This window comes from Xenopus laevis, chromosome 3S (genome assembly GCF_017654675.1).
Source record: "Xenopus laevis strain J_2021 chromosome 3S, Xenopus_laevis_v10.1, whole genome shotgun sequence".
Classification (NCBI taxonomy): Eukaryota; Metazoa; Chordata; class Amphibia; order Anura; family Pipidae; genus Xenopus; species Xenopus laevis.
In genome coordinates, this window is record NC_054376.1 from 15,264,297 (window position 1) to 15,408,475 (window position 144,179).

The 144,179-nt window shown below is 39.9% G+C and overlaps 1 protein-coding gene across 1 annotated transcript; it reads right to left on the bottom strand.

The window, feature by feature from the left end:
* Positions 1 to 7,801: 7,801 nt before the first annotated feature.
* Positions 7,802 to 90,425, bottom strand: LOC108712637 (synaptopodin). The gene is made up of 4 exons (XM_018254950.2): positions 90,323 to 90,425; positions 64,071 to 64,988; positions 19,302 to 21,187; positions 7,802 to 8,667 (listed from the first exon to the last, which is right to left on the bottom strand). The coding sequence occupies exons 2-4, from the start codon at positions 64,516 to 64,518 to the stop codon at positions 8,137 to 8,139; spliced, it is 2,865 nt and encodes a 954-aa protein (XP_018110439.1). The 5' UTR covers positions 64,519 to 64,988; positions 90,323 to 90,425; the 3' UTR covers positions 7,802 to 8,136.
* Positions 90,426 to 144,179: the final 53,754 nt, after the last annotated feature.

Consider the following 144,179-nt stretch of genomic DNA (forward strand, 5'->3'; position numbering starts at 1 on the left):
CTCTTTGATCTGCTGCACTGAACAGTCAGAAACAGATACAAAATTGCCAAATCTTTTTGTCCCTCTTTCTGTTTCCTAAATGTTGGGAGGTATGAGGCACCACTCCCAATACGGCACCAAAGTCACTGACAAATCAGCACTTTTTATCTGTACATATTAAAACAGCTCATCTAAGTGCTTAATGATAAAAGAGACTGTGCCAGGCTGAGGCTACGCTCGTCCAGTGATTTCAGCCAAAAATTACCAATTCAATTTCAAATTGCCGTCACTTTCTTACCAGCAGAAGGCGACATTGTTCTACAGAAACACAGCAACAGGAAACAAATATTGTAGAACTTGTGAAAAGAGAGTTCAGTGAGCATTTTCCCATTTTTTAAATAAAATAATAAAAGTATATAATATTCTGTGAAAATATAGAAAGGGTCTTTGGTTAGAGATCATTAGGAGCAGCAAAGGGCATCTTATCTAAGGGAGCTTGTACACTAAGGAATGTACAAAAGTACTTTAATGTTTGGCAGATTTTGTAGTAATTATTATTTAGAGACGTTCACTGCTCCCTGCATGAATTTCCTGAACTGATACAGGTATGGGACCTGTTATCCAGAATGCTTGGGACTTTAGCTTTTTCAGATAACGGACCTTTCAGTAGTTGATATCTTCATACCTTAAGTCTGCTGAAAATTTTTTTCAGACATTAAATAAACCGAATAGGATTGTGTTTACTCCAGTAAGGGCAAAGTCAAGTGGCTTTTTTTAAAAAAGTGCGGTTGAGTGTAAACGTGTTTTTAAGCCTGTCGTTTTCTTTTCCCAACATGCATTTCTGGGTTTTCTCGTTCCCACAATTCTGCTCTGAAGAATTTTATTTGACTTTTGTGAAAAAAGTTGAAAAGCAATTTACGTGCAAAATGTAGTCGGACTGATATATTTATGTTTGCAATCCATCTTACCAGAGTTTGGCCACCATATAGAAAATCCGAGGCATATTTCAGCAATGTATTTCCAACCCTGCAGATCCCATGGAGCTCAATAATATGGTGTTTCCTTGGCATATTGGCTAGTGACGGGTGAATAAATTCGGCAGTTGTGAATTTGCTGTGAATTACCGCATTTCGTGCGCTGGCGAGTAAATTCGTGAAATTTTGAAGGTGAAAATTCACCAGCGTCCAAAAATGTGACTTATACGCCGGTGTCAAAATTGACGGGAGCGTCAGAATTGTCGCGGGCGTCAAAATTCAAGTTTCGCTAATTTTTCGTAGACAAATTCGCCCATCACTAATATTGGCGTTTCTGCTGAAAAATGCAAATACTGGTGTCTTGTGATGGATGTTGGCTTGCAAACCCCTAGTGGAAATTGCTATAGTGCATATTCCATTACTTTCAGTGGGTCTTCATTTCGCATTTATTATTATCTAAAAACCTTGCCCTTAGGATTCATTATATCTTAGTTGGGATCAAGTACAAGGCACTGTTTTATTATTAGAAAAAAAGGAAATCATTTTTAAACATTTGAATTATTTGGATAATATTGAGACTATGGGAGACAGCCTCTCTGTAATTTGGAGCTTTCTGGATAATGGGCATCTGGATAATGGATCCCATACCTGTACTGAGTACTGAACTGTTGTTTCCTCAAGTGGCACTGGGAATAATTCAGTAGCAAATAGCTGTCTTTTAACCTGAGCCAAAATGTGAGGGCTAATTGGAGCATGGAGTCAATATGATCCAAAGTTGTGTAACATAGTAATCAGGTTGAAAAAAGACACACGTCCACCAACCTTTTAACTCTATTTTAACCTGCCTAGTTGATCCAGAGAAAGATAAAACCCCCATCATAAGCCTCTCCAAATTGCCTCAGAGGGGAAAAAATTCCTTTGTGACTCCACAATGGCAATCGGATAGTGTAGCTTATTCGAAGGAGATAATAAGAATGTGGGGAGGGCCGGTTACATTGTAGTTTATAGGCTTTGCAGCTGCCATACTACATTGATCGTAGCAGAGTTTTTTTCTGCTGTTTATTAGTGTATCTGCTATCTAGTGGCTGAAAATATTAATACTTTTTTGTTTGGCAACAAAGACAACCCAGTACCACATTTGATAAAGTGCCCCCTGCACAGGTCCTCCTCCTCCACCACCTGGCGCGCTCCCCAGAGTCTGCTGTCTCCCATGTAACTTGTCTGTGAAAGCAGAGCATGGCAGAAGGGTCCTACTCCTAACCAGTAGTGATGGGCGAACAAATTCCCCATTAGCAAATTTTGCGGGGAATTTCCAAGTTTTGTGTTAAGAAAAATTGGATGTGCGTCGGAAAAGTCAATTGCGTCAAAACCGCCGCGCATCAACACTATTCGGAATGCCCATTGACTTTAACGCCGGCATCAAACTTGACGCGAATTGACGCGGGCGTCAAAAATTCGAGTTTCACAATTTTTTTGCCATTTCGCAAATGTTGCTGGAAATTTGCGAATTTTCAGCAGAAGCAAAATGGGAGAAATTTGCCATCACTACTGACCAGGTATGGAAAACAGGGCAGACTCTGGGGTTGGTGTGGTGTAGGCGTGGTGTCCTTGTTCTTTACAAATATATGATATATAAAAATAGAAATCAGTGGAAAATCGATAGCCACATCCTGTTATTCATGTATTCATGGAGTGTGTAGGAGGAGTGTGGGATAGCACTTATTCTCAAGGTCAGAAAAAATTCCGCGGACCCAGGACTGCCCTCTCAGCCAGGAACTATTGGAGATGCACCCTGCCCACCACCCCTCAATCGCAGCCAGAAAGAGAAAGGAAAAGGTATGTGGCAGGGAGGGCTGGGTGCACGCAAGGTCTTGCATTACAAGGACCTAGCAACTGGGGGGGGCCTGAGGTGGCAGTCTCAGTGGACCCCACACACCCCAGTCCGACACTGTTTATTCTTATCTTACTGTTGCCAAACCAGATGGGTGAGAAGGGGGATATGGAAGTTGTAGTCCAACAACAACAGGAGCAGGAGGGCCATAGGTCAGGCAGTCCTACTTCATATAAGTGCCCTAATCATTTTAATTGGTGGGGGTGGTTTTGCCTCCAAAGCTCTGCAGGCTTCACCAACTACTGAAACATAATGGGAGCTGTGTTTCAAATAACCAGCAAAAGAGAGAGAGCGAGAGGCTGAAAATCCCTTCTCTAATCACAGCTATTTGGGTAAATGCAAAATTGAATGTTTGCTGCCCACCCCATGGACATTAAATGTAGTCATTACAAGGAAAGGCTATGATGTTGGCAAACAAATTAAGCCTGGCCCGTTCTGCTCATTCCTTCTCCTGAGACTGGCAGAGCATTGCACAGAGCTCTTGTATCATCCAGTGGGCCAGATACCTTGCATGCCCATCTCGGCTCTTAAAGGTTACCCACATATAAATAGAAAGCAGAACTTTCATCAGAGATGTTTGCACCTGTAACTGTCCTACATCCGCTAGCCAATCAGATTGCTAGATAAACACAGTATCTGGGATATACCAAATTTTTCCTGTCTGCTCCATCCAATGTCGTCTTCTCTGTAGTCACTTCCTATTTGTGCCATCCTATCCAAATATAGCTGGGACAGCTGACTGCCCTCGTTTCTCATTATGTGCCCTCATCTTTGTCCATAATATCCTGATATGCTCCATAAAGGTGACATCATTCCCAATCCCAGCCCATTGGATAACTTTTGTGCTTTCTCTTGACTGCTCCATTATCCTTACAAGTTTGGGGCCTTTTTTTTATTAAGCTGCCTTGAAAATGTCGAGCTATATTAGCCTTGCTGCACCTTAGTGGTAATGCTGACAATAAGGTGTAAAGTGCCACATTATAGGCTGTTTGAGCTCTGAGCAACTACTAAGTCAAAGGTTTTTACTAGATTTGATGCCCAGCTTTTCTCTAGCATGTGGTGCACAATTTTGCAGTCCATACAAATAAAATATGCTGGCTTTTTTGGGGGGAATTCATTAAAAATCAACGACAAATGGCATTAAGCTTTGCACTTTGCATATTGCCCTCTGATGCTAAACCAGGCCTTTATTTTTTTATCTCTGTATTTACATGACACATTATCTATTGAATTGCTTGGCATGTGAAATGATGGTTTATGCCACAGTTCCAAGCTGTTATGTTCAGCTGTTACCTGGGTAAACCAAAACTTGTCCTGATTAGTAGAGAGCTCCTCCAAATAGGACACATATTCTAGGGAAAACCCCCTTTTTTAACATTATTCAGTGGTACCTTCATTATATGAAGCCACAGACTCAGGGCATACAGGTATGTACCCAGGCCACCTTTCCTACCTGGTGAGTTCTTTCTGCCCATTTCATAAAGAATTCTCTTTGAAGACCTTTGGATTAAGAAATGTAGTATTCAACACAAGCAGTCGATGGACTTGGGGAATTTACACCCAGGTCTTCAGTTTGTACCAGCCTCAGTTCTTATTCAAATTCTGAACAATATTCTCAAATGTGTGCTTCTATTTAACACATTTCTGGAAAGGGATCCAGGTTTTAACTATACTTGGGCTCTTTGACACTTCTTAGTAAAATTATTATATGTTATAGTTTAAGTTTTTTGGGTATTTAACCTTTTTTTAGTACAAAGTGGTGCACAATCATTATTAAGGAAAGTTGCAAAAAGTTGTATTGCAAAATTACTGTAAATAAAATATCAAAGCACATTTAATTGTTGCCATTGTTGCATAGTACTTTCTATCAGTATGGCACACCGGTATTGATGTGATGAGAGTGCCTGCCCCAAAGAGCTTACAATCTAAATGTTGCCACCAGACACATCAAGCGTTAATGTGATGCTCCCAGGAACCAAATTCAGAATTCTCTCAGTCCTCCCCCCTCAAAAAATATTTTCACCACAATCTTCTGAATTTTGGTTGAATTCACAAGCACGCATCAGGATAAAATCTCCAAAGTTTGACTTAGCGTATTTCACTATTCAACTGTTTTTTGCACATTCCACTCTAGAAAAGGGAAGCGTAAGATAAACTGGTTTGTCCAACCTTCTTTAGATGTACACTTTGTACAATATTGCACTTTATTTTTTAGCAGGTTGGAGACAGCAGCTTTATTTTGCACTCCTTTGTGCTAATCTACTTGCATAGGTGCTAAATAGTACCCATAGCAATCACCCAGTATTTCATTTTCAAAACAAGTTAAAAAAATAAAGCAAATTTTAGGATTAATTCTATATATATTAGGCAGGTGAGGCCTAGGGTGGCAGGATCATAGGGGCAGAATGACGTCCGGCTGCAACCTAAGGAGCACTGGGGAATCCCCAGCGTTCCTGCGTATGCGCGTGCTTGAGCTCGCATGTACGGGGAGGGTGGTATGAGGCGAGGCTAGGATCCAGTGGCCTAGGGGCACTGCAGCCCGAAATCCCGCTTGATATTAGGAGCATATTTGCTGAGGTGTGTAAAATGATTTCCACCAAAAAAAGAGATGCATTTATAAAGTGTTGACAATTCAGGAATAATCCATTACATAAACCTAATATTAAAGTTAATGGTATTATTTTATTAGAATGTAGCTACCACTGTGCAATAGCCTGGTCTAGATGGGTGTAATGCAGCCAAATTACCTGCTGAAAGCTACAACTGTTAAATATCCAAAAACCTGCAGCAGATTAAAAATTTTTTATTATGGCCCAAAAAGACAATGTTTTATATACACACCTATATAAATATGCTCCTTTGTGCCCTGCCATTGGCATGATACTTCTCTGATACTACAAAGTTTGCTTAAAGGTGGCCATACACAAGGTGGCCAGATGTCAATCGGACGGGATCGCAGCCGCATCCGTTCATTGATGTGGTCCTGCTATCCGACCTCCTGTTAGCCATTCCTATCGTTGGGCCCTAAGGCCTACGATCTGATCAGCCCGATATTGCCCACCTCAAGGTGGGCATATCGGGGAGAGATCCGCTCGTTTGGCTACATTGCCAAACAAGCGGATCTCTCCGTGTATTGCCACCTTAAGAGTAGTAACATGTAACAACCACTATGATGTTTGCTTTTAAACTTGTGGCCAGTAAATGATGGCTGCCATAGGTGATTAGACCTGTAGAAACATTTGCAGTTATCATTATATGACCCCATTAAGCTGTGCTGTAGCTATTGCATTTTGGTAAAACTCTCAGTCAGCCTGCAAACCAGTAACCTATATAGGGTGTAAAATCTAATGATTACCCTGTCTGTGGCGTGGCATGGAATGAAGCAAGTTTGTAATTCAGTTGAATTGGAGATTTTACCAGGGTGCAGCTGGTTGTACTTAGGGCTGCCTTAATTTATATGAGCAAGGCCACTAAAATACCAGGTAGATGGCAACCCTAGTTGTAAGGCTTTTCCAGCAGGATCGGAAGTGACGTCACATTTTGCAAAAAAATTTAAAAACTGGAAGAACCACGAGGGAGGCAAGGAGGGATCAAGCCCGCACCTTTGTTGGGTACCCAGCCTGGTTACCCGCAGACTGCCCACCGGACCAAGGAATAGGGGACTTTTTGCCCAAAATCCGACCACTTTGTGGGTATACCACAGGTACTTGTGGGTACCCAACCCAATGCAGGACTCTGGTTCTCCCAACTCCATAAATGGCTTATTATGGCGACAAATTGGAAGCCCCTTTAAATGCTGCTTTCTGGAATTATGATTTCCACTAACTAATTCTTGCAAGATCACTAGAAGGTTATACATAAACATAATCCAAACAGCGGCAAAGCTAAATAAAAACCACTCTGCAATGTAGTCCATTATCCGAGACCCTAACCCCAGCATTGCGTGACAGTATCATCTTGCCAGCATCTTGTCTCTATTGCACCAGTATTTCCCATACAAAATACAAAAAATAAAAAAAATAAACAAGAAATTAACTCAGGTCTTGTTCCAAAAAGGCACAATGATTCCGTGTCAGTGCTTTGCTATAAACATCTGAATTAACAATTATCAGTCTGATGGTAATATCCCCATCTGTTTCACCTTCCATGGTACTTTCTCAGCCATCTTGCCACTTTCACTAGCTCATATATGTTTCGACCCAAAGTATCTCTTTGTGCCACAAGGTTATTGTCATTCTTCTCTCCAGCAAAGGCCACAAACAGTTCCCATAGTGCATATGTGATACTTGTAGAGCTCAAGTCAACTATGAGTAAAATACTGTGAGGTTTCATCAGTGCAAAGGCAGCTTGTTAATGCTCATAGGGCTCCTGGTAAAATGTGCAAAGAACATCCTTTGAGATCCCCACCTTGGTGTTCACATGTTCTCTAATTCCAAGGTCCAATCTTGAAAAATTGCTTGGCCCAGTGAGTTTTTGTCAAATCCACATGTTAGATTGTGAGCTTTTGTATGTTTTTCCATATGTTAGCTTGTGGATAATCTTCATAACAATGTGGATAATCTTCTAACATAAAAAGATGTGCACGGCTGTGCGATCACGTTTTTTTTGTAGATATTGCTGTTAAAACTGAATTGTTTGGAACAATTATTTGTGAACTGACATAATTAGTTTATATACAAGGTTCTCATTTCTTTCATTCCACATTTTTGTCTTCTGCTGCGATATCATGGTAAAAATAAGCATTCAGAACATATGTTTGTTCAATTATCCATTGCAAATGAATACAAAAATTAAGGAGATTATGTTCCGTAGATGAATATGTTGGTAATCATGCTACTTAGCTCATTAGTGATGAGTATATTGAGATATGGCTTTGCAGGCCCGGACTGGCAATCTGTGGGTTCTGGCAAATGCCAGAGGGGCTGCTATAAGGTCCCATAGAAAGTCAGTATTTAGTGGGCTGGTGGGGGCTGTTTGGGCCTCTTTGTGGGCTGATTGGGCCTCTGTGTACCTGAAATGCCAGGTCCTTTTTTAATTCTCAGTCCGGGCCTGTGGCTTTGAGAGACGCCCATCCGTTCTCCATTATTTACAATGTCTGAAGAAAACGATTACTTAGTTGGCCCTCAATTAATGGAGCCTCAATAATTGTATTGGTAATAATATCCAAGCTTTTATTTTAAAAAGAAGTGTTGATTAAATTGTGCATAGTTTTCTGGTGTGAAGGGGTAACCACTGAGATTTTTGACAATATTCATGGACTCATTGTCTTAAAGTTTGAATGTTGATGCTAGGCTATGACGTGTACGTGAATGGTGAATTGTTGGGCAAGCTAGCCCTCTTTTGTTTCAAACTTCCATACCATCCCCTTGGACTCAATGGATAGACCCGGAACCCAGGTGATTTTGTCCCAGAATCTTCTGAATCCAGAGAGATTTCAGAGCCCGTCGGAGAGTGTCTAGATCTAGGTGTATCAGGAAGAGAGGTGCCATTGCCAAATTTTGGACTCCACATTCCATTGTTTGGAACAGGAGACTGGGGACTTAAAGCACCAACAGAGGATGCACTTTTCCTCCTGGCTGCATTGATGATGTTCCGAGCAATAAGAGCTTTCATTTGCTTCCCAGTCTCCCTCTCCCCTATGAACGGAGAAGGAGAACGTTCACTCCATGAAGGGGACATGGAACGAGGAGGGTGCATTTTACTCCTGGAACCTTCTTCATAGCCTGGTAGGAGTGACAGAGGAGAGCTTCTCCATGCATCCAATGACCCGCGGTGTTGCACAGCTCTTGAAATTGGAGATCCAGTTCCAAATTCTTTTGATCTCTGTGGACATTATAGAAAAATTAAATTAATAGTTAATACATAGGATGCATCAAAGACCATTAGAATAGCCTTAAGAAAACAATTTCTATATAATTTAGTAGTAATTAAAATCAAAGTAACACAATAGCTTCTCATATACAAAAGACAGTATTAATTAGTTAATAAAATTAAATAGTTTCATAATTTAATTACTTTAAACACTTTTTTTTGGAGTTACTGATCCTTTAAGTGCAAAGGCACATAGTTGTTGATGGTTACCTGTAGCACTTATCAGACAGCCCATTCCTGGCAGCTTCATATTACATAGTAACATAGAAAGTTAGGTTGAAAAAAGACACAAGTCCATCAAGTTCAAACTTGAATTTTTTTAACCTGCCTAACTGCTAGTTGATCCAGAGGAAGGCAAAAAATCCCATTTGAAGCCTATCCAATTTGCCTCAGAGAGGGAAAAATTCCTTCCTAACTCCAAAATGGCAATCGGACTAGTCCCTGGATCAACTTGTACTATGAGCCATATCCCTGTATTCCCTCACTTACTAAAAAGCCATCCAACCCCTTCTTAAAGCTATCTAATTCAACATCTTCACAGCTCTCACTGTAAAAATACCCTTCTGAATATTTAGGCAGAATCTCCTTTCTTATAACCGGAATATGTGACTTTGCGTCAGCCGGAAAGACCTATTGGTAAATAAAGCATTAGAGAGATTATTAAATGATTCCATTATATATTTATACACAGTTATATCACCCCTTAAGCACCTCTTCTCCAGTGCGAACAACCCAAATTTGGGCAGGTTTTCCTCATAGCTAAGATTTTCCATACCTTTTACCAGCTTAGTTTTAATACAGCTCAAGATCTTATTTGCCATTGATGCTGCTGACTGGCATTGCTTGCTACAGCCAAGTTTATTATCTACAAGGACTCCAAGGTCCTTTTCCATAATGGATTTGCCTAGTGCACTCCCATTAAGGGTATAAGTGGCTTGGATATTTTAACATCCCAGGTGCCTGACCAGTGGTGTAACTAGATGTTACTGGGCCCCACAACCAAGTATTTTTCAGGCCCCCAAAATGTCTAGAGATTGACATATTTTACCAACATTTATTGAAATTATATATGAATTAGGGCCTCATGGGACCCATATACCTCCTGGGCCCCCCAGCAGCCGCAGGGTCTGCTTCCTCTATAGTTACGCCCCTGCGCCTGACTCTACATTTATCAACAGTGAATCTCAATTGCCACTTAGCTGCCCAGATTGCCAGTTTGTCAAGATCGTGTTGCAAGGATGCCGCATCCTGGGTGGAATTGATTGGGCTGGATAGTTGTGGAGAACCACAGCAAATTCAGTGTATCTTTATTTTTCACACAACATGTTTCGGATATATATATATCCTTCATCAGGTGCTTGTGTGAGTTGCCTGCAAACACTGATACATTACTTACAATACCTCCCCTAAGTCATTAATGAACAAGCTAAATAAAAGTGGATCCAATACCAAGCCCTGAGGGACCCCACTAAAAACCTTACGCCAAGTAGAGAATATACCATTAACAACCACCCAATCCTGTAGCCAGTTTCCTATCCATGGGCAAACCACATCATTAAAGGAAAACTATACCCCCAAAATGAATACTTAAGCAACAGATAGTTTATATCATATTAAGTGGCATAATAAAGAATCTCACCAAACTGGAATATATATTTTAGTAAATATTGGCCTTTTAAATCTCTTGCCTTGAACCCCCATTTTGTGATGGTCTGTGTGCTGCCTCAGAAATCACCTGACCAGAAATACTACAACTCTTAACTGTAGCAGGAAGAAGTGTGGAAGCAAAAGACACAACTCTGTCTGTTAATTGGCTCATGTGACTTAAGAAGTACAGTTTGTTTGGTTTCTTTGTGAGCACAGTGAGTTAAAATGGCAATTTTCTATTTATGATTACCCAATGGCACATACTACTAGAAAAGTATATTATTATGAAAATGGTTTATTTACATGAAGCAGGGTTTACATATGAGCTGTGTTATGCAATATCTTTTTATAGAGACCTACATTGTTTAGGGGGTATAGTTTTCCTTTAAGCCCAACAGACCTTAGTTTAGAAAGCAGTCATTTGTGGGGCATGGTGGCAAAATCCAAATAGATCACATCACTGCTCCCCCACTGTCCAGCATTTTACTTACCTCATTATAAAAAGCAATTAAATGTGTCTGCCATGATCTATCCTTCATAAAGCCATGCTGATTGCTGCTCATAATGTCATTCACTAGGACAAAATTTTGAATGTGATCCCTTTACAAACCTTTGAATAATTTGCCCACCACAGATGTCAAACTTACTGGCCTATAATTGCCAGGCTTTGATCGTAATCCCTTTTTAAATATTGGAATGACATCAGCTTTTCTCCAGTCCATAGGTACCATACCAGATGAAAGCGAATCTGAGAAAATCAGAAATAGGGGCCGGTCTAAAACTGAACTAAGCTCTCTTAGAACCCAGGGGTGTATGCCATCTGGCCCTGTTGCCTTGTTTACATTAATTTTTATTACAGCTTTATAAATTATATCCGGAGTCAGCTACCGACTAGACTGAGCTGAACCATCAGTGCAGCTATGAAGTGAGCCTGGGAACTCTGACTCCTCTATTGTATACACTGAAGAAAAAACTGATTTAGCAGATTTGCCATTTCTGTATCTGTTACAACCATACTGGTACCATTATTTAAAGGAGCCACACTCTCCACTCGCATCTTTTTACTATTAATATACTTAAAAAACATTTTGGGGTTAGTCTTAGCTTCAGCTGCAATGCACTCCTCAATTCCCTTCTTTGCCTTCTGGATTGCTGATTTGCAACATTTATTATAGTGTTTATATTCATTAAATGCAGCTTCTGTCCCAACAGACTTGTAGTTTTTAAATGCCTTTCTCTTCTTTCATATTAATTTATTAACTTCTAGATTAAGCCACATAGAGTGATTCTTAGTGCTTCTACATTTACTCATTAAAGGGAATAAATTGAGAACAGTAATGATTTAATATTGTCTTTAATAACAACAATTTCTGTTTTGCATTTTTAGCTGAAAACATAATGCCCCAATCTATGCTCTGAAGGGCAGCCCTCAAGGCACTAAAATTAGGTTTTCTGAAATTCATGGTTTTTGTTGCCTCATGTATATTTGTTTTTTGCACCAGACATTACATTATGGTCACTTTTACCCAGTGGTGCAATTACTTGCACGTTCGCTATACGTTCTGGGTCATTAGAGATCAACAACCTGTGCCATAAAATTGTCATGCAACAAGTTTATAAACTTGTTCCCATTTACTGACCTGGCAGTAATGTTGCTCCAGTCAATATCTGGGTAATTAAAATATTCCATTATCATTACTTTCCCCCAAACTAGCCTTTTTTATTTGCATCAATAGCTTAGCCTCCTCCTTCTCATCTACATTAGGGGGTCTATAGCATACTCCTACAATTAATTTGGTTATTTAAGGTGCAAAGTTTGATTTTTTTCCAGGTTGCGCCCAAAGGAATGAAATGTGCCCTTCTCTGCACAAAGGAGGTAAGTAGCACATAGAATTCCTCTGGCACAGCATCATTCACAATGTACAATCCTGCTAGTGAATAAATAATGTTAGCATTTGGTTAAGCATGGCATTCCTTAAATATTCTTAGCCCCTCAGGCATCACAGTAGGTAATCAACTACCCATTACAGCCTAGTGATTATCTAACTGATAACCTTTCTGATCAGGAGCTGCTCTAGCTCAGGACAATAGGTGCTGTCACATCAACATAATCCAGATCCATTCATTGGCTGAATGGGGACCTAATTTGCTGTTCCCTGTTCTGACTCCATTATTTATACAACAATGTCTGCACTGTGCTTTGCAGCAATTATTAAAAACAGATCTTGTCACTACAATTTTTCTTGCCGCTCAAAGAAATTTGGGTATAACTGCTATATTTGAACATTACTGTTGTTTTTAAAAACAAGGGGGGAGGGTGTCATTAATCATGCAACGTTGTCAGGCCAGTCCAGTCTAGGCTTATATCATATATATATATATAATCATATGGGAAAATAACCCAGAGTTAGTGTATTTATGCTCATCATTGTGCTACAGTCAGATTGTAGTATATTAGTGGGGTCATTTACAAGGCCCAGAGTACTAAGGCTACAGTCAAACATGGCTGTTTATTGGCCTCTGCAATGTTACTGTACCTACAGGCCTGGGTACAGACACATGGAGCATATTTTGATGTAAAAATGCATTTTTGTTGCATTTCCACCCTGAAATTAGCTCCATGTATCCGCACCCAGGCCGACATCATTTTTGTAAGTTCAGTAAAATGGAGCAGAGATGAGGGTTTATATCCGTGGAAAAAATCAGTCCCATCTGGCTTTAGCATAACAGGCACAAAAAAAACTATTGATTCATTATTAACTTACATCCAGGGATGCATTGAATGCATTCATGGGTAAGCACATTTTTTGGCGTATGCCATCTTATTAACCTGGCCCAACTTGCCCTGCAGCCTCAGGCCAAAACGATAGTATCACAACAGAAGTGCAGGCTTCCAGGACAAGGACTGCATCAATGAGCTGATGTGGACCTCACCCTGATAAGATTTTTAAACCTGCCCAACCAATATCTGTGAGGAAGGACCAAATCAGCAGCTTTTATCAACCCATGTATAGCCACCTTAAAGGAGAACCAAACCCTTTATATTAAAATCCCTTACTCCCTACCCTACATAGACCCCCTCCCTGCCCCCCCCCCTGGGTAAATGCTCCTAACTCTTTACTTACCCTTCGTGGCAGATTCAGCGCTTTGGAGTTCACGGGTGCCATCTTCTTCTCTTTGGTAATCTTTGTAAAGTAAGTGCCGTATCAGTGCAGTTGGAGCAGACTGCTGCTGTTATTAAACATCTGCGCATGCTCTGAAAGTCATGGAAATTGCCAAAGCGCCGGAAGAAGACCCCAAGTATACCATAGAGAATAAGATGGCGCCCGTGAACTCCGATGCTCTGAATCTGCAATGAGGGGCAAGTAAAGAGTTAGGGGCATTTACCGATGGTAACACCTAGGCTGGGGAGGGGAAGCAGGGAGGGGGGTCTATGTAGGGTAGGGCAGTAGGGGATTTTAATATAAAGGGTTTGGTTCTACTTTAACTGTTTTCTGAGATGACCACGCAAGAAGAAGTATAGTAATTGTTGTTTAATCAGTCTTTGTAGGTGCAACAGACCAAGACTCAGACCTACTTATTCAACCAAATGATCAATGGAATGTGTTATGTGGCATAAACGTTTTGAATGTAGCGCTCACCTCATAGTGGTGCTATATTTTTTAACTGCTTGCTGGGAAAAGATTAGGTAAGGCAGCAAGGTATTATATATCTGCACGAGTGGGCATCCAACCCCTCTAAAGCCAAGTTGCTTTTGGTGCGTGTCAAAGCTGATGCGGCTATATAGTGCAGTACAGACAACTATGTGCCTTGCTGCCTTACCTAATCTTCTCCCATCCAGCCAGCAAGCAGGTACCGGCCTTGCACTGGGAGCAGCATGGCATTATACAGTGCCTAGCAGCAGCTGCAAGCCTGCAGTACAGTTAATAATAAGAAAATAAAAACAATTTAAAATTTAGCAAGCAAGTACCGGCCATGCATGGGGGGAAGCTCTGCACCTGATGGGGCCCAGCATGCAACTGTAGGCCTGCTCCTGCAACACAGTAAAATATTTTTTAAAAGAAAAAAATAATAATTGAAAAATCTAGCAGGCAGGAGGTACCGACTGTGGGCGGGCAGCATGTCACCCAACCAGCATGCCATTTTATTGTTATTAATTATTTTACTTTTACTAATAGTTAATAATTTGGAAGTTAATAGTGTATTTCTAAATTTTTGGGAGTGGGAGTAGCCTAGAAGGGGGCCCTGTGTAAAGTATAGCCTAGGGGCCTCACATCTCATTAATCCGCCATTGCATATAGGGGAAAGTTCTTTCACATATGGCAGAGAGGAATAATGTATATGAGAATAAAGCTGCCATACACGTAAAGATCTGAAATGATAACATGGTGTTACATTGAAATGATAAACCATTCCAAGACCTGAGGGACATAATATGCCCATAGCCACTGCCACAAAAGTTCCCAGCATATTATTTAAGCTTAAGCATGCTGTAGTCTAGCAACATAAGGGATGAAGTAACACAGGTCAACAACCTGCCTGCTAAACCTGGGATTCTGAACCAGTGGGCCAGGACCAAAAAATTGATCTTGCTGCTGTTTTTATTGTTGGTCACCCAGTTTACCCAAAATAAAGTTTATCTTACTCTAGAAAATCAAAATGAGGGGCAACATAATTTGGGTCATCTGAGAAAAAAAGGTTACAAGATTGCAACCAACCAACACACAGCGCTACTTATTCTACCCAGTAGCGGAGCCCTCCATGTGCCAACTGCCGCCTGCTTGCCTGGCATTCGTAATAATTCAGTCCTTGCGTTATTGCATTAGAGGAGAAGCAACCAGAAACTATTTCTTTCCTTGCAGAAACCTATTTAATGATAACAAGATGTTAGCTGTCAGAACCACTTGTGTGGGCATACACACTCATACCCAGAAGTAAATATTAAATCTAAATTAAATCCCTTTTCTATTTTTATAAAACTGTGGCTCATAAGGCATTATGTGGTCATCTATCATCTTCTTTTGATGTTGTGTTTACTTTACAATCAGTGCTCAAGAACTCTAATTAGTTGAATAAAAGTCAAAAATAAACAAACGCAGTTCAAAAAATACCCCTTTCTATGTTTTTTCCCCACTAATTGTGTTTGTTACAATTACACATCCAATGCTAAACACATTGGCATCTATGGTAACAGATCAAGTTGTTTCTTTTACAGGTGGCATAAGCATGTATATATTTATATTTTCTCTTTCAAGGAGAAAAACTTAATTTAAATTTTTTACAATTTTACACAATTATTGTTTTGTGTATATTAAATTTGACTGTTTTTCCCACAATTTTTTCAACTGCATTCGAGTGCAGACACTCCACGGACACTCAGCTGATGACTGTTCAGGAATTGGCTGACCACAGATCAGGAAGTAGAGAGGGGACAGAATTCAGATGATTTCTTTTATGAACAATCTACAGACCTAAACAAGGTTGGGTTTACCAAAAAGTGCATCAAACTTGGGATTGATTGGGTGTGTGGCTAGGTTTAGCAGGTCAGTAATGCTTGCACTAAAAAAAACCTATTGGATGTAAATTATGCTGTAGAATAAGGGTCCCCAACCTTTTTTTACCTGTGAGCCACATTTAATTTTTTAAAAAACTTGGAGAGCACCATAATCATGCAAAAAGTCCCTGTTGGTGACAAGTAGGGGCTGTGATTGGCAATTGGTAGCCCCTATGTGGACTGACAGCATAAAGAAGGCTCTGTTTGGCAATTCACCTGGTTTTGATGCAACTAAACCATGCCTTCATGCCAGCCAAGGAGTCAGAGAGCAACATGTTGCTCCCAAGTCACTGGTTAGGGATCACTGCTGTAGAATTATGGTCTTCTCGTGGGTAGTCAATTGAGGCGGGCACAGTAATTGATGTGCAAATTATAGGGAACAGGGGACTCGGCTATTACTGTGGGTGACATGGAGTAGTCAAAATTGGGAATAAAAATTAGTGAGTTGGCATGTCAGTGTGTTGTGCTCTGCCAGTAGATTGAACAATTGTTGGCTTTCAGCATTAGGGAGAAATAAATATAATAAGTCCCAATAGTATCCAGTGCTTAGATAAGAGATACCGTAATCAGGTTCCTTTGTAAACAATTTCAGATAATGGAATGAATTAATTTAAAAACCACATGAGATCTATGAATGTTTCCTATTATAGCATATGACAATGAAATCTATTTATTTGTTTCTATATTTTTAATCCTTGAAATAAACTCAGTGGGGAAGGTCCATCCAAGGCTCTTTCATAAGGTGTACACTTTACTGTTGTGCTTTATGGAAAATTTTGTATCGAAACAAAATAATAATTACTAGAAATGTAATTTATTTTATACTTATTGTAAAGGGTTATTAAAATTGGGGGGGGGGGGGTTATGGGAGGCGTTTAATAAACCCCAGAAAACCTTTTGAGGACTGCTGCCAATATATAGAACTAGAAACAGAAAACACAGGTTCTTAAAATGGTCACAAATTCTATGACCAGTTTGGTCAATTTGGTTGAGTTCAAAGTGACAATTGATCAGTGTTAGGGCAGTAAGTCTGTAATATCACTAGAGATAGGCCATATAGTATTGACAAACAAGGCAACACTACTTGGCACCCTAGCTACTGCTAGATACTGAAACTACAGGTAAAATACTGTAGAAGAACAAGCTAAAATACAGAATTTACTGAATCCTGAACACAACTGTAACAATAGCGTCACTCAAGAACAAATAGGTAAATGTCCTTTGAATGATCTTTGGAATTATGTACAGCAGGAATCCCCAACCTTTCCTATCCGTAAGTCAAATTTGATTGTAAAGAAATTTGGAGAACACACACATTCAAAAAGTTCCTGGAGGTGCCAAGCGGACTGGCAGCTTACATGAAGTTTGGTACAGGAGATTTGGTTTGGCAATATTGTTTTTTTATCTAAATTTTGCCTAAAGCCAGGATTTCAAAAATAAGCTGGGGATCACTGATGTGCAGTGTTGGACTGGGGGGGGGGGGGTCCAGGGCTACTGCCAGGCATTCCCCATAGAAACTTGTGTTCACTCATTGCCTCAGGAGAAGCAAGTAGTGATGGGTGAATTTATTTGCCAGGCGACAAATAAATTCACGAAACCGCAGCGAAAATTCGGAGGCGTCTGTTTTTTAGGAAATTTCCCCAGTTTCGCGAATTTCCCGCGAATTTTTCTGCGAAGCGAAACGCCCCAAATTATTTGCCCGTGACTAGAAGCAAGCAATAAGGCATTCATAAAGCAATAAGCCATTCATAAAGGCAAATGTAGTATATCGAATAGTGATACAGTATTTCAACAGACCACATTTGAGATGACATTCAATGTGATTTACTCACCAATAGCTGGAAAATATTTGGCAACTATGCCAATGTACATTTGGTGATGGGTGAAAGTATTGATTATCCAGGTTTGCCCAATGGCTCTGAGACTTTTTTCCAAAGCCTCTTTCTTTTGTACTGTAATGTGTAGTGCGGTTTCAGTAGTTTAGCTTGTGTTCCTGGACACATCATAAATGCTTGTGAGTAGTGATGGGCGAATTTATTCGCCAGGCGCAAATTCGCGGCGAATTTGCACTATTCGCCGGCAGCGAATAAATTCGCAAAACGCCTTCGAAAATTTGCGGAAAAAATTCGCCGGCGTCAAAAAAATTTTTCCGAAAAAATGGCTGCCGGCGTCAAAAACGGCCGCCGGCGTAAAAAATGAGACGCTGGCGAAATTCGCAAATTTTTCGGCGAAGCGAAACGGCGCAAATTCGCCCATCACTACTTGTGAGCATGTAAACGTTGTTATCTACAAAGAATAATGTCTAATAACATATAATGCTGACTTATTCAAAGCCCCTTCTAATGTATGCTTTGTAAAAAAAAAATTATGAACCTGGTGAAATGTGATATTCCTCTTTAAGACAAATAGTCAATACCTGAATCTATTTAAATATTTTTTTATATGGCAGCAATTGCTGCTAGACTCCACATATCCCACTGCTTGAATTCTGCTGCTTCTTATGTAAATACCTTCACTGGATCCCAGTTTCCTCTAATACTCATGGCCCTTAACAAAAAAGCCCTTTTTACATCTTTGCTCTAATTTATAAACACATTCCACTATGCTCACTACTGTCTTCTTCTCCAATTTGTAAATGCACAATGTTCCTTCAGCCTTTCCTAATAACCCACGTGTCTGTGATGTGGCACATCATACAGATGGTGCCATCTTGATTAGTGCTTTAATTCACATAACTGTACAACGGCAGTGTGCCATATACACCATAACAAATAAACAAAGCATTTTGGCTCCATCAGTTATACAAGCAAGAATCACTAGTCACTTTTCACTTTTCGATTCTGTTCATATGAGTGTGAGTGTGGTATCTGTTCTGAAATTCTTCAACCTGGTGTTTAAAAGAATTGTAAAGAAGGTACAGATATAGAGGAACAGACAAAATGATTTTTTATGCAAGAACATCTCATATCTCAAATACTATACACACCTCGCCAAAATAGATAAAAAGAAGACAAAGCAAGAACATAGAGTCAAAGCCAGTAGTGTCCATCAAGAGATGGTCTTCATTGGAGAGAAATATAAATCAGATAAGAAGATAAAGTTGAAGAAGTTCAAAGTTCCAGGTGAAGAGCAGAAGAATGGCGAGTGCCTTATTATATTCCTTTGCATGCTATGCTAGTAGATACTGAATGTATGTGGTGAATGACTTGACTGTTCACAGTATACTGTCTACCATCTGAATGACAGAACTAGTTTTTAGTTTTATAATATGCTTATTAGGTACAGAATTTGTTACCACCTAGTAATTTCTCAGTAGCTGAGTAGTGATATTATTGAAGCTGGATTCTAAATTTAACTACTTGTAATATGGAGAAGGTTTCCACACCTGAGATTCCAGACCGGCACTTGTGGCAGAGAATGTTGGGCGAGGTGCTTGTAACACAGTTTTGGTTCGTGGAGATGTTACTCCAGTGCTTGAGAAAGGAACTGGGGATATTGGAGAAACATGATTGATTGGTGTCTGTCTTCCAAAATTATTGGGGGTATCACTGGCTGGAGAAGGAGACACAGCAGAAGGGGGTCGGATTGAATTAAAGTAAGATGGTGAATACATTGTAGGAGAAGGAACTAGTGGAGAAGTTGGACAGGATGTTTGCCTTGCTGAACGATAAAATTCCACCATGGGTTTGGGTGGTGGGGCTGCTCTTGGAAGACAGCTCATAGGGTCTTTGGTTGGAGAGAGTATAAACAGCGAAGACTGAAGTTGGTAGGGCTGCCGTTTGGAAAGCTCTAGTTCTTTTTGTGACTGCATAGTCTCTGAGGCAGTATTAGATACTGCAACTGCTATTGCAGGTTTGGGTGATCTTTGATTGACTTTGGCTAAATGATTGAATGATGAGGATGGTGTATGAGCATTTGAGACATACTTCCAGGAAGGTGGCAGGGACATGGCAGGAGAAGGTGACCTGGCAGAGTCAAAAGGTGATGGGGATTCAACAACAAACCTTTCCATCCGGGACTGCCTCCTAGCAAATAAATCTGCACCTTTCCCTGTTGCTTCTGTCAGACCTTGGATTGGTACAGGAGGCGGCTTTGCTGTGACCCCTGGAGACTTCAGACAGGTTAACCAATCAGGCCCTTTTTCAGCAGGTCCAAAATCATCTGCTGCTCTATTCTCTTTATTGTTTTGGAAACTGGAAGCTTCTGTCCCAAGTGCAAAGGGTTCATCCTCAGCATGTGTTTCTACATGCTTATTGGGCTTTGACCGTCTTTCATCTGCTGTCTGTATCATAGACAAAAGGTCAGGATTTGGTGCCATCTTTGGTTTTTCAATGAATGTGAACATTGATTTCCTAGGTCCTCGATGGGCTGCAAGTGACTCTAAGATTCCGGACTTTGACTGGGGAGTCACCCTACCTTCTTCATAGGTTACAACCTGATTAACAGGGTTTAAATACTCGGTCTGTATTGGATATAAAGCAGAATATGCTGGTGGTGATCGAACACGTGTTACTGGTGGCGGACTTGACAATGTTTCAGCATAAGTTGGTGGTGGAGGAAGATCTATCACAGGAGTTTTATCTGGTAAAGGCTGCTCCTCCTTAGAAGACTGCTTACATCCAAAAGGCCTAGCGGTTCTGTTAGTCACATTGATAGGTTTGGACAGAGTCAGGTGTACCTCAGAGCACTGTCTGTGTTGACCATTGTGCTCACTTTTGACAGGGGATTTAGTCTCTTCAACAATATAATTGACCAAACCATTAGTATCTGACACTGTCAAGTTTTCCTTAAGATTTGCACACATTGAAATTTGAGTATCTTCTTCTGAAGCACCTGGGGAGGGGGCTCTATTATCTATTGGTGGGAAATCTGGTTCTTGTTCTTTGAAGTCATCTGCCCACCTATTTCCTGTTTCTTCTGCATACCCTGTGTCAGATGATGTTTCTTCCATTTTTTTCCCAACTTGAAGTCGACCAGAACCACGTTGACTTTCTGTTGACACAGAATTTAAAACTCTCACTTCATGTTTGACTTGGTTACCTTGTATTCCTTGATGATGTTGTGTCTCTTGATTAACCTTGCTCCCTCTCTGTTCTATAAGTTCATGTTGCCTTTGTTCAAGGGCATTTAGTTTCTGCCGGCGGCGATGAAACAAAAGTGCTCCTTTTGAACAGTTACTTTGTGTGGGGCTCAGTTGGAAAGCATAATTATCACTAATGGACTGCGCTTCCTTCAGCTCCTTTTCGGTGAGGCTGACACTTCGTGAAATATCTGTAGAAGAAAAATAAAAAAGGTTTTTTTACTAAATAACATAGTTTCTTCAAAATTAAATATGATTTAAATGCTTTCTTGCATCTAAGTCATAAAAGTACTAGCTGTAATTCTAATAAAGATGACGTGCAAGCAAGTTCCAAAAGCACACACAAGAAATATGGAAGGTATATGTTTATTTTTCATGTTTTTCTTTTATTTTCCCACCACTAAAAGGGTAAAAGGTATACTATAAGTTAATTTGATCACATTATTTCCATGTTAAATGTTATCAGGTGGAAATATGGTATTGCCATGTGATCTTCTGTTCATGGTAATTCTTAGCAGTTAGGAAAATGTTAAAGGGATTCTGTCACGGAAAAACATTCTTTTTCAAATCACATCAGTTAATAGTGCTTCTCCAGCAGAATTCTGCACTGAAATCTGTTTTTAAAAAGAGCAAACAGATTTTTCTATTTTTATTTTTGAAATTTGACACAGTGCTAGTCTTGTCATCTTGTTAGTTTCAAAGTGCCCTCAGTCATGTGCATTGAATTTAGAAATAACAACATAAAACAACATTACAGAATCCCTTTAAGGAATTGACGCATATATCGAGAGAGATAACAGCATGGATCCCAAGTAATCGGAGTTCCTTTTAGGCTATGCATACCCCACCCCTTCCAGGCACCATTCTGTTCTTTAGAGTATTAGAGCTCAGCAGCATTATGTTCTAACACCATTGCAAATTATTAATTCTTTATGCAAATTGCAAGCATGGAATTACACTTCAGACATTTTTGCAATATTTCTTTCCCATGTCTCTAATAAAATTTCCATTGCTTGGTTATGTGTCTTTATTTGCAAATAATTAATAAGCTCCCCGTTGCATTAACCTTGATTATGTCTATTTGTCACTAAGCACACTCCTTTATTTATACTTATGTTTATCTGTTTCCATAACAACTGGATCATGTCCCATCCTGTATAGTGCATAAACCAACTATAATATGTAACCACTTTAATTTATAGGATCGCTTAAGAAAGGACACATGTTGCCAATATGGACATCAATTTCATCAATTTGTATACCTGTAAACCTTGAATTTCATCCCTGCATGCATGCAAAACATTTGTCATACATATATATATATATATATATATATATATATATATATATATATATATATATATATATATATAATCCATCCAAAGGTGACGGCACTCACAGGAAAAGAAATTACAATAGTTCAATAAGGTGAAACCAAAAAGGTTTATTGCAATAAACCTTTTTGGTTTCACCTTATTGAACTATTGTAATTTCTTTTCCTGTGAGTGCCGTCACCTTTGGATGGATTCTATCGCTTGTATTTAGGCTGGCACCCAGGTTGTTATTTATCTTATGGTGTGCGCTCCACGAACGGACTATATATATATATATATATATATATATATATTTGATTCAAATAAAGTTATTTTTTATTTGCAAAAGTCCCTAGAGTGCAACGGCATTTTTGCAAAATGTATATATTACTTCTGTTAGCACCAGGGTATTATCTCCTTTAAGGTGTGTGCAGCAGTCTTTATGATATATATACTTTATATATATATACTCTGTATATGTATTCGGAGAATTTTTAAATTACCTCTACCAAAGCAATCAACGTGGAATTCTAATGTATTAGTATTTATACAGGTATAGGATCCCTTATCCGGAAACCCGATATCCAGAAAGCTCCGAATTACGGAGTCTCCCATAGACTCCATTTTACCCAAATAATCCAAATTTTTAAAAATGATTTCCTTTTACTCTGTAATAATAAAACAGTAGCTTGTACTTGATCCCAACTAAGATATAATTAATCCTTATTGGAAGCAAAACCAGCCTATTGGGTTTATTTAATGTTTAAATGAATTTCTAGTAGACTTAAGGCATGAAGACCCAAATTACGGAAAGATCCATTATCTGGAAAACCCCAGGTCCTGAGCATTCTGGATAACAGGTCCCATACCTGTACAAAAATGTTGTGTACAGTGCAAACAATAGGTTATTCCTTGTACTGAAAATAATATCTATAAATATAAACCTTTGAGTCTTGTCTTATTTGCAGCTATAAACAGGGCCGGATTTACCCTCCTTGCCCCCCTAGGCCCAGCTACTGTGCCGCCCCCCCCCCGCACGCATTTTCTGGATGTGAATCTTTTTCCAATCAGGACATTTATGCAAAAGTGGATCAGATGGATCAACTAGCAGTTAGGCTTGTTTGAGATATATCTATATATATTCTCTATATATAGACACCTTTTTATACATAGATGCAGAGAGAGATGTGTCCCTTGTTTTGATAAGTTTGTCAATTGTGCTCCAGTGGGCAGCCGCAGCATCAGTTAAATATTTATTATAAAATAAAAAAGTCAAATCTTGGCAGCAGCATAATCTTTGTAGTTCCTATTTCTCAGCAGACATTATCCCTTATAATACATGAGTGATACTCCGAGTTCCCTGTGTAACTCAGCCTGCAGCCTTGTGCCTTTATATGGTCACAGAAAAACCCCTCAGTGACTCCTAATATCCTTATCATTTACAGTAGGGGGTACATTGTCCCTTATAATACATGAGTGATACTCCGAGTTCCCTGTATAACTCAGCCTGCAGCCTTGTGCCTTTATATGGTTACTGGACCCCTCAGTGACTTCTATTATCCTTATCATTTACAGTAGGGGGTACATTATCCCTTATAATACATGAGTGATACTCCGAGTTCCCTGTATAACTTAGCCTGCAGCCTTGTGCCTTTATATGGTTACTGGACCCCTCAGTGACTTCTATTATCCTTATCATTTACAGTAGGGGGTACATTATCCCTTATAATACATGATGATACTCCGACTTCCCTGTATAACTCAGCCTGCAGCCTTGTGCCTTTATATGGTCACAGAACAACCCCGTCAGTAACTTCTAATATCCTTATCATTTACAGTAGGGGGTACATTATCCATTATAATACATAAGTGATACTCAGAGTTCCCTGTATAACTCAGCCTGCAGCCTTGTGCCTTTATATGGCCATAGAACCCCTCAGTGACTTCTAATATCCTTATCATTTACAGTAGGGGGTACATTATCCCTTATAATACAAGAACTGGAATGGTTTTCATTTTGTAGGAAGCAGGAAAGGGACATAAAAAAATCTGTAACAGGTTTAGAAGTTAGAACACTTGTGATTCTGCACCTCCAGCAAATCTGCAAGTTGACTATGACATATTTCTCTACATGGCCGATATACAGCAGATCTGCAGGGGAAATATTAAATGTACATACTAGGAACAGATCACCTTGCTGGGACACACGCAGCACAGCAGAGGCAGCAGCAGCACGAGCACAGAGAGGAGTGGGAGGGGGCGGAGCCACAGCGGGAGATAGGCTGGAGGAGCGGTCCTAAAGCCAGCCGGATCTATCAGGAGCAGCCGACTTACACAAGATGTTAGGGGCGCCTTCTTGCCGCCCCTAACATCTTGCCGCCCTAGGCCCGGGCCTAGGGGGCCTTTCCCTAAATCCGGGCCTGACTATAAAACATATAGGACAATGAACTGCCAAAAAAGCTAATAGCACCAGAGCTAAACAAATCCATAACGAATGCAAACCAAGGAGCAGGAACAAAAGACACATACACATGTTAGTGATCCACAGGGACATGTACACCAAAGAATTAATGGAATTCCAGGTAGAACAAAAGCTTCCACCACTGTGCTGAAGAGCCAGCATAGCTATCTGATTACTTTACTTTATCCAATGCAAATATTTACAAGTGAACATTTAAACCTAACTGGTAGTGTGGTGTTGACGGCAAAATGTTAAGACAATTTGCTATTTGGTCTTCATTTTGTTTGTTTGTGTGTGTTTTTTTTAAATTATTTACAGTTTTGTTCTGCAGTTCTCATGTTTAGTATTTAAACTGCTTGCTTGGGAAGTTTATTACCCTAGAAACTAAACAGCAGTTTGGAATCGAAGATGGAAGATGAATATCAGAGGGCTCATCTATGTTGTGTGTAGCACCATGGTCCTAGAGGAACGTTGTTTCGTTTCATTGTTTCGTGTACTGTACAAACGTATATGGATGAAATGACAATAAACTCACTCTTGACTTGACTCTTGACAAAACGAGGAAAAAAGTAATAAAAGATAATAACAATAAAAGCTAAAGCCATAAAGTAGTCGGATTTTTGGTTTGGTGGAGTCAGTGACAGCCAGACAGTATTATTAGCTGCTACAGGCTAAAAAGACTCAGTATATGAAGGCTACTACTACTAATAATAACTAAAAAAGCATATACATTAAATAATAAATGCCAATTGAAAAGTTGGCTAGTTGGATCAAATGTTGCATATTTGCTCTGCTGAAAAAAAGATATTGTATCTGACATTTAGTTAGACCATGTGGCTACATAAGATGGACTTCTTGTTTAGGGACAGAAGATCTAGCAGAGATGTCTGTGAAGGTTCATACAGGTCATGATATATCTATAGTAACAACTGGACTTGCTGTATTTTCTTTTTCCTTGAAGACGTTTAGCTTCAGAAAAATCCAGTCGGATGGCTAGTGAAACATCTTCAAGGGACAAGAAAATACAGAAAGTTCAGTTGATTTGAATTATTACTACAGATATACCAGAGAGAAGGTTTCTAATTTTCCTTTATAACAACGGGAATTTCCCATTACGCAACCATCATGATCCATGACACATTATCAGGCCTCTTGTTAGCAGAATATTATGTTTGCATCTACGGGGTGCGTGTCACTTGAACCAACAGTTGAAAATAACATGACCTTCAAAGAAAAAAGTGCATTAATTATAGTCATATCATAAAAATGTACAGTAAGTAATAAAATGTTATTTTTCCTTATGTTTATGGCACAACTGAAACCATTATCTTGACTAGTGCAGTGAATAGCCCTATACATAATCTTGTTTTCGATATTTTTGTCTGTACATAAGGAAATGGAAAGGATGGAACAACTTTGCTCGCACTTTGGTCGAGAGAAATTGTTCAAATCATTTTAAGTATGTTAAACGTGTTTATATAAAATATATAACATGTGAAAAATATATAAAAATATAAACAATCACCAAATTCAGGCCTATCCAAACTGTAAACAAGGAAGAGTAAACAAGCAAGAGTGATATCACAACTATGCACAATATGTGTTTGTTTCTGGTTGGCACCAGTTGAATGGAGCAAGCACATGGCCACTGAACACTTGAATTTTAAGAGGTTCAGAGACAGAGAAAGCATATGCATCTGGGGACTCATTTACAAATACGAGCACTAATGCAAAAAACTAGGATGGATGCAGAATTCAGGGGCACATTTACTATTGGTCGAAGTAGGTGGTCGAAGTTTTTTTTAAAGAGACAGTACTTCGACTATTGAATGGTCGAATAGTCAAACGTTTTTTTGTTTGAATCGTTAGATTCGAAGTCGAAGTCGTAGTCGAAGGTCGACGTAGCCAATTCGATGGTCGAAGTAGCCAAAAAAAACCTTCAAAATTCGAAGTTTTTTTTATTCTAATCATTCACTCAAGCTTAGTAAATGTGCCCCTCAGTGTGAGCTGTTCTCAAAAAGTGCATAAACCAACTATAATATGTAACCACTTTAATTTATAGGATCGCTTAAGAAAGGACACATGTTCTCAAAAAGTATATGTTCCCTAACAGCCTCCTAGTAGTGCCCATCTATTCTGCTCTGATGAATAGCACAGAAGTGCACCCATGGATGCTAGTTAACTCTGGGAAAATGGTGCTGCTTTGTGTTCACGTTGGTGCATCAAACACAAGGTGCAGTGGACACAACTTAGCATACTCTTGTAATTATGGTTTGTGAAATAATACGACCAGCGTCAACAATCCAATCTTACAATGAAGATGCTTACTAATTTGTGAAGATCTCTGGCCATAGCATCTGGGAAGTATCTTCAATTTTACTTTGCAAGGAGGTGGTCAAGTTAAAACCCACAAAAAATAAAAATAAATTAACCACCAACTGCAGATTTGCCTGTATTATTTCCATTTAACCCATACCGACTGCTAATTTATGGAAAGTTTTAAAATACAATTGCAATTAAGACAGAAAGGGGCTAATGATGCTGTTCAATATAAATAGAGTTTGTTAACAGGAATAGTTAAATGTAACATAGGGGGCAAATTCACTAAGATTCCTAGTTGCGCCAGGCGTAACTTCGCCGCACTTCGCCACACTTCGCCAGGCGTAGTTTCGCCAGCGCTCTGCAAATTCACTAAAATCTGAAGTTGCGCTCAGGGGTAGCGTAAGGTTGCGTAGTTGCGCTAGCGTTGATTCGTTAAGTGAAGCGAAGTTACGCTAGCGTTGGTTAATTTGCATACAGTGCCAAATTCAAATTTCAATGGGGGAATACGTACAATCACTACAAATGCCTGGGAAACCTTCAAAACATCAAATAAATTTTTTTTTTTGCCCTACACATGTGCCCACTGTATAGTTAAGTTGCCATGAGTTAGGAAATGTAGGGGGGAAGGAGAGGAGCCCCAAAAATTTTTTCGATCTTTTTCAGCCTATCACCCATATTATAGAAAAAACGCCAGCATTTTTTGGGACTTAGAAAATAATTTGAACTTTTTTTGAAGCAATCCCTATCTACTCTATTGCGCTTCGCCTGGTCTGAGGTGGCGAAGGAAGTCTAGCGTAAAAGGTAGTGTTCAGTACAATGCGCGCGTTAGTGAATATGCGTAGTTACGTCCGTTGCAAAATTCGCCAGCTGTAAGCTGTAAGTAACACTAGCGAATTTACGCCAGCGTTCATTAGTGAATTTGCGAAGTAACGAAAATGACCAACGCTAGCGAATTGACGCCAGCGTTAGGTGCTTCGGCGCTTAGTGAATTTGCCCCATAGTACCATATTAACTCAGGTTGAAAAAACACACACGTTCATTGAATTTAACCTGTAGGGGCAGATTTATCAAGGGTCGAAGTGTAAAAAGTTTCAAATTCAAATTTGAATTTTTGAGTTTTGTAAAAGTGGAATTCGACTATGAAATACTTGAAATTCGATTTAAAAAAAAAATTCGAAGTTGATTTTCAAAATGTATAATGTACTAGCATTTTAAGAATTCGAATTAGACTATTCATTACCTTAAACCTGCCAAATTACTGTTTTAGCCTATGGAGACGTCCTGGAATCATTTTGAAGTTGTTTGCAGCCTTCCTGAAAATGTAGTTTTTTTCAGAGAAAAAACTCGAATCTAATTCAAATTCACCCGAGTTTAATAGATTTTAATTTTTAAATAAATTTTTTTTTTTTCTGAATTTCGAGTTCATGGGAGTTTATGGATGTTTTTAAAAATCCAACACTTGATTAATCTGCCCCTTAATGTCTATATAAAACTTGTCTAAGGGCAGAGACACATTCTGCAATTCGGGGAGATTAGTCCCCCGGCGACAAATCTCCTCTTCCTCGGGCGACTTATCTCCCCGAACTGCCTCCCCTGCCTTCCCGCCAGCTACAATGAAAATCGCCGGCGGGATGGCACTTGGAACGTTTCGTTTTCCAAAGTCGCCTAAAGTTGCCTCACGAGGAAACTTCGAGCGACTTGGGAAAATGAAGGTGGTCACAATAAAAGGGGTAAGCTCCCCACCTGCAACAAAAATTCTCTACGTCATGCAGGCCCGGACTGGCAACCTGTCAACTCGGGCAATTGCCCGTGGGGCCTCTCTATTTCTTGTTCAAGTGGGCCGCTCTTGAACAGAGAGATAAGTTGTGTTTCCCCCTCCGTCGCCTTGAATGAAGGCAAGAAAAGAAAAAACGGCACAACAATAGGGCAGCCCTGAATAGAGTTCCATGCGGCCCAGCTTGAAACGCTCGGTTGCCTGTATTATTAGGAGAGAGACTCTTCTGCTGTGCTCTGTGACAGGACGCCGCTCCCCCTTCCTCCCCCCGCAGCTTCGCTGGGCTGGCTGGACTGTTTGCTCGAATAGGAGACGCCACAGCTCGTCATGTGACTCGCCTCATCTAGACCTGCCTCTCTGCATTGTAATCCGTCGGCATGTGAGGTCCTTGTAAGAGGTACTGCTCAGTAGAGGAGTTTAAAGCTACAGACACGGGAAGGGAGCCTGGGAGAGGGATCACTGACTTTATTGCTAAAAATATTATGTGCTGCGCAGGTACTAGCCACAATCTGATACAATCTGGACTGTTGAGGGGGGAGGGGGGGTTTGGGGAGTTCTAGTTCAACAAGTGCTTTGTTTTTATTGCTAAGAATGTTTCGTGCTGCGCAGGTACCAGCCACAATGTGGACTGTTGGGGGGGGGGGGGGACGACTTGATGAGTTCTAGTTCAGTGAGTGCTTTCTTCATTTTTGCAGTTTTACCCCAATATACTGTATGTGTGGATGAGTACAAAACATAGTGGGGCAAATTCACTAAGCTTCGTAGTTGCGCCAGCGTCCGCATGCCACACTTTGCCAGACGTATTTTCGCCAACGCGCTACGCAAATTCACTAAAATCCGAAGTTGCGCTCAGGGGTAGCGTAAGGTTGCGAAGTTGTGCTAGCTTAATTCGCCAAGCAAAGTGAAGTTACGCTAGCGATGGTTAATTTGCATACAAAGTTACAATGGAGGAATATGTAGCAGAACTACACAAGCCTGGGAAATCTTCAAAACAGCAAATAAAATTGTTATTTTGCCCTACACATGTGCCCACTGTATAGTTAAGTTGCCATGAGTTAGGAAATGTAGGGGGGAAGGAGGGGAGCCCCAAAAAATTTTCAATCTTTTTCAGTCTATCACCCATAAAAAAGAAAAAAACGCCAGCGTTTTTTGGGACTTAGAAAAATGAAAAACTTTTTTTGAAGCAATCCCTATCTACTCTATTGCACTTCGCCTGGTCTGAGGTGGCGAAGGAAGTCTGGCATAAAAGGTAGCGTTCAGAAAAATGCGCACGTCAGTGAATTTGCGTAGTTACGTCCGTTGTGCAAATTCGCCAGGCGTAAGGGTGCGAAGTAACACTAGCGAATTTACACCAGCGTTCGTTAGTGAAGCGGCGAATTAACGAAAATGCACTACGCTAGCGTATTCACACTATTAATAGGCGCTTCGGTGTTTAGTGAATTTGCCCCTCTGTCTTTACATGTGGGCTGCTTTGATTATTTTGCCCGGGCTGCTTTTTACTCCCAGTCCGGCCCTGACGTCATGACAATGAAAACATCACTGGTTAGAACCATATTCTACTGCAGAAAGAAATAAGGAGTGCTCCTCAAATTTCTGCCCCAGCTAGCTGCTATATATATATCAACTTATTGACATTAAAGCAAGGAATGATACATATAAGTCACAGACAGTCTTTCTGCATAAGCAGCATAACAACAAAAACAGTCTCTGACCACTTGCTTACACCAAGCCTGACGTGTTTCCTACGCACCAGCCACTGACTTCTGAGCACTTGACACAATGACACTGTTATCACTTATTTCTGAGTAGTGCGAGTTATAAAGCAAGAGAATTATTAAACGCAGGCAAGGTTTACACACAGCTGTTAATGGTAGCACTTCAATGTAAGATGAACCTATTGATAAGTATTCTGAACTTAGAGTTTTTGTTTGTTTTTCTCAGCATAAATTTTGTCTTCCAACGGAATAACTTACATTCCACACCCTATTGTGTGATTCACACAAGCCGCTGGTTTCTCTGTTTGCACACATGGACTCCTATGGCAGGAGGTGGAATAAATGAAGGTTTACTCTGAAGGCAGTAAGTTCCATGGCACTCACAATAAAAAAGCTTTTAGATGCTGCCTTTGGACTTGGCGAAGAAATTAGCATGGCTGCCTAAAAGGCATGACCTATTTTTACATATATGTGGCACTTCTCAATGGTTAGCATCATTGGTAGATGGATCTTTGCAAATAGGATTGACCTATAATATGAGCAAGAGATACCCTAGACCAGGGGTCCCCAACCTTTGTTACCCAGGACCCACATTCAAATGCAAATAGATTTGGGGAGCAGCACAAGCATGAAAAGAGTTCCTGAGGTACCAAATAAGGGCTGTGATTGGCTATTTGGTAGTCCCCATGTGAACTGGCAGCCTACAGGAGGCTCTATTTAACAGTGCACCTGGTTTGTATGAAACCAAAACTTGCCTTCAAGCCAAGAATTCAAAAATAAGCACCTGCTTTGAGGTCACTGGACCAGTAGGTATGTTACCTGTAAGTCCTAGCCAACCTAGGTACTTGGCCAAGATATAAACACACAGATACAAGTACCAAGGCGTGCACCTGCACTGATCCATAATGAGAAGCGTAAACATGGGCAGGATGTGGGTTCTTCTAAGAAACATCTGATTACTGATGTTTTCTAGTGGTGGTCTAGTAAACTCTAACTTGGAAAAACCTTCATATGCTACAGAAAATCCATATCTTTCCTTGATAGAGATTTTAAGTTAAGATTTAATTATATGACAGGGAGAGTAATAGCTCATCTACTTCCCTAATAACATGACCATGGTTTAATTAGAGTCTATGGCTAACGTCTCAACTCTTTTTTTACCTGTGAGCCACATTCAATTGAAAAAAGATTTGGGGAACAACACAAGCATGAAAAAAGTTCCTGGGGGGGGCAAATAAGCACTGTGATTGGTCATTTGCTAGCCCCTAAGTAGACTATCTGTCTACAGGAGGCTCTGTTTGGAAGTATACTTGGTTTTTATGCAACCAAAACTTGCCTCCCTAAAAAGAGCAACATCCAAGGGGTTGGTGAGCAACATGCTGCTCATGAGCCACTGGTTGGGGAACTCTGTTCTATGGACTCCCCTTTCCCTCGTCAGTGTAAGCAATATGGCAACCAAATATGCATAGAATAAATCTCTGCTCCAAACACAATAAATAGAAAACTGTGTGTCCTTCTTATCAAAAGAGTTTCTGAAAAGGTGCACCTGGAAGCAACACTGATTCGTGTTTCACTTTATCTTGTTAGGGAACCTTAAACCATAGAAGCTAGTGATGGGCGAATTTGCGCTGAAAAGTTCGCGAAATGGCGCCCGTTTTTCCGACGCCGGCGCCCGTTTTTGACGCTGGCGCCCGTTTTTGACGCTGGCGTCCGTTTTTTCGAAAAAAAAAAAATTTGCCGCGAATTCGCGCCTGGCGAATAAATTCGCCCATCACTAATAGAAGCTTAATCACCTAGGAATGAACATTTACTAGATGTTTGATTTATGACACGTTACTAAAATATTTTAGCCACTAATTCAAGTGTCTGCCAAACGGAGAATTACTCAGGAATACTCATCAACAGGCTACTGCATCAGGTCCTCAGCCTGAGGCCTGCTGTATAATCTACATTTCCAGGCTGCTGATTAACGGAACTTCTACAGTCAGAACACTTGGCTTTTTTACTTCTGATATCTTGCTTGTTCTATGTATCACCTGGTAAAATTTCCTCTTACTATTCTTACTACAAGAATCAGCCAATGCAAGCAATATGGCATGCATAAACTGTTAAATTATGTTCTATACAAGCAATAAAATATACCCTACATTATTTTAATACCTCAACAGCCAAACAATTCTCCTGACAGACTGAGAAATATTACAAGCAAATTGTTCTACCTAAACTTCTAGCAACTACTGAAAATTGTGTGAGATGGGGTGAATTTTGGAGCTCTGGAAACTCACTTATTTTAAGCTTTAAAATGTGAATTGTCCTGGGACTTCAGCACGGCCAAAGCTTCTATTATATTGCGTGATGGTGCCCAATATATTAATTTTATACATTAGGACTGTCCAGAATCCAGCTACTGCTGAACTGCAGCTTCCTGCAATGTAGCAGTCAGATATTCCTGTTAATCAAAGTCGGCTGCACCCCAATTACATATACAGTACATACCCAATAACTAGGTGTCACAGTACATGCGGGAATTGAAGAAAAATTATAAGAAAATATGCACCTTAAAAAAAGGATCAAATACAGACCACAAGTATTGTAATGTCTGGACAAGGTGGAATATCCTTTGTATGTAACAGAATAAAGCCAAAGGGGCAAATTCACCAAAGGGTGAATTTTTACCAGCGTCCAATTTGCCACACTTTGCGCCACTTCGATAGGCAGAAGTGTGCTGCCAATACGCTAATTCACTAAAATGCAAAGTTGCGTCTCAGCAACTTAACACTGGCGAATGTTCGCTAGTGTTACTTCGGCAGTGCGAGCATTTCATAGAAAAGTTTCGCTAGCGTTCATTTCTGCCTAGCAAAACTTCGTTAGTACTCTTACGTCGATTTGAATTGGGCGGGTACATAAAAGTCATATGGAAGTCTTTATTAGTGATGTTGGTGCAAATGATTGAAGTGGCCACTTATTACAAATGTTCAAGGAACCATAATAAATACATAAAAGATCCTCTAATGCCCTAGACACGAGCCCACCCTAAAACATATGTGGCATGCCGCTCAAATGTCTGGTAAAAAAAAGGTTAACACAAAAATGTTTAATTGTTTGGACTTTTGACGGCAATCCCGATTTAAAAAAGGAAAATTCACCAGCGTTTTTTACAACTTTTATGAATTTTGGGCACACAGGATATGATGTCATGAACATAAGATTGAGGAAGATGTAGCTTCTGTTTTATCAGTTGATCTGGTCTAAAGTGGCATAGGAAACTCTGGCAAAAGAGGTAACGTTCACTAAAATTTGCTCTTTAGTGAATTTGCGGAGTAACGACCGTCTGCCGGAGCAAAAAGTCACCTGGTGATAGAGTGCGAACGCACACTAGTCTCTTTTGCTAGCGAATTGTCCTCTACGCCTGTTAGTAAATTGGCGATGTCCTGCGAATGAGATTTCTGGCGAATTTTCTCTAGCGACGGCCACTGCCCCAAATTGTTTAACTTCTTTCACCTGTTAACATGCTCTCCTTCCAAATAGGTCACACCACCAGACCTCAGCAATGCCTGAATCAACGAAGAGTAGGGAGAGGCACATGGGCTGCAGTCTCTGCTGCAAATGACTTTATCACAACGTGTTTTGGACCACATGGATCCTTGCGGCACTTGAAAAACTAATTTGCAGCAGAGACTGCAGCCTGTGTGCCTCTTCCTACTTGATTCATCCTTTGTATATATTCAAGAGGTACTGGAGTTTTGCAAATTACTGCCCTAGACCCCTCAAACATTTTATGCTCACTTGACTGAATAAAAAAATATGAATGATTTGTGAAAAATATGTTTTTAAATTGTTCTTTGTGATGTCATCATTTAGATTAGTTAAGCCTCTGTGCCACAAGCCTCATTAAGATGTATTGTAAGAAACAAAAAAAACCCCTCCTTTAAACTACTCAATGACCTTCATCCCTTTTATGGTTTTTTTTTTTTCATGCCCCATTCTATGGTTATGAAACTGCATGAATCCTTACATTTTATAAGAGGGGGTTTGGTAATCCCCATCACATAAAAAACACAGATCTATTAAAAAAAACATACTTAAGCTCACAGTGCAGAAACCAAAACAATTTGAAGAGCAACCGGGTTTTGTTTCTTCTGCAGAAAAGGAAACGATAAATCAAGATTGAGTAACATATAATTATATCTTTTTATTTTAACCTCAGGCCCCAACCTCAGTTTCCCAACTTAGACTATGATTTTTGTATCACTATATATATATATATATATATATATATATATATATATATACAGCACATACATTGGACAGACTAACTGTGTGCAATAATAAATTAATAAATATTCTTCAGCAAAGTCAGTGGGAGTCAAAGCTTCTAGCTAATTTTACCTTGGTAAAGCAAAGCAGTATGGGAACTGCCATTTATAATCTTGGTTTAACCTTCCACGTGACGTACCAAAGTGGGTGCACGCAAACAACATCTAGAAATCCAGGATTCTGGTCAGAATTTGTCTAGGATCCTGCCTTTTTCATCAGGATTTGGATTCGGCCAAATCCAAGTGCCTGGCCGAACCAAATTTGAATCCTTAAAATCATGTGACTTTTCTTCACACAAAAAAAAATTCGGCAGAATCGTTCCACAAAGGCTTCAGGGTTCAATGAATTCCTAAAAACAACAATGAATCCCTAAAAACAACAATGTACAGTTTATCTCAGCTTCCTATCGTGTAATCACCACTTTCTTGATATCTGTTTAAGGGCTTTAGCACACGGGCAGATTCGGGGAGATTAAGTCGCCTGGCGGAGCGACAATCTACCTGAACTGCCTTCCCCCTGCCTGCCACCTGCTATAATGAAAAAACGCCAATACACTTGCGGCGCTTCGATTTCCTCACAAGGAAACTTCGGGCAACTTCGGAAATCGAAGCGCTGTGAGTGCATTGCCGCTGAAGTTTTCTCATTATAGCAGGTGGAAGGCAGGGGGAAGGCAGTTCGGGGAGATTGTCACCCCCGCAGAAGAGGTGATTAGTTGCCAGGCGACTAAATCTCTCCGAATCTGCCCGTGTGCTAGCTCCCTAAAAGCAGACGTCATTTGATAACACTTTCTTTTAAAGGATAACAACACCCAAAAATAAAATGAATGCATAATGAAATGCAAAATGAAATAATATGTGACTTATTAAAATGCGTCAATTGTTTTATAGTTGTTTTTAAATGTGATTGCAATTAAAAGCAGTATTCTCGCCTCTGCTGACGCAGACTCTTGAAGCAATGTAGCAGAAGACAGCTAATAAACAGTCATGGAGGAGAACTGCATAGTTTAAAGAGCCAGAACAGAAAGGGATAAGCAAACACTTTTCAGTTGCACATTCGATTACAAATGACTTTACATTTTTCAAATGAATGTATATTGGAAAATTTCTTAGAATTATGGCTTTGATCAGTCTTCAGGCTTGTACTCCTCCCCATATAAAACATTTCCCTAAATTATGCACCAGATTGAGCTTTTTCTCTTTCTCCTACTGCAAGGAAAGTAGGTCTTTCTATAAATCACAAGTAACTGTCTATTCCTGCAACCCCTATAATCACGTTTACTGTACTCTGTAATTAAAACCAACAATGGCAAAATACATCATGGGTACTGAGGCACAGACACTGTACAGTAGCGATTCCCAAACTGTGGGGCTGAACCCTCTAGAGCAGGGATCCCCAACCTTTTGAACCCGTGAGCAACATTCAGAAGTAAAAGGATTTGGAGAGCAACACAAGCATGAAAAATGTTCTTGGGGTGCCAAATAAGTGCTGTGATTGGCCATTTAGTAGCCCCTATGTGGATTGTCAACCTACACTGAGACTCTGTTTGGCAGTGCACCTGGTTTTTATACAACCAAAACTTGTCTCCGAGCCCGGAATTCAAAAATAAGCTCCTGCTTTGAGGCCCCTGGGAGCAACATTCAAGGGGTTGGAGAGCAACATGTTGCTCACGAGCTACTGGTTGGGGATCACTGCTCTAGAGGTCCCAAAGCAGTGGATCTGGGGTCTAGACTAAAGCCAATTAGAGTATGATTTGGAGTCAATGTTTATTTGGACACTTAATAAGTCTAGGGGTGGTAAGAGGCAGTTCTGTTTTCTTTAACACATTAAATGGTACATTGCTTTCTGTGCTCTCTGCCAAAAGCCAATTAAGTTAACTTGTTTCTTTTTCTGGCTGTTCAGTGGAGAGAAAGTCTGGACTTTCCAGTACAAACACGGGACTGCAGGTTGAGCTGTCAAAAGTGGGACTGTCCGCTGAAAACCGGAGAGTTGGGAGGTATGTATAAAGCACTACAGCTTAGGTTTGAAATCCATAAATATCCAAGATGGCAAAAGGATCAATAGAGATATGAAACAGTCATCAATATAACTATGATACTCATGATTCTACCCATGTAGGCTTCTCAGCAAAGCAAAGAGGTAATTTTGTTCTTATTATTATAGATACTGTATGTAGCAAAATATAACCATCGACTATAGCAGCAACTGGTTTCTCATAAGCTGACTGACTCTAAGCCTTTTATAAATATGCCCAGGCTGCATTGTGTGTGCCAGGTGGTATCAGGGATCATGGACTGCTGAGTAAGCTGAGCACTCGCTATCCTTACCAAACTACACCCCCCATACACTCAGAGGTCAGCCCTGAAAGCTGAGAAATGACGCGGCAGTGGAAGAAATTTTATCCCTTGGCACTAGCTAGCCAGGGACACAAAGGTTATATTTCATCTACCTGATAGAGTCAATGTTACCCATCTGGGAATAAGCTCAGAGCACCTCTGTCCTTATAAAGCACCCAATGAAAGATGAATGTTATCGTGCACACTCATTCATCACTGCTCTTCAAAGGTGCGTTGAAAGTCGAAAGTCTACATCTCACATCCTTGTTTATACAAAGGGAATTGATACAGAGTACCAAATACTATGAATTGCTGTACCTCTGGCTACATCAAAAACACCAACAGATGAATTAAGACAAAAGGAGCCTGGTAGCAATTTAGCACGCTATTTCATCACTATAAATGAGACACATACACAGACGTCTATAGGGGGATGTCCTGAGAAGATGTCAATAGCAGGGCCAGATAGGGACAGTTACACTTTATATTTTTATTGCCCGGCATTTGACCCACAAGTTATGGTTGAATTTGAACTCCCAGTAACCACCAAAGGTGCAAAAAAATATAATAAAAGGAGGGGCGTATGTTTTAATTATCCTTGTGGGGTGTAACTGGGCTGGACCATGACACATCTTAAAACATACAATTATCCTAATTCTAAAATGTAAGCAAATACATAGTTCTGCCATTCTGAAAAGCAGGAATCCCTGTTCTACATTAAGGGTACATTGCCAGGAACCCTAAAGGCCTGTATTAGTGTAGTAAAGAAAGACCAATTAACTTGTGCCCTCAGAGTAAAAAAAAAAGACACTTTGGGTATGAGAAACTGTTGGTAAACGTATATAGAACCTATTTTTTAGCTAGTGGTTCAGGAGTAACCATCAAGGGCCCTGCACATGGTATGAGCCATGCAGAGCAGTTTTTATAGTTTTGGGACTTATTTATATATATACCAGTAGCAACACAATATGGTATCAGTAATGAAAGGCACAAAAGACAGCAATGGTAACACTTTAAATTAGTGCTGTCCAACTGTTTCCATTTTGTGGGCCAGTTATTTACAATACGACATGTTGGGGGTGGCAGATGATGAAAATGGGTCAGTGGTACTATTAAGCATTCTGGAGGCCATACATCTCTTAAAGGGCCACACACAACGGCATCTAGTTGGACAGCCCTGCTTTATATTAAGGTTGACCAACTTTCACACCTTCAGCTGTTGCTGAAATAAACTCCATCCAGAATGTTAGATACACTTTCACTAGGCACCACTCGGCATCCCAAAACAGCCTTTCTACATTGCCAGGGGCCCTCACTTCCCTAAATACGTGGCTCTTTCAGACAATAGTATATGGATATGCAGAAGGAATGTGCTTCCCCAGGTCACACTGCTTATTTTCCAATCTAGGCCAACTCTTGTTTAACATCCGTACTGGCTCTACAAGCCTGGGATAATTAAGCACAAAATTCTCTAATGAATTTGTTATGACAGTAAACCTACCACATGCAGCTTAGCCTGTTAATGAGGGGGATGAAGGATAAGGCTTGTCGAAGGCCTTGCTTGTTCACCCCCTCTCAGATGCCTCCCATAGACCTGCTGCTCTCAGTAGCGCAGCCACGCCAGCTGCTTATTTCCCCCATCTATGCCCAGTTTCCACTGGCTGTGACTCGCACACTCACTCGCATAGGCATGCACACACGGTATCATTTTACCGTGGAACAAACAAACTCACAGTATATTTTCATTAACACCAGCAATGCCAAAACGCATGCATACAGATGTCTATCTAAGACTGCAAAACACACAGCAGCCATTAACAGAAATAAAACTTAGTAACCCATTGGCTGCAGAGCTGCAGAAATGTAGAGATACAGAACAAAAAATAAATGCACGAGAGTGATGTACAGGTATAGGATCTGTTATCTTCCATAGACTCCATTTTAATCAAATAATGCTAAATGTTAAAAATGACTTACTTTTTTCATGCGATAAGACAGTACCATGTACTTGATCCCAACTAACACATAAGTAATCATTATTGGAGGCAAAACAATCCTATGCGGTTTAATTGATGTTTCAATGATTTTTTTAGTAGACTTAAGGTATGGAGACCACTTATCCAGAAAACCCTAGGTCCCGAGCATTCTGGATCACAGTTTCCATACCTGAACTATGGTACGATGCCCAACTACAATGGTTATGAGGTAAAACTCAAACTCTGATGTTAAACAATGATGTCATTTAAAGGCCATTTAAAGGAACAAAGCCATTGGCTGGTCTTACATGCCTCTTCTCTATACACCATCACATTAATACATTATTGTATTAGAGAGGGTACAGAGAAGGGCAACTAAGCTGGTAAAAGGTATTGAAAATCTTAGCTATGCGGAAAGACTGGCCAAATTGGGGATGTTCACACTGGAGAGGAGTCGCTTAAGGGGTGATATGATGACTATGTATAAATATATAAGGGGATCATATAATAATCTCTCTAATGCTTAATTTACCAGTAGGTCTTTCCATCTGACACGAGGTCACCCATTCCGATTAGAAGAAAAGAGGTTCCGCCTAAATATTCGGAAGGGGTTTTTTACAGTGAGAGCTTTGAAGATGTGGAATTCTCTCCCTGAATCAGTGGTACAGGCTGATACATTAGATAGCTTTAAGAAGGGGTTGGATAGCTTTTTAGCAAGTGAGGGAATACAGGGTTATGGGAAATAGCTCATGGTCCAAGTTGATCCAGGGACTAGTCCGATTGCCATTTTGGAGTCAGGAAGGAATTTTTCCCCCTCTAAGGCAAATTGGAGAGGCTTCAGATGGGTTTTTTGCCTTCCTCTGGATCAACTGGCAGATGGGTAGTTAATAAAAAAAAAAAAAAGGTTGAACTCGATGGACATGTGTCTTTTTTCAACCTTACTTACTATGTTACTATGTAGAGCACATTCTTAAGCTATGGACACACAGGCTGTTATCAGCGGCTGTTTTCAGCCTGTGTAATTAGGCTGACCTCAGCCTGTGTGTGTCCTGCTTGACAAAGGGGTACAACCCCGAAACGTTGCACAACTGCAAATAAATACACAAGGTCCTTGCTTGGCACATAGCTTGACACACACCGAATATCGTCCACAATCTCCATGCTCTCTCTGCTTCCTCTCTACTACTTTTCCAATTTCTGTCATTATATTAACCTGTTATGCTATTGCTATTATATTTATCTATGGTAATTGCCTCTTACTTAGAAGAGTAAGCCACCCTAGGAGCAATGATAGACAACAGGGTGAGACTTGGGGTAGAATTCCTGTTTGTTCTTTGCTTGGGCAGGCTGTGGTTGTTTGGGTGACAACCACTGCCCTAAGCCTTTTTATTGTCTATATACAGTATTCCCCTACTTCAAAATGTGCTTCTATTAGAAATAATCTAGGAGATTATGACCTATACACAAAAACAAGCATATGGTCATTGTTAAATTCTACTATCTTAATTCCACGTTTTACAGATGGCAAATATAGGCACAATAGAACAGTTTTGTCATTTTGAAAACATTACTGCTCCTAGTTAAGCACAGTCATTTTAACCTCTTATTTGTCATGTGCCTATTTGTCTTTTTGGAATTCAAACATCTGATGTGTGTGGCTCATTACATTGAGCTCAAGTGTTAAACTCTCTCCTCTCATCTCTTGTCACTAGTTAAAATAAAGGACATGTAAAACAATAAGAATGATCGTATACGCAGAAGTTTCCATTTACACACATGTACTTATGTCCAGCCTAATGTCCTTGATGAAGTGTAATCAAGGTAATGAGCTTTATCTAATAGCAGATTAAATGATAGGGGACAGAGATCGACTCCAACGTTGACAGAGAAAAGCTTGGTTCATAAGTGCCGACTATGTAGCCGATCAACCGTTGCAGATACAAACGATTTCTCGGAAAGTCTTTTGTGAAAGAAGCTGCTGATCTGCCAGGGATTTAATATATATTGTCACAAATACATAGCCTTTGTGGTCTACATTGCTGCACAAAGTAAGAATTCACTGGTGTTTTAGCTACATGGTTCCTGTTAGGCTTATGGCACATGGGATGTTGTGACAACCCCTTAGTGCTCATTTAACTTCATCTGGGGCCTTGCAAGTTGCACAGCACAGCACTGGCAGGCACAAAGCAGGTGATATCATCCAGGGTATAAATCAAACGGAATAAACATATCCTGATTTAAAGTTTTCCTTCATTTTACACAGATTTTTTGTGGTCCCACCAATATAGAATGCATAATACAGGTACCATTTTCCTGATTCTACATTTTCCCTGTTTTTACACCATTTTTTCCTGGTCCCCTGAAAATTTTAAAACAGGAGTTTAACCGTATCTAGAAATCTGCACAAGGGATCTGCTCTAAAACTACAGTTACTGATACAGGTATGGAATCCGTTATCCAGGAAACCTGTTATCCAGAAAGCTCCAAATTACGGGAAGGCCGTCTCATAGAATCCATTTTATTTAAATAATCCAAATTTTGTACAATGATTTCCATTTTCTCTGTAGAAATAAAATAGTACCTTGTATTTGATGCAAATTAAGATATAATTAATTCTTATTGGAAGAAAACAGCCTACTGGGTTTATTTAACGTTTAAATGATCTTCTTGTAGCTATAAGGTATGGAGATCCAAATTACAGAAAGATCCATTATCTGGAAAACCCCTGGTCCCGAGCAGTAAAATGTTACTTTATAAACATAATTATATTTTTCTACATAACTATGCCCATCATAGGCAGAGAATAATGAAGATTCCAGGATGCTTAACTTTTATAATTATAAGTTATCCAGCGGAACATCTTCTCCCCACACAAAATAATTCTACCTCTTCCCCTGATGTCCATTAAGCATGACCTGCCTCATAATTGGCTTTCTGACTGGACCCACACAATGCTTTTGTGCCCTTTTCCAGGCTAATCTCACAGTCAAGGAACCTTTACTCTATGATGAAATAGAACTGTTCTATCATTTGTCTAAATGCTTCAGTGACCTCTAATATTCTTATATTATACAGTCAGGGGATACATAATTCCCTTTAGACTGCTTATTATCTAGAACCTGTATATTTGTATGCTCCACCCTCTGATGGATAGAGTGGTTTATAGATCTTTCCCTTAGAAGTGGAAGAGGTTAGAAAAACAGAAAAACTCCCATCCTGACTTTAACCACAAAAATTCACTGAAACCCTTTTGACTGTAGGAGGCGAAACTTAAGCTCCCGTCACAAACACTCTGGTCCAGTATGAGTTGATACATATTTCATTAACTATAATAGATTAACATGCAGCCCTCTACCTGTTGAATGTCAGCTCTCAGCACCCACTTTCCAACTTCCAGCAGGGGCTGCTGGAAGTTATAGTTCTAACGCAGCTAGAGAATTGCAGTTCTGACTTTTTTGTATTTAAACGATTTTTTTTTGTATTTTAAAGTTGTATCGCCCCCATCTGTAGCTCAATAGAATCAATGTACTTCATGGGATATTCTGCGTATAAATTGTTCCAGACACCATCTGCAGGTTGGGGGTTTTAAATGACAAAAGATTCGGCATGCATTAATGCTTTCTGTCATCTCTACAATCGATCAGCCCCCATCATCTGACTTCAGAATGGTACAGGCAGTAATGTTCCCATCTCTGAGGGGCAAATAGTAAAGCAATTGCATGAAATCAACTCTTTCTCTGCCAGAACAGACCCAGATGGGGTTAAACTCTATACCCTGTCACCACTTGTTGTAGCACTAGCCTCACCTTTTAGTAGTGGGTGTCCTGTGGCTGAGGCTGTCTCCTAGTCAGGTTTGTGCTGGTGGGACCGGAGTTTGTTCATTTTCACAGCATTCCCCTCCTCTGCTATGGCTCAGGCGGATTGGGTGTCCCATACAGGCACTGCAACTGGCTGTGTCTGTCAAAATAGCTCCTCTCTGCCCACTGGCCAGGACTGGCTGCTGACGCACGGCTCTTTCCCCTTCAGTCTCTTCACTCTGCCCTGTTACTCTATCAGTATTGCTCTGTTCCTAAATTAAATGCCTCAAGAACTTTATATTTCCTCCTCCACTTGCCCAGTAGTTTCCTCTATTTCCCAGGTTCAGTGTAAACTCTTATATCCCAGTTTTAGTCTGTTTCTAGTTATTGCCCAATCCACTGCTTTTCTCTTACTTTCTCTCTGTCAGATCATTTCCTCTGCTTTTTTCTTCTTTAAGGGGATAGTGACTGCATAAAATCCCCAATTTTTTCTAAACAGGGTTCTGCATTTTGTTTTGCTCCACTTCAGATACAGTTTCAGTAAAACTGGATATCTTGAAGGGATACTGTCATGGGGGGGAAAATGTTTTTTCCAAAACACATCAGTTAATAGTGCTGTTCCAGCAGAATTCTGCACTGAAATCCATTTCTCAAAAGAGCAAACTGATTCTTTTTATATTTCATTTTGAAATCTGACATGAGGCTAGACATATTGGCAGTTTCCCAGCTCAAGTCATGTGACTTGTGCTCTGACAAACTTCAGTCACTCTTTACTGCTGTACTGCAAGTTGGAGTGATATCACCCCCTCCCTTTCCCACCAGCAGCCTAACAACAGAACATTGGGAATGTAACTGGATACCAGCTCCCTAGCACGGTAGGTATAAGAACAGCACTCAATAGTAAAATCCAGGTCCCAATGCGACACATTCAGTTACATTGAGTAGGAGAAACAACAGCCTACCAGAAAGCAGTTCCATCCTAAAGTGCTGGCACTTAATGAAAGCACCTGAAAGCACCAGGCAAAATAACCTGAGATGGCTGCCTACACACCAATATTACAACTAAAAAAAAAAACCACTTGCTGGTTCAGGAATAAAATTTTATATTGTAGAGTGAATTATTTGCAGTGTAAACAGTATAATATAGACAAATATAGTAAATAAAAAACTAGATCATAAAAATCATGACAGAATAATTTGGACCTTTTTTGCTTTGCTTAACTTACATAGCCTATATCATAGAATGTCATATTTGTATGAAACTTTTCAATTTGGTCTTTTTTTTTTTAATAATTGTATGTCTCCATCTTCAACCTTTATCCAGGTTTTAAATGGTTTCTGAACACAGCATTACAAACACCATTGCATTGTGATGCTACAATTTTAATGTTATTGTTACTTTTTGTTACTTATCTTTATGCTACATTAAATATCGTAGATATTACAGTGCTTTTGCTTTGTCTTTGATTAAAGTTCTTTTAAAAAATAGCCCGGACTTGAAATATATCTTTTTCTTGCAGCCCAGGTTGGGTCACAAAGAATTGCGTATTGCATGTTCCCTACTTCTCCTTTACTTCCCCTTGGTGCTAAATGTTGTGTGGAGTTTGCAGTCGACCCTAAGGGGACCATAGACACACAGATCCTATCGTACGAATCGAGGATTTTCGGATCGTGTGTGCCGACATCTTTCATCCGGCGGAGATCGGTCGTTTGGTAGATCGGTCAGGTTTGATTTTGGCCCGACCGATCCCGACCGATCCCGCCGGAGCCCACGGCACATCGTAATTGGATCGCTCGGCCATACGGCCGAACAATCAGATTACCCCTGATATAGCCTTGTTTGTTAATGGCATGTTGGGGAAAGATACGGGGAAACGAGCGGATCTTTGCATCTATGGCCACCACTAGTGCTAGTGCTGATACAATATGATACAATTGCTTAGTTTGTTTATATTGCCCATTCATATTCCCTCCCTCTGCTGTTCATTCTCCTATGCTGTGTCACGCTGGGACTCTCCTGCATGCACCTCTGTTTAAAGGCAAAGCCACCTTACATAGGGAATGTGAGGTATAAGGGAATTTTATATTCCATGAGCCTGCATGGGAGGGTTGATGGCAAATAAATGGTTAAATGTTACAGCAGCTGTGTGCGGAGTTTAAACATTTTGTGAGGTAAAATTTTCCCGCCTAAGGTAGTTGCTGGGCTGATGTCTTGGCAAGGTTAGGATGTAAGGCCTCCATTGGCTAAGGGAAGGTCATGTGATTACGCGAGGAGGGTATATAAAGGGAGCGCTGAGTGTGATTGTGGTCATTCAGCGGTTGAGCAGAGGAGTGCTTCATTACCCTCCTGAGAGACGTCGCCGCTGAGATGTCTTCGCCGACCAGAGCGGAGGATTTCGTCCCTTGGCTGCAGAAGGCGGATCGTGAGGAGCTGCGCAAGATACTGGCGCACTGTCAGAGGGAGCTTCAGGAGCCGGATGACGATGCGCTGTCGGAGGAAGCGGCGGGACCATCCAAGTCGGCGCGAGTGGCGAGGAAGGCGAAGAAGGTGGTGGCAAAGAAAACAACCCCTCAGAAGCGGAAGCGGAAGTTGGTGAGGAGGATCCCGTGCCGTACGGATGTAGCTCCGCTGTGGCCTGCTTCTTCTCCTCCGCAAGATGCGACGGATACAGAAGTCAGTGAAGGCGCTGTTGCAAGTGGCCGGCAGGAGCAAAGAGCTGTACACTTACCAGCCAATCAGGCTGCTGTTTCCCCTCCCTCCCGATCTGTTTCCTCACAGGTCCGGCAGGAACAACCCGGAACTAGCAATATGCAATCTGACAGGACGTCGGATATCTTAAAGGAATTGGGTAAGTTATTGCAACAAGTGACTCATGAACAAACCACTCCTGGTGCGGCGTTAACGCTTACAAGCACAGGGGTTAATGAATATGCTTATAGAGATTCTTTTGCTTGTGAAACTACTCCTTTGGGCCTGCATTTATCTGCTGCCATGAGGGAAAAAATTATAAAGGTTCTCTTTTACCGGCAGCTAAAAATTTTCTTAGAACTGACCGTAAGGGGGATTCAGAGGAGGAAAGGCGAAGACCTGTGGCCAGGACTTTTTCAAACTGGCTTCAGGCATTTTGCATTTATGCAAATATATTATGTCAGAATAATCCAGAGCTTAGTCCAGGATTGTTTAAGCATCTGAATATAATCCTTGAAGCTTATAAGGGTTATGGGGGTATAGCATGGTATATATATGAAGATCGTTTTAGGCCGAAAAAATCCATCCACAGGTCGCTGACTTGGGGCACCAAGGACATTGATTTGTGGATGGGGATGCTCACAACCAAAGCGCCAGTTGTTAGTCCTGCTAATTTGACTAAACGGTTAAAAACACTTGTTGGACTTATAATGAAAGCTTTTGCAAATGGCAAAATAATTGTAGATTTAAGCATGAGTGCTCCATTTGTAATGCTGCACATCCTGCCTTTCGCTGTGCAAAAAGATTTGTGCAAAATAAATCCAATAAGGACCACCCAGCAAAAAGTGACAACCCCGGTGAGGCTGCAAAACATGCTGCCTTATCTAAGCATTTACCCCGACCAGCAGAAGGCAGCTCTAATTAGAGCCGGTTTTTCTGAGGGTTTTACAATCCCAGTTGATGAGATAAAATGGTATCCAGTTGTAGAGGATAATCTTAAATCAGTATATCATCATCCGGAGATAGTCAGGGATAAGCTGAGAAAAGAGCTGGTGTTAAATCGGATAGCTGGTCCTTTTTCTGATATTCCACTTCCAAATATGAGGATTTCACCTTTGGGAGTAGTCCCTAAAAAGGAAGTAGGTGCTTTTCGCCTTATACATCATCTATCCTTTCCACAGGGCCTGTCTGTGAATGATGCAATTTCATCTGATATTTGTTCTGTTGAATATGCATCATTTGACAAATCGGTCGATTTAGTCAGGCTTTGCGGGCGGGGAGCTATGTTAGCTAAGAGCGACGTCGAGTCGGCTTTTCGGCTTCTCCCTATTCATGAAAATTCACATCATCTTTTAGGTTTTCATTTCGATGGTTTTTATTATTATGATAAATGTCTCCCAATGGGATGCGCTATATCTTGCAGATATTTTGACATTTTTGCTACATTCGTGGAATGGACAGTAAAATTTGAAACCAGCTCTCAGCATATCCTTCATTATCTTGATGATTTTCTTTTTGTAGGCCCAGCTGGCACAAGAACGTGCGCAATGTTATTGAGTACATTTTTAGCCCTATCAAAACAGTTTGGTATTCCTATATCAAAAGAAAAGACTATTTTTCCGACTACAAATTTACAGTTTTTAGGAATAGAAATAGATACTTTGCAGATGGAGTTTCGACTTCCAGCTGAAAAGCTTCGAAAGCTCAGAAATGTAATTGCTACAGCTTTGGTAGCTAAAAAATTAAAGTTGAAGCATATTCAATCGCTCATTGGGCATTTAGTTTTTGCTACAAGAGTGATTCCAATGGGTAGGATATTCAATAGACGTTTGATAAGTTTAACTTGTGGAATTTCTAACCCAAATTGGCACATTCGGATTCCTACGGAAATAAAAGCAGATTTGGTTGTGTGGCGCGATTTCTTAGAGTTATATAATGGTAGAACATGCCTTCAAGACAGTTTTGTAGACAATTCTGTCATAGACTTATATACAGATGCAGCAGCAAGTGCTGGTTTTGGAGCTTACCTTCAAGGCAGCTGGTGTGTTAAAAGCTGGCCGGCGAATTGGCAAGAGATGGGTTTGACTAGCAACCTAGTCTTATTGGAAATATTCCCAGTGCTGGTGGCCTTAGACATTTGGGGTCCCAGGTTAGCTAACAAAAGGATTAGGCTCCATTCAGACAACATGGGTGTGGTACAAGTGATAAATAATTTATCAGCAAAATCACCCCCAGTGGTTATGGCTTTAAGACAAATAGTACTAAGAACCTTGGAACAAAACATTTGGTTGAGGGCTAAGCATGTACCAGGTTATCAAAATTGTTTAGCTGACGCTCTCTCTGGTTTTCAGTTTGCCAAATTCAGAGAACTTGCAAGAGAGGCAGTACAAGAGCCAGATCACTGCCCTCCATACCTATGGGATCTTGTAACGCAGTGTTAAAAAATTTATTGCAGAAATCGGTTTCTGAAAAAACCTGGTTAGCTTATAGCAGTGCTTGGATGGATTGGCAGGATTTTGTAAATCTACAAGACTCTGGAACGTCGGATATAGACTGTTTATTACTTTTTATTTTAGAACATGTGGAAACAAATCATACCTTATCATACATAAAGAAGCAACTAGCTGGAATATCCTTTTTCATCAAAATGCTGGGTGCAACAGATATAACAAAAGCACCAGTGATAAAGCAGATTTATAGAGGCATAGCGAGAGTAAATGTTAGCAGGGAAGATAGGAGACCAATTACTATGAACATATTACGCAAAATGTTGATGGCGTTAGAGGTAATTTGTTCATCCCTATATGAAGTAAAACTTTTTCAAGGGTTATTCTTAGTTATGTTTTTCGCTGCTTTAAGAATTAGTGAGGCAGTTTCAGAATCAAAATCAAAACCAGGGGGTCTTTTTCTTAAGGATGTTTCTATAATTCAAAATAAATTGAAAGTTTTTATTCGAAAATCAAAAACAGATAGCTTGGGAAAAGGAGCCATAGTTTGGATTGGTGTCTTTAAACATTTGAATCTCTGTCCAGTGACAGCTGTTAATGAATTTCTTGCGATAAGACCTAAAATTGATGGCCCATTTTTCATGCACGCTGATGGTTCGTATCTGTCAAAATTTCAGCTTTGTCAAATTTTTAAAAGGTGCATTAGGCATCTCGGACTTCCAGTTGACAAATACAAAAGTCACTCATTTAGGATTGGAGCGGCAACACAGGCTGCTTTAATGGGCATGGACGAGAAATTCATTAAGAGTATTGGTCGGTGGGATTCAAGGAGATTCAAATCGTACATTCGTCCCAACTTAGTAGATGTTATATAGTTTTTCTACTTTTCTTTTATAGGTTCTGAGTCATGTACAGTTTGGATCATCGGCCATTCTTATGTATTCTGGGCACAGAGAAGAGCAGTGATTAGACCATATGGTCCTAACTTGAGTTTCCCTCAGAACATTATAATTCGCTGGTTTGGTATCAGAGGAGCCATGTGGGCTGATTTACCTGCCATGATTTCTAGAATGTATGTAAATTGGGGACGACCTGATATCATTGTCATCCATTTGGGTGGTAATGATATAGGTCGAATGAGAACCATTGAGTTGATCAGAAACATCAGACGTGATGTGGCACAACTTCATTTCACGTTTATAGATACAATTATAACCTGGTCTGAAGTTGTTTCAAGAAGAGTATGGTTATATGATGTACAGCACAGACGGCTTGAGCGTTGCAGGCGTAAGCTGAATTTTGCAGTAGCAAAATTTTTGAGATCTCTCAATATGAATACTTACCGTCACCAGGAGCTGGAGTTGGGTGTTGAAGGCCTTTTCAGAGCAGATGATATAGGAAATGAAATTTTCAATACTGGTCTACAGACAATAATTGAGAAAGCTTTATTTAAATGGAGATGTGCCAAGGCTACTTTCATGATGTGAAGTAGCTTGGCGTGGTGGAAAGTAACTTTTAAAGAATGTAAACAGGCTTATGGCTTGGTGTTATTAAGGCTGAGCATTGAGAATGGTTAAACAAAATTGTTAAATTAAAAATTGGCAGCCTAAGTGTACAGGCTTGTACAGGCTGGCTAGGTTTATTACCAGTTATTATATATATACCTGTTATCAAAAAGAAATGCTTTCTGGAAAATATTGAGAGTTACAAATAAATACAGCTGCAGCCTTTTCTCCAACAAAAGCTCTTGGTGTCTGGTCTCTTTATTTTATTTAGTCCATCATACCATTCCCATGTGAGGTATAAGGGAATTTTATATTCCATGAGCCTGCATGGGAGGGTTGATGGCAAATAAATGGTTAAATGTTACAGCAGCTGTGTGCGGAGTTTAAACATTTTGTGAGGTAAAATTTTCCCGCCTAAGGTAGTTGCTGGGCTGATGTCTTGGCAAGGTTAGGATGTAAGGCCTCCATTGGCTAAGGGAAGGTCATGTGATTACGTGAGGAGGGTATATAAAGGGAGCGCTGAGTGTGATTGTGGTCATTCAGCGGTTGAGCAGAGGAGTGCTTCATTACCCCACCCTCCCACCCTAGAATATATTTAAAAAAAAAAAAAAAAAAATTATTATTGTCGCAGCAGTGGAAAGTAACTTTTAAAGAATGTAAACAGGCTTATGGCTTGGTGTTATTAAGGCTGAGCATTGAGAATGGTTGAACAAAATTATTAAATTAAAAATTGGCAGCCTAAGTGTACAGGCTTGTACAGGCTGGCTAGGTTTATTACCAGTTATTATATATATACCTGTTATCAAAAAGAAATGCTTTCTGGAAAATATTGAGAGTTACAAATAAATACAGCTGCGGCCTTTTCTCCAACAAAAGCTCTTGGTGTCTGGTCTCTTTATTTTATTTAGTCCATCATACCATTCCCATGTTACATGCTTCCTGAATCAGTTTATGGCACATAAGATTATAGGATATATTACCATCATTGTGTATAGCAGATGTAGTTCAGTAGAAACCCAAGTCCTACTCTTATGCTGCACAGCCCCACAGCAATCAACTGACTCAGCGTTGCTAATTTGCAAGGCATGAATGGTGCATAACAAACTGCAGTCTACTGTCACAGCACAAAGGGCATTGACCTGCCATGGCTAAAGCAGTTTATAGTCTCTGTACTTCTGACTCTTGAAACAATGTAGCTCAATGAACCAGATGATCTACAGACCTGGAAGAGACTTCTTGTGTATGTTGTTTCATTAGAACCAAAAACACAGAAATGGATCAACAAACACAGATTTGAATTGTATTTCTAAATAACTTAATAATTATTGTACATTTGGAATGAATGTATATAAGAAACTCATTTAGTATTTCTTCAAAAGTTTTTAGGTAGTAATCCCCTTTAATAACAACATCTCAGAGGTCAGACATTTTCCATTACTGTTACTGGTCCTATTTCCATTAATGGCACATTTGTAATTCAGTGTGGGCATAATAACAGGAACAGCAGCAAAGGCTGCTGGGGGCACCATATCGTCTCCTTACTGTTTTGTTTTTTCCTGATGACATGTCATCATCCAAAAAGACATTAAATGACAGGCAGTAAGGGACAGGGCTGCCTTGCAGGCACCAGTGCTGTGCTCTGCATCTTGTTCTGGATTTTCAGAGCCCTGGGGCAATACATTTCTAAATGAGCAGTAAGAGCCTAAGTGCTTTTGCACTTGTGTCTGAGGTCAAATGAAAATGATGCCAATTAACACAGTTGTAATTATGCCAATTAAATTTGGGGGTCAAACTTACAATTTGTTTTAAAGCCTGTTAGCCTTAGAAAATTCATATAAAAGCATGGATTTGTGTCAATACTATGCTCAACTGAAAACCCCCTGGAAGTACATTATGCGCATATCACATTGGATTTCAGAGAGTCGTCTCTTAAATAATCCAAGCAGAATCAGTGTTGAACAAGTTACGGTATACCAAAACACATTTTATTCGGCACACCACTTACTTTCTTTCCATATGGTGCATTCAACTCCTCAGGCTTCTTCCAAGCCAATTTCTCATACAAGAATCCCATAGGGAGGAAGCAAACCAGACACTTGGCTTTGCCTTTTAGAACATTTATTCCAGCAGAGTTGGCACAAGCTTTCGGGGTCAACCCCTTCCTCAGGTGCAATAAAAATCAAGTGAACACAATTGCATTAAATACCTTTAACACCATGTGAACTATCATGTGATACAATTTAACTCTTTAGTGCTTGATCCCATTCACCTTTATATAGTGAATTACATGAATCCCACAATTCATGAAGAAAGGAAGAGTCCCTTTAGGAAAATGCATTGCCTGCAATATAACAATAAATACTATAAATAACACATTTAAGATATACTTGTATCAAACATTACTTGTAACAATATTTAAAATGTACAAAACAGTTTAAAGACTATCCTTCAACCAGTAATGCTACAGTTGTAGCCTAATAGAAGAATTGTTACATACTATAAAAAACATCTCAAGTTAAAACTTTCGTTTAATCCCATAGGTGTAAAGGAATCCAATCTTTTTATCCATACTGCTTCTCTCTGTAACAGCCGTTTTCTTATATTACCGCCCCTCTCAGTAGTTACTTGTTCCAACACATTCCATCTTAGTTGGGCTACCGTGTGTTTATTATGAAAAAAATGTTTTGCCATCGACATTTCAGATACATTTTCTTTTTTAATTTCCTGTTTCTCTATATCTGGTGTATAATTTCCAATACTACTTTCATGTTCATTTAATCTAGTTTTTATAGATCTACTTGTCTGTCCCACATAGGTTAGTCCACATGGGCATTTTATCATATAAATGACTCCCTGTACTGTTACAGGTGAAATGCTCATTCAACTTTATTGGAAAGCCTTTCGAGGGATGTGCTGTTATGTCACCTTTCATAATACCGTTACAGTGTGCACATTCACCACATCTAAATGTACCATTTTTTAGCGGTGCCCGCAAAGTTTTCTTAGTCACCGTCTGTCCTATAGTTTTACCTCTTCTATAAGAAAATAATGGAGGGTCTTTAAACAATTTCCCTACTTCTCTATCCTTCTGTAGTATCCTCCAATGTTTCAAAATTATCCACCTAACATATGGTGTGGCGACTAAAAGTTGAAACAAATGGAATCTGAGTCCTTTTTTGTTTCCCCTTTCTTTCTTTTTCTCTTTAATAACTTATTTCGTTCCGTTACTTTAAGGTCTTGTTTTACCTCATTGAGTTGGTCCCTGTCATATCCTCTTTGTGAAAATTTTTTTATCATAGCCTCCGCTTCCTGTTCAGACACATTTTCCTTGGAGGTAATCCGTCTAACTCGACTTAACTGGCTACGTGGAAGTCCTTTAAACGCTCCTGGTGGATGACAACTTGATGGTAACAATATTGTATTGCAATCTGTAGGTTTATAATGGACTGCAGTTGACAGAATATTATTTTCCATGGAAACTTTAACATCCAAAAAGGCCAATTCCTGTTTAGACCATACAGAAGTAAATTTGATGGTATTGTGTACCCCATTTAAATTCTGCACCATCATTTCAAACTGATCCACAGTACCATCCCAAACCAGAAAAATATCGTCCATGTAGCGCCAGTAATGCAATATATACTTGTTCCACATAGTGTTATTAAGGATTTATTAACTTTCAAATTCATGCATAAAAGTATTTGCATATATGGGCGCCATATTAGCCCCCATAGCGCAGCCTATCTGCTGGACATATACTGCTCAAAAAACATAAAATAGTTTCTGGTCAATACCATCTCAAAAATTTCACATGCAAAATTAATCTCATGATTTTTTTTTATCCAATTTTGTTAAATATTGTCTTATGCTTTCAATTCCTTCACTATGTGGAATTGTAGAGTATAGATCACATACATCCACATACATTGCACCTGAGGAAAGGGTTGACCCCGAAAGCTTGTGCCAACTCTGCTGGAATAAATGTTCTAAAATTCAAAGCCAAGTGTCTGGTGTGCTTCCTCCCTATGAGAATTTTTGAACAAGTTACGGTTATTTTGAAATCTTTCCAATAATGTCATCTTATGTAAAATAGCCATCAAATAAGTCTCCAATACCTAAACTTGTGCTATTTTTGTGGCCACAGCCCCTAATTACCATGTTCATTTTACAAAATGTGGCAGGTTGTTAAAGTTTTATTTGTTATTACTGTTTTGTTAATAAAGGTGAATTGCCCTTTAACAGCTTAAAAGGCAATTCACCTTTATTAGCAAAACAATAATAACACAGAAAAAACACAGAAATGAAATAGTTTCTCCAAGAGACCTGCTTATCTCTAATTGTTACAATTGCTTCTTTGCTTATCTTAAATTGTTACAAAAGTATCCAAGTGCACCTGCCACTTATTCTGGACGCTCTGCAAAAAGAAACATTGTATATTTTTCTGTCTGTTCAGTGCAGGAGATCACAGAGAAAGTCTGGACATTTCAGTAACAATCTGTCAATATAATCTTGCAGTTGAATCAGCTGGAAGGTATAAACAGTAATACTGTACATTACGGCATAAAAGTAGTAATATAGTGCTGTTTCATTTATCGATGGCAAACCTCCTTGACTTCTGATTTCTCACTTACAACCCCACTGAAAGCAATAGCTCGCACATCCTTTTTCACAACTAAAGAAGCCATTTATGTACAGGGTCAGACTGGGCCAGCAGGGCCTGCTGGGCTTCACTGACCCAGGCCTGCTCTCTGCTCTAAGGCAGGATATTGGGCGCGTCTCTACCTTCTCATGGCACGGAAAGCCAAAGGGAGTCCTTCTCAGCGCCACAAGGAAGAAAATCTGTGCTAGATTTCTTGCAGTAGCGAAATAGAGCTACACAGAGATTATACATCAGCCTCTGCCCAAATGGAGTTTGCAATCTAAGGTTACTCTCAGATACACTAAAGTCAATTTCACACTAGGAGAAAATACAAACTAGGAGAAAATAAAAACTCCTTGCAGATGGTGTCCAGGCTTGACCCCAGTGATGTAAGATGATGAGAAGGGTGAGCCACTGTGAGATAACATGAAACACCTTTTTCAAGGTTGCAGCATAATAATGTTGCCATGCATTGTATTGATTGCTTTAGGGCCTTTTAAGGGTAGGGTTTATTCCCCTGAGACTTCAGTACCGGCTAGACCATGGGATAAAGATGCATAAAATAATCAAAAGTCATATAGTATCATGGAAATCAAAACATATTTTCACTATAACAATCAAAGAGGGGCCTCAGAGATACAGTGAAGATATTTGAATTGTGATCATTCTTCCAGCCATGGGTAGCAATTCAGCTTCTTATCAAAGAGTTGTTGCTTTCACTCAAGAGCTTTCATGGAAACTTAAAAGATGTTATTCATCCCAAAAACCAACTCTTCAACAGCCCAACAGCTCTCCCCAACTTAGTTACAGGTGCAAAGGGATTGTCCAGTGAGAATCATCCCCACTAATGGTAGATTATTCATATTGTTGTTCAAACATATTTCTGGTCATCACTATTACACTGTAATCAAACATAAGAAGATCTGATATAGAGCTGTTTAGTTTTCAGAGATAGATCAATGTCTTTGATGATGATCATATGAAACCAAGAAGAAAGCAAGCAGAATTCTCATTGAAAGATCCTATTGTATCAGTTGAGCCACTGGCCCTGTAGGATTTGGAAAACGTTTCTATTCTGTGCTACAAGAGGAACAACCACCCACACACACCTAGGTATGCCTCAGCTTCATTTCTGAGTCCCTTTCACAATGCAAGAAGAGCTTCCAGTATACTCAAGCAATTTTAATAACGATCTGTGGGCTATGGCAGGGCAGTCATCAGAAGTGCATGGAAATAAGGCACCTCTATTCATGAAAAGTGATTCCTATCACTGCTCAGTTAATGAACTGAAAATGTCCTTAATACACAGCTGGGTTCCTGATGGCATTCCAAGACACAGGAGCTCACTTTTATCCCTACTCTTTCCCTACTCTTTCCCCCCCAATAAGCAAATCCACCTTGAGTGAGGATGCACAGGAATAGGGAGCAAAGGGAATCCCGGGGTTTCTGGCCTAATCTATTGTCACTAATGTTCTCATGCAGATCATAATCTCTCAAGGATGGGGGTATATTTTGGTTTATTGTGTTTCGTTGTACAATTCCTTTGTGTCTTAAAGGACCAATCCTCCGATTTTTCTATCCATTGTGCTTTTTATTGAATACCTATGGAGTTGTTTATGCTATGTAAAGTTCTAATTACGCCATGTTTGGCTGGCTGAGGCCCCAATTGCCTTCATACCATGTTCCTGGACTGCTGGATAAAGCCTTCAGATGACTTTTTAGTCTGGTATTATGACCTCTGCCCAGGAAACCAACGCTTCAAGTTTACATTTTTTTATAGCCTGTGTTCTGAAATTGCTAATTCCGATAACTTGCTAATACTAACCCCAATGGGAGCCACAAAGGTATGCTGAGCTTTGGCCAAAATTACAGTCTACACACAACATTTTTCTTATGCACTCAGATCTCATGCACATTTGTTGCACCTAAATATTTCATTAGGTGACTTGTGTGACCTCTTTGTCATAAATCAGTGGGAATGCTGAAGAGGTTAAAAACCTTCAGTGGTCACATTACTTGACTGGGGTGGGCTTGCTGTTTTATTGGTACAGCAACAGCACCAACATTCCTGCAGCTATGCATTCAGTTTTTAGTTGTAACTGTATAACTATATAACCCCTTTATTGTATTATTTCATAGAAATCCCTGCAGCCCCACCCTAGGCCTTGGCTGAGTGCAGACAAAGTAAACTAGAGGGGTGGCAGCACTGGGTCTGCTACCCCATCAGCAATAACTAAGGCTAAAAAATGAATTCTGGGAATTCATAGGTAGACTAGGCGTTTTCCCAACCCTAAGCTTTCAAAATGGCCAGCAGTGCTGAGGGCTTCCATATAAACCCCCAAATTATGAATATTTTCTTAGGCCACATGCAGGGAAAGTTACATGCCTTCTTGGCTAGAGTGTAAAACTACCAGTCATTCTTGCCAAACCATTACGTACCTGTGTTTATTGCAAAAGAAATTCCACTTTAACTGCGGAGTAATTACTTGCATAATTACCTTGAAAATCCCCCAGATGCCTAGGCATCTGACTTACTTTAGTTACACCAAGGAGCAAGCCTGCAACTACAAAGAAGCTTTTCTCATATTCGATGCCAAGATTTCCAAAATGTCTTTGTATTAAATAACTTTTTTTTCCTGCAGGTGGGGGATATACTGTACAGGAAGCCAAATGTAGGCGTAGTTTTGGAGGAAAGTATTGTTCCATATGTATCTGAGAAAGAATATTTCAGTATAATGATTTTTCCTTTACTAAACATTTCCAGCCTTGCTAAATTAGTTCTGTACGCACATTTGTTATCTATAACAACTGTAGTATAATGGCTTGCTTTATTTTTTTCTACTAGTTGTGGGTCTTCTCTTTCTCCATAACATTGAGAATTATTTATTTAAGTCACACTTTTTTTCTCATTGCCTTTTAAAGGTGAAAAACACAATTTTTTTGTGGAAAAAAAAACTTGAATTTTTCCGAATTTAATATTAAACCCAGAGGGTGTTAAAAGTCTGAATAAAAAAGTACTAAATAAAATTTAAAAAGTTGTCGTATTCAGATTTTTTCATGATTTTATCAAGTTTTTTCCCGGCAAGAAATTATTGGGAAAATATATTTATAAATAAGGGAAAAAATCTGCAAAATTTTGGGATTTTGATAAATAACCCACATTATGTGAATGTTTGCAATTAAATCTTGTTCAAACTGCCAACAAGACTATCTCCATAAATTTATCAGCCTGTGAGGTTCAGGTGGAGATTGTCTTAATCACCTTAATCACACTTAATTTAAACTTAATCAACTAAATTGGCCACTGGCCAGTTTACCTATCTTGCTGCTGGTGACTAGATCTGGTTGCTCACTCCAACCTCTTTCACCCTAAGTAGCTGCCTCTGTTGCCTACCCCTAGATAAATCTATTACTATGTTTATGTACTTTTCACCAAAATGGCCTAGGATCATGTCTTCTGGCTTTGCATCCCAATTTTTACTTGTAATGTCTTCTTATATTATGTATTCAGGGCTTGTTTTTGGGCTAGGCAGATAAGGTCCTTATGAGCCTTGGAAAAACTATTAATCGATTTTTGGAACTAACTAGGATAGTTGAGGTCCCTGTATTCTTTAATTGCCCGGGACCTTGTCTTCTCTATATCTGTCCTTGAAGATTTACAGTCTGTAAGAAACTTTGGCCAGGCATTTCATACCCCCTAGCCTAGAGTATGGAACACAGGGTGTATTATACACTGAAGGAGACAAGCTAAAAACCGTCACTGCTACTTCTGATTTACTTGTATGTATGTATTTATTTTTTATATAGCACCACAATTGTAAGCAGTACTTTACAAAGTGTAAACACAAACACTTATAAAAGTAAAATACGGTAAATGTATGCTTATGTGCTCATGGGTTTCAATACACAGTTGAGATGTGGTCACTACCCAAAAGCTTACAATCTATTAGGAAACAAACAAAAACAAATGCATGTGGGGTAGAAGGTGTGTTGCTGCAGAGGAAGGCCATCTAGAAGATGATTTTTAATGAGGTTAAAGGAAAGTGTTAGTGTGGGAGGTTTCCTTATGGAAGACAGTAGAGCACTGATCCCCAACCAGTGGCTCGTGAGCAACATGTTACTCAACAACCCCTTGGATGTTGCTCCCAGTGGCCACAAAGCTGGTGCCTAATTTTGAATAACTGGTTCAGAGGAAAGGTTTTATTGCATAAAAAACAGGTGTACTGCCAAACTGAGACTTTGGTTGATTAATATTACACATAATGCTACCAAATGGCCAATCACAGCACTTATTTGGTATCCCCAGGAACATTGTTCATGCTTGCCTAGTCTAGTTCTCTTGCGTGGACATGTAATTATCAAGGGGACCATAAAGCCAAAATATCTAGATCTCTGGTGCAGACCATGCAACCAGATAAACATAGTAAATACATATATGTAGCTATACACTGGCAGAGGCATGCTTGTGACTTTTTTATATGTCCAATTGTATTCTGTCAAAATGAAAGTTTCCCATGATATAACCATCAAGGCAAAACAAATCTGAAAAACCTTATACAAACAACTTCTTATTTAGCTTTCTAAAAGCATCTTTGAGACAGCTATTGGCTAACAATATTTGATTTCACAATATTATTGTATGTCTCAAAGCAACTCATCACTCACAAAATATATTCCTAATGGTCTCTATTAAAACATTTTACAAAGGAACAATTTATTTTGAATTGATTAGACTTTCAAATCCCTTCTCCTTTGTGTTGACACAGCAGACCCATTTCCTTCTAAGACTGCCATTCACACTATGGTGACAGACAATTCTGGAGACAGAAGTGACAGACACAGCCCAGTGACGCCGCACGAGAGAGAGACAGAGTACAATTAAAGCCCCAAAACACTGTTGCAAGTAAACAAGCATAGAAGAATAAGGATTAAGGATTAAGAATGAATTTTCCATAATCTGTATATAGAAGAAATGAAACAATTATAATGGGCAGACTTATACTGTTCTTATTAAAAACAACGAAAATGTAAACGGTTATGTTTTAGGATGTGGTAGACATTGACATTCTAAGGTTATTTTCAACTGGTCTGGACATTTTTGATTTTTTTAAGTTATTTTGTGCCTCTCTGATTCATTTCCAGCCTATTCATCAAACCACTGCTTGGTTTCTATGTTATTTTAGGTGGGATCCTAAAAACCAGGTAAATGTTATATACCACACTTTCCATAATGGAAAATGTAAAGATCTGGCTCATTTGTCAAAATTATTCTCTGCTCCTGCCAGTTTTTTCTAGCCTAGTACAGTTAAAAACATTTTATCCTGTTGCCAAAAACTTCAACAAAATCAGTAATCCAAGGTCAAAAGTAATGAAACCTTTTTTTTTTTTGCACTGTGCGGAAATGTTATTGTAATGCAAATCGGTGGGAAAGTTTTGCATCCTAGCAAAAAGTTTTCTTATCTTTTTTCTTAAGAAAAAATACCACATTTTCATTTTCTGGCAAAGAGAACTGGGCACCTTCACCATTATCAGAAGATATTTCAATAGTAAAGCCTAAGGGATTCCTTATGTCAGGCGGAGGTTAGCCATAGGAAAAAAGGCGTACAGAGATTCCTGGGGACACCGAAAATGGGCACCTACCCTTGTCTTAACTTCATCTGCTGCCCCTCTATAATAAAAGGTGATATATTGAGACATCCTACACAAGGCGTACCGATAAAGGTTAAGCATTTCGCTACATGTGACACAACAAATGTCATTTATCTGTTAAAATGCCCTTGCGGTATGGGATATGTTGGTCAGACACTTAGGGGCCGATTCATCAATAGTCGAATATCGAGGGTTAATTAACCCTCGATATTCGACTGGGAATTAAAATCGTTCGACTTCGAATATCGAAGTCGAACGATTTTGCGCAAATCCTGCGATCGATCGATCGAAGGATTTTTCGTTCGATCGAACGATTAAATCCTTCGAATCGAACGATTCGAAGGATTTGAATCCAACGATCGAAGGAAAATCCTTCGATCAAAAAATCACAGGCAAGCCTATGGGGACCTTCCCCATAGGCTAACATTGACTTCGGTAGGTTTTATCTACCGAAGTAGGTGGTCGAAGTATTTTTTAAAGAGACAGTACTTCGATTATCGAATGGTCGAATAGTCGAACGATTTTTACTACGAATCGTTCGAATCGTTCGAATTCGAACGAATTTAACCAATTCGATGGTCGAAGTACCCAAAAAATACTTCGAAATTCAAAGTTTTTTACATTCGAATTCTTCACTCGAATTTTGTAAATCTGCCCCTTAGATCGGTGAAAACCCGTATAAAAGAACATAGAGGTAGTATACGGAACTTTAAACATGGTACTGCTACAGATACTACTGTCTCACGACATTTCAATACCTCAAACCATAATCTCTCCCAGCTGAAGTGGACAGTACTTGAGGTTATAAATCCCCTCACAAGAGGAGGAGACATGCTGAAATATCGATTGCAAAGGGAGGCTTTTTGGATTAAAAAATTGGATACTCTGCAACCAAAAGGTTTAAATGACAGTTGGAGCATTAAATGTTTCTTGGGGTAATTTAAAAATGAGATACTAACATATGTGTTTTCTTCGCCAACAGATAAAGTTATATACCTATATGCCCATACTTTACAAGATCGAAATATTCGAATATTACTATAGTTACCACTCAAGATAATAGTAAGATCCGGGCATTCCTTCCTATTGTTTATTCTAAAGATGTTATATCATGTCTTTGGTAGGCCCTAGCTTTCAGGGCAGTTCCAGTTTGTTTTTTGCATCTACATATTCTTATATGAACTATGTGTAACATTGATTTACAAGTGAAAACACACCACGATGGGTGTAATGGACTCATATGCTAATGAACGATTTACCACTCCCACTTTGGGAATGACATCATTTCCCTCCTCACTATAAAGTTATGCACTATTTGACATGTGCACTATACTTGATAAAGGGCCTGTGTGCCCGAAACATGTTGTTTGAATAAACACTTTTTGCAGCTAGTACTGCTTCAGTGGCTCATTCACAGTTCCTGTTTTCCTTATGCATATTTCAATAGTAATCTATTTACTAGGGTCCGGTTTATACTAGCAATCAAGCAGTGGTTTGAGTTAGAAATAGTGATGGGCGAATTTGGGGCATTTTGCTTTTGCCAAAAAATTCTCGAATTTACTGCGAAATTCGCAAAACGGCGAAAAATTCGTGAAACAGTGCCGGTGTCTAATTTTTTGACGCCGGTGTCTGTTTTTGACGCTGGCGTCCGTGTTTGCCGAAATTGCACCGGCGGTTTTGCGAATTTATTCGCCGGTGGCGAATTCACGCCTGTCGGATAAATTCGCCCATCACTAGTTAGAAACTGGAGTATGAATAGTAGTGGGCTTGAATACAAAGATATGTAATAGAAAGTAGCAATAACATTTCCCTCACAATAGAACAATAGATTGTTAAGCTGCCAGGGTCAGTGAACCCCATTTGAAAGCTGGAAAGAGACAGAAGAGGAAGGCAAAGATTCAAAAACTATAACAAAAAAAAGATTGAATTGAATAGTGGCTAAAAATAAGCTGTATTATAATTTAGTAAAAGTTTAACTTTTCCAGGTCTCTTTAATAATGGTGATTCCTATGTAAAAAAAAAAAACATTTCCTACACAAACACACACTTTTGGAAATAAATACTTTTCAAAACCATAAAATAAATAATATACATTTATAAATCAACCACAAAAATATCTCCAGATGCAGAAACATTTGGACTCTTCAAATATGTAACCATAACAAATCATTATTTTTATTACAGACAGATGACCATGAGCCTGTCAAGCTGAATTAACATTGAAATATGTATTTTTATCATTAAACTGCACCAAACCAAATAAGAAATATGGCAAATTTTGATTCATAGACTATTCAGGGTTATTTCAACATCATAAAACAATGATTTATAGACTCTGCTGCTTTATGTGCTCTGACATACTGCATACAGAAAATGGAGTTACTGTATATCATTTAGCTTGCTTGATGTCACCCACAAAGACACATCTCTGAATTCCCGATGGGCCAATTAAAACCTGTGTACGATAGCAGAGATGTCAACTAATTCTACGTCATCAGTATCATAATGACCCAGTATAATGCCAAGAATGGATCATTATTGCACAGATATTTTTCTAGTTGACATATATATTCATTATGACTTTATTTTTAATAAAAAACAGCCAGCTAGATTACATTCACCATCATCAGAGAGTCAGCAGGTTACTGTTTCAAATAAAAGTATGGGGTAAAGAATATATTTTAAAGGGTATATTATATTAAAGGGATTCTGTCATGGGAAAAGATGCTTTTTACAAAATGCATCAGTAAATAGCTCTCCTCCAGCAGAATCCTGAATTGAAGTCCATTTTTCAAAAGAGAAAACAGATTTTTTATACTTATTTATTTTGAAAATATATTTATATATATATATATATATTTATTTTGAAATTTGACATGGGGCTAAACATGTTTTCAGTTTCCTAGGTGCCCCCAGTCAAGTGACTTGTGATCTGATAAACTTCATTCATTCTTTACTGACACTGCAAATTGGAGTGATATCACCCTTTCCCTCCCCCCCAAAAGTTCCACAACTTGAATTATAAGAATATTACTTTAACACTTTTATTTAGCAGACCTTCAGAAACCTTAATAATCTACCCTGACACTCGGTACTTTAGCTGCCATACCTTCAATCTACAGTCACTGAATTTGAGAGTGAACCCAAAGTGGCCCGACCCCCAACCTTTTATTAATAAATGAAATATGTCAAATTTGTTTTGTTATAGCTATGAAAATAGGCACAATCTTTTTAATTAAGTAATTATAACTAACTTATGAATGTATTACAGGTATGGGATCCATTATCCAGAAACCCATTATCCAGAAAGCTCCAAGTTATTGAAAGGTCATCTCCCATAGACTCAATTTTATCCAAATAATAACACTTAAAAATGATTTCCTTTTTCTGTGTAATAATAAAACAGTAGCTTATACTTGCTCCCAACTAAGATATGACTAATTCTTATTGGAAGCAAAACCAGCCTATTGGGTTTATTTAATGTTTACATGATTTTCTAGTAGACTTAAGGTATGAAGAACCAAATTACGGAAAGAATCTCTTATCTGGAAAACCCCAGGATCCAAGCATTCTGGATAACAGGTCCCATACTTGCACTACAGAGACCTGTAAACATAAACCCAATAAGATTGTTTTAACACAAATATGGTTCTACACTAGTTTAGTTTATTGACTATTAAACGGGCTTTTGAGAGATAATGTACCCCAAAAAACAGAGGGGACCTCAAAAATACTTCCAAGGACCACCAGGGACTGCTAGACCACCAGGTACCCTTACAGTAGGTTAATAATTACAAGTAGAATTTTTTAAGAGAGTCGCACAGACACAATATTTGTTGTAGGTGGGGAGCTTACCCCATTTTATTGTAACCACCTGTGTATCAATGTTTCGGGGTGTACCCCCTCCCTGAAACTTTGAAGCACAGGTGGTTACTATAAAAGGGGTAAGCTCCCCACCTGCAACAAACATGGTGTCTGTGTGACTCTCTTAAAAAATTCTACTTGCATTTGATTGAGGTGTGCTGACCGTCTAGGGTGATCGACACCACCAGGCAGGAGAAACATAGGAAAGTTGAAGAGGTGTGGCCTATTCATATACAGGTTTCTAAGTAGACATATGATGTAAAGATAACTTACATGACTTCTTCGGCTGTTGAAAGGTGAATTTTAGCTTGGGGGATGACGCGGCCTTCCAGGATGACTTGTGTACTTCTTCAGGCTTCTTAGCAATGGGGACAATCTCTAACAATGTCTTGACAGATTCAGCTGTAACTGCATTGGAGGATATAGGCACAGGTGAATTTGATGTGACTCTGTCAGTAGTCAAGCTTGGCACCTCACTTTTAATTTCCACTGGTTCTTGGTCATTGAATTCCCAATTGGTTGTTTGGTTATAGTCACTTTCCTGACGATTTTTAAAAACATCATCCTCATCATTAAGATCTGAATTTTCATTGGTTCTTTCCCAAGATTCGTATTCATTCATTTCATTCGGCTCAGATTCCATTAAGGATTGAGAATCAGTACGTACCACCAATGGACCACCTAATGTGTTTAAAGATGACAGATCTGCTTTAAGCATCATGCCTTCTTCAGTAAATATCCTGATCCAATTGTTCACACCAGCTCTTCATCAGACCACCTCTCATAATCAGCAGGCTCTCTTTTCTATTAAAAATGAGTTCCTTTCGCGCTGACCAATGTGTATTGTTTAGACAAAAAACAAGCAGTCACCGCAATTATAGCATAATTTTTTCCACTGAAAGGGGAAGCGTTGCTGTTCTATTTATTATATTACTCGCAGCAATAGAATAAAGCTGTTTCCCTTAGGCTTTTTTAGTAAGGTACAGGCGGAGAGGATAAGGATATGTGAAATCAAATAAGCACTACTCCAAAGGAAATTGGTCCCAGAACAAGCTGCTGTATGGACAGGTTTGGGGTACAGCAAAACACTTTCTGAGTTTTTTAATAGTTCAGAGTCTGATTGCACTCTGGGATAATTTCATCTTCTTCCTTTCAGTCCTTTCCTGAGATCAGTTCCTCCTGTTCTGTTTCCTAAAACAAAGGAACATCCAAAAAATACCAAAACATTAGATTGAGCAGGTGTGAGGAAGGCACATAGGTGATTATGTAGCATGGGAAAATGTTTGAACTTTTCCAGCAACAAATGGCAACCAACCGATAAATAGTAATAGATAATTTGTTTATTTCCTATATGAACACTTAGGGGCACATTTATCAAGGGTCGAATATGGAGGGTTAATTAACGCTCGAATTCGACCCTCGAAGTTAAAGCCTTCGAATTTGAATATCGAATTCGAAGGATTTAGCGCAAATACTTCGATCAAGCGATCGAAGTAAAAATCAAAAGAATTGAACGATTCGAAGGATTTTAATCGATCGATCTAAGGATTTTTCTTCGATCAAAAAAAGTTAGAAAAGTGATGGGAAAGGTCCGCATAGGCTAACATTGTACCTCGGTAGGTTTAACCTGCCGAAGTATGTAGTCAAAGTATTTTTTAAAGAGACAGTACTTCGACTATCGAATGGTCGAATAGTCGAATGATTTTTTTTCGATGGTCGAAGTACCCAAAAACATAGTTCAAAATTCTACGTTTTTTTAATTCGAATCCTTCACTCGAGCTTAGTAAATGTGTACTGACGAGCGGTTGAAGCTGCGCTCCCCTGTGTTCCGTTTTTCTGCTTTCAGCCGCAGGGGAGCGCAGGAATAGACACATTTAGCTTTTTTCAATGGGGCTGTACTCACACAGGCGCGTGTAGGCACCGAACGCATGAAAAATGCAGCATGTTGCGTCGCAACCTGCGTTCGGCGCCTACACACGCCTGTGTGAGTACAGCCCCATTGAAAAAAGCTAAATGCGTCTATTCCTGCGCTCCCCTGCGGCTGAATGCAGAAAAACGGAATGCAGGGGATCGCAGCTTCAACCGCTCGTCAGTAAGAGCCCTTACAGTCAGTACATATTCCACATTCTAATTTGCATAGTAGTCTGTGATTAACCGTTTTACTAAGTATCATCCTGTATTTCCTCTTCCCTATAATTTTTGGTGAAGTGACCATATTTCATGGCAGCACGTTGACTTTCTTGCTTTGATCTACAGCAGGGGAGCACAGTCTCCAAGATCTCTCAGACCAACTCTCCAACTATCTTTTGGTGCATACCCACGGGCATTTAGACATATATCTGCACTTCTCCATTTACTGCTGCTCCACCACTCCTGGACATGCTTTCAAAGAATTTAGAATAAGCCAGGAGTGGTGTTAATTATGCAGTAATTTCTGGGGGAGAATTTAACCCCCTAGCTCTAGTCAGCTGCCTATCAACCAACCATACCCCTAGTCCTGGCCCTGACTGAGCCGCCTCCCCCACCCCCAAGAGTTGCAGGGTCTATTTCCTTTATAGTTACACCCTTGCCATGCAGGGACCCTTGGAGAAGGAGTCCTAGTGAGGGTCAATAACGATCAGTTATTGAATTGTTTGACCTTTATTCCCTGGCACTGCACCTGTGTTGAAACATTTACAAGTGAGACTGATTGGTCTAGATAAAATTGAACATTTCCTCTTTTAGTAAGTGATTAAAATTTTGAATATTGTTGTTGTCCTACTGAAATGACCAGCATATTCTCCAAAAAAGATACATGTAATCTTGTTTTGCTAAAGCAAATTTCAAAAGGTTTTTATGCACAAACTTCACGCACACATTAGACCATGTGCTGCACACTGATTAAGGTTTCCGTCTAACTGTTACAATGCACAATCAGCAAAAAATAGATGTAACAGGCTTGAAACCTATTTACAAAAGACTGCCATCTGGCTTGAGTTTATATGAACACATCCAGGCAGAGTGGGTTATTTACCCTGGCAGGTCTGAAAGTCTACACAGGATAAAAAGATTCTTTCAACATGAAGAGAGGCACCATGACTCCTGCTCTGTGTGCAGTGAAGTCATCTCTCAGCTCTGGAGATGAGTTCTGCTTCATTTAAATGAATGGAAAAAAGGAGCCAATTACTATGCCAGACTTCTTTTTGCCTTTTTAACTCTCGCTATTCAATTTGCAAATGCTGCAGCCCGCACTAACTTGAACGGTTCAGGTCCTGCTGAAAGCGACAGACTAAAATCATGTAGGAATAACAATTTACCTTCTTTGCCTGCCAATCAGCAGCAATCAGGAGCATTCCTCTTAACAAGATACTATTGAAAAATTATAATTGGGTCTAGACGATTTGTATGATGCATGGTAAATGAATGCAGTCTTGCAAAACAGTGATTTCTTTGTCTGTGTTTTGAAAAATAACAGTCAATTACTTCTGATTACATGGAGACGATTATTTACCAGTGACATATCTGGTTCCTTCCTGTCCAAAAAACACCAAATTTCTCTGGCTGAGATCAGAGAATCCCTACATTCAGCAAAGAGAAGGTTTAAAGGTGGCCATACACAGGGAGATGTCGCCAAACGAGTAGTGATGGACGAATTTGGGGTGTTTCGCTTCGCCAAAAAATTTGCGAATTTCCCTCTAAATTCACGAAACTGCAAAAAATTCGCGAAACGGCGCAGATTTGGCGCCGGTGTCCGTTTTTTTGATGCTGATAAATTCACCCATCACTACAAACAAGCGGATTTCTCCCTGATATGCCCACATTGAGGTGGGCAATATCGGGCTGATTCGATCGTGGGCCCTCATTTGGATCAGAATGGAGGCCATACGAGTGGTTGGATCTCGGGTCTGCTTCAACTAACAGATGCGGCCGTGATCCAACGGGATTTTTTACCCTGCCTGATCAACATCTGGCTGACTTTCGGCCAGATATCGTTCGGGGAAGCCCGTCAGATGATCCCACACACTGGCCAATAAGCTACCATGTATTGGGTCCTTAAGAGCAGTACATGGGTGGAATTATCTGAATTTTTTAATTATACAAGAGCCACGAATATCCTGCAAAATCTATCTATCTATCTATCTATCTATCTATCTATCTATATCTACAAGAGCCATGAATATTCTGTAAAATGATATTATTAATACTGTTTTTTTGTTAATATGTGTCACATGACTAATATACTTATACTTACTATATATAAAAATATTAGACATTAAAAAGCAATCAGCCTGTGGCCTTGTGCACTTATATGGTCATGGAACCCTGCAGTAATCTTTATATTTTACAATAATATACAGGGCATTATTCCCTGTATAAACAGTGCTTAGTGATATTATCACTTATATTGGGTGCTATATGGAGTAGTATTAAACCTTTCAGTCTCTATATTGTCATGGAACGCCTTAGAGTGTGCTAATATACTTATGTTTCACAACAGGGGTTACATAATTCTCTGAATAACCAGCAGTTCCTTTATAGGGTTGGCAAGTGGGCAGTATTTTAACAGCCTGGCCAATAAATATCATGCTTGATTCTAATGTTAATAATAATCGAAACAGATAAGGGAGATATGAAGGAAGAGTATTTTTTCAATGGTAAACCTATAACTATAACAACTCTAATACATATCTCTCCTGAGAGTGCAAAGTTTGGCACTGCTCAAATATATATTAAGCCAAGATGCGGAGGCGGTAGCTGTTTTATGTAGGAGAGTGTGTGTATAGTAAAGGGATATAGGAAATGGGCAATGATTCTGGATTGGAGTTTATAGTAGGCAAAGTGGTGTCAGGGAAAAAGTGTGGATGGGAATGTGGGACAGTGGTTGTACAATAGGCAGACACTCAAGAATGCACCATGCTTCCAGAATCCTACAGCTTGCTGGGTTGGGAGTGGCAAAGTTATTGCTTTATGGGTGATCACTGAAGAAATTGGTAAAATATTGTTGTGGTACCCTTAAACGACATATCTTCAACCATGCATCCAGAATCACTGGTTTAAAGGACATGTCAACCCAAAAATAATTTTTTGCCTCAAATTGCTATTGAAAGCAGTGTCTCTGCCCTGATGGTTTAGAACAGTGATCCCCAACCAGTAGCTCGTGAGTAACATTGCTCTCCAACCCCTTGGATGTTGCTCTCAATGTCCTCAAAGCAAGTGCTTATTTTTGAATTCCAGGCTTGAAGGCAAGTTTTAATTGTATAACAACTAATTATAGTGCCAAGTAGAGCCTTCTAGTTTTCAAAACCGGAAATTCGGCTGTACTATTGTGAGAGAACGAATTTGCGTTCTCCGCACTAGTGTTCTTGCCTCCCCTCCCGACAGGTAAGCCGGCGAGGTATTGCAGGCGGCTCCTTCGACAGAATCGGCGCTGCATAGGGGCTACCAAATAATCAATCACAGCCCTTATTTGGCACCTCCAGGGACTTTTTCATGCTTGTGTTCCTCCCCAACTCTTTCTACATTTGAATGTGGCTCACGGGTAAAAAAGGTTGGGGATCCCTGGTTAAGACTGTTGATACAATGTAAGACAAGGCAGCTGATAAACAGACCTGTCTTTGCTGCTGGGGAATTAAGATTTTTGTAGTTTAAAAAATAACAACCAGGAGTTAAGCAAATACTGCTTTCAATAGCAATTACATTTACAAATAACTTTTGAAACACTAACCATTTTTAATAAATTCATATTAGGAAGTTGCTTATAACTGTGTTTTCCTTTATTAGGCAAAATCTTTTTCGGGTCATGTCCACAACTTTGAATTCAGAGCCATAAATGTAGAATTGCCCTCATCAGTGCAATCATCAGTACAATACATTGGAACATGGCTTCTGAATTGTAGGACTGGGAAATTCATGATTTAACAGTTACCTATACATTCTTTAATGCAGGCAATGTAAAGAATGTAGTGGAGAAATAAATACAGCAGAGCCATCAGCTGTTCTGGGACTAAAATAAAATACTATTGTGACTGTGTATACGCTGCTATCCTTCTCCTGTTTGCCAACAGTGGTGATTTAGCCTTAGGCCTAATAAACAGCTGAGCAAGAGTTCACCCATTTACAAGATTCAGGGGCATGCACCAGCTTGCATTTTACTTGAGAATTTGGCAGGAGGACACACATGCACAGACAACTCCAACTGTTAACTGTTCTGGATTTAGAACTGAAGTTAATATTCATTAAAATATTACTGTGCTCGGGTTTTGTTTAAAATTCTTGACTAGGCACATCTGACTATACTTAAGATATGGGCCAAGCCAGGGCGTCCCAGGCATTGGTACTGTGCCAGCAGGGTTCGGTATTAACAGGTGCAAACCTGCCTCTTGGCCTCTGATTTTCTTTTAACCCTTTTATTATCATAGATCCGGGGCACTAGTATAAAAGGGACAAAGTGCCAGTGCCTTTGAATCTACATCTACAGGCATGGGACCTGTTATCCAGAATGACCGGGACCTATGGTTTTTGTTCCATAATTTGGATCTTCATACCTTAAAGGAGAAGGAAAGGTTAAAACTAAGTAAGCCTTATCAGAAAGGTCCACCTAAATATACCAGTAAACCCTCAAAGTAGTGCTGCTCTGAGTCCTCTGTCAAAAGAAACACTGCATTTCTTTCCTTCTATTGAGTACACATGGGCTTCTGTATCAGACTTCCTGCCTTCAGCTTAAACCTCCTCGCCCCGGGCATGAGCATGTTCAGTTTGCTCCTCTTACCCCACCCCTTCTCTCCTGTAATCTGAGCCCAGAGGAGAGTGAGTAGGGAGAGACTCAGGTAGAAAGTGATGTCACACCAAGCTAATACTGCAGCTGCTATCCTAAACAAACAAACAGCTTCTAGAGATTTTTACTCAGGTATGGTAAAACATTCTACAGAATAAAATATAGCATTGTAGCTTGCACTATTACAGCTAATCTATTGGCAATAAAATGCCTTTATAGCTTTCCTTCTCCTTTAAGTCTACTAGAAAATCATGTAAGCATTTAACAAACCCAATAGGTTGCTTCTGCTTCCAATAAGGATTAATTATATCTTAGTTTGGATCAAATAGAAGTTTGGATCAAGTACAATCTACTCTTTCATTATTATTGGATTACAATGGAGTCTTTGGGTGACAGCCTTTCCGTAATTCGGAGCTTTCTGGATAACGGGTTTCTGGATAACAGATCCCATACCTGTACTTGGAAACACAGGACATATCATGACAATGAGCTGTCCTGCACAGTGCACACAAAGGGTTAAAGGTGAAGTATCACTTCTTACCAAGTTTGTTCCCCAGTTGCAGAATAGTGTTGCCACCTGGCCAGTATTGCACCAGTCTCTAAATCACCAGCTCACAAAAAAAAATTCCACACATAATGCAAAATTTTATATAATTTAATAGGATTTGTGTACTAAATTCAGAGATTATATGACATGGATTACCAAAATACTAGGATCAAAGGAAAGCATTTTCCATGGTATACAGGGCCAAATAAAAGAATGCATTGCAAGCTGATACAGCTCTTCCCAGGTAGGTAATGGCGTCTAGACATATATCTAAAACAATGATCAGCGGTGGTTTGAGAAAAAGGAATTTTAATGGTATATATCCATGAATCTGTCAAACAATGCTCATAACTAACATGACTGGGGTGTGGAAGGAAACCAGAGCACCTATGCATCAAGCATTATTTTCACTTTTTGACTAGGCCAATAAAATACCAGCTGGATGGCAACAGAAGGAGCACCCAAAAATAACATGCAGACAGAGCAAGATTAAGATAATGGGGTCCTAGTGATTGGGGCCAACCACACTTTCACTGTCTGGCCACAAAATACAACCAATTCCACTGAAGTCCTTCAAACTTCATTACAAACTTTTTTTGGTAGGCCCAAGCATTTCATAAAAGCATTCTTGGAGTAACTGGCCTCCAGCTCCATCCCTAGTGCCTTTCTCCCTCCATCTCAATTCCCTGCAGCAGTAATACAGGCAGCCATAAAAAAAAACTACACATCAGCCCATCACTGTCAGAGCGTGATGCAAATGCAATAATCTGGGCACTTAACTCTAGGCTGGCACCTAGTGGGTAATTCAGCCCCTGGGGATAGTGTCCCATCTGGAATTGAACATAGAACCCAAGCACTGCAGTGCCACAAATATAACCACTATGCAAAATACAGTTTGTAATGAAGTTTGAAGGAGAGCAAGGCAAATGGTTGTATGTTGTATTGTGTGGCCAGACAGTGAAACAGTGTTGGACTGGCCCACCGGGATACCAGGAAAACTCCCGGTGGGCCAAAGTGTCAGTGGGCCCTCATGCTGCTAAACTTTTGGCCTATTTCATGGTCATTCCCTATTATATGAGAACAAAGAGGCTAAATAGATGGAATAATAGATCATAGTATGTAAAGAAAACAAAGTAGGAGAATAGAGGTTGATTGAGGAGAGGAAGAATATTAGTACTGAGAGTGGGCCCCTGGTCTAAGGTTTTATGGTGGTCCCCTGGTCTAAGGTTTTTGGGTGGGCCCCTTGTGTCCCAGTCCGACACTGCAGTGAAACTTAAATAGATTTGCTTTTGGCATTGGGGTAAATAAGTATACCACAAGGGAAGCAGGAAGTGCTCCCTGACATTTTCAGGTCAGCTAATGACCTCCCACGTGGTCTCATGAGAGGGGCCAGATGTCATAATTGGTCCAAGGCGTATGTCACATATTTTTGTGCTGATATCTGCTCTGTGTGTCTGCAACACAGCCCAACGCCCATTTTGTCAGTTTAGAAACAATGCAGAATGGAGGGGAGTGCATTATTATCTCTTGTGTGAAATTAGCCTAACACAGTGCTTCCCAAACTGTAGAGCTGCCCCAGGCTAGGGATGTTAAAACTACTGCCCAGATATTACACATGTGATCACTAAGCACTGACTGTAGCTGATATCATCAAGAAGCACCATTATAAGAATTGCTTTACAGAATATTCATGGCTTTTGTGTATTATATAATAGATAATGCAAGTAAATAAAACATTTAACTAATTTCAAATGGCCCTGCTTGTGTCCATCTATCTAACAGAACAAACATCTAAGTGAATTTGAGGAGTTCAAATGCACAAATCCGTTTACTCCAGAAATGGGTGGCCATACTAATTTATTATGCCGTTACACTGCAAGTTATTCTTCCAGGAAAAGAAACATACATTTAGCAGACCACCTCCACAAATATTTCATCAGTTTCCTCTGCCACAATGGAAATTATTCTATTTTTTTAACCCTCTCATACCATGGGAATTTAAAAATTCCTTATAGAAATAAAGTCATTCTACACCCAAAGTATCTAGAACTGCATGAATCATCTTCTTATTGAGTTGGCTTCATGCCTTAGTGGTGTACTAATAATTCCTAACTTTCCCAAGTGGTATCAAAAGTACTTAAACTAGATACAGGGAATAATAAAAGGAGAACTAAAGCTTAAACAAAAAAGTAGGCTAGAAATGTTGTACATTATGTTTTGGGCTTCTGTACCAGCCAGGCCCGGACTGGCAATCTGTGGGTTCTGGCAAATGCCAGAGGGGCTGCTATAAGGTCCCATAGAAAGTCAGTATTTAGTGGACTGGTGGGGGGCTGTTTGGGCCTCTATGTGGGCTGATTGGGCCTCTGTGTACCTGAAATGGCAGGGCCTATTTTAATTCTCAGTCCGGACCTGGTACCAGCCCAAGGCAACCACAGCCTTTTAGCAGTAAAGATCTATGTCTCCAAAGATGCCCCAGTAGCTCTCCATCTTCTTTTCTGTTGATTCACTGCACATGCTCTGTGCTGCTATCAGTTTCTGAGCTTAGAGACCCACTCACAATATACAGTACACTTAGGGGCCGATTCACTAAGCTCGAGTGAAGGATTCGAATGAAAAAAATTCGAATTTCGAAGTATTTTTTGGGTACTTCGACCATCGAATTGGTTAAATTCGTTCGAATACGAACGAAATCGAACGAATCGAACGAAAAATCGTTCGACTATTCGACCATTCGATAGTCGAAGTACTTTCCCTTTAAAAAAAACTTCGACCCCCTACTTCGGCAGATAAAACCTACCGAAGTCAATGTTAGCCTATGGGGAAGGTCCCCATAGGCTTGCTAAACTTTTTTTGATCGAAGGATTTTCCTTCGATCGTTGGATTAAAATCCTTCGAATCGTTCGATTCGAAGGATTTAATCGTTCGATCGAACGAAAAATCCTTCGATCGAACGAACGAACGTTTAGCGCTAAATCCTTCGACTTCGATATTCGAAGTCGAAGGATTTCAATTCGAGGGTCGAATTTCGAAGTATTTTTAACTTCGAAATTCGACCCTTAGTGAATCTGCCCCTTAGAATAAAAATTTCACAATATAAGGGCGATTAGTAATTAATACAGATAATTACTATATGGCAGCACAGAAACCAGTACAATTAGCATCAGAATTTAATAATCAGCCCTGTAGCAGCAGCTTATATTACAGACCAACCTCATTTTCTGTTAAATTGTGACTAGCCCTAAGTTTAGCTTCTCAGCAGCTGTTCAGAGCCCACTGAGCATGTGAGTGTCGCAGACACTTTCCAAGATGGTGACAAGTTTGAATTCCTGGATCATTGCTGCTATTGAGAAGCTGAAAACTTTAGGTTGGCGCAATTAGTTCAGCACATAAAATATGGCATTTTTAGCCACATTCATTTTAAGGGTTTAGTTCTCCTTTAAGGTCAGACTGGGCCAGCAGGACCCCTGGAAAAAACCCTGCCCAGATCTGCTCCCAGTTCTGGCCCCTGCACCCATAACTCCTTTCTGGCCCCATTAAAGGCTGCAACAAGATAAAATAAGCAGGGTCAGACTGGGCCGGGAAAAAAAACAGGTGGGCCCCGCACTAATGGGCACTCGCCCAGAGGCCAGACCTGCTCATCCAATCAGCTGCCCCTAAAGTAAAGCGGCTGCGGCTGGAGTGGTAGGCCCAGAGGCAGAAGGCCCACAGGCAGAAAGGGGTTGTGGCCTGGTCCAATGCTGGAAATAATAATTCTGTAAAGTTTAGAAGTCTCAGCCTACTAAAAGTGTGGCATGCTAAAATGGATACAAAGGTGTGCACCTATCTACATCATTTATAAAAGGCACTTGCACCCAAACACACTCCTTGCACTTTTCTGTGTAGTTCTGCCGAGCTCCATTATGCCAACCCATCCTCCTCGAATGAATTTCTGCTACCTTGACCATGGCACAAAGTAACAATGTACTGTCATTTAGCAAGCATTGAGTGCCAGGTGCCGGATGCACCATTTTTTGTAATTGACTTGAGTCCTATTGTGGTTTGGCTTGCTCCAGGCACTGGAATAATATTTTAACGGCAGCCAACAGATGGGCAATTTCTGTAATGGTAGCTTAGAGTGCTGGGGGCGAGGGTGAGTACCACATAGTGCAAAGTGGTAAAAATGTCCTTCCTCATCAGGTTATAAATGTAAGATAAAAGTAAATGTAGGTGCAAGGCACACTGGTAATTCATGTTTAGATCAGACCAACGTTTGTAGATAAAAAATAGATATTTTATTTATATAAATATTTTATTTACACTAGGACACTTAATCATAGGCTTAAATGTAAGATGGCAATGAGGGGGCCCCATATTTAAAGGTATATTCATTATGGATAGCTGGATTAGTCTTTTTTTTATGAAACCAACTTTGGAAATCAGAAAATTGGTGCTTTTGTGTTACCGTAAATAAAAAATTGCAAAATCTCTGTGTTACTAAAGCATCAGTAATTTTAGTTAGAAGGGCATCATAGACTAGATCACATAGGACAGGCTAATGCTTAATTACATCACAAAAACTGTGATTTATATTTTCTGTTGAAACCTTCCGTATTTTTGTGGGTTCTGATAAACTAGAGTCCTCATAGCAACTAGAGATGAAGCAGAGAGATTCCGCAGGTTTTGAATTTCAATGAATTTTGGTGGTTTGTGGCCAGGTACAAAAAAATTTCAAGTATTCAAAGAAATGTTGCTGTGGCATTCAGCAGAGCATTCCATGAAACATTTAGAAAACTGTCAAAGACAAATGGGAAAACATGTATTCATTATATTTTCTTGAACCTCATTAAATACAGAGACAGTGGATTTGAATAAATACTCAAACTTTAAATATCCGAATACCTGGGTTAATGTAACCTAAGCTTAGACATTATGACCATCTGAGGCAAGGCAGTTGCTATGCTCTGTCCAGAAGCCATATGGGCTGGCAAGTTTATTGTCATGTGTATTGTACCAGCCAAGAGGCCTGGGTAGATATCCATCAGCCATGGATTCTCCTGTAGGATCGAAGACCACATCTGCACATTGGTGTGGTCCTTGTCTGTTTGGCCTGAATGCCAAATGATTGGATCAGCCTGAGCTGTAGCTATCTTGAAGATGAAAAAGTTAAACACAAATACATACAACACATAAGCAGCACAAATGCATATAGTTGGACAAAGAGTTTTCTAGACTGCCTGCTGTTTCTCATAGAATTTCCTGTCCTGTTCATTATTTATGGATGTGTAATAATAGAGCAAACACAGCCCTGCTGGCAGCTTGGGAGCATGATCTTATTAGATAATATCTGCTTGCAACACTTTAGCAGTAAAGTAATTTCCAGCTGATTGGATACTGCAACCTTTGTAATGCTTTGTAAGGAACAAGCTGTATAATGGTGGTTGGCAAGATTTTCTACTTTTATCCTTTATCCGTGAAATTAGTGTGATAGATACAGCAGCTTTGGGAAATGAATGCCCTTTATGACTTTATCATGATTAAAAGATTTCAATAGAGAAGTGCCTTCAGTGACCATAAATACAGAGAACAGCTGCTACCACAATGGAGAATTTTAGGGCTATCCCAGCAAGGCAAGCAAAATAGCAGGCTATTTAGAAAAGGTGTGACAGAAGAACTTGTCCTCCTGGCTAAATGGGAAAGTTCACCTTTACACAAAGGGACATGACAGAATATGGGTAATGGAATGCGACTTTGGAGAACGAAGCACTGCATATGTTTTCCCCATTTGCACATAGAAAAGCATTTTGAGAAGATTTGTCATCCACTGTAGCGCAAATATCGTTATGTGCCATTACCCTTATAGACCGTTCTAAGCAACATCTCATATCTGTTTCTTTCAAGCTCAGAACTGAAAATTCTTTCTGGTTGTTAGAGGGTGACCGAGTCTGGCGACACAAACACAGATTGAGGCATCAATATTATCTGTATTCAAACTGTTGTTTGGTTGCTGAAGGAGAACTTAAAGGAGAACTAAACCCCCCCTTTAGGCAAAAGTCCCCACTGCCCCCCTCCACTAGCCCCCTCCCTGCCTCCCCTTGCACATTCTTACCCCTGAATTGTGTCCCCTCTATAAATACTGATTGCACACGCCGAGTCAGCGCAGCGGAGCTCACTGGTGTCATCTTCAGTCTTCTTGGGGTCTTCTTCCATTCCTTCAGCAATTTCCGTTACTTTCAGTGCATGCACAGTTTTTATGAATCGGAAGATTGTTTTAACTGCGCATGCGCCAATATGGCGCTCACATTATGAAAAATACTGAAGCGCCGAAGATGATGGCCGTGAGCTCCACTGCGCTGACTCGGCGTGTGCAATCAGTATTTATGCAGTCAGTATTTGTATAGGGGACACAATTCAGGGGTAGGGAGGGAGGGAGGCCAGCAGAGGGGGGGGAGTGTGGACTTTTGTCTAAAGGGGGGTATAGTTCTCCATTAAGCCAAAACAACCAGGAACAGTTACATTTCCAAGAGACAGTTGTAGAAAATTACCCGTATAAAGCAATAAACCATATATAACCATATCATATTAACCAGCTACACCAGTTTTTTTCCCTCACTTCCAAAAGTGCACAGCTAAGCAAAGTCTTTACTTTCTAATGAGGAAACTTTGAATAGAGCCAAGGGACTATTTTGCCAGCTGACGCTAGAGCTTTATTAGGCACAATTATGCAGTAAACGGTTAGATACTGATTATATAATTGTTAGATTAATAGGTCAAAGTGTTCTTCAGTGAATCAGCATCTTAATCTTACCAGCCTGTTCCCACAGTCTTGGAACAAATGCATGTACATAGAAATTCTTCTTATGCAGCACTTCTAGTTACACACAAACATTTCATTCAGCTGTTTTGAGACCACAAAGCTTACAATCTCATCAAACAGATGAGCAGCAAAGAGACTGGAAAATCTCACAAGAAACATTTACGTAGCTGGCCATGGACCCTGTGATTTGCCTAAGGCAGGAAAAAGTAAGAATTGTTGCACATAATTCTCTCCAGGATATATTGCCCTGTGCCTACTGATGATATCCTACCCTAAATGGAGTCCTATAGCCTGATCCCCATTGTTTCTATGTCTGCTGAAAGGGCTCTGAGAGTCTGAAGAGTTTATGGGTACCCTTATCTACTGTTCCCACTACTGACCCAGCTACTGACTAATTCTCTCTGAATGCCTCCCCAGATCTATGCTTCTTCCCTTGATTCTGATCTTTTATTATAACCATTATATCAATTTAAATCCTTAATTTGTTGGGCCAAGGTGTCTTCTATCACGTGGCCTATGACATTGTTATTCCCTATATCTGTATTGAGAGAAAGAGGATAAATAGATGGAAGGATAGATTATAGAATGTAACATAAAGAGAATAAACAGATTGAGGAGAGGAGTAAACATAGTTTGGAGAGTGGGCCTATGGTCTCAGGAAATACTGTGGGTCCCTGGCATCCTAGTGTCTGACACTGTCCTTAATATAAAACTTAACACTGGCAAAAAACATTTTTTTGCAGTCTATGTCAGTTCCATAAGAAAAACTAACAAGTAACTAACAATTAAACAAATGAAAACAAATATTGTGATAGTCATGCAAAACAAGCAAGGCTCAATTCCTCAGAACAGAACTAGGAAATAATAATTACTATGAAACAGAACGCATAACAATATTTCTTAAAGTAAATGCTTAATTAGATTATACATGTTCCAAAGTCATGTGATGAAATAGCAACAGCGTATCGAAGAATAACATGGTGGACGGGAAACAATACGTGTGGGAAGCAGATTAGGCAATCTAACTCTGACAGTCATTGATGAATGGTAAAACAACATTGTATTAGCAGAGCCTGCACACAGTACCTTAAATAGTAATCTACCTAAATTGTCCATGACGGTACTGGGAATTGCACTGCCTGAATTAGGTGGGGTTTTGGGTGGATCAGGGCACCACCTGCCACAGCTTCAAGCCCCTCACCCAGGAATACAGCCCCACAGTTTGGGAAAAATCAGGGCTGCTCATGCCATGAGGCAAGGTTAGAATGTATCAGTGTTGGTTAGGCTGAAAACAAAGGATGCACTTAAATGTTTGAATGTCTGATCTATGCTTAATACATTTAGTATTTTCTGTGTTTATTCATTGTCCAACAAATACAAATAAAGCTACTGCATTTTACTAAATGTGTATATTGCCCAGAGAGTGAGAGAGTGTCCAAAGTAAATAAAGTATTGGGTCAGAAAGGACAAATGATTTATTATTAATAACTCTTTTGTCAATATACTAACACCAGCTAGGGAAAATCTGTTAAACTCAAGCCTCAGCCATTAGGGTAATGGCACCTGGTTAAATTTGCACTACCATGGGCAACAAATCTCCCAAAATGGCTTTTCCGCCAGCAATAAAGTAAATCACTAAATTATGTTTCATTTTCTGTAACTGCCTCACAAGGAAAGCTATAGCTTTAATTGAAGCCTGTAGGGTACGAGGAGTATAAAGAGAAAGGCATGCACCAGTATTGTAATGGTTTTTATTGATCACAATTGTTGATAACAGGAATCCATAGAAGTGAATAGCAACCATGTTGCCTTTGGGTCCCTTTAGACAAGGAGTAACTTACTCATCAAGTGCCTATGTAGCATGAACTTGAGAAATTGAATGGGCTGCAGATCTGAGGCAGATGGTAAGATGTTTCCTCAGTTTGACTTTGTATTCAATATCTAATGTTGATGTGCTTTGCGTGGCTTCTAAAGAAGGTGAATGATGTGAGGTTATTGGTTATTGGTTTGCTATATTATTGATGCAATGGTTTCCAGATGATTTAAAGTTACTTGATGATTCCTGTCTGAAAAAGTTCAATATAAAAATGACAAGAAGCATATATGGTTGCAGTGTGATAGATAAAATACATTTTGACCACACAAATAATATTTCAAATTGGCCCTGAGAATAATATTTCAAATTGGCCCTGAGAACCATCAGACTGTAATCAAAAAGACCTAGATGATACTTCAGTGTCTTTGGGTTCCTGGAAAGTGTTTGCAAGCTGTATGTAAATGTTTCTGATATATTCTAATTGGAAGTAGCCCAAACTTATCTTGTTGCAATGGCCAGTGAGCCGCAGTTTATATTTACTTGATTGGGATCCCAAAGTATATGCCTTTGGCCATAATTAGCTCATAAATAATTACTATCATGTACTTCATGAGATGTTTCAACCTCAGTGCAATCATAAAAAGAAATTAGGGCTAAGCTTGTCTATTACTGCGGATAAACATGTAGCAAATGTATATTGGTCCAAGTTACCTGAGACATAAGAACTTTGTTTAGAGACATGTTGTTATGTCATCTTGAATGCTAGTGCATCTGCTTTTGCAAAGCAATGTAAAATGGGCAGGTTACTTGAATGGAAAATGTGTTTTAAGTCTGAAAAATCATTCACTCTTCACATTACACATAACATTATGTTTTTAGGTGGTTTGACAAATTATGTTTCAGAATAAAGAATTATATAAAACTCAGTATCACCTTAAAATCAACTTTTATAATGATTTACAGAGTATCATGTTTGGTTGGGTTTTTTTTTTTTGTTTTGTTTTTTGAACATTTTTGTTGTATCACTCTCAGGTCTGATATTTAAACTAAAATCTGGTCAGCAGTGTTGTTGCCAGCTCAACTAAATCTCATTCTACAGCTGTAAAGAAAAAGTTAATTCCACTGTCCAGCTGCAACGTGACTACAGCAACAACAAAATAGGAAGTAGATGTAATTCTAGATCCTTTCAATACTTTCCAGATGTAGCATAGTCTGCACCTTGTATTGAAGGGTCTCCAAAGTCTCCAGAAACCTACAGACCCATCCAAAACTACCAAAACCCATTGAAGTACTGCCAGATCCATAGCTTTCTTTTCTAGGGTTGGACTGCGCTAGCAGACTACCAGATGTTCTCCAGGTGGGCCCAAGCCCTAGCAAGTCCCACCCAGGGATAATTCCCATCAGCCTTTTCTTATTTCTTCCTTAGGTCTACATAACACATTTAGAAATGTCTACATCTAACTGTTGTGAGAGTGGGTCCTCAATGTCAGGTACTCTGCCGGGACACAGGAGTCCCAGACCAACACTAACTTTAAGAACAAGTAAAAACTGTGACTGATCTACAGTGAGTTTCAATATTTGGGCATTTCCTTTTCTAAAAACAACAGGCAATATCTGAGGAACATCCTGCACCTTCTCCTAATGAAAATCTCTAATCATATGATAACATGGAAAGCACTTCCCTTAACACCACTGGGTAGAGTGGCTATATGTAAAATGAAAATTTGTGAAACTCTGCTAAAATTCGTAAAAGACGAAAAAAGTCAATGAGCATCAAAATTATTTTGACACACACCAATTTTTACATGTGCAACTTTTTTGTCCAAATGCATTACCGTCAGTGGGCCTCAAAACAATTTTGATGCGCGACAATTTTTATGTGTGCATCAATTTTTTTCACGTGCAACTTTTTTCTCGCAGCTAAAGTTTGCAGCAGTTTTGTGAAACAATATTCAGGTGGCGAAATGCGGAAATTCTCAGCAAATTCATGCCTGGCGAATAAATTCGCCCATCACTACTCCCCAGTCTAAACACCCAAGAAAGTGTTTTCACAAATGGACTCCGATACCAAAACATTTATATTGGCAGGGAAACGCGGCAGACTGTCATACCCAGCACTGCAACTTGCCAGTCTCCAAGGTCGAGTGGCTCTCCCAGACTGGAGATCCTACTATCTGGCATCTCAGCTGCAACACTTACTAGCATGGATGTGATAAAATGAATGCATCTTTTAATATACTTAGTACTTGCTGGGACCATGAGTCCATACCTCCTCAGGTATTCTTAGAAACACCAGATATGCCCTCTTCCAATTATTGAGACCCCCTTTCAAGGGAAGCCACATTAGCACTTATACAGTACCAAGGAGTATCCCTGAACACCCTTATTATGGGAAATAACAAGCTACTGCACTTTAAGAATCCAGACTTTTAGTAACCTCAAGGAGTACAATTTGTTGATGATTAGTTCGTAGATGGGATGTTCAAATCCTTTGATCAGATCAGGGATGATTTTTGGTGTAACTCCAAATACATGGCTCCATTACTACCAACTGAAGCATGTAGCCAGGTCCCAATGGATGGTGTCGCCTTTACAAATGGAAAACATACAGTGGAAAACATACTGGACTATTTAGCAAATATATGTAGAATTTCTTACATCCTATGTGGAATTGTCCCCTAGTTGCCCAAATCTGGTGTAAGGTTTGCAAACTGTGGCCACCACAAACCCAGTTCAAGTTTCCCCTAAAACATGTTTGCTGGAGGTGGTAATACACCTTACTAAATCTCATCACACACTTACATCATTATGAGAATCATTGTTTTTAGCATGTAAATGTATTGCTCTTAAATGGCTTAAAAATAGCGTTACCGTTTTTAGGCACTTCGCCGATTCACTAACGTGCGCAGGCGTAACTTCGCTAGCAAAAGAGACAGGCGCTAGCGCTCATTCACACTCTATCGAATTTTACTCCGCAAATTCACTAACATGTGAATTTTACTGAGCATTACCTCTTTTGCCAGACTTGCCTTCGCCAGCTCAGACCAGAAAATCATTGGAGTGCATAGATCTTCCTCAATCTTTTAGTGGAAAAAGTTTCTAAGTCCCAAAAAACGCTGGCGTCTTTTTTCAGAGTGATAGCCTGCAAAAGTCCCCATACATTTTCTAACATATGGAACACAAACTATACAGTGGGCTCATGTGAAGGGCATTATAACAACTCTATTTTCTTTATTAAGGTTCCCTGGACTTGTGTAATGTAATGTATTTGCTGCAACATATACGTCCATTCAACTATCATTTCCCGCCATATGCAAATTAGCCTGAGCGAAGATCTCTAACGAAGTTGCGCTAGGCATAATTGAACGGTAGCGCATCTTTGCTTTGATTGCCGACATAATGCTAGCAAAAATTCACCAGCATTCGGTGTCCTGGACGCAACTTCGCAATTTAGTAAATTAGCGATGTCCTATCGAATTTATGCCTGGCGAAGTGTTGCGATGGCTGCAAAGCCGTTGCTGGCGAATTTTTGCCGGTTAGTAAATTTGCCACTTGGTATACATACAAAGGGGTATACCCTGTGAATTTGACCAGGTTTGGAAATGCTGGCTGGACTCTTTAGACCTGGAGGACATCCCACATTAAGACCAATATTCTACTGTTATTACTACTGCAATTCTATTCTTCATTGTGCCTTTTATTGAAAACAGCGTGTAAAGCCAAAAACCTGTTTTTTTCTCTTGTATTTTTTCTCATGTATTTTGTTTCCTTATTTTTTGTTACTGTTTGTATTAAAAGCAATTTATTATTTATGCTTTTAGATAAACTTTTATCATATTTATTTATTAAAAGCAAAAAAAAAAAAAAAAACCAAAAAAAACTGTGACTGATACTAAGGACCAAGTTTGTCGTTTGAATAGCTGATTTGCAGATTTGTAAAATAAAAATTGTCAAATTATATGGGAATGATTATAGCTTTTATGACTAATACTGACACTTAGTGATTTGTTTATGATTGCTTGAGCTTTTCTGCTTGAGCAATCATTAAGAAAACCCGACATAAATTTCATTTATTCATGCTGGTTTCGAGTCAAATTGGCAATTTCTGTATTTTTTACTTAACCTATCACAGTTTTTCTTTGTAAAAAAAAGTCTGTTTGTAAAAATGACAGAAATTGACAAGGGTTTTCAGCTTGAAACCAGCCTGAATTAAGGAAATTAATTTTGGGGTTTTCTTGATGATTGCTCAAACTTGTGCAATCATAAATGGATCCTAAACAGGTACTTGAGAAATCAATTATATTTCATTCTTACTATTTATGTGTCATAGTAAGTATGAAAACAAAGAAGTCATATATTTAAATCTATATTACCAGGGTAAAATATTTATTACAGGGGAAGGTGAAAAAATTTTTTTTGACATTCTCTCTATCTTTGATTTAAACTTTTTACATATTTCTGTAAATGTGGATATTTATTGTCTTTTGGGGTAATGCAAGTTGCAAAATGTGCACCAGGTCTTGTAACCTAAACTTTCTAGTTTACAAAGATTTTTCATCATTCCTATCAGACCCAACCCCAATGAAGTTTTAATTTAGGTTCCGTATCTCATGCACCAACTTTTCTATTTTATCGGGAGCCAGTTAATCTGACTGTATATTTATGAGTGTGGAAAGTGGTGCACTTGCAGATAGGGCCTTGGTTGGAATCAAACTTTGTGTAATAAAAAGTACTTGCCCTGGTGGTCTAGTGGGGGGGACAGCAGGGACGCCCACCACAAGCTGTTTCCTCTGCCGCGTCCTCTTCACACTGAATAACTAGGGCGCGCGCCTCTGTGTAATTTACAGGTGCATTCACTCTGGCGTCATTACATCAGCGCGCATTGGTGCGAAATTCGAATGTATTTAAAGCCACAGTACACTACCCTCATTGCCCGTTATAGGATTTGTTTCCTGGTGCTGTTAGCTGTTGCTATTCTGTTTGAACCTGTTCCTGATTACCTGTTTTGACCCCTACCTGGCTTTTTGACGATTCTACATTCTGTATCCTGACCCCTTGCCTTATTACTGACTTCGATTCTGCTTAACCCTTCTGATTGACTTCCCGGTTTGACCGTTGCCTGCCTGACTATGTTTATTCTCTGCCTGCCCCGACCCGGCCTGATCTGACTACTCTATTGCCTAACGTCTTGTACCGTGACCTTCGGCCTAAAAGACTCTCTTTAACAGTTGTGCCCCTCTGCCTATCCAGAACCCCTAGCCTTGCACCTCTTGTTTAAGTCCTGGTGGCATCCAAGTAGCTGAGGGCTCCTGCCAAGGCCAAAGGCGGTCATACTACTGGTGAAGTACGAGCCGAGACCAGGGTGCTTGGCATTTGTTCTGGTGTTGGGTGCCGACCGTGACACTTTGACTTCCATTGCTCCTAGGCAGCTGTGTTAACCACTGTGCCACCATGTTGCCCAGACTTTCACATGTTCGAGTTTAAGAAAATAAGTAGTAACTGCTGACTATTGGTTGGTTTCTATAGGTAATTAGACCTGATGCAGGCGCACTGCTTCCATGAGGCGAGCTGAAAAAGCCTCAGACGACAACTTAGAACACGTTACCAAGGTGGTAAAAAGCAGCTCATGATAATTTTAAGAGCCAAATTTCCATTTTTTTAAACTAGAAATATAACTAGTGTAACTAGTGTAGAGAGTGCAGTTCTCTGCATTATTGATGCCCCCATCCCTGACCCTGCAGGAGTCACCCCAGTTCAGCTCATGAATCAGCCCTGGCCCCAAAATCTTGTGTATGCACCAGAATGGGGGACCTAATGTCCATGTGCAGTGCCCTACACAATTATAGAGCCTGAGGAGTGAAGGGGGGAATGTGAGGAGAGCAGTGACATGTAGGAAGTGCTGAATGGAAAGTGAAAGTAATTGATTGCCCCTCCTCTATGCCACGGGCATAGAGGCGGGGCACGTAATATTTGCTTGACAGTTTAGATATTTAAACACCTTTATAACAGGTATGGGTTTTTGGGTTTCATATTTAATTTGCAAAGGACTTTCATTATGCAGCTTTTTATGTGTAGGTGACAGGTCCACTTTAAAAGAATATAATATTATAAGCCGGCCCAATCACTGCATTCAGATTTTGGGCCTTCCTTAGTGAAGTTCAGCTTTCTAGAACAGGGAAATGAGGCGTTTGCAGTAAGAAAATATAGGTTGAATAACTCACAAATAAAGGACTACACAGGGAAAAAAACTATCCTAAAATAGTTGAAAACTCTAGAAAACAGATTAGTCGTAAAGTACAGTTTAGTGCATTTATTATTTAATGGATGCTCTAATTAAACATGAAGTTCATCCCTGCCTTGCCCTCATTCTAGATCTCAAAAGACTGATTACAAGATCTGTTCACCTTTATCTGAAAAGCATTAGTTAAAGCATTACTGGTTAAAAGGTATGTTACAAATTCAATAAAGCTTTTAGGTTATATGTATGACATCTGGCCTCATATCTGACAACAACACAATACAAAGCAGTATTTAAAATATATTTTTAGTCTGGAATTTATGAACTGACAACATGTCATTTAAAAAGTGCTGACCATCACCTCTGTTCTGAGTGGGTCCCTGTGCACATCTTTCTAGGTGGCACAAATCTGTATTTTGTGCTTGACTGATCAAGGGTCATAAGGTGCTTCATAAAAAAGGCATGCGCATTGTGTAAATCTAGCACAAAATTTGGATTTTGAGAAGTTCACACTGAAATAATGACTAACAGACATGGTTTTCCTCTGTTTCTGTTGCTGACGTTTGTTGCAATCTGAACTCCTGATGATCTACTTACTGGAAATGCTCCATAAAAATGGCAGAGAGTTAAAGTCTGCATTGTACAGTACAAGTGTAGACCATTAGTCATAAGGGGAAGACAAGGATTATGAATGAGTTGAAGGATGATTCCTAAATAGAGGGTATGTGAGATCTGTACGGCTGCTAACATTACATGTGTATATCACATATACAAAACTATCATCCCCAAATTTCTCTTTCCTTAATATTTGTTTCATTGTTTATGAGCTTAACTTTAGTACTCTGCAATTTGCTGTTACTAAATATAGCAAAAATGAAATTAAACAAATTGAATTTGCCATAAGAATTTCCTATGTGTTGCTGCTAACATTTCTCAATCTCTCTTCTAATAAATTCTGTTTTCGCTCCAAATCCTGCAGTCCTGTAATTAATGGGTTTAGATAGGATGTCAAACTTCTATGCAGGAGTATAACTAGTGCAAAATGTAAGTAGGGATTCTTGTTGAAGTGTAATTTGTATGGAGGGTATTGTGTAACACAAAATGCATTTTTGACCATAGCATTTATTCCATGGTGACAAAATGAATTTTGTTAGCACAAACTTAATTTTGTATTATAATACTCTGGTGGAGTGACCAACAGAGGCTGGAAAAAGGTCACTCTAGCGTTTAGTTTCTCCCCAGGGATCAAGATATGCTCCAGGAATGAAGTTGACAAACAGAGGATCAGTTCTCTGTTTAGAGACTTTGGTAGCCAGGTACTCCAGTGCGGTCATTGGAGCTCACTATCCATAGGAAAACTGTACTGTGGAAAGAATATTTAAAGTTAATTAGTATGCTGGAGAGTGTCTCTTGGCAGGGCACAGCATGTAGGAGACCTGGCTGTGTGAGGAACTCCTAGAGGAGCTGGCTTTGACTATAGGAGGAGCCCTCTGCTACTCAGATGCCGCCAGGACTTAATGTTAGAGGAACAAGGAAAGAGTTCTGGGCAGGCTAGGGAATCAAACGTGTCGAAGGGAATGGGGAGCAAGCAGAGTAGTCGTGGAACAGGCCGAGTCAATACCGAGTCAATACCATACGGGCAATGCAGCACCAAATCAGAGTGCAGAAGCGTACTCAAAGTCACAGGCTGGGGTCAACACCAAACAGTAACGTGGCACAACATCAGGATCCAAAGAATGGTCAGTAACAGGCAGTGGTCAGTACAGGCAGCAGAATGGCAAAGTCAGGGTCAGGCAAGGGTCAAGAACAAATATCAGACTTTCCAAAATGACTGTGGCTTGTCTAAATGCGCTTTTGCAAGTGACTCTGTTTATGGAGAGTGCAGAAAGGGCTTTGAATTGTAGAAAAATGTACAGATACACCATCTGCAGCAAGATGTTCTTGCAGGTCATTGGAGGTGATCTTTGGGTTGTCTGTAACCATTTTCACAATCCTCCACACATGCCGCTCCTGTATTTTTCTTGGCCTGCCAGACCTGGGTTTTACAGCAACTGTGCCTGTGGGTTTCCATTTCCTGATTATGTTCCTTACAGTTGAAACTGACAGTTTAAACCTGTGAGACAGCCTTTTGTAGCCTTTGCAGCTCTAAACCATGATACTGAACAATCTTTGTTTTCAGATCTTTTGAGAGTTGCTTTGAGGATCCCATGCTGTCACTCTTCAGAATAGAGTCAAACAGAAGCACAACTTGCAATTGGCCACCTTAAATACCTTTTCTCATGATCGGACACACCTGTCTATGAAGTTCAAGGCTTAACGAGCTATGATATGCATGAAATAAAATCAATTTAATTTAACACAGAAGGGGAGTGCGGGTCTTAAATATATATATCTTCAATAGTACAGATGGTACTCCACCGCTTTCAGGTATAGGACTGGCATCAATGGAGTAATATAACTGTCAACAAACAAACTGTCCTCTTGCAACACAGGCTAGTAAACGTGCCTTTGTTTCTGTGCTTTTGAAGAAGTGCATGGTATTCCATTTATAGGCACTTACATACCATATATTGAACAGGAATAGCAAACAAGAATCCTGAGCAAAAGTAAAGTTCTCAGACTTTCGCTTCAATGCTAGGCAGCAAATATAATCCCTTTTATGACTACTTAAGATAATATGCAGCACACATGGCGTCATTATTCTATATGTTGCACTTCACAAAGGTAATAACATCATCGACAGTTGCAGCTGTGTAATCAATACATTTAACTGTTGAATTTTTATTCCAGCACCAAACTGCCTAGTTGCTATGACATATTGGACCCTAGCAAACAGATGCCTGCTGATATTCCCAAAACAAAAGAGCTGCTGAATGAAATGCTCAATAATTATAAGACCACACACAATACAAAAAAAGAAAGACCAATTGCAAATTATTTCAGGCTATCCCTGTTTACACCATACTACAATTCATTTAATGGTGAACTTCCCCTTTCATGGCATAGTGTAAAATGTGAAAAAAATCACAGTAAAGTCTCATTTATTCCATTCACATGGGAAAAAGTTGCAGGTTCTTTCCTGCACCTAAATTGCTGCTCCGAAGTGAATAAAGCAGTTGAAGCATTCCACTGCATATACAATCATTATATATATATATATATATATATATATATATATATATATATATATATATATATGTGTAAACATTAAATAAACACAACATGCAGGTTCTGCTTCCAATAAGGATTATTTATAGCTTAGTTTGGATCAAGTACAAGGTACTGTTTTATTATTACAGAGCAAACAGAAATCATTTTTAAAAATTTGGATCTTTCTGGATAACGGGTCCCATACCTGTATATTACACACACACATACAAACTAGGGATGCACCGAATCCAGGATTCGGTTCGGGATTCAGCCAGGATTCAGCCTTTTTCAGCAGGATTCTGGCCGAACCGAATTATGCAAAAATAATGCAAATTAGGGGCGGAGAGGGAAATCGCGTAACTTTTTGTTACAAAACAAGGAAGTAAAAAAAGTTTTTCCCTTCCCACCCCTAATTTACATATGCAAATTAGGATTCATATTCAGTTCTTTCTTTCGCAAAGGATTCGGGTGTTCGGCCGAATCCAAAATAGTGGATTCGGTGCATTCCTAATACAAACAGACACACATACAGACAGACACACACACAGACACACACACAGACACACACAGACACACACATGTACACACGGGTGTCATGATAATGCAGTTGGGTTACAAGCACCAAATCCCAATTAATGTAAGCCGTAGTGTCAGGTCAGGCACTGACAATAGATTTCTGGTTTTAAGGTTATTGAAATACCTCACTGCAGTTGGTCAGTTTATAAAAGAAACTGCCCCCAGCACACACACAATGAATACACCAAATAGGTGTGCGGGAGAGCTAAAACATTCAAAAAGTTCAAAGCAGAGATATCAAAACTTGTGCTCCTCCAGTTGTTGCCAACTACAATCCCCGCTGGGAGCTGTACTTCACAACAGCCGGACGAAGACGAGTCGGACGTCTACCAGTGTTTGGGCTGCAGCCAGTCCATTCAATTCTGTATCACTGGCTTTGCCCCAGATTTCATCTGGAATGTGTGTAGTTAAGGGCTTGCACAGCCTCCTATCTAGGCTCTTGTGGAATGCACAATAAAGACTGAATAGCAGGTATTCTGCTTTTTGCTGTTTCTCTTGATTTGCCATTCTAATATATTGAATAACATTTAACATTGCTTACATATATATATATATATATATATATATATATATCATGCACCCCTATAAATAAAATGAGTACAGTAAGCTGTTCATACTGGTCTAGGCAAGGTGTGAATGCAGGGCACTTACCTCCAGGGTACAGCACAGCGCACACCTATTCAGAGCTGGTTGGCTACAGACAAGCCCATACACACTGCCTTCAGGCTTACACTCTCCTTCTGTCACTTAGCAGTCCCAGGATCAGGAAGAAGGCAGAGGGAAGGAGCAGTGAGGAGGAGGGGGGTGTGGAGTGGGGAGTTTTTATAAAACAGAGCACCTATTGTCTGCAGCCCCCGGCATATGGTATATTTCATACATATTGAATGCATTAGGCTGGTGTATTTTTAGGAATATTGTGCAGGAGACTGTGATGGAGAAACCCAGATCACGCTTAGACCAGTAATGAAACAGAAGAAAAGTTTAGGCAGTAAGATACTGTGCAGGGAATTAGTTCCAGCAGAGGGTGTGTAACATGTCACACCCCTCTCCAGTATGCTGCACGTGCTTTGGCACTGACAGGGTTAACCACTTCAGGGGTAGATACATTATATGTAGATATATTATAACTATATTATATGTACTACAGACGGGTGTATACACTAAGCATCTAAATACTGAATGATTCAGGAGGCAAAGAGGGCCCTGGTCAATAAGGCTTACAATTTAAACAAAGAAGGGGGTATGAAACGCAAAGTGCAGGGATGCGCATCTAATGAAAGACTGAGATAGAACAACAGTCTTTAAGCAATAATGGCAATGCTCACTGTTGACACAGATGCCTTTCACTGATTCCTATGCATTTTTTTAAATGTAGCACCCAGTGCTATCAATAACTCATTAGGATCTCTGGAGTCCACTAGAGAGTTATTTGCAGCATCATGAGAGCTATTAAATATTGTGTTTGTAGCCCCCCAAATATAAAAGAAAATAAAGAAAGGCTGCAGTCAGAAGTGGTGTCCCCTTTAAAGCACAGTTGCAAAGTCATGCAAGTCTCCATTGTTGTTGGACTACAACTCCCAGCATACATACATATTATCAGGGAGTAATAGCATGTTGGGAACTGTTATCCAGCTCCACTGCTTTTATAAAACTTTTTCCCCAGATCCCATGCACCAGAGGACCACAGATTCCTGCCTGATCTGTGCCCACAACACTCCCTGATCTTTGTTCATATAGTCATGGCTGGAGCACCACACGTCTAAAGGTAAGGGCACACCTGGAGATTCGGGGAGATTCAGTCGCCCGGCAACTAATCGCCCCAAAGAAGAGGCAATTAGTCAACGGGCGACTGAATCTCCCCAAACTGCTTCCCCATGGCTTCCGTCTGCTTCAATGAAAAAAAACGCCTGCGCCAATGCACGAGTAAACCTCAGATGACTTCGTAAATCGATGTGCCGCGAGTGCATTGGCGCAGGCGTTTTTTTTCATTGAAGCAGGCGAAAGACAGGGAGATTGTCGCCCTGTAGAAGAGGTGATTAGTAGCCAGGCGACTAAATCTCCCCGAATCTGCCCGTGTGCCCCTGCTCTAAAGCAGCACATTATCTGATATCGGTGTAATAACAGCAAGCCTAAACTTCACAGTAATATCCCTGTACCAGATAAGAGCAAACTGCATCCTTTTGGAACTGTAATGAAATTTGGGCCGCCTGCTGTGGAAAAGTTTTATGGAGGGTTAACATCCCCATTAATATTCAGCTTGCAGTGTTCCCTGGATAGCAAGACCCTCTTCTATGAATGCAAATAGTTACATCTGCCAAATGTTGCCCCCCCCCGCACAATTGCGTTGCTTGGCCAAATACTGACACCCCTGTGTGTACCGTCATTCTGCAAGCCGAGTACCTGCAGGTTTCAGGTTTCAGCATAACATGGTCGGGATGTGGCCAATTTCCTATAAGAAATTGTACATAGTGGGTACAACATCGCTACTGCTCTCCGTGGAGTGATTTAAATCTCACTCTGTGAAAAGTTAATAGAAATACTGCTGCACAAAAAGTCATACTTATTTAGCTTAGACTCACATTCTGTAAAGCAGCTATTATACTGACCAGCTGTGAAAACCAAAAATATGTTATACCGGTATGTTGTATCATCTTCTGTGCTGAGTGCAAGGGCACAGCCATGTCTGTGAGACTGTCATTTACAAATGATTTTTCAGGTAAAGACAACATTATGATTTTGTTCAGGATGGCCACTGGCTCTATCTGGTAATGTGGGAGTTCCTATACACGTCAGTAAATACAAATATATGGGGGGATGAGGGTTTTGGCACAGAATGTACTGAGCATTTATGGTTAAAATGTGTGTGTGGTACCTATGATGGCGCACCGGTTAGGATTGCTGCCTTGTGATCCCCTTTAGGGTTTGAATCCCTGTAGGCAAAGTATACCCCTGCTCTACTAACCCTTCAGATGTATGCTTTTAAACAAGTGACCCGTAAATGTTGACTGCAGATCTCACTTAGATTGTAAGCTTTTGTGAGTAGGGTCCTCTGATGCAATTTTTAAGGTGACAATACATGGGCTGATAAAAGGTGCTGACCAAGCGTCCAGACTGATTTGGCAGTTTTTTGACCTACATATGGTACTAGCCAATGGGCCTGCCCAATTAATATCTAGTCAGAAATCACGTCAGTCTCATCATGATGAGGACCCCATCAGCTTATCGATGCTGTCCTCATCCCAATGACTTGTATTTCCATCTTTTGATGTCATAGTTCAGCTAAAGGGTTTTTGGGCAGTGACTGGTAAGAGCGTTTCAGGTCCCTCTGCTGTCCTGAAGCTGCCAAGTCAATGCCACCTCCTCACTCCAATCTTAAACTTTTCATGTCAGAGCTGGTAGAGGGAGGCCAAAAGAAAAGCCGAAAAAATTTGGACCTTATAAACTCTTCTGAGGTAGTGACTGGTACCAGTGCAGGGGCGTTTTGGTTCCTCTGCTGCACTGAGGCAGCCAAGTCGATGCCGCTGCTGATAGAGGGGGGTGCATTGCTAGAAGAGCCACATTTTTGGCTCTTTAAGTTACCATGGGTAGCTTTTTGCCACTCTTGGTAACTTGTGGGCTACTGCTGCTCCAGGTAAGTTTCTCAACTTTCCTCATTGGCGCAACACCCCTGTAATAGTGCTGAATATCTTTTAGACTGGAAGTTCTAGTGAGTAGGGCCCACTTTACCTTTAGCTTTTGCATGTGATGTTTTATGCATTTGATGGTGCAGAATATGCTATTGTTTTATAAATACAAAATAACACTTGGGGGCACATTTACTTAAGGTCGAATATCGAGGGTTAATTAACCCTCGATATTCGACTGTCGAAGTTAAATCCTTCGACTTCGAATATCGAAGTCGAAGGATTTAAAGCTATTTGTTCGTTCGATCGAACGATTAAATCCTTTGAATCGTTCGATTTGAAGGATTTTAATACATCGATCGAACGATTTTTGTTCGACCAAAAAAACATTGCAAAGCCTATGGAGACCTTACCCATAGGCTAACATTGACTTCGGTAGCTTTTAGGTGCCGAACTAGGGGGTCGAAGTTTTTTCTTAAAGAGACAATACTTCGACTATCGAATGGTCAAATAGTCAAACAATTTTTAGTTCGAATCGTTAGATTCGAAGTCAAAGTTGTAGTCGAAGGTCGAAGTAGCCCATTCGATGGTTGAAGTAGCCAAAAAAAAAACATTCGAAATTCGAAGTTTTTTTCCTCTATTCCTTCACTCGAGCTAAGTAAATGGGCCCCTAACAGTGCCAGTGCCAAATGAATAAAGTGAATGTGTGCACTAATAGGGTATACAGTATATTTCTTTTAAATGTTTTCACACTCACCTCTGGACCCAATGCACCCTTCTGTATCTGAAAGGCAATATTTTAGCAGTATGACAGTCACACACAGCACAAATTATCCCCAACTTTGTTTACTTACAGACTGGAGACTAGAAAAGAAAGTATTGGAGGAATGTTCCTCGCTGCTCACACCCAGTGCACTTTTACTGGTTCCTGGCTGCTGCAGCAGGGCAATCACCAAGATAGCAAAGGACTCGGCACTGAGTTATTATAGCAGGTCAGAGGGCAGCACTATCAGAAGGCACATGCACAGAGATCTGACAAAGAGTCAAAGGGGAGAACCCCTTATCAGCCTAACCCCTGCACTATTAGTGCTAGGCATCAGGCCACATGTTATCAGATGGAAAATCACTGTTCCCAATGCTACCTGGAGCAAAGGCTGCTCATTCACAGAAAACATACAGCCTCTTTTTGTCTTTATGGTTTGGTAAATACACAATTCACTGTAGGAACAATGTGGACCAATTGCTGTCTGATTGGAAAAGGCTTGGTGTAGCCTTTCAGTTGAACATCATGTCTTGTCCAAATCTCCAATGGGTCCATTCGTTTAAAAAGCCATAGAATCAAAAAGAAAAGTAATTTAGAATTTCTTATTCACAGTGTCGGACAGGGACACCAGGGGCCCATCCAAAAACCTTAGACCAGGGGCCAACCCAAAAACCTTAGACCAGGGGCCCACACTCAGTACTATTATTCTTCCCCTGCTCACTCAACCTCTGTTCTCCTAGTCTCTTTTCTTTACATACTATAATCTATTTTTCCATTCCACTGACACCTGGGCCCACCCAGAGTGTTCCTGGTATCCCGGTGGGCCAGTCTGACACTGGTTGTTCACAAAAAAGAGCCCCAGTCAATTAACTTATTATGCATTAGATAAGGAGACGTCGTACTGCTTGCCAGCTTGACTCCTTGGAAAGCAATGTTGTCAGCATGTACTGTATTTAGGGTTGTGACAAACGGGCAGATTCTGTGAGATTTAGTCGTCTGGCGACTAATCGCCTCTTCTTCTGGGCGACAATCTCCACAAACTGCCTTCGCATGTCTTACGGTTGCCTGAGGCAACTTAGGGTGACTTCAGAAAACAAAGCAACGTGTGTGCTTTAGTGCAGACGAATTTTCATTATAGCGGACGGGAAGACACGCAAAGGCAGTTCGGGGAGATTGTCGCCCAGAAGAAGAGGCGATTAGTCGCCAGGCGACTAAATCTCCCCGAATCACAAACCTTAACCAGCAAATGTTTGTTTTACAGTCTATGGTACCTCTGCTGAGGAATCTCAGGCTGAATGGGGCTCTAGGCAAGGTAGATATCTGGGAACCCCTTCCTCTATGGCAGTTGGCAGGGGTGCCTAAAAGGTAGATTGGGATCTACCAGTAGACCTTTAGCTGGTGATGAGTAGATCTCAATACACTGTCAACAAACAGCTTGACTTAATTACCCTTCTGTTTAATTATTTTCATTAAGACATTTGTTACAGTTTATTTATTAAAGTTACATAAATCAAATAGTTGTTAGTTAAACCTAGCAATATATATTTGCTCATAAATCCATACAATATTTAACTAATGTTTTCATTGGAACAGAATGCCAACAATGTTTTTATGGATGTAGATCATAATTTGACAACATCACTAAAAGTAGACCCCTGGTTGGTAAAGTATGGGCACCCCTGCTCTATGGCCAATGCAGTTTCTCTTCTTCTGTAGTGACTACCCTTATTTGGGTACTTAGTATTGATATGCGGGTTGTGGAAAACTCAACCCGCACCTGGCCCCAACCGGAGCTTGGCCCCACTTGGCTTCTCCCTCCATTTATTGACAGGCGCTGACCTAACCCGCCAATGACATCACAAAAGAGGCAGGACAGGTGTGCGCCTATAAAACCGGAAACCGAGTGTAAGGTCCCACTAATGGTGCAGCAAGGTCAGTCCAAACCCACACATCACTAGTACCTAGAACTTATGAAACTTTGGAGAAGAGAAGACATCAGAATACAAGTAGCTCCCCTACATACTAGCTTATTTCCTTATATCCACCTTAATTATTACTAAAATAAGTAGAAATACCCTGAAAACTCCAGAGGTATTTTAGTCAGGTGTCTGATGGCAGAGGGGGCCCCAAGAGATACAAAAGTATAATTTATGGGGAATGGCATTGTAGGTGGCATTGAACAGATAACATGCAGACTTATGTTATAATGTCGCATGGCGAGGGCGGATTAGTGACGAAGCCTGTGATGAGCTTTTTTTTCATATATTGTTTGCAGGATCCAGTGATTAGGGAGCCCATCATTATTGAAGACAGCCCTCCCTATTCATCTTCTAGTCTCTCATAAATTGAACCCTAGCAACCAGACGACTTGTTGAATTTTTAATACTATGGAAGCGCTAAAAAAAAAAATAATGTAAAATGAAATTGTCTGAGAATATCTAAATCAAATAAAGTTAAAAAGCAAATAACCTTTCAAATTGTGAGTTACAGTAGGTCATTTCGATATACTGAACAGTAACACCAAAAAATTAATGCATTTTAAAGTAATTAAGTTATAATGTACAGTTTCCCTGTACTACTACATTTTGTATAAACAAGCTGCTGTGTAGCCAAGGGGGCAGCCATTCAAGCACAGGATACACAGTAGATAACAGATAAGTACTACTATAGTTTATATAAACAAGCTGCTGTGTAGCCATGGGGGCAGCCATTCATGCACAGGATACATAGTAAATAACAGATAAGTACTACTATAGTTTATATAAACAAGCTGCTGTATAGCCATGGGGGCAGTCATTCAATGCACAGGATACATAGCTGATAACAGATGTAGAATACCATCGTATTCTATTGCAGGGCTTATCTGTTATCTGGTGTCTATTCTGTGCCTTTTCTCCTTTCATAGCTTAAAGGAACAGTAACGTCAAATAATAAAAGTGTTTTAAAGTAATGAAAATATAATGCAGTGTTGCCCTGCATTGGTAAAACTGCTGTGTTTGCTTAAGAAGCACTACTATTGTTTATATAAATAAGCTGCTGTGTAGCAATGGGGGCAGCTATTCAAAGGATAAAAGGCTCAGGTTACACATCAGATAGCAGATAAGCTCTGTCTGTCCAATGGTGTTATCTTTTATCCATTTGTTAACCCAGTGATCCCCAACCAGTAGCTCATGAGCAACATGTTGCTCTCCAACCCCTTGGATGTTGCTCCCAGTGGCCTCAAAGCTGGAGCTTATTTTTTTAATTCCAGGATTCGTGGCAAGTTTTGGTTGTATAAAACCAGATGTTCTGCCAAACAGAGCCTCAATGTAGGTTGACAGTCCACATAGGGGCTACAATATGACCAATCACAGCACTTATTTGGCACCCCAAGAACATTTTTCATGCTTGTGTTGCTCCCCAACTCGTTTTCTTCTGAATGTTGCTCATGGGTTCAAAAGGTTGGGGATCCCTGAGTTAACCTATGCCATATAGCTGGTTTTTAATTTCCGCCATTGCTCCACAGCAGCTTGTTTATTTGAACCATAGTAGTGTTTCTGAAGCAAACAGATCAGTTTTACCAGTGCAGGGCAACAGTACATCTATTTTCATTACCTCAAAACACTTAAATTTTTTGGTGTTACTGTTCCTTTAAATGGCTGTCCCCATGGCTACGCAGCAGCCTGTGTAGCCATGGGGCTATAGTAGTAGTCTTTCTGAAGTAAACATGTAATTTTTTTACCAATTCATAGTAACATTATATATTAATTACTTTAAATTACTATTATTGTTTGGTGCTACTGTTCCTTTAATATCATTTGGGGGGGGTGATAACTAACATTTTTATTATCACTTTATTTAATAAGCCTAAAAATATATTTTGAATCCATATTAACACATAAAATAAATTACAGATAAGAATAGTAGAGGTTAGTAAGAACAGGATTAAATGTATTTTTAAAGGAGACATTTTGTGTGAAAAACAAGAATGTACCAGTTCATTATACTCTTTTTTATATATATATATATATATGTATATATATATATATATATATATATATATATATATATATATATATATATATATATATATATATATATATATATATATATATATATATATATATATATATATAATATTTATTCAGATAAAGGTAATTTTTATTTCATGTGTGATTTTAACCATGAATTATGATTCCCTGAAAGGAAGCCAATGCAGAGGTTTTTGTCATAATTGTTGATTCTTGCAGCAATTTTTTATCCTCTTTTAATCTAATTTGCAAATTGATAATTTAGAGGCAGATTCATCAAGGTTTGAATTTAGAGTTCATGGGAGTTCATAAAAACTCCCATGAATTTAAATTTGAGTTAAAAACGACCATCGAATTTTATCAAAATTAAAATCTAATTTTTTAAACTCAGGTGAATGGGATCAACCCGCAAACTCTGAAAAAAACTTGATTTTCAGGAAGGTTGCAAACAACTCCAAATGATCCCAGGACGTCCCCCATAGGCTAAAACAGCAATTCGGCAGGTTTAAGGTGGCAAATAGTCAAATTTGAATTCTTTAAGGGCTAGTACTCAATAAATTTAGAAAAATCGAATTCTAATTTTTTTTAAAAACTCAAATGGAATTTATTCCCTAGTCGAATTCCAAAAAAAAAAGCTGCCCATTTAAAAGGTTAGTTCTCCTTCAAGATAACTTTTAATATGTTATAGAATGGCCAATTCTTAACAACATGTCAACTGGTCTTCATTTTATATAGTTTTTAAATTATTTCTGACTCTTTCCAGCTTTCAAATGTATCCCATAAACTGTTGCTCTTTTTGGCTGCAGCCTTATTGTTATTATTATTTTTTGTTACTTATCTTTCTATTCATTCCTTCTCCTATACATAGTCTAGTCTCTTATTCAAATCAGCGCATGGTTGAAAAAAAACCTTAATAATTCATAAACGACAAATTAAAAAAAATTAAGACCAATTGCTACTTTCTACACTCTACTCACACTAAAAGTTAATTTAAAGGTCATGTAAATTTAAACGTAATTTAAAGGTGAACAGCATCTTTAACAACCGAAATACAAAAATAAAAATACAAATGTCACAATGTTTATCAGAAATTAGATATTTTGATAGACTCATCAGCAGAACAGCATGAGTCTGAGCTTGTATCGCTTAAGCAGGATTTACACTGAGCTTGTTTAGGGATTTACTCATGAACTGTGATTAACCTGTTCAGGTTGATGGGACACAGGGCATATTTTCTTTTGGCACAGTGCTACACTACCATCATCTCCAGGGCTGTATAAAAACAATGCAACATTTTTCCAGATTTGTACCTTGCAAACAGCATTTGCAGTTGTAAATAAGCCCTAATAATATAGGGAACAGGAGCTCCACAACTGTCAGCTAAACTGTCACAACTGTCAGCTAAACTTGGGTCCCAAATTACCCGGAAATGATTTGAATAAGAGACTGCAAAGTGAATAGGAGAGGCCTGAATAGAAAGATGAGTAATAAAAAGTAGCAATAACAGTTGTAGCCTTACAGAGCATTTGTATTCTAGATGTGGTCAACAGCCCCCATTTGAAAGCCAGACAGAAGAAGGCAAATAATAAAAATATAAAAAAAATGCTTATAATTCTCCATTATATTCATTTTATAGTCTGTACAGCGTCGTTTCTGGCGAAGGAGCCGCCTGAGGCGGCTTCTGCAATGCCGCCCCCCGCACCGACTTACCTGTCGGGAGGGGAGGCAGGAACACGATTGCGGAGAGCGCAATTGCTCTCTCGCAATAGCGCAGCCGAATTTCCGGTTTAAAAACCGGAAATTCCGCTCTTAAAGGTGCAGGAGCGGCTTTTTACCGCCCCTGGAATCCTCTCTGGCTCTGCCGCCTGAGGCGAGCGGCTCAGCTCGCCTCATTGGCGGAGGGCCCCTGAGTCTGTAGCAAAATACCTAATGGCATCAACATCAGAGATCCGGCTTAAATATAGTACATTTTGAGAATATTTGTGATTATTTTATTCTTAAACATAACTTAACCATTTTCGATATATGTGCCCCATATGCATATGAATTGCATAAACATAGACCAAAGAAATGAAGAGCAGGCAAAAACAAGCTTAAACATACAACAATCTCAAAGCAAAGGGGATAGAAATGGCACACTGTGTCACCTGAGACACATTTTGAGCATTGCAAAGAAAGACATAGGCCCTGGACACATGAAGCATTGGCACAGAAAAAATGCAGTCTGAGAAAAATGGATTTACCCCCTTCTGCATCTCCCTATAGTTTTACTGACAATCATAGCTTCTGCTTAGTGATGAGCGAATCGGTCCCATTTCGATTCGCCAAATAATTGCAATGAAAGTCAATGGGCATCAACATTTTTTTACATGCAAACATTTTTTCGGGATCAACAATTTTTCTCACTTGGACATCAAAAAACATTTTCTCAGTGACAATTTTGTCTTGGCGACTTTTTTGTCCAAATGCAGTAAAGTCAGTGGGAGTCCAAATTTTATGCACAACTATTTTCACACAATATGGAAGTTTGCCACAAATCCATGCCTGGTGAATAAATTCGCTCCTCACTACGTCTGTTTGCTTGTAGCTACACGGAGTGGAAACGGAGATTAGCCAAAAAACGTAAAAGCAGGCATTTTCAGACCAATGCATGTGTTGGATTTTATATTGTAAACTCCATATGTGCAGGGACTGTGGTTAATGAACAATCTCCGCACAGAATGCCTTGACACTACATAAATCAAGAATAGTGATGGGTGAATTTATTTGCCAGGCGCGAATTTACGGTGAATTTGCCGGCAAATAAATTTGCGGATTTGCCGTGAGAATTCGCCAGCATCTGAAAATTTTGACACTGATGACGATTTTGTCACCGGCATCAAAATCGCCGTTTCACAAATTTTTCGCCAGTTTTGCGAATTTCACGGGAAATTTGTGATATTCGCGGTGAAGCAAATAGGGACAAATTCGCCTTTCACTAATCAACAATAACAATAATAATAATAGGTAAGATGAATTTGTAATCTTTTTAGCAGAACAGGATGTAACACTTCCTTATGGCGCTCTGTTAATCTCATCAGTGGATTGCTACTCTGCTAAAGCAAAAAGCCTGTATTTTTTTGTACCTCTCATACAAGCAACATGTGTATTCAATGTATCGGATTAGGTTACTGACACTTTTTAAGGTGCTTCAGTGTTGTTCCCCATTTTGCCATTTTCAGTGGATGGCATTTTTCACATAACTCAAGGCCAAGCTTGCTATGGAGTGCTCAGTGGCGTTTCTGGGGCTGCTGCTGCCTCTCCCTCCACTTCCCCCTTAAAATGGGGGTCGCATCTCTAATGCAGAGAGCACTTTTGCACTCGCTGCACTAGCAGAGCCAAATTTCTGGTTTAAAAAACAGAAATTTGGTTCTTAAAATTACAATAGACAGCTTTTTCCCTCCCCTGGTAACCAGCCACTTCTCACCTTACCTCATGGCACACTGCCCATTAAAGGGAAAAGTGGCAGGAATAAGTCTTCTGGTGGTTGTTCAATGAGTCAAGAAAAGATATTTTAACCCAAAGCAATGGATTCAACTACAGTTGTTTCATGGCCTTTATGGAACCTGGGCAAATTTCCAATTGGTGGGCCTATTGGTTAGACAGACAACTCGAACCCTAATGCCACCACCACAAAATTACAGTTACACGCACACATTGCTTATGACTGTTCTTGGGGCAGTTTGGCTGTAAAGCATACCTCTCAACATTTGTTAAACTAAAAAGAGGAACATAGACAACTGCCTGCTCATAACAAAAATTTTTGACTATGCCCACATGTTAACCAAATGCCTGAAATACCATGACCATAAAAATTAGTTCACTTCGGAAATGGCCAATGGACACACTAGTAACAGACGTGCCAATTAGATCACTGAATAATGGATTTATGAAAACTAGAAAATTCCTCTCAAGGCAATTAATGTGATTTATATTGGTGTGGGAGGAGGGGGTTAAGGCGGGCACCAAAAAAAAAAGAATATTTATAATGGATTTGGCCCCAATTTCCAATCACCATCCTCACTCAAGACTCCAGCAAAGAACAATATGGCAAGCCAAAGCCCAAGGCAGCATATTATTAGGCATAATACAATTTAACATAGCCTGGAGAAAGCTTATGTATTGTCTGCTCTATCATACAGTATTCTCTGTACTCCATAGTGCAGTGAGTACAGCTGCAGCAGACCATTGTGGCTGGGCATGCAATCAAGAGATACACATGGTGGGGGAAAAATTTAAAAGTTTACTAAAGACATAATAGTCTTTTCCAGATCTAAATTGGAGGGTGTCAATCCCTCTCTATGTACTGAACAATGGGTGGAACAATTGTGAAAATGCCAGGGTGTGCTGTTTTGTGCAGTTTAATCAATTGAATTATAGTGGTGCAGTGAGCCCTGGCAGATGCTCCTTTTTATTAAAGTGACATTGGTTTCAAGCTGTCTAGATCCCCTCCTAACAATACCCCCCAAGCACCCTTGCCTGCAGCCACACCAATCTCTACCCCTAAAACATAGCCTCACCATGCCAGTTAGCCACCTCACTCTCACTAAGCACTTCTCATGCCACTCAGCTTTTAAGTAAAACATGATGGCACCAGCACTGCCCCAGCAGGATCATATTTCTGGAGATAATAGTATCTGGGAGAGATGGTGCCTATAGTAACAGTGGGATAATAGTCTCTGGGAAGGGAGTGTGACTATGGGATAGCAGGTATAGTAGGGAGAGATGGTGTCTATAGTAAAAGTGGGATAATAGTCTCTGGGAAGGGAGTGTGACTGTGGGATAGCAGGTATAGTAGGGAAAGATGGTGCCTATAGTAACAGTGGGATAATAGTCTCTAGGAAGGGACGGTGACTGTGGGATAGCAGGTATAGTAGGGAGAGATGGTGTCTATAGTAAAAGTGGGATAATAGTCTCTGGGAAGGGAGTGTGACTGTGGGATAGCAGGTATAGTAGGGAGAGATTGTGCCTATAGTAACAGTGGGATAATAGTCTCTGGGAAGGGAGTGTGGCTGTGGGATAGCAGGTATAGTAGGGAGAGATGGTGTCTATAGTAACTGTGGGATAATAGTCTATGAGAAGGAACAGTAGCAGGCATAGTAGGGAGAGATGGTGCTTTAGTAACAGTGGTAGAATAGTCTCTGGGAAGGGAGTGTGGCTGTGGGATAGCAGGTATAGTAGGGAGAGATGGTGCCTATAGTAACAGTAGGATAAAAGTCTCTGGGAAGGGACTTTGGCTGTGGGATAGCAGGTATAGTAGGGAGAGATGGTGCCTATAGTAACAGTGGTATAATAGTCTCTGGGAAGGGACTATGGGATAGCAGGTGGAAACGGTTCAGTTGTAATACCCTAGTGTTGACTAGCACAAAAAATATAATGGAAGATCACATCTTAATTTTCACTTCACTGTTAAATGTTTATATAAACATTTTTATGAGTACAGTTATTGGATTTATTACAAGTTCATCTTGTAGAATGGGAGGAGTCTATAAAGATTTTGCTGTAGGCCCCTAAAATGTCTTATTACTGATTTCAGATTGGACAACATTAAAAGGCAAATAATAAAGCTTAATCCTCTTCTGCAACTGTGAGCTGTCCAAAAATGTTCTGTTCTGAGTGTCAAGTACATATACAAATAAGGGAGAAATAAAAGAGATCTGTATCCCAAATATTGTATATTTAGAAAAGCTGTGTTTACATTGGAACATTTGGGGATTAAGGGCAGAGGTCATTTGTTCAGAGATAAAACCACAGGCAATATTTGTATCCCTTCTTTTGGCTCAAGATCTATGAATATAAATTTGCAGTGCTCTCCAGCTGAAATATATGGGAAAAAAAAGACAAACGTTATCCCTCATACTTTGCAGCTTGATAGGACGAGACTTGGCAAAGCAAGTGGATCTTCTCACAAGGGACTCAAATTCATGGGGAGGGCCGGAAGTTTTTTTTCTTTATGAACTAATCTAATCAGATAAGTGCATAAGTGGCCATCAAAGCTCAAAATACACACATTCCATAACAAACAGGCTAAGGCAATAACCTTACTCAAGACTAAAGCAGTTTGATCTTTTAAAGGAACAGTCAAGTAGAACCATCAAAGGGGTTCTAGTTGACTGATTTGTTATACATGATGCAAGGGAATCCTGAGAAATTCCTAGTTGTTTAATATTTTCCCAGTTTATTAAAAATTTCCAGGCTATGAGAAAATTTCTGAAAATTACTTATTACATTTTAATTTAATAAAATGAAGTTCATGGTGGCTTAAAGCAGAAAGAAATTCAATGTTTAACCCATGCTCCCCTCTGTTGCCCCAACACCCCATCTGCAGCAAAGAAACACTCTTCACGCTCTTCAAAATAAGTTGTGTGGCAGGTTTAGTCCTTTGCCCTCCAATGGTAAACACCAACTAGGAAGCTGTACACTTGAAGACAAAATGTTCTGCTGGTTGGTGACTCTCCACCATTAGAGAAGCTAAAGTTGAGTTGCCAGCCGTATTAGACACCAACTCTGCATTTTCAAGAGTGGTACGGGTAGCAGAACTTTCCTGCATGAATCTGCAACTCTTGAAAATGCAGAGTTGGAAAAACAAAGCTGGTGGCAACTAGTGTTGCCACCAGGCTGGTATTTTACCGGCCTAGTCGGTAAACCGCCTGCCAGGGCCATAGCTGGTATTAAAAATTTACTGGCAATGTAGTTACATTTTTTTTGTAGATAAATTTGTAATACCCTAAAGTGCAATTCCTGGCCCATCCCCAAACCTCCCCCTTAAGCTTTTGATCCAGTAAAAACATACCTTTCTCTTTCTCCTTCCTGAAGCCTCTCTCTGACATTGGTGACATCATCATCCTGCCCCCTTACATCATAGCCCCACCCCTCAATTGCATCACTCCGCCCATCAACATCATCACCCATCCCCTCAATGACATTGCCCCACCCTTTAATGTGTCGCTACCCCCACTGGGTGGTAAGAACATTTTTAAAAGGTGGTAACCCTACTGGCAAATAAAGAGTGATTGTAAAGAGTGATTGAAGTTTATCAGAGCACAAGTCACTTGTCTTGGGGTAGCTGGGAAATTGACAATATGTCTAGCCCCATCTCAGATTTCAAAATTGAATACAAAAAAATTTGTTTGCTCTTTTGAGAAATGGATTTCATTGCAGAATTCTGCTGAAGCAGCACTATTAACTGATTCATTTTTAAAAAATTTATTTTCCCATGACAGTATCCCTTTAAGGTTGGGGGCAATTTCAATTGTAGCAAATGCATCAAAATTGACATGTGGAACAGTTTTCTAACCCTGGCTGGCATCACTTCTGGTGCTCACCATCAAAATTACTTGTTTGGCTAATCCTTTAGGTGCAACGGTGCTTCAGTCATTGTTGTTGTGGAAACCCTGGAGCTAATGCCTGGTTTGGAGGTGGCGGTAGCTACTGGGTTCCCATGCGTCAATAGGTGCAACTCTGTGAAACAGGAGGCAGGAAGGACTGAACGGTGCCGATCACAACTATACTGGAGAACAAGTACCTTTAATGAATTGGAAATTTGCATCCCCGCAATTGCACTTGCAACTGCAATGACCCTCTTTTATCTTCTCGTGAAAACGCCCCATAAAAAGTTATTGTAAAAGTGATGCCTTCCAACAAACTGAGTATCTTTAAAAAGGTTAGTATTTTTCTAGAGCCTGCTTTATCCACAACTTCTTCTGCGTGAGTCACACAGCCTTGTAGACTAAATAAAAATTATATCCATTTCTGCATGCTGTGATAGGCATAAACAGGTGTGGGTGCTGTTATCTGGAAACCTGTTATCCAGAAAGCTCAGAATTACAGAAAGGCTGTCTCACATAGACTCTGTTATAATCAAATAATCCAAATTTTTAAAAATGATTTCCTCTTTCTCTGTAGTAATAAAACAGTACCTTTAAGCCAAACTAAGATGTAATTAATCCTTACTGGAAGCAGAACCAGCCTATGGGGTTTATTTAATGTTAACATGATTTTCTGGTAGACTTAAGATATGAAAATAGAAATTACAGAAAGACCCGTTATCCGGAAAACCCCAGGTCCCGAGCATTCTGGATAACAGGTTCTATACCTGTAGTTATAGTGGGCTAGATGATAACTGTGGCAGTATAATAACAAAAAATGATTGGCCTCCAACAGCAGTAGGTTTTCAGAGCCTCTGCCCCAAATCACTAAAATTATTACTGGTATGGGATGTTATCTGGAAACCTGTTATCCAGAAAGCTCCAAATTACGGAAAGGCTGCCTCCCATAGACATCATAACAATGAAATAATCCAACTTTTTTAAAATTATTTCCTTTTTCTGTGTAATAATAAAACAATACCTTGTACTTGATCCCAACTAAGATATAATTAATCCTTATTGGAAGCAAAACCAGCCTATTGGGTTTATTTAATGATGACATGATTTTCTAATAGACTTAAGGTAAAAATTACGGAAAACCCCAGGTCCGTTAGCATTCTAGATTGCAGGTCCAATATCTGTATCTCTTTCTTTCACATGTTCACATAAACACAGGCATTTCATAAAAGTGAATCTCACTTAAGTCACTCACTGTACTCTTTATGCGCCTGTCTCCCCTTAAAGCTGCTGTTTCTGATCTGTCTGTGCTCTGCCCTGGATAATAGAGTAAGATGTTGATGGACAGACATAATATCAAAGGCTATTGTGATACTAAACTCTATAGTTAGTATAGGTATGGGTTTATAGAATTTAATTAAAAGTAGGGAGGGGTGTGTGTATGGATGCTGGAATTTCATTTGGAGGGGTTGAACTTGATGGACTTTGTCTTTTTTCAACCCAATTTAACTATGTAACTATGTAACTATGTTGACAGTATCCCTTAATATTATTATTAGCCAACCTGCAGCACTTCTGTTTTTGTTGGGCTGCAGCTGTGTTATTAAAATACCTCCAGCTACCAGTAATATAGGGGTTAATCATCTGGCTCAATCCTCTAAACCTCCATCAGGGCAGGAAAGTAGATTGTTTATGTACATGTCCGAGACTGCGGAATGAAAGGAAATTGCTAATTGTTGACTAGCTGAACCCATCCTCTTGTTAAGTGTTTTGGCTGCAGCTTTCGTGCCTTATCTCTGTCTAGGCCCTCATGGAAGCAGGGTAATGACCCCAGGACAAGGCAGACTGGGCACTGCAGTATTTGGGATAGGGGTGGGAGAAGTATAGCAAAACAATTCATTTCCATACTAGATTCTTGGCATCATAAACAGTGAAACAATCAGCGAGATAGATTACATATTTTCTACTGGATGAATGCCAGGGTGAGGACAATGAGTAACCCATAGCATGCCAGGATGGTCCACACTATTTGGGAATGGTAAGATTCTTTAAGCGTTAAGGAGAACATACAATGCCAAGGCTTGCTGGTAGGTATGACATTGTACTAACATTTGCATTTTTTTTTTTTATATGAAAGATTTTTATTGAGTTTAACAAGTTATTCCAATAGACATAGAATCATAGAATTTCTTACAGTTAAGCAGTGACAGAATCGTCTGTAAAACAATATGAAGAACCATGTCCATGGAAAGGAAAGAATGTTAGAGAGACACAGAAAGAGCAGAAAAGGAAAGTAGAAGGGGAAGAAGAGGAGGTGGGAGGGATGTAGCAACCAGCTAGGTAAGGCATCACCTACATAGGCGAGGGATGGAGAGGGGGTATTAAAGGTTGGAGGCACAAATAATTTCCTTGCTCTCATTTGTCCATCATATAGTGACTGAGGAACTATAGTCCTGTCGAGGCCGGAGTGTTCTGCGTGATTTGCTGATTAAGAGGTAGGTAATAATTCACTTTCCATTTCTCCCACAGGTGTTTGGAATGCGTGCAATTTCTATTCAATTGATGTGGTCCCAACGACAATTGTTCATAAATAAGGTTAGAGTCTATAAGTGTGACCAATTCTTGCTTGTGAGGGACTTTCGTTGTCTTCCAGTATTTTGGTATTAAAAGTCTGGCAGCTGTTAGAACGTGGAATATAAGGTGTCGAAGTGGTTTAGGGAAGGTATCCAGGTTATGGTTTAGCAAGGCTAATGGTAGAGTCAATGTCAAATTTAAGTAAGTTGCTTGTCTTAGTAGTTTTTCAGTATGGGACCATAAAGTGGAGATCCGCGGGCAATACCACCAAATGTGGGTTAAAGTTCCAATGCCGTTACATTCTCTCCAGCATGCGGTGGTTGCACCCGGCTAGTATTTGTGTAATAAGTGTGGAGTTTTGTACCATCTATAGAAGAGTTTTCTCGCATTTTCAATATGATTAGTGCATTTCGAATATTTAAACGCCATATTAGCCATTTTAGTCCATTGGTCTAAGTCCAGATCCACGTTAATCTCCTGTTCCCATTTCCGTATGTGAACCGGTTTCTCAATTGTAGGCGATTCAGTTAGTAATTTGTAAATTGTGGCAATTCCACTTTTACTACGGGGATTCTGTGAAGCAAGTTTCTCGTAGCTGGTAGGTTGGAATCCTGTGAAGTTCTCTGTGTCGTTCAAGAAATGCCGAATTTGTAAATACTTGTAGAACTCCTGTCTCGGGATATTAAACTCTTTTGTCAGTGTGTCAAAGGGTTTTAGAGAGGAGTCTTCATACAATTGACCAATGGTCGTCAGACCACTGGTGCGCCATCTCGATAAATTAAGATGAGGGATAGCCACCTCTAGCATTTCTAGGCTCGCCTTTTGGGCTGGAAACCGGATAAGGGAACATTTACCATTGACTTTGGACCAAATGTGTACAGCCGTCTGTAGGGTATGGTTGGTTAAAGTGCGTTGGATGGGAAGGGCTCGGGGGTGTACCCACAATAATCCTCTAAGCGGCAGCGGTTTGATAGAGGCTTGTTCCAGCTTCAGCCAGTGCAAGTTGTCAGTGGGAAGGTTCCACGCTCTGATTTGGTCCAGGATCGTTGCCTGGTAGTAAGCTTCTAAGTTAGGGACCCCAAAGCCTCCAGCAGCTGTCGCTCTCTGTAGGTATTTTTGCTGAATTCTCAGTCTTTGATTGGCCCAAATGTAGTTCTGGATTATTCGCTGGGCTTTATGGAAATAAGGACGCGGGACCATCAGGGGTAAGGACCGAAATAGGTATATAAATTTGGGTAAGATCATCATTTTGACGGTGGCTATCCTACCAAGCCAGGAAGTATATAGTGGAGCCCACTTCGTCAAAAGTTCTTGTGCTTTAGTCAGCATCTTGGGGTAATTGGCGTCGTAGGTCTTGGATATAGAGCTGCTTAATTCAATTCCCAGATAAGTTATGGAATGCGACTGCCATTGGAATGTATGGTTTGCCTTTAAGCATGCTATAGCGACTTGGGACAGTCCCAGTGGAAGAATCTGCGATTTGGTGTCATTGAGCTTGTAGTAGGATATTGCACTAAAGTTTTGTATAATCTTAGTGGCTGCCGGTAGTGATATTTCCGGATTCATCAAGGTAAGAATAATGTCGTCAGCAAACATAGCCATCTTGTGGGTGATACCTTCTACCTGTATACCAGAAACATCTACCGCTTTCCGAATCGTCCTGGCAAGTGGTTCCAAAGTCAGGTTGAAGATTAGGGGCGACAGGGGGCAACCTTTTCTGGTGCCATTTGATATCTTAAAGGGGCTGGAAAGGAATCCCATATTGTTGACTTGTGCGGTGGGGTTGGAATAGAGGGACAAAATTGCATGTTTAATAGGGCCACATAGACCAAAATATTGAAGTGTTTGATCAAGGTATCCCCAGTCAACTCTGTCGAAGGCCTTTTCGGCGTCCAAACTGAATAATATAGTGGGCTCTTTCCTTTTGGATGATAGTTCTATTAATGCCAGCATCTTTCTAGTATTATCTGGCCCCTGCCGTCCCTTCAACAAACCAGTTTGGTCTAAGTGTAGTAAGGAGGGCATAGTTGACATCAATCTGGAGGAGATTACTTTAGCGTAAAGTTTGAGGTCCGCATTTAGTAGGGAAATGGGTCTATAATTGGCACATTCTTCTGCATTTTTCCCTGGCTTTGGTATCGTAGTAATCGTTGCCGTTAGCATTTCAGTAGGGAAGGAGCCTCCGTGGAGGACGCAGTTAAATAGAGTGACGAGATGCGGAAGTAATATGTCTTGGAAGTGTTTATAATAGCCAGCGGTGAGACCATCGGGGGCCTGGGGCTTTCCCTAATGGAGTTGTTTTTATGGCCTCTTTTATCTCGTCCAACGTAATATCTGCATTGAGTTTTTGCAATTTTGAAAATGAGAGTTGTGGTATATCGGCTGCTGCAAGGAAAGTATGAATGGCCTCCATGGTAGGCTGTGGCGTTGCTGTATCATGTTTCAAATTATACAAGGAGGCGTAATATTCTGCGAATCTGTTAGCTATCGCCTTTGGGTTAGTAATGGGTTGGCCTTTAGCTGACGTTACCTGAGCTATGGAGTGGGCTATTTGTCTTTGCTTAAGTGTGGTGGCCAATAGCCTGCTGGCTTTGTTCGAAAAGTTTTGTGAAAGGTGTTTCATGGCAGCCTCGTTGTTACGCTTGGTGGTAGCAGCAATTTTAATTAAATGTCCTCTAATGACCGCTTTATGGGCACACCACAGGGTAGCTCGGGAGATGTTCGGAGTGTCATTCATATGGAAATAATCACGCAAAACCATTTTACATTGGTCTAAGTTTGGTTGGTTATGTAGTAGGGAGTCATTGAGACGCCAATGTGGACGGGACCTCAAATACTGATTGTTATCGAGTTCTATGACTATTAGAGCATGGTCGGCCCAAGTGCTGATTGCAAACTCAGAACTTGTGACAGCTTGCAATACGGTCTTGTCAACCAAAAAATAGTCTATCCGGGAGTATTTAACATGAGCATGGGAGAAGAAGGTATAGTCTCTTTCCGAGGTATGTTGTGTTCTCCATACATCGTAGAGCGCTCGTTGTGCCAAGAGTTTTTTCAGTATTTTGGCCTGGTAAGCGATACCCCCAGAGGACTAGAGGCAGGCCTGGATGTACTCGTGTCTATTAACATTTGCATTTTATCCTGCAGCTGCAGTCTGTACACTTGTGCCAGGAAGGAGCAATGGAGCCCTGTACATACAGAATTCAGTTGGTACTTACAGACAGGGCAGCCATCAGGGGGGGACAGGGGGGAGAGTTGTAGGGGGCCCGAGGCTAAGGAGGGCCCGGCCACGCCACACTTACTTGATTAGCTGGGACCCCCATCTTTCTGAGAGCTGCTGACTTCGGGAAGGCATGGACGTTTAAGGGGCCCTGGACACCAATTTTCTTATAATGTGGGGGGGGCCCTGGTCATTTTTTTTTCTCATGTGGGGTCCTAGCCACCAATATTTTTTAATGGGGGGGCCCTGGCCACAAATGTTTTTTTATGGGGGGCCTAACCACCAATATCTTTTTATTTTTTATTAACATGTGGGAACCCTAGCCACCAATATTATTTTTGTTTTTTTACTGTGTGGTGGGGAGGGCGGACCTGTAGGTGGGGCTTGCAGTGGGCACATCCCAGGGGGCCCAGGAAATTTTGTCGTATGGGGCCCTGCGATTTCTGATGGCGGTCCTGCTTAAAGAGCATTTTGCATGCTTAGATTGAAGTGACAAGCGAGGGTACTCCCACATTCCTCCCATGTGCAGTTCCCTGTGCATGGAGCACAGCCAGGTTTAACAACGTGTGCTCCAATCTGTATTTCTCAAGGGAGGCTGTTCAGCTGTGCATAAAACACATGGAACTTTGCTCCTATTTACTGTACTTTGCACATTGTACTATATGATAAAAATCGTCTTCATTGCTAGCAGGATTTATCTTCCTTAAATAGCAACTGAGGTACACCAAGGAATGAGCCCCACTATATATTGTGACAGTGTGTTTAGAAACCCCATCTGTCTGGCAGGAAATTACTGCTTCTACACTCTCTGTATACTATTTATGGACCATCTTCTATTATGCTAGAATTCTGGAGAAAAATGCAAATGTCAATTTCAATTTGAGCCCTTTAATGTAGTTATTGTAATCGGTATCAGAAGAAGAAGGGACCATGTTCTAATCAGTTATATGCCCCCCTCTTCTCAATCCATAAGGAAACAAAACATATGTCCCCATATAATTTCTGCAACCCAGAACTACTTATTATGGAACGCTGAGTTCCAGCTCTGAGTGTACCCAAGAATTCTGAAATTTTACACAAACCTACTTTTTGGCTTCCTGGTAAGGGAATAACTTATTATGTACACAGAATATCCTTCTATTAAAATGATACATAAACAGTAGATCAGTTGCTCCCTAAACTGTTGGGTGTGGTGGATGAGAGGGTAGATCAGAAGGACAGTTAGGGGTGCACAAAAGGTAGATCGGGATCTACCAGTAGACCTTTAGCTGTGATATAATAGATGCAAATGTCAACTTACATACTTTTGTGCAATGTACACATCATGGTAACAGGATTGTGTTTCTAAATAGTCCTCTGATCTGTCCTCTGCTTTATAAAAATATAGCTTTTTACATAGTAAATTAGGATGAAAAAAGACACATGCCCATCAAGTTCAACCTTTTAACTCTATATACTGTATATTACCTACCTTTAGCTGGTGATTAGTAAATCTCAAGACACTGTCAACAAATAGCTTGTCTAAAGCTCTTTTCTTCTAATCGGAATGGGTGACCTTGTGTCAGCTGAAAAGACCTACTGGTAAATAAAGCATTAGAGAGATTATTATATGATCCCCTTATAAATTTATACATAGTTATCATATCTCCCCTTAAGCGCCTCTTCTCCAGCGTGAACATCCCCAATTTGGCCAGTCTTTCCTCATAGCTAAGATTTTCCATACCTTTTACCATCTTAGTTGCCCTTCTCTGTACCCTCTTTAATTCAATAATGTCCTGTTTGAGCAGTGCTCTGTAAAGTGGAAGAATGACCCCCGTCATGCGTGAATCAATGCCCCTTTTAATACAGCTCAAGACCTTATTTGCCCTTGATGCTGCTGACTGGCATTACTTGCTACAGCCAAGTTTTTTATCTACAAGGACTCCAAGGTCCTTTTCCAATACGGATTTGCCTAGTTTAGTCGCATTTAAGGTATAAGTGGATATTTTTACATCCCAGGTGCATGGCTTTACAATTATCAACACTGAATCTCATTTGCCACTTAGCTGCCCAGATTGCCAGTTTGTCAAGATCCTGGTGCAAGGATGTCACATTCTGGATGGAATTAATTGTCTGGATAGTTGTGTGTCATCAGCAAACACTGATAAATCACTTACAATACCCTCCCCTGAAGCATTTATGAACAAGTTAAATAAAAGTGGACCCAATAACGAGCCCTGAGGGATCCCACTATGAACCTTGAACCTAGAATGTACCATTAACAACCACCCTCTGTACCCGATCCTGTAGCCAGATTGTGCATGGGCTGGAGCAGAAGCCAGCATTAGAGCATTAGAAGTGGCTACTCAAAAACATGTATGCCTACTGGTGGGGAAAGCCAGGGACAACAGCATGTTTAATGTATTATGGTAATGCTGTCTACAGTCCGTGTGTGGACATCTGTTTGACTATTGCCATTGGCCATTTGTGACAGAGCATTATTGCTGTCAACTGACACTACATTATACAATGATATTTTTGACAATTCCGTGCTTTCTACTTTGCAGTAACAGTTTGGAGAGAACCCTTTCCTGATTTTACCCAGCTTTGTCAACCATACACACTGTATGGTCCATACAGAATTGTGGAAGACCCAAGGGCAAAATCCTATTGTGCCGAAATCTGCTGGGTGTGCCTGCATCTGGACTGATGCAATGGTTCTGGTTAAGGTAATGGGCAGGTCAGAGCCTGACTCTTGTTCAGCAGATCTCACCAATATTGTTGCAACATATAATGCAAAGCCTTCCCATAAGAGTGGAGACAGTACTGCACTGATTCTATTGGACTTTTTTCTTAACCATTCTTTAGAGGTTTTTAGATCGTTCTGCGTTTTTTTCCATTGCTACTTTTTATATTCAGATCTTTTTCATGCCATTGGTGATTTTAGAGAAATGGTGTTTAATTGTGTGCTCTAAAACCATTTAAATTCCACTTCTAGTAAATAGACCTTCACGTGTGATAATGAGATGTTTAACAGTCAGATGTCCACATACTTTTGGCCATGTAGTGAGTGCCACACCTTCACCTTCTGCTGAACCAACTATTCCTATGGCCATTAATCTGTCTTGTTTTGGAAATATAGCATTAAATCCTATTTGGGCAAATTTTTTGTCATTGGTAACATGATTCCAAGAAATGAACGTTGTTTAAAGGGCATGTAAAGGCAAAAAAGTAAAATTCCATTTTTACTTTCTTCAGTGAAAAAGAAACCTAGCTCCAATATCCTTTAATTAAAAAATGTGTACCGTTTTTATAAGAAACCTGACTGTATGCAGTGAAATTCTCCCTTCATTTACTGCTGTGGATAGTAATTGTCAGATGGTCCCTAACTGCTCTGCAGGGAAACAATCACAAACAATTGTATCTATGACTCAAAATATTTCCTTGTCTGTAAATTGTATTTCAGTTGGAGAAAACTGTACCCTTAGAACGCAGATCAGTAGTAAAATATAAATATGAATTCAATAAAGCGAGAGAAAAATGAATGAAGATTCTCTCTAATTGTATATCATGATTCAGTCATAGCAGACGGTGCAGATATAGCAGAAATATCTTCAATTTAGCCAAACAGGACAGTAATATATCATCAATAGATCAACAGACTCAAATGACAAATATCATCAATATCATCAATAAATCCCAATAAAATCAAAGAGATTGTTACAAGACACTGAAATATAATCAATACCCTGATAATGACAGTGAAATACCATTAACTGATTACAGTAAGACAATGAAATGTTATCAATACACTCAAATGAGAAAGTGAACTATAATTCAGCACTAGATCCCAATGTGATCAACATGATGTCATCGGTAAACTGGAATGAGACACTGATGAGATTATAAGATTATTAAATATAATCCGTAGACTCCAATGAGACTGTAAAAATATTATCAATAGATTACAAAAAACAATGTTTTCTTGAAGGAAGCATCTCAAACATTGGAGTGCGTTATTGATTTGTGGAAAGGCCACAAAGACCTGGGTCTATGGCAGCATCATTTTAGGGGCAGCATGCCACCCAGCACTATCACAATGAGTTTGTTAGCACTGGGGACATTTGGGAGATTTGTTAGCTCTTTAAATCTCTCGCTCATCAATCCTCATTCTTCGGACCGAGGAAATAAGACTTGTGCACATGTGTGCATGCATATAAAGGGGGGATAGGGGACAATGAGTGGCACCAGCCTAGGGGCGCCCTATGTATAAATCTGGCCCTGAGTGTTGGTATAGTTCAAGAAAAGTCCTTCATGGCGTTTACTTATTTGTAGAATTCATAATCTGTCTGTATTAGGTCTCCGTGATTACAGTTTATCATTATCACACAAAGCTAATTTTTTTCATAAGAGAATAAAAAAATTGTTTAAAAACCTTTAATTTCTTTAATAATTAACATGATGTCTAGTATGGGCAGAAGACCACTATAAGAAACAGGTATAATCACTGCTTTCGATTAATTGCATTATTTTTTAGTTAACACTAAGGGGCCCATTTACTTAGCTCAAGGAATAGAATAAAAAAAACTTCGAATTTCGAATGTTTTTTTTGGCTACTTAGACCATCGAATGGGCTACTTCGACCTTCGACTACGACATCGACTTCGAAACGAACGATTCAAACTAAAAATCGTTCGGCTATTCGACCATTCGATAGTCGAAGTACTGTCTCTTTAAAAAAAAACTTCGACCACCTACTTCGCCACCTAAAACCTACCAAAGTCAATGTTAGCCTATGGGGAAGGTCCCCATAGGCTTTGCAATCATTTTTGGGTTGAAGAAAAATCGTTCGATCGATGGATTAAAATCCTTCGAATCAAACGATTCGAAGGATTTAATCGTTCGATCAAATTGTGGTAAAAAGGATTTAATTTCAGAAGTCGAATATCGAGGGTTAAATAACCCTCGATATTCGACCATAACTTAATTTGCCCCTTAGTGTTAACTAAAAAATGTAAGTACAATGATAAACTGACTAGAGGTAGGTTGTTGTTTATTTAGTGCATTTATTGCTTAAAGAGGACCTTGTTCCTGGCAGTCAGTCAACCATACTGTCTCACTGTAGTGTCTGGGAACATGTTTTTTTCTTCATAAAACAAATATTTATTTCCTTGGGTTTATGCTTGTTAGATAAATAAAGTAAGAGACATGGCTCATATCAAAAGCTTCTGTTTCCTAGCTGTGATAGATTTGCAAACATTTGACAAAGTTGTTGGCCTTTTTTTAATTTTGCTTCAGTTGACTAAAATTCTATTAAGAGTCCATGTTTTTTTTATATCTGTGTATTTCATTTTGTTATTTTACAAAAAACGAAATCCAGTTTAAAAAAAAAGTGTTATTTATAGGCCAGGCCGGAACTATTGGTAGGCAGAAGAGGCACGTGCCTAGGGTGCAACAAAATGGGGGCACCAAGTACGTACCTCTTCTTTCGCCTACCCCTGGTCCGTACCCTTGTTCCCCCATGGCACTCTCTGGCGCACCTCGGTGCGTGATGTGTGCGAAGTGGCATCCATGTTAATACATACATAATGGTCATTTCTATTAGTAGCCAATTAATTGCATGGTGGAGGGGTGAACAGTGTTGAAGGAAACTGTAGTATATATTGAAGAAGCCAACACAAGCATGGGGAGAGTATACAAACTCACTGCAGGTAGTTCCCTGGCTGGAATGAGTCCCAGGTCCACAGCACTGCAAGACATCAATGATAAAGGCTACTGGATCATGCCACACAGATTAAAAGACAAGGAAACCCCAATTACCCAGGAGGTGTCAATATGTCAAGCAAACCCCAACTGAATTGACATGCCACATTTACTTCTCTGGGCCAGTAGAGATTGCTATTCAGAGACAGTTTGCATTTGGTATTCATTTTTTTACCATTTGTGGTTTTTGAGTTATTTAGCTTTTTATTCACCAGTTCTCTAGTTTGCAATTACAGCAGTCTGGTTGCTAGGGTCCAAATAACCCTAGCAACCATGCATTGATTTGAATAAGAGACTGGAATATGATTAGGAGAGAGAGTGAATAGAACGATAAGTAATAAAAAGTCATTCTTCACACACACTGAGCCATGTTGTGTATGAACTACTTACCATGACCTTGCCCTTTATCTGGGTACAGTACATGATATGGTTACCAAACTGTAAGTACCACCAAATGCGGGCTTGAGAAAGGATGTTGGCCTGAAACGTTGCCTAGTTTGTTGGCACAATAAACAACTTTCACATGATTCCGAGTGCTGCAGCGTGTGTTTCTTGGAGTCATTCTGCAAGTACCAGTCACCTTGCAATCAACTTGCTCTTCAGTATCTCACTCTCTACAACCTGCCACTCTTCATGCTCTCTTTATGCTGAGGTCTGGGATTTTGATTGACAGGTAGGTCTAATACGTCTTTTAGGGGAGCTCCCCTTCTTAGAATAACTCAAATAACCAACTCCAGCACCAAGAAAAGGTAACAAAATTACAGACTCTGGCAAACACCCTGCACACAGAGAAACAGGACTTCTATCAGAGTCGGTTATTTTTAAAGAGTGAGCACCTAGTTTAAGGTGCAACCCCCCCCCCCCCAAAGGATGTATTAGACCTAACTGTCAATCAAAAATTTACTCCACTTCCTGCGTGAAGACAGAATGAAGAGAGACAGGTTGCTCAGAGGGGGAGAGTGAAGAGTGTCTTGATTTAATTGATTTAATTGATTATATTTAGAAAGTTTCTTATTTCAGCATGATGAAGCTTATATCAAATTTTCATTTTTGCGATAGATCCCCTTTAAGCAAATCGTGAAAACCATGAAGTCGCTTAGTCCAGCTTGAACTCCCTGTGCAATAGACCAAACGTACATTGTAGCCATATGCAAATATTGCTGGACTGCTATCTAATGGTGCGGGCAGCCGGCTCAAGAAGCACAAAGTCTATGTGTTTGGCTTTTTAATGCAAGCAGATGCACAGTAGAGTGAATCCAAGTTCCAGAAAAACCTCTGGAACTGGAATACTTGGATGCAAATGCTTTCCCATTTTCAACATCTGTGGTACCTCTGCCATTATTCACATTCCATGACAGCCTGGCGTCCCTATGTTTCGTTTTTACTGTGCCAGTGCCAAAATTTATAAAATAAGAACGTGTGTTCGACTTTGGATAGTGTATACTGTACTTCTCCCCCTGAACTTTAAATACAGACTGAGTTCTTTATGCTGCTCTGTTATTTTAGCTGGCCATTGGAAAGATGCAGATAGAGTTTATTTATAATTTGCCTCTGTGGTTCTACCCAACATGCTATGGGTCCACTGAAGTCTATTTCAGCCTTCTATTAACCCATATGTGTCAGAAGATATTCTTTGGATCATCTTGATTTACTTTTTATGTATTTGTTTTTTGTATTATTATAAGTAAACGTTTAAAGGGCAAGAAAAGTTTATAAACGTGTTTCAACAAGTTTGTGAAGCACCCCCTTGCAATCCCCAGATGGTAACCTAAAAATCCAAATCCAATGCTAGTTCTTGAAAAATGTGCTTTGTACTGTTATTTAAAGGAGAACTAAAACCTAACTAAAGAAGTAGCTAGAAATGTTGTACATGAAGTTTTGGGCTGCTGTACCAGCCCAAGGCAACCACAATCTTTTAGTAGGGAAGATTTTGATACAGATAATTACTACATGGCAGCTCAGAAACCAGTGCAAATAGCATCCAAATTTATTAATCAGCCCTGTAGCATCAGCTTCTATTACAAACCAACCTCATTTTATGCTTGATTTATTATTTGCGAACCCTAAGCTTAGCTTCCCAACAGCTGCTCAGAGCCCACTGAGCATGAGAGTGTCACAGACACTTTCCAAGATGGTGACCCCCTGTGACAAGTATAAAGTCCTGGATCATTGCTGCTATTGACAAGCTGAAACTTTAGGCTGGTGCAATAAATTCAGTATATAAAATATGGCATTTTTTAGCCACATTCATTTTAGGGTTAATTTTTCTTTTAAATTTACTACACCATCTTGCCTATTGAAACATTGTTCTATTTGGCACCCTTGGCTCAACACATATGTATTACATTAGTGATGCGTAGTGATGGGCGAATTTGCGCATCACTTCGCTGAAAAATTCGCGAAACGGCGCCGGCGTCTCGTTTTTGACGCCGCGAATTTTCGCGGGCGTTTCGCGAATTTATTCTCTGGCGGCAAAACGCGCAAATTCGCCGCAAATTCGCGCCTGGCGAATAAATTCGCCCATCACTAGTGATGCGTGGATCAACAAATCAGCAGCCCCCACCAACACCAATTTTGCAATGTACATTCATAATTTTTATTTATTCCAAGATATCAAGGGATACATGTACTGTTAATATGAATGAATTTTGTAAAAACAGCGCTACCTGCTGGTCAGTTTCTAACCATTCTGTCCACCAAGTAGTCAAGGAAGTTGTCAGGAGAAAAGAAGAGGAGAAAGAAAGAGGCTGATCTGCTTAGGAAAGGTTTGAGAAAGGTTTCTATTTTTTTCCTAAGCAGAAGACAACTTCCTTGACTACTTGGTGGTCAGACTGGTCGGAAACTGACCAGCAGGTGTCACTGTTGTAACAAAATTCATTCATGTTAACAGTACATGTATCCCTTGATATCTCGGAATTAAATAAAAATAATTAATGAATGTACATTGCAAAATTTCCTAGACCAGCACCCTCATCAGTTGTACATTCACTTATTTTAAAGGGTAACTTAATCTTTAATAACACCATCTTTCATTGCTGGAGCAAAACTATAGAAACAGATAGACAGGATTCCATTGGATAATTGTTTTTGTTAAAATTGGCAACTAGTTAAAGTTATATTGAGCACTGTTACTTTAAGAATCCATCGCAAATATTGATCTAATACAGCTCATATGAGACTTGAACCACTATGGTGTAGTATTTTCTTTCTAAGAACAGTAGTCATGTTTTGGTTTACTTTATTTCATTGTTACAATCAAGTTATATTAGTTTATGGTGGGAAAAAAATTGTCCACTTATATGCTGTAAGGCCAGTCCCACCCTGGCCACAATTTTGCCACTGCCATCTCGTAAAAATATATATTGCTCCATTATCAAGCAAGATTTTTTGAGACAACCCCACCCCGGGGTTATGGCAAGCAATTGGTTGTGCAGTCATGTTTCCAAGTCCCTTAAACCTAAGGCTGCACCTGCATATATTTTCTCATGCACTAGTCTATGGTGAGCTAGAAATCTGGGAACGAGTAAAAGATTATATTGTTTGATGTTAACCAGATTGTCTGAAATAGTGGCTCATTTACAGTAGAAAATGAGTTATCTGTTTGATTCTCCATTACCGGTAACATTACAAGTGTCTGGAGTCTACTCGAAATAGCTGTAAAACCCTCACAAAGTGCATACCTCTGCCATGAATCCAGCTTTGCTTCTGAGAAAAGATACTTCCCTCCAACCCTCAGGCAACTGGAAATTCTATGATTTATTTCATTGTCTGTTAAACTTGCTTCCTAAGCCCTTGTAAAACAAAATCTTCATTATTTATCTTTCCCTTCATTCCTCCACTTTTCCTCCATGGTAATTAAAGCAAGAAAAAAAAGGATATGTTGGAGTCTCCAAGATAATTATGACAAGAAAGTATATGGCAGCTGTGACAAGTCCTATACACTGGTGCTACCCTGCCCTTCAAGTGATGTCAATCAAGTCAGTCAATGTCAAGCAGCTGCTATAATCTACTGGAGGATATATGATCACTTTTATCATTGGTCTATACACAATTTTGGACAACCAAGTCAGCCATGTTTGGAAACACTTGGGGGGTTATTTACTAAACTCCGAATGCAAAAATCCCGAAAAATCCTTGATTTTTTTTCATAATATCAGACTTTTAAAAATCATGCATTTATCGGAATTTATTAAACCCCGAGGATGGAAAAGTCAGAATAAGAAAATCCGGCATCTCAGACCTGTCGAGGTTGCATATAAGTCAATGGGAGAAGTCCCAATGATTTTTTGATGTGCACTGGGTTTCGTGCAATACCCTGAAGTTTTCGGGCAAAAAAGCATAAGAAATTTGAGTTTTCAGGTGAAAAATCCGAAAAAATTGGGAAAATCTGATTTTTTCCTGCAAAGCAAATTTTTGGGAAAATGTAATAATAAATAAATGTAAAAAATCCTATTGGCTATGACTTTGATATATTATCCCCTTATAGATTATATGGTTTGTGCAAGGGGACAAGGGGTGGGACCAGGATTTTTGGTATAAGATTCAGTATCAGAACACAAATCATGATGATCTATCAAATATGAAAACAGAAAAACCTGAAGAATTTGTATTTGTAGTAATAAGTAAAACCAAATTATTACTACAATAAGTAGTAATAAGTCAAACCAACTGGACTTGCTGAAGATTTGACAGCAAGTCCAGTTGATTTGACTTATTACTACATCTATACTATAACCTGGATGAATGAGAATCTTTACAAACATACTAAAGGACTTCAAAGCTGTCCAATATTTTCAAAAGACCATTCTATTCAATTCAATTGTTATGGGGAAATTTTTTTTTTTAAGTTCCCTGATCAAACAGTCCCCTACCCCAAATATGGTATTACTTCTGCTTTTTGTGATATCTGTAACAAGACTTACAATGGTGGTGGTGTGGGCAGGGTTAGCTCCTACGAATACTGTGTTCGGACAATGTTCAATCCAATATAAGAGTGTGGGCAAGAATCCAGGTACACACCAATCACTGTAGCGGCCACTCCAGGGTCCTCTCAAAAGAATCGTTTAATTCCAGATTATAGGTAAAAAAAGGGGTTACTTTATTGATATGTGGGGACAAGAGGAATCTTTCCCCTGTTTTTCTGCCTGTGACATCAACCAGCCCAGTTACAGGCTGCAGAGTGATCCGATTGGCTGATGTGCCTGACTTTGGAGCCAAATGGAGCCAAATTGGAGCCAGAGAGCTGAACAGAGCTAGCACGAGTAGCTGTAAGACTGTCAAGTACAGAGAAGCTGTTAAATCTGTGGAATCTATGGAGGTACAGATTGAGCCCAGCCTGTTCCCTGCCAAGCTGCTAGAAGCTCAGAAGGAGAAAGATGCCTCTGGTGAGATTTATCCTGCTGCAGAGCTGCCTGTAATTTCCAGTGTGATTGCCTCTGAGAGCACCCCGGTGAGTGAGCCACTGAAGGGAAGATACTGGCACGGATACAAGTGTGGGGCCCCAAAGTGAAGACAAGTCTTGTGTATTTACCTGTTACATGGGAGCTGCTGCTAAATTCGAAAGAGAGAGGTACTTTTGGGAAATGGTAGCGCTACCTGGGGAATAAGAGCTCTGGGGAAGGGACATTTCATTTGAATTGTGTGGTTATTAACCTCTTCCTGAGGATTGGGACATTGATATTAAAAGGACTGTGTTGGAGCAACAGTTAAGTACCTAATAGTGATTTAGATAGTGTCCCACGTGTCCCCAGTGTAGGAGTGAATGGTGTATTAGTTTGCCCAAGTTTTACTGCAGTTTATATAAAGTTTAGATTTGTTTCGTTTGCAAACTGTGTGTGTTTTATTATTCCTAGTGGAATCCCCCCTGTGGTGTGTTCCTCTGTGTTCCCTAGGTGGAGGCACTGTGCTGTAATTCCCAGTTCCCGGTACTTTTCATACAAAAAAGGGACTCAGGGCCCCTGGATTGCCAAGGGTAAGTTGTTATTTAAAGAGACAGTAGCCAAATTAGGGTTATAGATACATCTTGATACACAGATAAAAACAGCGTCCGAGGTCTGACACGTTCTGTGTCACTGCACTTCCTCAGAGACCTCTGAGGAAGTGCAGTGACACTAAATGCATCAGACCTCGGACACAGTTTTTATTGGTGTATCAAGATGTATCAATAAAGCAACCCTTTTTTTTACCTATAATCTGGAATTAAGTGATTCTTTTGAGAGGACCCTGGAGTGCACCACTACAACGATCGGTGTGTACAGTGGATACATGGTAAGATCCTTAATGGATGATTAATTTACTTTGCAAGTGTGGGGAGATTTAACCGATCCAAAGTATAAGCGCCAGGTCCAGGGCTGGATGCACCTGGGCCATGAACTGGGAATGGTGAGCTGATCCCATGTTTAGTATTGTCAATATTAAGTTGCCCGGAGTTGGCTGAATAGATGCGGGATTTATTTGGGAACCCCTAGTGTGGCGCTGGATTTATTGCTTGCCAGAATCCAAGTAAGCAGGTACGAGTCAGGCTGTGGGTATGCCTTCGGTTTGAGTCTGCCACAACAGAAGCACACAGGTCTCTATGCCATTATGTCAAGTCCAAGGATCTGCAGTACACTACTAAGGTGAAAAATCTTTTTATCATGATGATTTTATTGGCTCAAACAACAAGTAGAAAGGGAATATTACTGGGCCTTGCTGAAGTCTTTATCAAGCTTGATAAAGGCTTGCCTTACTTTTGTCTATTTGATTTAATCACCATGATGCAAAAATGATTCACCTTAACAGTGTGCTGCAGTTCCTTGGACTTGGTATAAAATTTTTGACCAGTAGCAGGTTGGGTAATATACTGCCAGTAGACACCATCCAGCTTTTTGGTACGTTTGCAGGCTTCTGAATAAATCGGACTAAATCAGAAGCATTGAAACTTGGTGTTCAGGGAATGACAAACAGGACCGATTTTCCATTTAAGATAGCGCAATCATATATAACGTATTTGGGTATTAAATTACTAAATAAACACACAGAAATATACCCATTAAACATTGGTCATACTAGAGATAATACACAACAAAAGCTCAAAAAATGGGAGAGATTGCATTTAACTTTTCTGGGTAGAATACACTTAATAAAAATGATTGTTTTCCCGAAAATACTATACGAATTACAGATGCTACCTTATAGCATCAAACCCTCAGAATACAAAAGATCACTCAAAATATTCCATACCTTTATATGGAAACAAACACGACCTAGGATAAGCCTGTTTAAGTTGCACAAAACTAAAGCACTGGGTGGGGTAAATTTCTCAAATATAAGTGAATATGAGGCATCACTTTTACGTTTTGCAGGTGATTGGATATACAATAGAAACATATACACCTCAACAGAACTTGACCAATTACTGACAGGAGGTCTCTCTCTCTTACAAAAGTTTTACAACACCTTTCTCAGACTGATAAAAGCAACCCAATAAGTTAAGAGATGTAGTTAAGACTACATCTCAAATCTATCATACAATTAGGACCATGTTATTAATTGATGCTCCAGATAATTTCATAAGCAAATGGACCTCCGCAATTTTGCAGACATATGCTGCCAAGATACTTCAATTTCATGCAAAAACTATGCGAACATTACCTGCTAGTAAATACCAGGAAATGTCTGTACAGATATTACATCAATCTTACATCGCATTGTTGACATCAAATAGGCACCTTAAAGGGATACTGTCATGGGAAAAAACATTTTTTTCAAAATGAATCAGTTAATAGTGTTGTTCCAGCAAAATTCTGCACTGAAATCCATATCTCAAAAGAGTAAACAGATTTTTTTATATTCAATTTTGAAATCTGACATGGGGCTAGACATTTTGTCAATTTCCCAGCTGCCCCAAGTCATGTGACTTGTGCTCTGATAAACTTCAATCACTCTTAACTGCTGTACTGCAAGTTACAGTGATATCACCCCCCTCCCTTCCCCCCCCAGCAGCCAAACAAAAGAACAATGGGAAGGTAACCAGATAACAGCTCCCTAACACAAGATAACAGCTGCCTGGTAGATCTAAGAACAGCACTCAATAGTAAAAACCCATGTCGCACTGAGACACATTCAGTTACATTGAGAAAGAAAAACAGCAGCCTGCCAGAAAGCATTTCTCTCCTAAAGTGCAGGCACAAGTTACATGACCAGGGGCAGCTGGGAAATTGACAAAATGTCTAGCCCCATGTCACATTTCAAAACTGAATATAAAAAAATCTGTTTGCTCTTTTGAGAAATGGATTTCATTGCAGAATTCTGCTGGAGTAGCACAATTAACTGATGCGTTTTGAAAAAAACATGTTTTCCAATGACAGGATCCCTTTAAGCACAGACAAGTGCCTGAGATGTCACGAACCCAGAGCTGACCTCATATACTGCCATTGGCTCTGTCCTAGTATCCAACAATTATGGTGAGAAGTTCAGGGATATTGGAAATCTCTAACACAGCTGACATGTAATATACTGCCTAGCACCTGATCCTAAAGGATAATACACAGAGGTTGAGTGCTTCATTATTGTGTGAATCTATGCCATTCTCTCAGCAAAGGGCTATATTTGCAGGTAAGTTCTTGATAGTAGCAGTTTGGGAAGCACTTGGTGGACTGGAAGCTCTAGGCCAGCCACTGTCTGTGAGATTTTGCTTAAAGGGATTGTGTCATGATTTTTATGATGTAGTTTTTATTTCTAAATTACACTATTTACACTGAAAATAATTCACTCCACAATATAAAATTGAATTCCTGAACCAGGAAGTATATTTATTTTTAGTTGTAATATTGCTGTGTAGGCAGCCATCTCAGGTCATTTTGCCTGGTCATGTGCTTTCAGAAAGAGCCAGCACTTTAGGATGGAATTGCTTTCTGGCAGGCTGTTGTTTCTCCAACTCAATGCAACTGAATGTGTCACAGTGGGACCTGGATTTTACTATTGAGTGTTGTTCTTATATCTACCAGGCAGGTGTTATATTGTGTTAGGGAACTGCTATCTGGTTACCTTCCCATTGTTAGGCTGCTGGGGGGAGGTGATATCACTCCAACTTGCAGTACAGCAATAAAGAGTAACTGAAGTTTATCAGAGCACAAGTCACATGACTGGGGCAGCTTGGACACTGACAATATGTCAAGCCCCATGTCAGATTTCAAAATTAAATATTAAAATTTTGAGAATTTTGAGAAATGGATTTCAGTGAAGAATTCTGCTGGAGCAGCACTATTATCTGATGTTTCCCATGACAGTATCCCTTTAAGTAAGTGGCTGAAGGGTGTTAGTAAGACAATGTGTAAAAGAAACGGATCCGCACACACACCGATTAGTGCAGTCGGGGATTATCCCCTTTTATTCAGCCACCAAACATCAACGTTTCGGGGGGGAGCACCCACCCTTCATCCTGATGAAGGGTGGGTGCTCCCCCCCCGAAACGTTGATGTTTGGTGGCTGAATAAAAGGGGATAATCCCCGACTGCACTAATCGGTGTGTGTGCGGATCCGTTTCTTTTACACATTGGTTGCTAAGGGACCGGGCCGGGTCAACGGAAGGAACTCACCACCAGCTTGCAGGATTGGTGAACTACAGGTGTGCGGTAGGATAATTACATTGTAATCAAGGGGTGTTAGTAAGAGCCAACCCATTGCTAATGCTGTATCTGCCCTTTGTGCCTGAGATCAGAAAAAAAAACATAAGTCTCCATCATAGCATGTTCAGGACATCTTAAAGAGGGTGTAATCCCTGCCCAAAACTCTCCTGATAAAGAACGACTATGACCTAACTCAACCTAATAAATAGGCTATGGCCTAACCCAGCTTTATTATACATTTACTCCCAAATTTGCCTGCCCAAAACCACTGCAACTCCACCCCTTTTAAGATGCACAAATGGGTCCCTCCTGTCATGGGTTCCCTGACAGGACTTCTATCATTCCCCCTTTTCCGATGTTAGACCATCTACAAGCAGGGAGCAGAGGCTTGGCTCAGTGGTGAGGGGATTGGGTTGGCGCACCACAAGTTCATGAGACCCCAGTATGTTTACTAGGGGATTTAGAATGTTTTTTGTTTAATTAAAAAAAAAATGGCTGTCTGAGCAAGTGAGCACCTGTGTCCTGTTTATATTGTATGTCTAACCCTGACACTAACATATATTTTATATTTTTATATTAAGTATAAAGACCTGCAACAATTTGTAAAGGGCAGAAGGAAGTGTGCAAAGTGCAAAATAATGGCTGATCTCTTCTGTTATGTAAAATAACCCTTGTGTTTACATGAGTTTTTATCATATAAGAATGGAAAATTAACACCCATGTCTCTGCTCTCACTTATATATATTCTGTTTTTCTAAGTGTCCTGTTCCATTGTAGGTATAGCATTTGGATAGAGAACTAGCCATTGTACGCTGAGTTGTCAATACAGACATGAATGTGTTAACCAACTTTCCACAACTTCCTCTCTAGCTGAGTAAGACCAGATGCTGTATTCATAAGAACGTATTGTCTTCCCCTCAACTGATTGAAACCGCCTGATGGAAGGAGCAAAGGGCTGGACTACTGCCAACCAGCGTCTGTAGGAAGCCTTCAATAGAGGGGTGCAGAAGTCTGTTTTGTCCTTTGCTTACAGATTTGGCTTTTATCACCAGTCCCTCCACAGCACTGGTCTTCAACCTGTGGCTTTCCAGCTGTTGCTTAACTGCAGCTTGCAGCATCCCAATGGCATCCAATGAGAATCCTACTTGTTCCCTTGAGCCATAAATGTTCTATGCTGCTATCTGTTGCCACTGCAACACAGATATTTCCATCTAACCAACTGATCCTACCAATTAAATAACCAGATTAAACACCAAAACAGGGAACAGAGGTTACAGCTTTATTAAACATGTAGCATATTAAATTCCCTCCACCTAATGAGGCCCAGTTGACATCACATGAGATTTTTAAGAGCATCCAAAAAGGAGGAGCCCAGAGCCCTTTGCCCTGCTCTCCCTGGTTTCTCAGTAAGCCCCATGGTGGTCTATCTCCAGGTTTCCGTGCAACTCTGACCATACGTTCACAGCCTGCTAGCCTGGGTATAGCCCTCACCCTCTAATGCTTTCTATGTCCTGCAGTATTCTGTTGCTTTGAGTTCTGATGTATATTCAGCTACTCCTGCTGGTGATCTCTATCCTTTTGGAGAACTGATCCTGTACACCTCATGGGTTTGAGAGGGTGGGGGAAAACACAAAAACTAAAAGGTCACCTGGCCCAATACCTCCCCACCTCACCTTTTAAGCTTTACTCAGCTCCCCTTTCACACCTGCCTTGAGTCAAGGTGGGGGGACGGTTGAAAACACCCAACTACAGAAACCACATCCCTCCCGCTGGCAGTCAGCAACACCTATTCCCAAGAACATTAGGTCTCTTGGGCCTCCATTTAAAGAAATGCAGCCGACTGTATAGCCAGCTCCTCATAAGCATTGGACTGGGCCCTCTAGAGCTTGGACCACTGGAAGATCCTTTAGTACATTGCTATCCAACTGGTGGCCCGCGGGCCATGTGGCCCCCCACATGAAAGTCTGGCTGCTATGATTGTTTACCTTGTGTAAACTTTAAAAGGCATCACTACTGAAATAAACTGGCCCCTGCATTGTTTACACCTCAATCTGTAATTTCCCCTTGCATAGTTCACACCTGTAACCCCCTCTGCATTGTTAACACCTATAAAGCCCTGGACTGCTCACACTTTAGACCCAGACTGAAAGTACCCACATAGTTCACCCGTTCGCATCTCAGACAAACTACTGGAGAGGAAACAGCATTGTGTCACTGTATGTAGCACAGTATCTACTGTTCATCTTTGAGTGGTCCTGATAGGTTTCCCTGTCTCCTGATGTATTCTGCTTTCCATATGCTCCCTGTGTGTACCATACTCTGCCTGTCCCATGCTCCCTGGGTGTGCCATACTCTGATTGCCCTGTGCTCCCTGTGTGTGCCATATTGTGCCTGCCCTATTCTCCTTGTAAGTGCCGTGTTCTGCCTGTCCTATGCTCCCTGTGTGCCATGCTCTGCCTGCTCTATGCTCCCTGTCTGTGTCATACTCTGCCTTTCCTATGCTCCCTGTGTGTTCCATGCACTACCTGCCCTATGCTCACTGTGTGTGCCATATTGTGCCTGCCTTACCCAGTAATCCCAATTTAGGATAACACCAAGATGGTTGATGTAGCACTGGTAGGAATAATTCTCATTGCATTTGAGCCTGCAATAGTAAGTTTGGTCTGCCTATTTTAAAGTGCAATTGCAATATTTAAGGAAGGTTTTGTTTGCATTACCTTTACAGTAGGACAGTGTATCAGGAGATGCCAATTAGTCATTTATTTATCATATTGCTCCATCGTTTCTCATTGTGAGGGTCTATTTTTAAGCCCTAGGGTATGTATGTACATTTTAAATTTTGATAAATAAAAACTGATTTTTGACCCTGTGGATTACTCTGAGTGCCAGATAGCCCCAGGGCCGGATTTACATAGTGTGTGCCCCTAGGCCCATTGCCGTTCATCACCCCCTCCCTTTTATTCGCACAAATTTTCATCAGGACGGGAGCAATGGGGATTGGCACATGGGAAATTTAAAAAGGTATTGTATCTCCTGTGCATCCCCAGTGTTACTGAATGTGGATGTGGTTGGGTAGCATGCCGCCCCCTAAAATCCTGCTGCCCTAGGCCTGGGCCTTGGTGGCCTTTCCACAAATCCAGGCCTGGATAGCCCCACTTGTCCTGTCGTACAATTCGGTTTTCCACTCCCCATGGCTGAGGGTCTGGGGCTGGTGCACCTAGACCACATGATCAACTTGGTGAGCTATCTTCATTTGCAATCTATATTGATATTTTGGAGCACATTCTTCATATTGCCAGGGTCTTTATTTACCATTTTGAATGACTAGTAAATTATCAAATCAAGGTCAGTTATTCTGTGCTGAGAATCCATTGTCAGGGAAAACATTGGTGTATAAAAATCAGAGTCACAACATTACCAGCGTGACTACAGTTTTACAATTTGGCATGCTTGCAAACTAATCATTTAAGACAACTTTAGCAATCCAGCTTGGTAATTGCCAGTCCCGAAATTAAGGGATATGTGCAATATACTACAAAGGTTTTAAGGCTATGCAAAGTGACCTCAATGGGATGACATACCCTCCACAAATAATTGTACTGAGTGCAAGGAAATACTTGTGGCTGGGGAGTACAGGCTAGGGAGTTGTCCCTACTACTGCCAATATCATACCCCATGGACTCTTCTGGCTTCTTGTTATGGGATTATAACACAATAAAATGTCTATGAAAATGTAAAAAAGGAGGATTGTCGGAGTCAGGAATACTATACAATATAGTAGAGTAAAGCAAGGAAATTCTTTAACTTCAGATCTCTAATGCAGGGATATAAACATTCAACAAAAGTGTTGCTCCAGTTACTGTATGATTTACAGAATCAGGGAACATGGGAGAAACAAAGCCCTGAAGCATTTCAAATGTCAATGACTTTGTTATAAAGGAACGTGTCGCTAATGATATTGTTAACATATTGAAGTTATTTTGAGTTAAGGGATCTCAATGTCTACAAACAAATTCAAGTTCATTTCTCCAAATCCAAGGTGTTTTAGATCTTACAAGAGAGACTGGTTTGATGAACGACTTGTGCCTCTTGCCCCCACAATGTCATTTATTACACACACCAGAGCTAGGCTCTGATATTTCCTGAATTCCAACCAATTTGGATCACACGTGACCTTACATGACCAATTGCTTTTCTGTTGCCCTGCAATGTTTCTTTACCTGTGGCAAAGTTCACACCACTTATTTAATAAATTGCTATAAAATCAAATTTAAACAAATTAGGCAAGTGCCTATTTTTCTTATTTGAAATTTAGAACTGATTCAGCATATAGTTCAAGTAATCAGTGAGGGCGAGCGGGGGCACAGTCGGCTCGAGTGCTAGGCTAGATAGTACTGCCTTGGGCAGCAATGCTTCTTGACTCCAACATTGTATTTTTTCTACATTCTCTTGCTATAGACTCCATTGAGTGAGGTACCACTTTTTTCTGGAACTAATTGGGGTTTTGGTTTTGCTACTTTTAAGAGCTGGGTCTGGTGATGTGGACATATATATTAGGGATGCACTGCATCCAGGATTCACTTAGGGACTTGGCCAAGATTCTGCCTTTTTCAGCAGGATTTGGCTGAATCCAAGTGCCTGGCAGAACCAAATCGAAATCGAAAATATCACGTAACTTTAAGGCACACAAACAAGGATGTTAGAAATTATTTAGCCGCGCACTATTTTCCCCCCTTGTTTTCCTAATTAGCAAATGCATATTGGGGTTTGGATTTGGTTCAGTATTCAGCCAAATCTTTCACAAAGGATTTAGGGGTTTGGCGAATCTTAAAATAGTGGATTCAGTGCATCCCTATTAATACAATATATAGTATATAGTTTATATGCAATTTAATTAGCTATCCCTGGACTACAGCTTTAACTGATATGTTGGTTACACTAACAACTGCTACTATATAATGTATAATTTGATTTATATTTTTCCTCCCAATGACCCATTGTGATGTCAGGGGACAAGTTTAATTGCCCTTTCTCTTTAAAACTTCCTCTGTGCATTGCAGCTGCCCATAAGTTTTGTGTTAGGGCAGTGCTGTCCAACTTCTGTGGTACCGAGGGCCAGAATTTATCTGGCCTACATGGTGGAGGGCTGATAATGGAAGCCAGTGTTAGCCACTCCCTGTTTTTAAACCAGACCAATTTTAAACCACACCCATATAACTACAAGACCATGTCCACATTAATGGTGGTAGCACACCAAAAAACCAATTGCCCTACTAGAACAGTGATGTCCAACTTCTGTGGTACTGAGGGCCACAATTATTCTGGCCTACATGGTGGAGGGTCGAAACTGGAAGCCAGTGTTAAACACTCCCTTCACCAACCCATCACACACATGTTATAACAAGACCATGTCCACATGGTGGTAGCGCACCAAAATACTAAAGGGTTAATGCTTAAAGCAGGGATATCACTCATCACATATATGTTATAAAAGTTAAGTCATATTTAGACATACCCTTAAATCCATATGCCTCATCCTCCCTTGTGGATAACACAGCACCCCCAGCACATGATTAAACACCTTAGGGGACCCTAACAATAATTTTCTAATGCTAACAAACCCCCAGAACAAAGCCCGACCAGGGTTATGTTCCACAGGCAAGGCACACACAGACAGAGTATGGCACACACAGGGAGCATAGGGCAGGCAGAGTATGGCACCCACATGGAGCATAGGGCAGGCAGAGTATGGCACAAACAGGAAGCATAGAGCAGGCAGAGTATGGCACACACAGATCATAGGGCAGGCAGAGTATGGCACCCACATGGAGCATATGATAGGCAGAGTATGGCACACACATGGAGCAAAGGGCAGGCAGAATTTGGCACACACAGATCATAGGGCAGGCAGAGTCTGGCACCCACATGGAGCATAGGACAGACAGAGTGTGGCACACACATGGAGCAAAGGGCAGGCAGAGTATGGCACACATGGAGCATAGGGCAGGCAGAGTTTGGCACAAACAGGGAGCATAGAGCAGGCAGAGTATGGCACACACAGATCATAGGGCAGGCAGAGTATGGCACACACATGGAGCAAAGGGCAGGCAGAGTATGGCACACATGGAGCATAGGGCAGGCAGAGTATGGAACCCACAGGGAGCATAGGGCAGGCAGAGTATGGCACCCACAGGGAGCATAGGAAAGGTAGAACAGAGCAGGAGACAGAACCACTCTAAGATGTACTACATACAGTGACTGGTGCCCCTTCTGTGAACAGGTGAACAATGTGGGTACTTTCATTCTGAGTCTCAGTTGTGAACAGTACAGGATTTTAATGTGAACAATAGAGGTGTTACAAGTGTAAATGCAGGGGGATTACATGTGTGAACAATGCAGGAGTTTATAGTGTGAATTTGAGGTGTAAACAATGCAGGGGCTAGTTAATTTCTGTACTGATACCTTTTAAATCTTACACATGGTAAGCAGATAGAGCAGGCAGACTTTCATATGGGGGCCACACAAGGAGGGGATGGTTTATGGGCCACAAGCGGTTGGACAGCACTATGTTAGGGGATATGGAAAACTATTATTGAATTGCATAAAAAAAGTCAATTTATCATTAGATTTTACTGAAGGTTTTTGAGAAGCACAGAAACAACTGACAAAGAAATGGAGAAATATGGGTAATGACACAAACAGCTAAAGTTACATTAAAAATAAATAGGTCCAATGGGTGGTATTGTTTAATGTGCTGTTCTGTGGCTCCTGCCACATGCAGAGAATGTATAGCGTCTGCGAACACTGGAGATGTTTTGTAACTTGACAAATGTTAATCCTGAAATCCACTGAGAACTTACTGTGACTTTAAGGAGAACTACAGCTAGAAATACAAAATGACCCCAAATAATAGAAGCAATTAGCAAAAATGCAGGTGCCATACACTGCAGAACTAATATCTTAATGTGAAGTTCACCTTAGGGAACATATATTTTCCACGACAATTTTTCATAAAACCACACTTATTTTTTGTATAATGGCCCACTTTAAAGGGGCTGTTCACCGACCTTTCCTGAAGGTGGGATATCAATGTAAGCTTTGGGGGTAAGCTTTGAGGTACGGAGTCCTCTTTATAAAAATAGTTTGGGGATTGAACGGCGTCTAAGCGGAGAAAAAGGCACAATCTCAAATATAAAAACTGTATCTCAGACTTTTAAACCAGAGGGTAGGAGAGAGACAAGTTGGACTGGTTAGTGCAGTTGAGTTAAACGGATTTATATAGCAACACATAAATTGGTTGGTAATGGTATGGAAAAGGTAGATAATACGACGTATCTACTGAATAAGGGCCAGATACTTAGTAGAACAATGTGGTATTGTTAGAACCAATGGATTGCTGTGACATTCCAAGATGTAACATGTCTCGTCGGTGGGTGGACAGGCCTGACTCTAACAAAATCCATATTAGGAGGAGCCATTTGCTCTGTGTATGAATGATCTTCATTTCATTTCCTGATGGATTTGGAACAAGAGTAATGTTTTGCTTTCTCACTGGACTGGAAAGAAAATTTAACAAGTTTTCAATATATTTTTGATTATTTTTCTTGGGGCTTGGTTAAAAAACAAATAACCATTTAGGCAGCATGTATGAAGGGTGAACTAAGATAGATTGTTCTCCACTGAAAAGCGCAGCTCTGAATATCAAACAAACATGGGACATGTATTTCAAAAATTTGGGGGAAAGGAACACAAACGTATGCCAAACTATTTATAATCTGCATAGAATTTCCTTTTGCAGAATTTTGTCCTTTTTTACCTCAAAAAGCCTTAGAACTCTGTTGTCTGTTTAAAGGGTCAGTAATGCCATACAAATATATTTTTTTCATTAGATAATAGAACTATAGTTCTGTAAAGAGTCACGAGTGACATTTCACCACTTTTCTTCCTTTCACTCTTATCTTCCTACGTAAGAAGGAAAACCATTTTATTTTATAAAGCTTATCTGTTATATGGTATCAGTTTGACAGATGTAGCACTTTGTGGGCAGTAACGTAACTAGCGCATCCGGGGACAGTCAGTTGGTGACATGAATGTAATCAGCTTTTTCTACTAGTGATTGGTCATTTTTGCCCCCGCCGGCAGTGAGCAGCCAGTTACAAGGAGCATCAAAAAGCTGCTTCCTGTAACTTTAAGAGCCAAATTTCTGTTTTTAAACTGGAAATTTGGCTGCGCTAGTATAGAAAGCACTATAACGATCAATGCTCTAGTGATGTAGCCCCTTTTGACCCGCTCTGACGGTAAACTTGTAAGCGCAGAGCAGGAGAGGGGGCAGCATCGGGGTTGCTGCCTCAGGCGGGAGCAGCCCATGGATCATCCCTGCTCACGATAATTTGACAGATTTGTTGGATTGCACTAAAATCGGTCATTTATAAATTATTTGAATCTTATTTCATGCGGTCTGGGAAGGTAACAGATAGCTCCCTGACCCAAGATAACAGCTCCCTGGTAGATCTAAGAACAACACTCAATAGTAAAAATCCTAGTCCTAATGCGACTCCTCCAGGTACATTGAGTAGGAGGAACAATAGCCTGTCTGAAAGCAGTTCCATCATGAAGTGCTGGCTTTCTGAAAGCACAGAATCAGGCAAAATTACCTGAAATGGCTCCGTACACACCAATATAACAAGTAAAAAAAATATATAACTTTCATAAGTCTAAAGTCTTAAAAGTACCCAATGGATTGCTAATGGTCACAAAGTAAAGGAGCACTTGGCAGTGTGACTGGACAGGAGGTCCACCAGCAAATCCCTTGCAGTGGCATTGGAGAATTTAGATACAGCTATAAGTACCCACAGTCAGATCTGGTAACATGGAGGGTCAGTCCAAGTCTGGAAACTGTTAAGAAGAATTGTGTGAATAGAAAAGCTGACTCCTCATACATTACTCGTTATGAAAAATGAGTAGAAGGCAGCTTATTTATTCAACTTATTTATATAAAAGGTTATATTTTTCCTCTTATCCCGTGAAAACTGTTTAATATGATGAACTACAGGAAGGCGTTCTTTCACAAAAATCCCAGTTTAAGAGACCACACATTTTAGGAGACTGAAGACAAATTAAAAGGAGAAATGACAAATACTGTATTTAAGACATAGTTTTCAAAATATCTCAAGACTATAAAAGCTTCCAGGATAAACACTGTTAGAAGTAAACCGGCAGAGAATATAATGTAAAACAACTGTGTTTCTTCTGGAGAAGCCCACACAACACTGGGGATTTTATTCTTAAAGCAAAATCAAAGCTTACAGGAGTCTGAATTTTTGGAAAAGGAAAGTAGAGAAACTCCAGACTCCTAACTGCTCTTATACAGATGGTTCATTTGGCAGGCATAGTCTCTATTTATGTATAAATATGCTTTCTGCATTGGCACATACCAATGGAGTCTCAGCTGCCTCTGGGTCTTTTCAGCTATTGAACCTGCTCCCAAATGTAATTATTCACCTTGCATGCGGCTTCTTAGGAAGCAAGGGTAGTCATAAAAGAGAGACATGCCATCAAAAATGTACCATATATGTTATTTTAATGGGGGTGGGTAATATAGACACACATCAAAGTGGGAGTGCAGCAAATCTTAAAACCATATTAATAGCAGATTAGGTAAGTGCGGGCAGTCAAATCTGTATATTCCCTCATAAGATTTGCCATCCAGACATAAAAAAGCTGTATAATAAAAGTGACTTTCAAATTAATTAAACCCAATTAAAACCCAATTTCTTTTTGCTCTACTCACATGCACCCATAGATTTGTTTACTAAAGCATTTATTGAATTTAACCATTGTCTTCTAATCTACATAGCACAAACTCTTGCTTTTTTTTTGCAAGAAAAAGTGAAAAAAGTAAATGTTAAACATTTTGATAAATATGCTAATACATCCCTAGTATATTCCTGTAATTAAACAGAAAAGTCATTATTTAAAGACATCTTTGTGGTGTATTTTCTATCAGTGCCTTTTCTTTCTATCTGCAGTCATCGCATAGGCTTTGATTGCTGGATAAGTACCTATTTTGAGGCTGCAGCCTGTCGGTACTATCAAGAAGGAGTTGGAATTTGTAGAAAGGAACATCACATGAAATGTTAGAAGAGCAGACATAATCCTTTGAAGGAGACCATATTTTGCTTCTTAAATTTCAGCTTTTTCTGGAATGCCCTAAGACTAAAGCTCACCAAATGAGTGTTGTAGGGGGTTTTTCAGTATGAAAGTTGGGAAAGTGGATACATGTGTATATGTATATATATATACACAGTATAAACTACATTTCAGGCAAGTAGACCTTTTGGTTTCATACCCAGAACTCAGAGAATTCTTTCTGCTTCGAATACAAATGAGGAGAGGGTATCAGCATAACATTAATGTTTAAAGTTAATGTGTTAACTGGTCATTGAATTAGATGAAACACATTTTACAAAGGAGAATTATGGATATTAAAATGGATAGGTAAAATATTTTGGCAAATTTCAAAATTCTATGGTTTACCATGAAAATAATTTGCAAATGTGACCAAAATAATTTGCAAATGTGACCAAATGTGACAAAACGGTTCTAAAACCTGATAGAAATTCATCATATGAATTTCAGTAATTTCTCTCCCCCTCCTGGTGTAATTTGCCACTATACAATAGTTAGTGCCAGGCAAAGGGCAGTCTGGGTCAATATCATTTAAACATACCCACATTTATTTATGTACACAGTGAAGCTGAAAGGCAAAGTGAGGATAAAAGCAGGGACTAAGGCAAAGGGAATGTATTGGAAGGGCAACTATTTACTTTGCTTTTATTTCCCCTAAAGAAATAGTGGTGAATGGATTACTGCCTGTTCTGCTGTAATTTCCCCAAAGATGTAGAGACAAGGGAAATATGTTGGAAGGGATACCGCACTCTAATTTCCATGATAGATATTGGTAGAATGCTATAATATACAGACAACAGCAAATATTGAAAGGTTTATTGCCTGTTTTGCTTTCATTTTACAGAAAAATAGACAGATAGCAATAGATAGAAGATTAAGCTATAGGATCAGAAACAAGGCAAAGGAATAAGAGCTCAGCTTTCTATTGTACTTAAATATGTATTGAAAGCACTAGACAGGTGCCTAACAAATGCATAGGCCCATATTATAATCCAATCACTGGTGCAGGGGCCAAATGTCTAGATTTCACCCTGCCAGTGCACTTGCCTGAGCTGTGCATACACCAGCAGGAGCAGAGGAATTCTCACATTTCAAAAGACATTGTAATAGTTAATGTACAATAGTTCTATAAAGTACACTGAGAAGTAACGTCATAATGAGCTAAAGGAATGGGTTTGTTTATACAGAGGCTTCTCAGTGTTTTGTTTTGACTTTGTTCACAAGAACAGGCAGTAGAATGGGACTTTGCTTTAGAATCAGATTTTGTGCCATTTACCAGGTTAGCGCTCCTTTATATCAGAACACCACACAATAATAAAAGTCAGTTCCCAGGTTTATTTAAATATTCACAAGATATTTTCAAGGTGAACAGTTAACGATGTTAATCAGACATTACTATGAATCCACTATACAAACCAATTCTGGAAAGAATAAAAACAGTTGCACAATTGCAGATTTTATAATGTGGGTTTCCTGCACCTAGTGCCATAAAACACTTTTTATAGCTATATAGGGTCACTTACTCAGAGTTCCCCTTCCAAATCCTTTACTTTGCAGTTTAAAATAGCACTATGAAACCATTTCTTGAGAAAGCACAAATGCAAAACTTGTAAAAGCTTGCTCTACCCGAGTCTTGCTGGAAGATTAGGCGTGGTGACACCGGACGCGAAGTTTACGTGCAGTGATATCAAACTGTGCACAGCAGGGAATGAAGAAGCAGAGGTCCCTCATTTTAAATTTTAATTTATAACTTGTGAAAAGTCAAATATCTGATGTTGAAATGATGTTGTACTGTCTGCAGGGGTTTATGTTTGAATCTTGGAAGACTAAACGTGATTTTTTCTCTAAAGAGCTGTGGTGTCTCTGTCTTGCTGCTCCTTTTCCTACGACTGACTACCAGTTGCTAATTCCCCCAAAAATTACGTGTACAAGCATCCAGCTTGTCACAACAGATATAAAAAGTGTTTTATGCCAGTTCTATGTACTGGAAATCCACATTGTAAAAGCTGCGATTGGGCAATTGTTTTTATTCTTTCCTGATAATTCCATAATCTGAATTAAAGGAGTGCTAACCTAGTAAATGGCACATTGTATTGTTTGAGTTTTTGTTTGAGTTTTTATGTAGTATATATACTAATGAACTCGTTAGTATCACTGGGAAGAGTCGCATGTTTATCTAGAACACTAATTAACTAATTGCACTAATTAATTTTACATATATGTTCAGAGTGGATTGGGTAAAACTTGATTTAGAATCAGATTTTGCCTATTGCAATAAGTTTTAAAAAACATGCATATTTTCAGTTTAAAAAGTATGTGCAGCATACGCCCCATACATTCAAATAATGCTAAACAAGGGGATATATTACCCATTTAATGTATCACAACACACATTTCAATGGACAATAACTGAAAAGAATCTGCATTGGCCTTTGCTTCCATTCTCTATTGATGGTCCTTAATGGGACTCAATTTATTTGTTTAATAATGGATTCTAAAATAAACAGACCTTCTGGTTTATTCCTGAGACACTGTGAACTTCACACATCCCACCCAGGCATCAGCTAACTGTGGGTGTCTATTCAGGAAGAGAAAAAATAGTTGGCGCATTGTTCACAGTTGCAAACTTCCTTTCACTCACAATCTCTGATGATTTAAAATATTTCAGAGATTAGTAAAATACCCTTAGGAGCTCTTATTGTGCTTCATAACCACCACTCTATAACCATTTACAGACATACAGGGCAAACTGAAATGACAATAACATGGAGCCACTTTCACTCTCGCAAATCCCTTTAGACAGGACAGGCATTAAAAAGCCTGTCCTGGGGCCTTTATTATATTCAGCTTAATGGATCCTAAAATGAAAAATGTCTGAGACATTGTAAGGCTTCAGTTATTTAAATTTGTAATTTTGTTAAAGATTTTAAACTTTGTTAGTTTCTATTTATTACGTCTGGAATGAACCTTCAAGCTCTTAGGGCAGAGACACACATGGAGATTCAGGGAGATTAGTCGCCTGGCGACAAACCACCTCTTTTTTGGGCGACTAATTTCCCCAAACTGCCTAGAATTTAAATCGCCAGCGGGATGGCACTTAGAGCACTTTGTTTTCCGAAGTCGCCCGAAGTTTCCTCGAGAGGCAACGAATCGATCCTAGTGCCATATCGCCGGTGATTTAGATTCTAGCTGGTGGGTAGGCAGTTTGGGGAGATTAGTCGCCCGAAGAAGAGGCGATTTGTCCCCGGTGACTAAATCTCCCTGAATCTTCTCTTCTGTCTCTGCCCTTAATTAGTAACATTAAAGGCATACTGTCATGGGGAAAAAAAAATTCAAAATGAATCAGTTAATAGTGCTACTCCAGCAGAAATCTGCACTGAAATCCATTTCTCAAAAGAGCAAACAGATTTTTTTATATTCAATTTTGAAATCTGACATGGGGCTAGACATTTAGTCAATTTCCCAGCTGCCCCTGGTCATGTGACTTGTGCCTGCACTTTAGGAGAGAAATGCTTTCTGGTAGGCTGCTGTTTTTCCCTCTCAATGTAACTGAATGTGTCTCAGTGGAACATGGGGTTTTACCATTGAGTGCTGTTCTTAGATCTGCCAGGCAGCTGTTATCTTGTGTTAGGATGCTGTCTGGTTACCTTCCAATTGTTCTATTGTTTGGCTGCTGGGGTGGGGGGAAAGGGAGGGGGTGATATCACTCCAACTTGCAGTACAGCAGTAAAGAGTTATTGAAGTTTATCAGAGCACAAGTCACATGACTTGGGGCAGCTGGGAAATTGACAATATGTCTAGCTCCATGTCAGATTTCAAAATTGAATATAAAAAATCTGTTTTGCTCTTTTGAGAAATGGATTCAGTGCAGTATTCTACTGGAGCAGCACTATTAACTGATTCATTTTGAAAAAAAAAAAATGTTTTCCCATGACAGTATCCCTTTAACTATGGCTTTTAATTACATCAAAGCATTACCTTGCTCATTGGAATTTTTTGTTCTGTTTTATTTTTTACTACTAGATAAGGCCTTCATTCACTTGGGATGAATTTGGTCATGTGCTGGTACCAAATTCAAGCTCGAAAACGCAGCACCAGCAGATGACATTTCCACATTATCCAATTGCTGAATGATCTGTCCAAACTATAAAAAGAAAGAGGCAAGAGATAATGGAAGACCAACAAAAATGGATTAGGGAAGTAGCCAGGGTCTATTTCAAACCTAACAACAGGGCCAGATTGGCCCACTGGGACACTAGGAAAATCCCAGTGGTCCCTGATCACTGGCTGGTCCTGCTGACTTGCCTGCCCACTACCTGCCACAAGACCCATAGTGCCTTTGGCTGAAATGTGCACCAGTGTCAGACTGGCCCACCGGGATACCAGGAAAACTCCTGGTGGGCCCAGTTGTCAGTGGCCCCTCTTGCTTCTAACCAATAAATATAAAGACTAGGAGAATAAAGAAGTTGAGTGAGGAGAGGAGGAATAATAGTTTAGATGGGTTTTCTGATGGGCCCCAGTATCCCAGTCCGACACTGATGTGCACAGCAGGGGTGGTAGACATAGGCAGGTGTCAGCAGTGAGGGATCTTTGGTGGTGCACAGGCCTAGAGTTCCAGTTCCCATTCGAAACAAATTACTTTAGTGTGAGACTGCTTAGCAACATTCCAGGTGGTAGATAAAGAGGATGAGGTTTCACGCAAAAGAGGAGGTAAAACTAGAAGCTCAGTTGCAGCAGGTCAAAAGACATGAGCAGAAGATTTTGGATAAAGAAACATTAAACTAAGAGAAGAAGTGAAGGAATGAAGGACACCCAAGTGAGTACTAGAAAGCTACAAAACTATGACACATTGCGAAGAAAACTAGTAGCTATAACATTGCTCAGGTTTGTACAGGCTGCCTAATTACCTATTACTCATGGCTAAACCTCTGTGGAGGGACCTGACTTAATCCTGCTAGGATTTAGGATATCAGCAAAATGTACCACAAATAAGTTGATCTGTAATTCCAATTCTTCTCTATAGAGATCATCCATCTAATGATTGGCAGCAGCACAGCACCAATTAGGCAATTTAAGCAGCAAGGCCACAATAAAATCCCTTGGGCTCTGATGTTATTCTCAGCACAGACTACTGACTGTTCTCTGGCTTGTCAATGTAACTCTCATCCTCATGGCCTTCATCCAGAGATGCATGTTCCCATGTTTCATCAACACAATGAAGAGAATAGTAATTAGCTGTGAAATCCCTAAGAGAGCAAAGATATAAAATCATTATATTTGCAATAATACAAGGGTATCTATGTCAACAAGTCCATGCCTACTAAAATGCACAAAGTGCACACTTTTAATCTTGATATTGTATCAAAAGATACATTGATCTGATGTATTTAATGGATTTTAGTGATTTAACAGGTCATTAATGAAGACCGTTTTATACTGAGCTCTTGCTTTTAACTTTGTTCGCTTTTCCCTTCTCTTATAACATCTTTAAAATATTCCCCTCTCCAAATCAATGTGCAGCTAAAATACATTTGAAATTCCATTCAAATGCCTTTAGGGCACTTCTGCATTAATTGTATTTAAATCATGGTAAAATATTTAGTCTCTGCTTAAGTTTAAAATATGAATAGGTATTATTTATCTTTATTATGTGCAGTGCATAATTAACAACCAGTCTAAAGGAAACATTTGAGTGACAAGCAGTGGCGTAACAAGAGTGTGCCAGGCCCCCGCTGCAAAAAAATCTCCAGAGGTGCCCAGCGCACTCTGATCCCCATCCTCCTGCCCACTTCCCATCCTGCCTCTGCCCCACCCATGTCCCACCTCCTCCTCGCCCTAGCTCCTCCCACGTCCAGCCCCATCCACTTCCAGCCCGACTTGCGCCCCCCCTTCCTCACCATAGGTAAGAGAGCAGCTGGGGAGGAGCATTTTTTTTATTAGCTATAGAGGAAGCAGACCCCACAGTTTGCCCCCCCCCCCTGTTCCCTGGGCAGGGGAAATACATTAAAAGCCAGTGCTATTTAGCTGGTTTGGTTTCAGAATCTATCCAGCCAATCATGTTACATATTAAAATCATGGCCAGGTTCAATGTATCTGGCTGCCGGGAGATTACTTGTCTAGATATTTGGAAAATCCGTTAAGAACCTGTACTGATTTATAATAAGAAGACAGGTAGCCCCTAGTATGCAATAAAGCTAAAAATACTGCCTCCATAGTGAAGTTTGACACAGGGTTTGATTATCATAGACTTATGCCAAAGAGAACAGGCTTGTGTAACTTCTGAAGTCCCAAGTCAGACCTGCTTATGAGCTGATTGAGCCAAGACAATTATCATCAGATATGGGACTTGTAGAGATCTGCTGTAAGTGGTATTGTCCTTTCAATAAAGACTAAGGCATCATGTTCATCATCAATATATAGACGAGCAAGCAAGGCAGCACTTTACCATAAAGCTGACTATACATGTACCAATAAAAGCTGCCAATTCTGTCCCTTCGGACCAAGTTACAACTTATAGGTAGTAGTATGGGGCCTTCTGACCGACCTGCTCAACTGATGCTTTAGCAAAAACCCCATTGGTCAAGGACTACATTGTCACATTGATGTACCGGTAGTCTTAGTGTGATTGGTTTCTAGAGGCCCTGTGTTATAAAATGATTGCTGACCCCCAGGTCAATAATTGGATCAGTCTGATTTGGCCCATCATGTAGATGAGCATATTGAGCATATTTTACTGTGAATGGCCAGGGGGTCTTATGATAATTTATTAAACATGGGTTGCAGAATAAAATAAGATCAGAAGGCCCTTTTCACAAGATCTTACAAGCTAAGATAATGACTGAAGTATATAATCAGCCCCTATGCTGGCATCAGCCTTTTCCTGTGCCAAGTCCCAGAACCACTGCACTGGCTTGCACGTGGGTTGAATTTTGTAGCCAAAATGCATATTCTCAAGTTTCTATGCAGAAATTTACTCTGTGTGCCTACACACGGGCCAAAGCAATGGTTCTGATTGTACAAGGAAAGGCTGATGCCAGTGGGCATCCACAACTGACACTAGCCTTAAAGCAGAACTAAACCCCCCTGCTATGTTAAGTCCCCACTGGCGCCCCTCCGTTGGCCCCCCTCCCTGCCTCCCCCCTGCACAGTCTTACCCCAGGATTCGGTCCCCTCTTGAAATAGTGACCACACATGCAGAGTGAGCGCAGCGGCAGCCCAAAAAATGTCTAGAGGTTGACCTGTTTTACCAATATTTATTGAAATTGTATATGAATCAGGGCCTCATGGGCCCCCTGCAGCTGCAGGGTCTGCTTCATCTGTAGTTATGCCACTGGGTATTAGTTTTAAGCCAAGCAAGTATTTCAGAATTTTATCTGAAAATGTGGTCCACTTGTCAGGGCATTTATGGCTGCTTCA

Coding starts and splice junctions, on each gene's coding strand:
- LOC108712637 (XM_018254950.2), bottom strand. CDS start 64,518: ATGATGCTTAAAGCAGATCTGTCATCTTTAAACACATTAGGTGGTCCA. Junction 21,188..64,070: donor TCAACAGCCGAAGAAGTCAT/GTAAGTTATCTT, acceptor TTTCTTCTACAG/ATATTTCACGAAGTGTCAGC. Junction 8,668..19,301: donor GTGCCGGTCTGGAATCTCAG/GTGTGGAAACCT, acceptor TAATGTCCACAG/AGATCAAAAGAATTTGGAAC.